Source organism: Heterocephalus glaber, unplaced genomic scaffold, assembly GCF_053883595.1.
Source record: "Heterocephalus glaber isolate CG9 unplaced genomic scaffold, H.glaber_assembly_v1.0 deba00000809, whole genome shotgun sequence".
NCBI classification, from domain to species: Eukaryota; Metazoa; Chordata; class Mammalia; order Rodentia; family Bathyergidae; genus Heterocephalus; species Heterocephalus glaber.
The window spans coordinates 6670707-6814885 of record NW_028258163.1 but is presented as its reverse complement, the minus strand read 5'-3'; the positions used below and the strand labels follow the sequence as shown (position 1 = coordinate 6814885).

General features: G+C 38.9%; 1 protein-coding gene and 1 long non-coding RNA gene across 5 annotated transcripts; one reads left to right on the top strand and one right to left on the bottom strand.

Annotated features, from left to right (window-relative positions):
* Nucleotides 1-46268: 46268 nt before the first annotated feature.
* LOC147829018 (uncharacterized) lies at nt 46269-128219 on the bottom strand. Of its 4 annotated transcripts, XR_015449802.1 has the most exons (5): nt 127795-128219; nt 119279-119377; nt 66505-66700; nt 55992-56040; nt 46269-52156 (listed from the first exon to the last, which is right to left on the bottom strand). It is a non-coding gene; the product is annotated as an uncharacterized LOC147829018 (long non-coding RNA). The 4 variants fall into 4 exon arrangements; XR_015449801.1 differs by lacking the exon at nt 55992-56040; XR_015449803.1 differs by lacking the exons at nt 55992-56040; nt 119279-119377; nt 127795-128219 and adding an exon at nt 90484-90677.
* On the top strand, nt 92553-106848 carry Tmco5a (transmembrane and coiled-coil domains 5A). The gene is given in 12 exon segments (XM_087207293.1): nt 92553-93313; nt 93431-93515; nt 94332-94481; nt 94634-94676; nt 95187-95237; nt 96043-96114; nt 97687-97743; nt 98168-98227; nt 98937-98998; nt 100040-100097; nt 103041-103081; nt 106392-106848. Coding segments are annotated over 11 exon segments (813 nt in total). The 5' UTR covers nt 92553-93313; nt 93431-93492; the 3' UTR covers nt 106588-106848.
* Nucleotides 128220-144179: the final 15960 nt, after the last annotated feature.

Below are 144179 nucleotides of genomic sequence, written 5' to 3'. Positions count from 1 at the left end.
ATCCAAGAGGAAGAGATGACAACCATAAATATCTATGCACCAAACACTAGTGTGCCCAACCATATAAAACAAATACTAACAGACATGAAAAGTCATATATGCACTAATACAATTGTAGTGGGGGACCTCAACACCCCACTGTCACAAATAGATAGATCAACTAGACTAAAAATAAGTAATGAAATACTAGAATTCAATCAAACTCTTGAACAAATGAACTTAACAGATGTTGACAGAGTCTTCCACCCCACAAAATCAGAATACACATTCTTCTCAGCTGCACATGGGTCATTTTCCAAAATAGACCACATACTCACACATAGAACATGTTTAAGTAAATGCACAGGAATTGAAGTTATCCTCTGTATATTATCAGACCATAGTGCAATGAAATTGGAGATCCATAGCAAAAGAAACTGGAATATTTTCATAAACACATGGAAATTGACAACACACTTCTGAATAACCAATGGGTCACAGAGGGAATTAAAGAAGAAATCAGACAGTTCCTTCAATTAAATGACAATGACAATACAACCTACCAGAATCTATGGGACACAATGAAAGCAGTCTTATGAGGGAAATTCATAGCAGTGAATACGCATATTAGGAAAACAGAACGATCCCAATTAAACAACCTGATGCTGAACCTCAAGCTTCTAGAAAAAGAAGAGCAGGACAAAGCCAAAGCTCATACAATGGAGGAAATTATAAAGATCAGAGGAGAAATCAATGCAATGGAGACTAAGAGAATGACACAAAAAATCAATAAAGTCAAGAGTTGGTTCTTCAAAAGAATAAACAAAATTGACAAACCCTTAGCCAACCTTATCAGAAAAATGAAAGAAAAGGCCCAAATCCATGCAATTAGGAATGAAAAGGGTGAAATGACAACAGACCCAGCAGAAATACAGAGGATCATCAGTAACTACTTCCAGAACCTATATGCCAATAAGATGGAAAACACAGAAGAAATGGAAAGATTCCTAGATATATATGAATTACCAAAGTTGAACGAGGAAGACCTAAAAATTCTAAACAACCCAATATTGACCAATGAAATTGAAAATGTAATTAAAAACTTATCAACTAAGAAAAGCCCAGGTCCTGATGGCTTCACTGCTGAATTCTACAAGACATTTAGAGAGGAACTACTGCCACTACTCTTTAAACTCTTCAATGAAATTGAAAGGGAAGCAATACTCCCAAATTCATTCCTGGAAGCAAGCATCACCTTGATCCCCAGGGCAGAGAAAGACCCAACCAAAAGAGAGAACTATAGGCCAGTCTCACTAATGAACATAGATGCAAAAATCCTTAATAAGATACTGGCAAATAGAATGCAGAAGATCATCAAGAAGATCATACACCCTGACCAAGTGGGATTCATCCCAGGGATCCAGGGATGGTTCAACATATGCAAATCAATCAATGTAAGACACTATATCAATAAAGGACAAAAACCATATGATTATCTCTGTAGATGCAGAAAAAGCATTTGACAGAACTCAACATGCATTTATGATAAAAACCCTACAAAAAATTGGAATAGATGGTATCTACCTCAAACTGATAAAAGCTATCTATGAAAAACCAACAGCCAATATCATACTAAATGGTCAAAAACTGAAATCCTTCACAATAAAATCAGGAACAAGACAAGGATGTCCACTATCACCACTCTTGTTCAATATAGTTTTGGAAACATTAGCCATGGCAATTAGACAAGAGAAAGAAATAAAAGGAATAAAGATAGGAAATGAAGAAGTCAAATTGTCATTATTTGCAGATGACATGATACTCTATATAGAAGACCCCAAAGAACTCCACCAAAAGTCTTCTAGACTTAATAACCAAATTCAGTCAAGTAGCTGGTTACAAGATCAACATACAAAAATCAATAGCTTTCCTCTACACCAATGACAGACTCACTGAGACAGAAATAGGGCAAATAATTCCTTTCACAATAGCATCCAAAAAACTGAAATACCTAGGAATCAACCTAACGAAAGAAATCAAAAACCTCTTCTCTGAAAAGTATAGCACTCTGAAAAGAGAGATTGAAGATGATATCAGAAAATAGACAGACACCCCCTGCTCCTGGGTAGGAAGGATTAATATAGTGAAAATGGCCATACTTCCAAAACTGATATATAGATTCAATGCAATTCCAATTGAGATCCGAGCAGCATACTTCAAGGGCCTTGAGAAAACAATCCAAAAATTCATTTGGAACAAGAAGAGACCCAGAATAGCAAAAGCAATTCCAGGTAACAGAGACATGTCAGGGGGTATCACAATCCCCAATTTGAAGCTATACTACAAAGCTACTATGATTAAAAACAGCATGGTACTGGCAAAGAAACAGACCTGAGGACCAGTGGAACAGATTAGAAGATGCAGAAACAACACCAGACACAGTCAGCCATCTCATCTTTGATAAAGGAGCCAAATACCCTCACTGGAGGAAAGATAGCCTCTTTAATAAATGGTGCTGGAAAAATTGGGTTTCAACTTGCCAAAGATTAAAACTAGACCTATAGCTTTTGCCATGCACTAAACAAAAATCTAAATGGATTAAAGATCTAAATATTAAAACAGAAACTCTGAACCAGTTGGAGCAGAGGTTAGGTAGAACTCTTGAAGACACCAGTGTAGGAAAAGATTTTATGAACAAAACCTCAGTTGCCCGTGAACTAGCACAAACAATCAACAAGTGGAAACTCTTCTTATTAAAAAGCTTCTGCACAGCAAGAAAAACCACTAGCAATGTGAAGAAACAACCCACAATATGGAAAAAAATCTTCATCTGCTTTTCCTCAGACAAAGGTCTACTATCTCAAATCTATAAAGAACTTAAAAAGATCAGACCTCTCAAATTTAAAGACCCAATCCAAAAATGGGCATCTGTAACGAACAGACATTTCTCAGACAAAGAAGTAGAAATAGCAAATAAATACATGAAAAAATATTCAACATCACTGGTCATTTGAGAGATGCAAATGAAAACAATGCTGAGATTCTACTTCACTCCAGAAAGAATGGCTGCTATCATGAAATCAACCAATAACAAATGCTGGTGGGGCTGTGGGGAAAGAGGAACCCTGCTCCACTGCTGGTGGGAGTGTAGACTGGTGCAACCACTGTGGAAATCAGTATGGAGATACCTCGAAGAACTGGGACTGGAAGTCCCATTTGACCCCATTATTCCACTGCTGGGGATCTTCCCCAAAGAATTAAAAGAATCATACCACAGTGATATATGTGTGCCCATGTTTGTAGCAGCACAGTTTGTAATAGCTAAAACTTGGAAACAGCCCAAATGCCCATCAACTGGAGACTGGATAAAGAAAATGTGGTTTTTTTTATAAAATGGAGTACTACTCAGCCATAAAAAATGAGAAATTAGAGACATTTATAGCTAAGTGGATGCACATTGAGGTCATACTCTTAAGTGAAATAAATAGGACACACATGTATAAATACTGAATAGTTTCTCTGGTGTGAGAAACTGAAAGTGTAAATAAGGACTAAATATATAATAGGTAATATGAAATTGGAAGAAAAGGGGCAAAGGGGAAGGAAGTGGGAGGGCTAGGGGAAAGGATAGAAGGGAATGGAATTAATATGAGCAAATGGAAAAATAGGAACAAAATCTTTGTAAATAGGGAGGAATGGAGGGTTTGAAGGGAGGGCTGGACAAGGGTGAAAAATAAGAACCAAGAGAGATTATGTAAAGGTGCAAATTTCCAATGATGAATGTCATTGTATTGTATACCTAAAATGTACCAATGATTAGAATGAATAATCGATAATGCAAAATAGGAAGAAAAGGTCCAAAGGGGTAAGGGTAGTGGGAGGGGCAGGGGAAAGGAAAGAAGGGAAAGGAAAAATGATGAGAAATGGAAAAAATGGAAATAAAGTCTTTGTAAATAGGGAAGGGTGGAGGGGGTGAAGGGAGGGCTAGGAATAGGGAAAAAATAAGAATTAAGATGCGTCACGTAATGCTACAAGTTCCCAATGAGAAATGTAATTGTGTTGTACATCTAAAATGTACCAATAAAAGAATTTAACAAACAAACAAAGAAAAGATAAAAGTAAGTCAAGAATATTATAGAAAACCACAAAGTTATCACTACTATAAGCTATTTGAACATGGATACCAATCCCTGTGGTAGTCAGTTTTATGTGGCAACTTGATCAAGCTATAAAACACAGTTATCTAATCTAAAACTAATCAACATATTGTTGTGAAGGTATTTTGTAAATATAGTTAACATCTACACTCAGGTGACTTTCAGTAAAAGAGAATGCCTTCAGTAATGTGAATAGGCCTCATTCAATCAGCTGGAATCCTTAAGAGCAAAAACTGAGATTTCTCAGAAAAGAAATCTACCCTAATGGCACAGGCTCAATTCTTGCCGAGTGTCCAGCCTGCTGGCCTGCCCTACAAATTTCAGACTTCCCAACCTGCAAGTTATGAGCCAGAAGGTCCTGCAACCAATGTCCCATAGATACCAGGGGTGACTTTCCCCTCTCAGTTTGCAGATTAGGTTATGTCTGCCCTACAAGACCTTGGTTACCTAGAGGCAGGCTTATGAAGATTAGTAATAACACATAAGAAATGCAAAGAAAAAGGTAATAGCTAGTTTCTGATATGCAAAGAAAGATCGTGCAACAAAATAATAGACTTCAGGATAGTCTATAGTCTTAAAATTTTTTCCCCAAATTATATAATTCCCCTTTAGCTGATCTACATTTTGTCAAACAGAGACCCTTTCTGATCGCGCTTTTCCCTGGTTCTCCAGCCTGTCACTGAGTGTTAGGGATTTGCTCTTGGTCACAAACAAGAGTCCTCTCCTTCACTGTCTCTTCCCTGGGTCTCAGACTCTCAAACTCCTATCACAGGCCCACCAGAATAAATCCCAAATTTCTTCATTAAAAAAAAAACATCACTTCTGGGACCCATGAGACCTTTCTTTGAATTATTTAACAGAAATCAACATCCAGTCTAAAGGGTTGGTCTTTGGATTTTCTCCACAAATGTCAAGAACAGTTAATGTCAAAGTCATGACTAAGAAAAAGTTGTCCAAAACAACCCCTTGCACAACCATGAAAACATCTCCCCAGAAGTTCAATCCCTGCTCTTCTCTTAGAATTACGGGAAGCCCATTGCTAGAGCATAAGAATGGATGTCTTACTTCCTCCACTAACAATCAAAAGTTTAGAAATGATCATCTCAGGTTTGGTAATTAATCAGTGCTTAAGAACTTCTAAGTTGCCAGAAATCATCAAGATTAGCTGCAATTATGCAGTTCTTTTTTTTTTACCATAAAGCTACATATACACAAAATTAGATTTTAAGTGAGCCAGAAATGGCTTTTTTAAAACATGCAAATAAGGACAGAATCCTAGGGCTTTCAAAAAACTGAATCAGGGGGTCCTTGACACCAAGAATGTGAGTTACAGACTTATCACTGAAGGATGGAAAAGACAAAAAACAAACTTTCTCAAGATTTGGGGTGAACTTTTCCCCACCTCAACCCAACTTCTACAATTATTCAAAATTTGAAGCACCAGGATTCCCTCCCACCTTGCACCTATTTTGCCAGGTGGTAAACAGTTTGAGTACTGGCTGATGGGGATAAAGGTTAAAGTGAATTCAAAAAATAAGACTTAGGAAATTCACCCTAAATTCATCCCATGTCTTCTTCCTATTGTTCCTTGATGCCCAGTTATGCTGTGAACAACTCTAAGTTAAACAGCTTCCATTCAGCATTTCACTCTCCATCTCTGGGTCAAGGCATGAGCCAGTGGGTAATCCATGCCAGAAATACCACCTATTGCCTCACTCTGGGCAGCAGCTGACAGTAAGATGCTCACTGGGATTAGGAAAGAGCCAAGAAAATATGCATAAGATACAGAATTTGGATATACATGAGAAACAGACTGAATATTCCTTTGGGAAAATATTTGCAGACATACAATAAGTAGACAGTGGTTCAATTACATGGAAATCTCTCTTTGGGACTTTATCCATCAATCAATCAAAAAGCATTCCTTGTGTCACCCACCATGTTCTTAGTGGATTGTCACATATGCTGTGAAGGTATAAAACCACTGCTGAATGAGCTAAGATATGAATGAAATAAGTACCCTGTTATGTAGCTGACTATAAGTTTAACAGCATTTCAGAGACACTGAAATGGCTGTTGTCTCTTTCAGCTATCTCCTTTCATTAACTGCCCCTGGCCTGGCAGTAAGGCTGGCAATATCTAAATGTTCCAGAAACACATTAATGTTTCAACATTTAGCTCCAGAAGTATACTCCTTCACCTTCTTATTGGGCTCCAGTCATGGTGACAGAAATACCAACCATTGCTCATTCCCAGGCTCTCTGCTCCACAGATCTCCCAGCTTGTTTATTTTTAACCTGATTATTATCTAATTTGGTTCGCATCTAAATGTCCCCCAAATGTCTCATGTGTTTGGAAGATGATTGGATCACTGGGATATTATAGCTGGCTTACTGTTAGCAGGTGGGCTTGGTTGGAGGTGGGTCACTGGGAATATGACCCCCAAGGGTCATATACCCAGATCTTGTCCCCAGATCCTCTCTGCTCTCTCTGCTTCATGGCTATCATGGGTTTTATAGCTTTCCTCCACCATGCATTTCCACCATGCCATTTCTGACAGCCTACCATGGACCAAAACTGTAAACCAAAATAAACCTCTCCTCCTTCAACTTGTGAGTATTAGGTATTTTGTTCCCAGTGATGGAAAAGTGACTAAGACATAATCTATGTCACTATCTTTAAATTCTGATTTTATGCTTTCCTCTGGTGAGTATTCCATTGGACACAAGCAGATTTATGCAGCCTTATGTAGTTTTCATAGCTACAGAGTTTTTCTTTTCTATGATTGGCAGATATGTGTAGTTTTGTGGAATATGTAAATTCAGACCAGATCTAAATGGCTTTGAAGAGCTGGGCATTTAGCTCAGTGGTTTTTCTGCCTGCTGCACAAGTACAAGGACTGGAGTTCGATCCCCAGTACCCCCCCCAAAAATAAATAAATAAATAAATAAATAAATAAATACCTTAAGACACACTTATTCTGGGCTGCATGTAAGGCAATTGGATACATACGTATTTAAGTTTGGCATCAAGGTTTTAAGCTAACTGTTTTACTTTGCCTTGAAGAAGTAAACAACATAGAAACAATATACAGAGCCCATCTTCAGTCTACTTATATACCTCTGAAATTTGTTTAAAAGTCACTAGATTCCTTAGACGCTTTGCAGAGAGAGATATGACTCCAAGTGAGGACAGGGTATCTATAAGCTGGAGAGAGAAGAGACCTGATGATTAGCTAGACATGGTGGGGAACTTCTCATGACCACAGTAGAAGGAATTCAGGCTCTCAGCTTTTTCTTCTCTTTCTATAAAATTTACTTGTCCTATGTACTCTTTTAAATGGAAATCCTTGATTTGTATCCAAGTTTTGTATGGTCATTTTTAGAGGACAACAAGAACATCTTTTTCCTACATATCACCAATTTCAGTTGGAAAACGAGATAAAACGTGTCAATTGCACATTGCAAAACCATCTCAGACGCAGCTTCTCCTTTCTTATGAGTCCCTTCTCAAGCCCAGGCTTCTTTAATTCAGCCATTAGTGCCTCCACTTAGAATATGCTATTTTGTTGGAAACCCACATTCTCTCTCTCTTTCCCTCTGTCTTTCTGTCAAACACACACACACACACACACACACACACACACACACACACACGCACACCAGTTCCTTGGCTTCACTCATCACCCCCTTTCAAATTAAGAATATCTGGAGAGTTGTTCCATTTAGTAGATATTTACTTTAGGTTAATAGTGGGTCAATACTTGGTTTTTCTTAGTGTTCCTACAATAATTATATTGGTCCTTAGGGTTTGTTAATATTCAGTTTATATTTAATGTTGTAATTGATACTGGTTTTATTACTATAGTGAAGATGTCATAGCTGTTACTATTAATTGGTTTTCTTGAATGTAAATATTTAGATTGCCTAGGGATTAACTAATAATACTCTGGCCCTATCTGGGAGAACTGGACTAGACACAGTGTGACCTCTAATCTCAAGTAAACATAGATGAGTGGACACTGGGACAGAGGCAAAGGCCAGTACTTGGGCACACCCAGAAGAAACCATTGAAAAGTACACATTAGCTAAGGAAATAAAGAAATAAAATACTAAAAGTAAAACTTTCCACGACAATAAACCCACATGGTTCGACACAAGACAAACAAACAAAAATAGAAACAAAAGAAGACAAGCCAACAAAATGCCTCCAAAAACTCCCAACTCCCCCAAAGCTGATCAGGGGGCATCACAGGAGAGGACACCACAAACCTCATACCAGAATTATTTCAAATGGTATCAGGAGAGATAAAACAGTTCAATATGGCAATTGGCAAGATCACAAAAGGTAATTAAGAAGATATTGGGCCAATTAAACAAAATTATCAGCAAATCTAAAGTAGACATTAATAAAAAGATAGAGGACCCAAACAAAATGTAAAACATGTACGAACATATAGAAAAGAATTAGAGTCCATAAAGGAGCTCCAAACAGAAATTCGAGAGATTAAAGTTTCTACTGAAAGTAGAAGCAGAGATGACCAATGTGAAGCCAAAGTCTCAGAACTAGAAGATGATGCTGTTGTCAGTGACCAATTAATGAGAAATGTCTTAAAAATAACAACATAATATTAAATATGGGTCCAACATCTAGATGTTGCAAAGACTAATTGGAATTAGTGAAAAATCAGAAGGTAGAACAAATGGCATATGAAACCTCTTCACTGAAATAATAGCTGAAAACTTTCTAAATATGGTAAAAGAATTAAGCACATAGAGGCAATAAAATCCTAAATACCCATAATCATAAAAGAATCTCTCCACAATCCATCATAGTCAAAATCCTGGAGGCCCAACACAGAACTTAAGAACAGAATCTTAAAAGTGGTTAGAGAAAAGCAACAAATCACTTATAAAGGAAAATCCATTAGAATTACAGCAGACTTCTTAACACAAATCTTAAAGGGCAGGAGAAATTGGAGTGAAGTTTTTCAATCCTTAAAAGAAAATAATTTCCAACCCAAGCTGACGTATCCTGCAAAACTGTCTTTCAAAACTGATGGAGAAATAAGATACTTTCATAAAAAAGAGCACATAAACCAAATTCATGACCACAAAACCAGCACTCCAAAAATTTCTCAAGGGTATACTGGAAAGAGATAATGAAGCTAACAGTGACAAAATTCTAATAAGAAAGAATACACCAGGTAGAGTAAGCAGTTAAGTAGAAGGGAAAGATAGCGAATCAAGAACAGGAAAGTAAGGCATCTTAACTCTCAATGTAAATGCTGTCAATTCCCCCAAAACAAAACACAGAATGGTAAAATGGATCAAGAAGTAACATCAAAAAGTATGCTATATACAAGATACACATGTAACCCAAAAAGTAACTCACAGACTAAAAATTAAAGGATGGAGAACAATATTCCATGAAACAGGTAACCCCCCCCACACACACACAAAGCAAGTGTAGCTATCTTATATTCAGACAAAGTAGACTTCAAGACAAACATTGATCAAAAGAGGCAAAGAAAGTCACCACATATTGGTTAAGGGAACAATCCAACACAAAGAGGTAACAATTATTAACATGTATGCACTAAACAATAGTGCACCCAATTTCATAAAATAAGTGCTACTGGACATAAAAGATCAAAATAGACATAAACACAATTATACTGGGAGACTTCAATAACCCAGTATCACAAATAGGTAGATTGACTAGACAAAAAATTAACTACAAAAATCAGAGTTGGAAAAAATCTTCAAACAAATGGACTTAGTAGATATCTATAGAGCATTCCACTCAGCAACTGAATACACATTCTTTTGAGCAGTACATGAAACTTTCTCCAAAATAGACCACATATTAGCCAATAAATCAGCCTTAAGTAAATGTAAAAGAATTGAAATTATACCTTGCATATTATTAGACCATAGAGCAATGAAGTTAGAAATCAACAACAAAAGAAAACATAGATATTATGCAAATGCATGGAAACTAAACAATATGCTCTCCACTAAACAGTGATTTATGGAAGAAATAAGACAGTTTCTAGAACTGATAATGCTAGTACAACATATCAGAATTTATGAGACACAATTTGAAACCAGTCCTAAAAGGGAGGGTTATAGCTGTGAATTTTCACATCACAAAAGCAGAGCAAGCCTAAATAAATAACCTAATAATGCACCTCAAAGGTGTAGGGAAACAAGAACAATCTAGACCTAAAGCTAGTGCAAAAAAAGGAATTTTTTAAAAATGAAAGCAGATATCAGTAAATTGAGACCCAAAAAAAAGAGCACAAAGAATTGATGAATCTAAGAGTTGTTTCTTTAAAAAAAAAATAGAAAAAGGGGCTGGGAATTTAGCTCAGTGGTTTCACCACCTGCTGTACAAGAGCAAGGACCCAAGTTCAATCCCTGGTACCAAACAAAACAAAAAAGAAAAGAAAGAAAAGTCTTTAGCCACTCTAACCCCACAAAATCAATGCAGTTAGAAAAGGAAAAGATGAATGAAAACAGACACTGCCAAAAAGAAAAAAATCAACAAGTACTTCACAAACCTATATGCTAATAAATTGGGGAATTCAGAACAAATGGATAGATTCATTAACATATATGAATTAACAAAATTGAACCAAAAAGATATAAAAACTTTGAGTAATGCAAATAACACACATTGAAATCAAAGCAGTAATAAATAACTTACCAAAAACATCCCAGGACAGGACAGGCTCACTGCTAAATTCTATAAAACTTCAGGGAAGTTCTAACACCAATATACTCCTCAAGGTTTTTAATGGAATTGAAAGACAAGGAGTATTCCCAAAGTCCTTCCTGAAAGCCACCTTTATGCAGTTTCTAAAAACAGACAAGAATCCAACCAAAAAAGAGAACTATAGACAAATCACTTTAAGGAATATAGATGTAAAAATCCTCAGCAAGATACTGGCAAACAGAAAGTGACTAATCATCAAAAAGATCATACACGGGCCAGGGATTTAGCTCAGTGGTTCCAGTGCCTGCCTTGCAAGTGCAAGGTCCCAAGATAATCCACGGTACCAAAAAAAAAAAAAAGATCATACACAATGCCCAAGGCTTCATCCCAGGCATTCAAGAATGGTTCAACATATGCAACTCAAAATATGTAATACATCATATAAATATAAGCAAAGACAAAAATCAAATGATCATCTCAATAATGCAGAAAGAGCTTTTGTCAAAATTCAACGACCTTTCGTGATTAAAAAAAACCTTGAAGAAAATAGGTATAGAAAGAACTTATCTCAATCTATAAAAGTCCATTTATAACATACCTACTAACAACATCATATTAAATAGGGAAAAACTGAAAGCTTCCCCTCCAAAATCAGGAACAAGACAAGGATGTCCTATATCACCACCCCTGTTCAACATAATACTCAAAAATTAGCTAGAACAATTAGGCAAGAAAAATAAATAAAAGCACTATGTATAGAAAAGGAAGGGCTACCATCCCAGGCTCCTAGGGCCAAGAAGGTGAGCTGGTCCCAGCACCCAGAAGGAAGCTCCCCTGCTGCCATCCCAGGCTCCTAGGACAGTGAAGCTCAGCCGGTCCCAGAACACGGAAGGAAGCTCCCCTGATGCCATCCAAAGCTCCTAGGGCACAGAAGGTGAGCCACGTGGGTGCCAGAAGCACACCCCCCCACCCCGTGGAAATGAGAAGACACATAAACAAGCCTCAAAACCAGACTTCCAGATCATCTACAGGAATAACAAAGGGAAATGAGATGGAACACTCTGATACTCAACCACCTGGACTCTCTGAACTGGCAACAAAAGAGGATCTGGAAAAAATGAAATCAGAAATAATTTCTCAGATAACAGCAAAGATTTTGCTCATGGTGCAAGACATGATTAATAAATCTAGAGAGGACACAGATAAAAAAAAATAGAGGATCTGAGGAACATGATGGAATCCCAACATAGGAAACAAATGGAATCCATAAAACAGATGCAAACAGATTTCCAAGAGATTAAAAACTCCATAGAAAGTCTGTCCAGCAGAATGAACCAAAGTGAGGATAGAATTTCACATATAGAAGATAAGATTGCAATTAGTGAGGAGGAAAAGAAAAATTGCTTTAAAATTGTAAGGGAACATGAGAAATCAATCTAGCAGCTGCTAGACGATGCAAAGAAGAATAACATAAGACTGATTGGAGTCAATGAAGAAAGATGAAAGAGTGCAGATGACATAAAAAAAACTTCACAGAAGTGATGGCAGAAAACTTCCCAAGGAGGGAAAAAGAACTTGACATACAGATAAGTGAGGCATACAGGACTCCAGCTAGCCTTAATCAAAAGAAATCTACACATAGGCATATAATAGTTAGGATTCCAGAAATCCAACAGAAGAACAAAATTCTACAAGCAGTGAGAGAAAAGAAACAAATCACATACAAAGGAAATCCCATCAGAATCACAACAGACTTCTCAGTGCAAACCCTCAAGGCAAGAAGAGCTTGGAGGGATGAATTTCAAGCCCTAAAGGAAAACAACCTCCAACCCAGATTGATGTACCCTGCAAAACTATCTTTCAAAATTGGTGGAGAAATAAGATGCTTTCATGATAAAGAGCACCTCAGGAACTTCATGAATACCAAACTGGCACTCCAAAAAATTTTAGACAATACCCTAGGAAAAGACAATGAGGATCACAACCCCAGGAAACCCAGCAGAATGAATCCATTGGTTGTGACAAATTAAACACAAAGGGGGAGAATCCAACAAAAAGAAAAAGTCATGACAAGGCTTTTAAAACTTTTCCATATTTTTCCTTTTCTCATATTTTTTCTTTTCCCTTCTTTCCTTTCCCCTACCCCTCCCACTTCCCCTACTCCTTTAGACCTTTTCTTCCTATTACACAAAATCAATTATATATTTTTAAATTACAGTATCAAAATTTAGAGGACATTACCACAGATTTTACAGAATTTAAAAGGATATAGAGAACATATTACAAAAATCCTTTTTGAAATAAATTTGACCACTTCTAGGAAGTACCTTGTAAGACAAATTAATGAAACTGATTCTGGAGGAAATATAATATTTGTTGTTGTTGTTTTTTCTGTTAAGTTTATTGGTACATTTTAGGTATAAAATATAGTTACACTCATCATTAGGAACTTGTACCTTTACATGATCTATCTAGGTTCTTATTTTTTCCCCTTGCCCTGCCCTCCTTCATTCACTCTACCATTCTCTACTTTCAAAGACTTTGTTTCCATTCTTTTTCCTCTTCTCATATTTTTTTCTTTTCCATTCTTTCCTTTCCCCTACCCCTCCCACTTTCCCTACTCCTTTAGACCTTTTCTTCCTATTACACAACATCAATTATACATTTTTTAAAGTACAATATCAAGATCTAGATGACATTACCACAGATTTACAATATCAAGATCTAGAAGACATTACCACAGATTTTTCAGAATTTAAAGGGATATAGAAATCATATTTCAAAAATCTGTTTTGAAATAAATTTGACAACTTCTAAGAAGTACCTTGGAAGACAAATTAATGAAGCTAACTCTGGAGGAAATATAAAATTTGAATAGCACCTATTAAAGAAAGTATATTCCTAGCTTGAAAACCTACCTAGACAATAACAACAGGCTCATATACATTTTAACTGATGAATTATATCAAATATTTAAAGCAGAAAAAAGAAGGAACACTTCTCCCCTCATTTTAGGAAGTCAACATTGTGCTAATACTAAGACTGCATAATGATAATAGAAGAAAAACATATGACATAGATTAAAAAATTTTTAACAAAAGAAACTATTAGAAGTCAGATCTGGCAGTATGTAGAAAGTGGTTTTATTATAGGGATGGTAGTGTTGGTTCAGCACTGGAAGATCCACCCCCAAAAGTCATCATTTTAACAGAGGAAAGGAAAAAGCCATATGATCCTGTCAGTAGTTGCAGAAAAAGTATTAAATTCTACAGCTAAATTCTACAGCTGTTCATGGTAAAAGCTATCAGGAGACTAGAAGTACAACAGAACCTTCTCAATGGAGAAGGCATGTATCCCATACTTCAGCAAAAACACCTTATATGAATGGAAAAGATACAAGGATGCCCCCTTAAGGTGGGGAACAAGGGCAGATATGCCTACTCTTCATCTGTCCATTAAATTTTGAAACATAGGCCCAAACCAAAATAGCCTGACAATAAAAAGAAACAATTAGCATAAGATTTTCAAGGTATAAGTAAAATCTTTATAGGTAGATGAAATGATCATCGACAGAGAAAATACTCAAAAATCTCTAGGAGACCCTAGAATTTGTATTTGAATTTACCAGGATTAGAAAACACAAGGTATATATAAAAATTCAGGTCTATGTATTCTTGCTATAAGTGAAGAATTGGATATTGAAATTTAAAAGTTATGTAGGAGTATAAAGGACCTAGAAAAGTAAAAAGAAAAAGAAATAGTGTTGGAACACATTTATTACCTAATTTTTTTTTGGTACCAGGGATTGAACTCAGGACCTTGCACTTGTGAGGCAGGTGGTGGAACAACTGAGCTTAATCCAGGCCCTTATTACCTAATTTTAAGACTTCCTCTAAACCTTCAGGAATCAAGGCAGTGTTGACATAAGGAAAGACATATAGATCATTGGAATAAAACAGAAAATATGGAAGTAGAACCACACATATATGGTCCACTGAGTTTTGAAAGATTATTTAACATTAACATTTTATAAAACATAAACTCAACTCAAGAGCAGAGGAAAAGACAGTGTTTTCAGCAAATGGTACTGGAACACCTATTATCTGTATGTAAAAAATTAACCTCAACACTTTATTTCCATACATAAAGATAACTTGAAAGGATCTATGAATCTAAATATGAAAGACTAAAACTATAAAACTTTAAGAAGAAATTATAAGGGAAAATGTTCATGAATTTAGGGTAGGCAAGAATTTCCTAGGATATAAAAAACATGATGTATAAAAGAAAAAAAATTGAAAAATGAGATTCCATCAAAATTTAGAACTTAAAATGACATTGTTAAGAAAATGAAAAGTAGTTCTTAAACAGACCTTATTTATAATACATATAACCTATAGCCAGAATATATAAAGAACTCTTACAGCTCATTAATAGACAACCCAATTAAAAAGTAGACACAAGAAGATGGTAAATAGCCTGTATAGCACAAGGAAAAGTGTGCAACACTAGAATCAGAAAAATACTAATCAGTACAATAACAAGTTCGTATTATACACTCATTGGGGAGATGAAGTTAAAAGTTTTAAAAAAACAGATGTCAGTTTAGGTGTGAACCAGTTAGAACTTTCGAATACTGCTAATGTGAATGTAAAATGATAAAACGATTTTGGAAAACAATATAGAAATTACTTGTATTACTGTTAAGAACCAACAATTCTGTTCTTAAGTTTTTACTTAGGAGGAATGAAAACACATGTTTACAATAGATTTGTACATACAAGTTGACTATTCCTTATCTGAAATTCTTGGGACTGGAAGTGTTTTAGATTTTGGTTTGAAATCCACTTGATCTGCAGAAAGGATAGCTACTCCTGCTTTTTTTCGGGTTCCTGTCACATGGAGTATTGTTTTCCACCCTTTAACTTTCAGTCTATGAGTTTCTTTTTTAATTAAGTGTGTTTCTTGTATGCAGCATACTGTTGGATCTTTCTTCTTGACCCATTCTGCCAATCTATTTCTTTTGAATGGTGAATTTAGACCATTAACAATGAAGGTCATAACTGATACATATTGACTGATCATTGTCATGACTTTTTCTTTTTGTTGGATTCTCTCCCTTTGCATTTAATTTTTTGTTGCACCCAATGGATTCATTCTGCAGGCCTTTCTGGGGTTGTGATCCTCATTGTCTTTTCCTAGGATATTGTCTAAAATTTTGTGGAGTGCTGGTTTGGTATTCATGAAGTTCCTCAGGTGCTCTTTGTCATGAAAGTATCTTATTTCTCTATCAATTTTGAAAGATAGTTTTGCAGGGTACATCAATCTGGATTGGAGGCTGTTTTCCTTTAGGGCTTGAAATACATCACTCCAAGCTCTTCTTGCCTTGAGGGTTTGCACTGAGAAGTCTGCTGTGATTCTGATGGGCTTTCCTTTGTATGTGATTTGTTTCTTTTCTCTAACTGCTTGTAGAATTTTATTCTTCTGTTGGATTTCTGGAATCCTAACTATTTTATGCCTATGCATAGATTTTTTTTTGATCAAGGCTAGCTGGAGTTCTGTATGCCTCACTTATCTGTATGTCAAGTTCTTTTCCCCTCCTTGGGAAGTTTTCTGCCATTACTTCTGTGAAGAGTTTTTTATGTCATCTGCACTCTCTCCTGTTTCTTCACTGACTCCAATCAGTCTTATGTTATTCTTCTTTGCATCATCTAGCAGCTGCTGGATTGATTTCTCATGGTTCCTTACAATTTTAAAGAAATTTTTCTTTTCCTGATCACTAATTGTAATCTTATCTTCTATATCTCAAATTCTGTCCTCACATTGGCTCATTCTGCTGTGTAAGCTTTCAGTGGAGTTTTTAATCTCCTGGAAATCTATATCTGTTTTATGGATTCGATTTGTTTCCTCTGTTGGGATTCCATCATGTTCCTGAGCTCCTCTATTTTTTTTATCTGTGTCCTCTGTAGATTTATTACTCATGTCTTGCACTATGAGCACAATCTCTGCTGTTATCTGAGAAATTATTTCTGATTTCATTTTTTCCAGATCCTCTTTTATTACCAGTTCAGGGAGTCCAGGTGGTTGAGTATCAGATTGTTTCAACTCGTTTCCCTTTGGGGTTGCTGTAGGTGATCTGGAAGTCTGGTTTTGAGGCTTGTTTATGTGTCTTCTCATTTTGACGGGGGGGGGGGTGTTGCTGGCACCTGCATAGCTCACCTCCTCTGTGCTGGGAGCGGTGCTATGGCAGCCTGGGAGCCTCCTCCTGGGTGCTTTGATTGGTTCACCTCCTCTGCACTGGGAGCAGTGCTATGGCAGCCCGGGAGCCTTCTCCTGGGCACTAGGAGCCGCTCACCTCCTCTGCCAGTAAGGACTTTCTGAACAGAATCCCAGGTGTACAGGAAATAGTTTCAAAAATCAACAAATGGGGTCATATAAAATTAAAAAGCTTCTTCACAGCAAAAGCATCAATCAATAAAGTTAAAAAACAACTTACAAATGGGAAAATTTTTTGTCAGCTATTCCTCAGACAGAATAGTAATGTCTAACATGTAAAAAGAACACAAAAAGTTATGCCCTCCAATACCTCCAATATAAAAGATGAAATCAAAAAATGGGCAGGTGAAATTACTAGACATCTCACAGAAGAAGTACAAGTATCCAGTTTCTTCAAAGAGCATGAAAAAATGCTCAACATTGCTGGCCATTAGAAAAAAGCAAATTAAAACAACACTGAGATTTTACCTTACCCTAGAAAGAAGGGTCATCATCAAGAAATCAAATAAATACATTCTGGAAAGGCTGTGGATAAAAAGGAACTCTTCTACACTGTTGGTGGAAACATATATTACTACAACTATTATGGAATTCAGGGTGCAGATTCCTCAAAAAAAAACTGAAATTAGAAATTTTATTTGATCCTGCTATTCCCCTTCTAGGTATCTTCCCCAAATAGTTAAAGACATCATATTACAGGGATACATGTGTACCCATGTTGATAGCAGCACAATTCATAATATCTAAACTTGTTCATCAATAGATGAATGGATAAAGAAAATGAGGAGTACTGTCATAAGGAGAGATAAACTTGAGTCATTTGTAGGAAAATGGATGTACCTTGAGACCATAGTGTTAAGGAAATAAATCAGACACCCAAGCTTAAATATCATATGATTTTTCTTATATGAGAAACCCAGAGTAAAACTAAAAGATAGATAATAGAATGTAGGGAGATAGAACATTCTCAGAGGGGAAGGGATCAAGAGATGGAGGGAGGAGAGAGGGATGAAGGGACAGGGATAAAAAAAGGAATTGGGGTGTATTATGTGCATGCACCAACTCCACACAAGGCATGTAAACATTATGCATTGCAAATATGTACAAAAATCTAAAAAGGGATCAAAAGATGGGTAAAGGTGGAAGGGAGGGAAGGGAAAGGGGATGAAAAAAGGAATTAAGATGTACTGTACACATGTACCAACCTACCACAAGGAATGTGAACATTATGTGAACATATTTTATATATATATATATATTATACACATGTATAAATAAACTAAAATTTGAATTTAAATTTTAAAAAATAAACAGTCACAAAAAGAGATACATGGAACCCCAGGGAACATTTGGAAATCTTCTACCCATCTAATTATATGCTCTATTTCTAGGGAATGAAGGAACACAGCCTTCATTCCTAGGAAGGCTTAGCCTGTCCTTGGTTGAGAAAGATGGGAAGTTGGTAGCAATCTCATGCAGTGCTCACTCTCAGTTCCACAGGAACACCAAACTACAAGTAAAAGAACACTGTAGCAGATACTCAGCAGTCAGGGATTGAGACAACACTTTGTCCACATGTAACATGACCTACTATTTTTGTTTCTCCATTATCAAGTCTCACTCTTTTTCTTGGGTCTCCTGCCTTTTAACTGATTGGTCACCTCTTAGCTTTCAATGTTTGACTCCATTTCTTGAACTTATATGTAAAAAAAATATTCCATTTCCATCCCATAGCTTGAACATTCCCTATGAGATTTATGATTTATTGGGTAATGTATACAAAACAAACTTTAGTATCAAGGACCACTAGAAATGTGTACCCTGTAGTAATAAAAGAAGGCTTTCTAGAAGACTTGAGCTTGGAGCTGCCACTTGAAAAATGAATAAACCAAAGGTAGGAAAGAAAGAGAATTCCAAGATAAGAAACTGTAAGAACAAAGTCTCTAAACTCAGAATGGTCAACTGAATCAGAGAATGTATCTAATATAAACAGTATTCATAGAAAGACAGAATTATGGAGAAACAAAGAGACACAGGCACAGGCTTAACTCAGGAGTCCCTGAAAGCTCTTGTCCTATGGATCTTCTGGAAATATCCTGTGGCACGGAATGATGGGTTAGGTTACCGTTAGTTAGGGATATAATATACCCTTACTTTTACTAGGGAGTGCAATATAAATCAAGACTATGCCCCCCCACACACAAATATTTTAGGTAACAAATAAAAACCTGCCTAGCCCAAGAGACCTTTTCTTAACAGAGTAGTTGCAGAATTCATTAGCCCTAAGAGAGTATTATCTTGTACAAAAAAATTAAGCTTGGGAGAAATTAAGCTATTCTTCATATTGTATCACCCAATTTTGTAACTGCTAAAATTTAGGATAAAGTCAATACCAAAACTTCAGAAGATATTTGGAAAATTATATTTAGGGCCCAGCAATTCCTAGACCACTTCACAAATGCTTTCAAATTACAAATCAATTGAAAACCACAGCCATGCTTTTCAAATTTCAGTGACCTAATGGGCTATAGGTAAAGCAATATGTCTTTATTTTTGCAGTGATATGAAAGAAATAGACATGTTGAAAACCTTTCATTTTATTCTTTTTTGAACCCTTTCCAGAACAGAATATTTGTAGATTCCACAATTGCCAGAGTACTTTTTCAAAAAAATGAAAGAAATAATGGGATTGTGTGTGTGTGTGTGTGTGTGTATGCATGTGTGTTTATCGGTGTGTATATGAGAGAATTTCCTGTTTCCTAATACATGAAAGGAGACATTAAGTTATAAGCGTTATGTAACATAAAAGTCAGTGAGGACAGATGAAAAAATATTCATATTATGTGAATTTAAGATTCTCCAAGGATTTATAAAACAGTATAAAAGATCAAGAAAGGGAAAGAGTAATGAAAAATGTAATGATTTTTTTATTGAAAATAACAGTCATTTTTCATCTGTTTTAGAATAAGTGAGATTTTGCTGTGGTAACCAACAACTCTAAAGCTTCCCAGCCTTAACCCAACAAAAGATGATATTTTGTTCATGAAAAGTCTAGTACAGGTTTCAGTACCTTCCCTGGGCATCACTGCATTGTAAACTTCAAAGTTTTAGTTTCTTCATCACAGCTAAAGTGCTTCTCCATAAATGTCACTGCAGTAGAAGCACCAAGGGGTACTGGATAGGTTTTCAACTCTTCCATCCCAGACAGACAGACTTCATCTCTACTCACACACTCCATTATCAGACACAGACACAAATCTGTCCAATTATGAAGAGATCGAGTAGTACAGGGCTCGGCAGAAAGATCGCCCAAATAATAGAGAAGTAAATGGGCAGCCAAGAAAAGAAGAAGAAAAAAATTTTAAGGAATAAAATGGAATTTATAGGCTAAAGAGGAAAAGAAATGACTGTAAACCAATCAAATTTAAAACTAAGAATCTTTAAAATCTAAAGTCTCATCTCAGCTCCACCCCCATGTGGTACACTATTTAGGTTTTCTAACCCTCAGGATTCTTAGCTAAGAAAAGAGACTATCTTTAGCTAGCTGTGAAGAGCAACTTGAGAATAAAGTTATAGAGAATAAAGTTATTTGATAAGAGCAACTGGGAAAAACATGTGTCCATAAACCGTAAACAAAAGAAGTAAAATCCTCATGGAAATACAGAGGACACTATTTTTTTATATTGAGGGCTTGGCAGCACTTGAGAATGCCATGCACATTTCTACCTATAGACATAAAAACATTCAGCTAAACATTCAGAAGAACTTCCTATGTTGTTGACATCTGTCCTGGTGAAGAAGGAGCCAGGAACCAGTATTAGAACTCAACCCTGGAAACCTGTGACAGTATCTCAACCCTATCACTAACTCTGACAACCCTGTAACTCAGTTTCTCATGTGTAAAACAGAACTAGTCCCAGTATCATCTACTTGCCACAAGAAAGTGTTTGGCAAGACTCATGGCCCTCTATTAAATAAGCACTGACCAGAGAGTCACCATATACCCAAGGTGGCAATGGCACCTAGAGGTTCCTTCCAAGATAATTTTGCTCTCAGAATTCCTTGTTCACAAGGTCATTTACATTTTTGTATAATTTCCTAAGTGAGAACAATCTGGTAATATTATGCATTTCTTACCGGAAACACTCTATACATTCTTAGAGAATGTATCTATTTTACTGAAGTCCAAGGTTATTTCTCATAAAAATTATGTTTACAAACATGCTTGAGAGTTGATCCTGATGTGTTTTTATGCATCAATATATATACAAATATTTGTCATTGTCATGTGTGCTGATGTGTGCACAGTCTCCTCTCTGTAACCTGTGTGTCTACACACTAGGATCTGGACTGGGAGGCAGGCAAAATGAATGCAGGCCACAGGAATTCAGCAGCCTTGTGTATTTGGATGCTCAAAGCAGCAGTCATCTATCAAAGAAAGTGTATTGGACTAAATGGAGAGGTTTTTTAATAAGAGGCAAGGGGGTGCACTTTACCTAATAAAAAAAGAATAGAGGGACCCTGGCTGTGGTTAATGTGCATAAAAAATTCAGCCTGTCAGATCCTCACTTTTCTAATTCAGTAATCTAAATAATTTATTTGACATTTTAGCTCAAGATGACCTTTCTTAGGAAAAAATTACTGTTTTAAACTTTTAGCAAGTGCAACCCCAGCCACAGAATCCCTATTGAAGTCTGCATTTTCCCAAATGAGCAAAGGTTAATCTCATAGTGCTCAACCACAGTGCTGACCCTTTTAAACAGTTTGCAAAATGTCATTTAATTTTTTAATCTAATTTCAATTATATTGCAATATTTGAGTTCAGTATTTGATCGGGGTGGGAGTGGTGATGTGGGATACCGGTCAGGTCCTATCTAGAGAAATTTAGGCAGAGGATTTGCTTTAAATAAAACAGCTGTAAGGGTCATGCATCTTCCCTGTGGTTTGAATAAATATATAAATCCAAAATCTTGTATAACATATAATAAAATCATGCATAAGTCCTCTTAGGGATGATTAGGTGTGGATTAGATGGTTGATTCTTGAGAGAAACAATGTGAGAAACCCAGATTATCAAAGATGTATGATTGATGCAACTAGTCTTTAAGCTAAACTACTCAAAGGAAAGCCATGCTTGCCAGGCACATTGGTACACTCCTGCAGTTCCAGTACTCAGAAGGCTGAGGCAGGAAGATTGCTGAGAGTTTGAGACCAACCTAACTACACAGGAAGGCCCTGTCTCATAATAATAAAAACATGCTCTAAGCTATGCAATGTTCAACATATCCTCATACCCCATTCTAGGACAGTTTTGAATCAACTCAGATCAGGGTGCTGACAGATGTCACAGACAGATCACCCTCTCATCTCTTCCACACGCAGTGAGGGAAATCCCAACCTTTTCTCTCCAAAGTCATACTTTTTGCTTGCCTGCAAGCAAGAAAAACAAACATTAAAAAGGCAAAATTGTTTTTATGAAGGTAATTGAATCTTTCTATCTGTACAATTATGTGTGATTTCATCATTGCCTTCTAGAAAGCTGATTAAGGGGATTTAGAGATGTTGCTAGGGCTTATTGTCCAGGCTTTTCTTCTCCCAATACTGGAAGATAATACAATTTGATCCTTTAATTTGACAGACATCTCATATTCTGCAAAATGGTTCACTGTCGTTTTTAAACCAATGTCTGCATGGAAAGCTGGGTGGCTTAAGTTTCTATGTTATTTGCAAATCCAAAATATCACTGGCGACTGTGTCAACAATCAGAGTAGAGTGAGCTGATGTGAACACCAAGCCAAGATATGGAAGCTCCGTTCCCTTGCTGTCTTCTAAGGATCACTGTGTCTCCCAGAGAGCCTACTGTCTCTAGCTGCCATATCTTTGAATATTGTATTTCCCCTCAACAAACGTACCTATGAACCATGGTCTTGGAAGTTGCTTCACCAAAGGGAGTTTTGTAGATAACAACCTATATGAGGATGGGCTGGTCTCTTTCCTCTCCTCACACTGTACCACTTATACCAAATGTGTCTCTAAAAGAGATACAGACACATTTGAGGATGTTTGTTAATTTTTTTTTTACTCTTGGGAAGGTTTTTGAGAAGGGTCTCACTAGGTAGTGCAGGTTGGCTTTGAGCTTGCTCCATAGCCCAGCTGGCCTCCAACTCAAAGCCATCTTCCTGCCTCAGCCTTATGAGTGTTGGGATTAGAGGTGTGTGTCATCATGCCCATCATGCCGGGTTAATCATTTTTACTTCAAAACACATATTCTTTCAGGTACTATCATCAGTGCAAACTGTGCAAAGTCTAGCACACCATGCTGTTTCATAATGAAAAACAACCCATCTTCATTATATCCACCGAGAGAGATCTCAGAGCCACTGAGAGAAACTGGTCAAAACACAAACTGTGCAACCCTTCTCAAATCTCACCAAACTACAATCTCTGGGTGTGGGCCCAGCCTCACATTTTTTTAAATAGTCGTACAGATGTCTTTTATGCTTATTTATTCCTGGTTAAGGATATCTGAGGACCTAAATAAGTCTTCACAGAGGTTATGCAGTGTAACTGAAATAGTGAACAAGTGTGTGCTCTGAAAAAGACAATTCCAATCAAGTCTTGGTTAACTGATAATCACTCAGCTCTCCTGAAATATTTAAAACATAGACATCAAAGGTCCTGGGTAAAAAATAAATCCATAAAAACATTTTCTTGATTTATTTTAGTTACTATTATAAAATATATCACATTCATCAACCTGATCATTGTTTGGCGTGCTTGCTATAGAAATTGCTATTGCTAGACATAGTGGTCTTTTACTTAACAAAACTGCATCATAAGTCAATCTTGTATTAAAACTCCATGGTATCACATTGTTGTACCACCCATAGAATAACATAGAGAATTTTGTCTGGGAGCGACACCTGAATTCCTCCCCTCTAAACTTCCTGTTTCTGATCACATTGTTTTCTCTCAGACAAGCTTTACTATTTCTGCCAGTGGCCAAACTACTTCTGCGGTCACAGCACTTATCAAACTGGAACCTGTGCTCTCTGTGCCCACCAGAGGACAGAGGGGAAGGAGCATCACTGTCTCTTTGGCATTGGGGAAAAAAAGAGAATGAAACCAACTTCCCTCTCTCTGTACCAATACTTCCAGATGCAGGCTGAGTGGCTTGATCCCAAAATGTTCTGGTGTCTTGGGAAAGCTGTTGCAACGAGTACACATGCTCCTTTCACACATCGGTGTGTACATACCCCACTAGGGCTGGTTACAAAACTTTCCTGAGAGCTCCAAAGCTGCCTCCCAAATTGCACTTAGTTCTGAGTGCTGTCAAACTTGGCTTACAAGTTTGCACCTTCCACTACAGGGTAATTCATTTCTTTTTACTCATCTTTTCCCCAAAATGTGACTTCCATTCATCCTTCTCCCCATTCCTACAGCAACCAACAGAACATCTTCTCCCTGTAGTGTGACTTCCAAATGGCCCCTTCCCCATCCTATCCATAGTCTCTACACTATGCAATCCTTCACAAGGCCTCTTCCAGGAAGCCCCATCAAACAAAGATAAATAATTGTAACACAAAGAGAGCAGAGGGAAAGAAGTTGACCATTCATATGCTCACAACTGAGAAGCCTGACCACAGATACCCTCCATCCCATCCCTTTCGAACATCTTCTCTGAGATTTTGCTCTGTGTCTTCAACCTAGTCCTCACTTCTAGCCCCTTCTCCTCAGCCTGAAGACTATGTATAAGTTACTATGCCCTGTTCATTTTCTTACATTTTGTCAATACCTTGTTCCTTGATTTCCTTTTCATTTTCTAACTCCACTCTCTGTCTTTCCTCCTAACCACTCATTCAGTCATGCAGCTCTTGGAATCCAGCTTCTACAATTGCTCTCAATCTGTCTCCATTCTTAATATTTATATACCTAATGGCTACTTTTCAGTCTTTTATTTCTTTGACCTCTGACGAACACCAGTGACCATGCTCTCTGTGTTAACACCTCTCCTTCTTTTCCTTCTGTATTATTCATCTTTCCCTGCTACTTTTTTTCTTGCTCCTCTATAGACACTACTTCCCTGTTTTGTTTGCAGGCCTCTTGTACTCTGCCTGCTTCTGAAGCATTGACAGTGAAGCATGTCACGGTCTTTTCACTCTACAAATCCTCCTTCGAAAGGGGGCACTAATTTCATAGTCTCTTTTTCCATCTGTATATTCAGATCTTCATCTTTCACTCAGTTGTGTTCCTGTAGCTCCAGACACTTATTTCCAACAGTCAGTGGAAAAAGTATATCAGGGTACCAATGGACAATCAAAGTTCATTTGTTGAAAATAGAATTATCTTTTCTACCTAGTCTACTACACATACTTTTGGTCTGAGTCTACACAGTCCCACAATCCACCCAGCCACCCAAGAAAAATCTGGAAGTTCCTCTTCTTCGTTTCCTATATCACCAGGTCTTGTCAATCTCATCTTCTCTCACTCTCAAATCTATTTTCTCCTTGCTAGTTTCACAGCCACAGTTCAGATGCTCAGAATCCCCTACCGGCCCCTACTTCACATTTTCATAGCAAGTACAGTCCAGTATACCTATATTGAACTGAATTCAGATCTTCAAGGAATCATTCTCTGTAACATTTTCATGATTTCATCCCTTCTGTCTTTGCATTCAAAAATATCTTCCTTTTCCTTGCTCCCTAGGTAAAGATGTCAAACTTCACATGCAAGGTCCTCCATGAAGCCAGCCCTGGCTTTCTCATGAAGAGTCCTGTGTCCCACTTCTACTGCCATAGCACTCTGAGTGAAGCCTTCGGTTAGGAGTGCTGCTCTCCTTACTTTGTAATATGCTTCTTACAACTTTGCCCTGTAGACAATAAGAGTTGCAAGAGTGGGGAGAGACTACTATGCTCTATTCATCTCCACATCCCTAACTTAAACACTATAGTCACTTTTTAATGATTGTTAAACAAATGACCTTGTCTGTTGTGCATTAAAAGAAGTGATGGAATGTGGTGTTAAGAGAGGCAGGGATTTCTATTTGAGGAACAGAAAGGAAACACACTAGCTTTCAAGGAAGGAAGTCTGGACAGGCAGGTAGTCTGGCGCTTCGATTCTCACATTCAACCTCTGCTACTAGCTGTACAATTTACAAGTCAATTACTGTCTAGAGCCTCAACTGAATCTTCTGAAAAAATGAAAAAAAATCCACAACTCAGTTAATTTCAAAGTCTCTCTCCTGTCTGAGTCTTTAATTTCATAGAAGAGTTATGTAGAAAAGAAAAAGGAAACTAGGAGATTTTCAAACACAACATGCAGATGCAAAGCCTGGTTCTGCCAATTATCTGCTATAACCTTAAATAGATCATCTTTCTCTAAGTACCAGTTTCCTCATCTGTAGGGCGTGACTAATATTCTTCCATCATAGGATTATATCTGAGTTAAATCAGTTGAGATATAGATATAGATATATATACATATATATATATATATATATATACCATTTAGAACAATATTCAATACATGCAGATCGCTTACCAAAGAGAAGACAGTTTGACCAAGAATGAACCTAAATTTGACTTCTTAATTTCTTACATGAATATAACCAGCCATGATCTTTGGGTTCTCTACATTCATAAGTCAATAAATTTAAGAGCACCAAGATAGTCTGTATTGTCTCTCTCAGGTGTACTGTTTTTGCCAGAAGAACCAACCATTCTTTGACGCTGTTGCCAATACCAAGAAATCTAGCACTGACCGGCACAATCCTGAGCTTTCAGAAGTCTATACCAGACCATTGTCCACCAGTGCCCCCGCCAAAGGCTTTCTAATATCCATGACCAGTTTTTCCTCAATTCTGGGTGATGGAGAAGATTATATGGCATTAGGGAATGGAGTTGCCTTTTACCTTTTCCCAGAAAGGAAGCAATCAGCCTTAAGCCTATCTCTTACCAGGAGCCAGAGTGAAAAGAAAGACTTAACTCCAAAAAACAAATTCCAATCAAACTGAGACCATCATTTTGACTACTGAGCACATCACCTAAATTGGTCTCCTTCCTTTCCTCTCAAGCTGATCTCTTGTAGGAGCTCTCCATAAAGGTTCTTAACTTTAGTCTTTACAGATCAACAGGTGTTGAAAGTGGGTGGATAAGCACTTTTGGTTTTCTTCTAGTGGGATGAAAGCTCAGGAGGAGCAACTTGGCACTGGAAAGTCTCTTACCTCCATCAAAGGGTATACTCACCCTCCATGAGACGATCAAAGTATCCACCATCTCTCCTACACTAAACAGATTCCATATTTAACCCTCCCTCCAGTGAGGGCCTGGTAGATAAAGCAGAAGTCCAGTACGGTGATCAGGATGTCTTAAAAGGCATGAAGGCTGGCAGCGGGATCCCATAATTATTTCTAGAAAAAAGGCAAACAGGGCTTTTGGGTTGCGGGGCCTGCCCAGGTGGGGCAGGGCAGGTGGTGCACCTGGCCACCTTGTTACAACCACTAGGAAAGGAAAGTTAGGAGATTTGGACTAAGGATTACTACTTGTCAAAATGAGTAAAAAAGGACTTAAAAGATACTGGAGCAATTCCATTAATCTTAGCTGTCCTCACTATTTTTAATATCCTTTGTTTGCTTTCATTTCCCTTAAAGCATGGGGCAAGTCCGCGTGAGAATTTGTGATTTTCAGTCCCAATCTGCTTGTATCTAACAGTGGCACCCCTGCAGTGACTGTCTTGCTGTGGAATGGACTTGTGCCAGGTGGGTCACCCCCATCCAGGCCAACAGAAATGTGTGAGTGGCTGAGAGGTGCACAGAAGCCCTCACCTGACCACAATGAGGAAACCTTTAAAAGAAGAAGGCAGCAGCCTAATTTCTTTTATTCCTCAAGGAACAGTGAGGGGTTTTGATCTTCCCTGGTTGTTTCACAGTCTACCCTCTTCCTTTGTCTTGCCCTTTTCAATGAGGTACTGCAGTTTTATTTTTCTAACCAGAAAACGTAGTGTGATGCTATAAATGTTTTCTTGCTGTTGTACTTTTCAGACTATTTTCTTCCCTGTTTTTTGGGGGCCTGAATCTGCCTTTGGTCACAGTACTTGCTCCTCTATGGTCACCTCGGAGAAGATTAACCCTTTCATTAAGAAAGCCTGGCTAGGGTCAAACCACCGCCTGGCTAGGGACTCTTACACCCCTTTGATCTCCCAGCTATGGAGAAATTATTAGCAAATTCTAAGCCTTCCCATGTGATTTGTTTTTGTAAATTTGTAGAAATTATTCCTAATCCTATTACGTGGCCTAGGGCAAACCTCCATTAAATATAGCAGACTTTTTGTTATGTGGCAGATGGATAATAAAGGAATGCTGAATGCAGCTCCATTCCAAGTTATGGGAATCTGGACACTTCATCAGCATTCACTTAATCCTCTGCCATGGCTCCGCCTTTGATGAATGCTCTCATTTATGACCACTGATGCCGCTCACTTAATTTCAGAGAAGAAAAATAATACCTAGCTGTTAATGTGAATATTTGAGTTTATGGCTGTACAATGAATAATTGTGACATTATCAAAGGAACATCTCCTTATACATTATTCAGTTGTATAGACCACATTAACCAGAGATTGGAAACTTGCAATTTTGCATCTTCCATCTTCTTTGGAAGGGAGACACCACGCAGACAAAAGTCAGTGTCTCAAACTAAATTCTACCTGACAATGCGTATCAACCCGCACTATATTTTGCTCATTGTCATGCCAATCTCCTATCTTACCAATGACATTTTTTCAAAGAAAGGGGGGATTTCCTAGAGACTCGACCCCGTGCAACTTCCATACCTTATTATCAAATAGGAAAATGTAGTCCTGGTTCCTGCTTTAATACTGATGCCAAAGCGGATGTCTTGAGGGGTAGACTGAAAATTAAGACAGCACACCTTTGCTGCTTGTACTTTATATATAAGCTGAGGATTTTTTCAATGTATGTTTCCACTTAGAGAGCAGGCATGAATGTTTGGAAGTCATCCATGAATCACTGGTCTTGGCTGGGTTCAGCCAGGCAGAGATCTGTGCTGGTACCATTAGGGAGAGTCATGCAGAATCACTTACTTCTCTCTTACAGAGATAGATATGGCTCTGCTGCTTCAGTCCCTATGCTTTTGTTTCTTGGAAAGTAGCAAGTGAGGTGCCAAGCAATAGAGGTAAAAAATCAAATGGAATGCTTCCATTGTAAAAACTCACTGAGTGGTGTTTTTAACTAAGATATATGTACAGGTTAGGCATGGGTATACTGCTTACAAATATCAAGAATATTTTATAAAAGAGCAAATTTCATTTTGAAAGGCAGCAAGTACCTGTATCAGGCTAAGAATGGCACCATTGAGCTATTGGTTTTTTTATATCCTTGCATTTTAATTTTAATATTGCTTGGTAAATAGACTTTGGGGTTGAGATCAGATTTTTCTAAAGGTGTTTTTCTGAATTGTTATTTGGGTAATTCTCATGAGATCAGTTATATTCACTCATGGTAAAATGCCTTCAAATATGTCTTTGAGACTTGAGAGGTACACTAAGGTAAATAAAATCAGCAACATGTGTCATTTTTCCAGTTTTACTAAGCCATAAGCTGAACGTTTTCATATTCTGCTAGTTTCTACACAAGTGAATTTATTGGCACAAACCATTAACTGGAAGACTGTAGAAAAAGTATTTTAACCCATTTTCAGAAAATTCATTATAGAAGCATAGTATAGCACTTAGGATTGTTCAATGCCCAGAAGCAGCTATAAGCAGGGCAAGAGTAATCCTATTCAAAGTGAATATGGTTCATTTATGCATAGCATTCACAATACACAAGGCTAATAGACAATTAAAAGAGGTGTTCTAGTTGCTCTTTATTTTTATATTATAAATTAATAAACTGAATAGCAAATTGGAGTTCGTAGGTAAATAAGGCTTTATCTTCAATGTCCCTCAAGACTGATATTGACACCACCAAGAATCAGGTGCATACCCTCAGAACTGCTGAGAACCACACTCAACTAAATAAATACCCTCAGCCTGGGAAAACCCAAAGTTTTTTCTGAAATGGAGGATTTGGTAAACACCTTCAACTCACATCACCACTTTGGTTGTGGTGGTTTATTCAACAGATGAAATGGCTCTGAAAACAATCCTAACACCCAGTACAGCAGTATCTATCCATGGCTACTCTGGCTTATCTGTCTCAGGAAAATGGACACAAAAAAGACTACAAATGGAAACTCAGAATAGCATATCAACTTTCTTAAAGAGCAATAAGTACTTCTCCGGGTACCAGATGAACACAAATGTCTCCTGACGTTTCAAACTGCCTTATTACAAGTCTGAGGGATGGGGGGACACTCTGTGCCTGCAGCTCTTAACCATGGGTACCTTGGTGCTTCCAAAGGATCCCAATGGGTGCTTCCCAAGATATACAAACTGAGTTAGATTTTCCTGAGTAGAAATCAAGTATTTGCGTTGTTGTAGAGTTCACAGGAGTGATTCCGGTTCACAGCCTTGGTTGATAACTGCTTCTCTGTAATTTACCTTTACTGTCCAGGCATTGTAGGAGAAAGGGCATCAATGTTTTGTTTTTATGTTTTGTTGATGCTGCTGCTGCTGGTGTTGTTGTTGCTGGCATTGTTGTTTCATGGTGCTGGGCATGTAACTCAGATCCTAACACATGCTGAGCACAAGCTCTTTGCATAAACTATATCTCCAGCCCAGCACATCAGCTTTAAAGCCAGACATATCCTATATTGAAATCCTGGCCTGCCTCTCATAAGCTGTGTGTTCTAAGACAAGTTGTTTTAACTCTTTAAGTCTGAGTTTATCCCTCTGTAAAATGGGTATAATCTCACTTCACAAAGCTACTGTAAAAAGTCACCTCAAGTGTCTGGAATATAGCAGGCACATAATAATTGCAGCTGTCATGTGAAGCTGATCTAACTCCTCAGAGCAGGAAGGAGCAAGAAAGGGGGAGGGGAAGAAAAGAAAATGAGGAAGATAAAGTTCACCAAGCATTTCTTTACTGAAAACAAACAGGCTTTACTGTCCAAACAATTCACTATTAACTCGTATTCTGAAAACAGAACACCTTTTCAAAATAATCTCAACTCTTTTTTTTTCCTGCAAAAATGACAGTTTAGGAAAAAAAACAGCCTAGCTAAAGTAGACTTTGTTTTCATTGTCACTTAAAGAAAGCAGGGAAGAGAGAAAAAGAAAGCAACATTCCTTCAAGACCTTTATCTCCCTTTGAAAAAAATTGAAAAGAATAAGACAAAGCCAAATGAGTCATCAGGGGTAAAGGCTGTATATTATTTTCCTATGAAAATGCAAAAAAGAAAATAGCATGCAAAGTGGAACTGGGTTACATACCACTACCAAAAGAAACTGCCTGGACAAAAATGCACACACACACACACACACACACACACACAAATACATGCATACACATGTGCGAATATACACACATACAGGGAACACTAATAAAGAACAAAATTACACTCTTCCCTCAACCAACTTATATTATTTGGGATCCTGACATCCATAAAGCCAGTCTCTTGGCCTTGCTGACGGTCTTACAAAGCCAAGCAAACACTATAGGGCTCCAGACCCACAGACTGAGATTTTCTACTTTGATCTCATATGTCTAGTGTCAGTTTTCTTTTGTGCAAACATAGCTTACAGCAAATGGGTTGGGAAGCTCACCATCTATATCATGTGCAATAAATTATACTTTGCTGAAATGTTGCCTTGCTAAAATATGCTAAGAAAGCTGTGAACAATATTTACAAATAGTTCAGATGTCACAACAAAACACCCACCGCTCATGCGTTCTTACATTTTGCTATAATAAGTGTGGTAATAGAGGATACCGCTCTTAAACATTAGAAAACTATTCTTTACAGAGACATAATTGGGGTAAATTCCTTAAATTTATAGAAGAATCCTTTTATTTTCTCTCTTTTCTGAAGTCTGCTCTCCCAACTGTCAAGACAGCAGCCGCAATTTCAGTTGCTTCCAGAGTCTCACAGGCTGTTAGTACTTGTTTTTATTTTGGTGCATGGTTAATTTCCTGACAAAGCAGAAAACTTGGTTTGGTGTGGTGTACACTACCATCATTTTTTTAATTTAAGGCAAACTAACTGATGCTGTGTCATTTCATAGAAGAATAAAAGAGCTGCCTTGCATGTGAGCTCAATGACCTGACTGTGTGCTTCAGCCTGTTTTTCTATGATATATGAGAGTAATCAGGAAAATGTGCTGCACCAAACAAATACAAAAAGGTTTTCTATTTAACTATTCTTGATTTTGTTCATAAATTGACACTGTTTCAATATCTTGGGATTCTGAAAATTTTGCAGTCCAGCTACTCACAGTATCCTGTACACTGTGAATTATGTTAAGTATTTGTTATAAAAAGTGATGATAAACAAAAATAAACACTTTTTTCATCAAGGAAATCAAATGTTTTTACAATAAAGCCTTCAGCTCATGGGATGTTTTGCTATTTAAGTACAATTATCTCACTTCTTTGCTCTTGGGTCTGTTTTCTAAACTCTTACCAGTGGGCATTTTATCACTTAGTTAAATTAACCCTGTATTTGCATTCTGAAGGTGATATTCAGTTCTGAATTCACACACACACACACACACACACACACACACACCCATGGAGGCATGGTCCTCTCAGCTGCCTTTTTTGCCAAGAACAGAAAACAGAATCAGGTGAAAAATAAATGTGTTTACCTACCATCAAAACACCTTTCAAGTCCAATACACATTTTTGTTCTATTAGTGCCAACACAAATATGCAGGCACTGTGGTAAGGGGTGCTTTAAAATATAGCTAGACAGTCCGATTAAAAGGTGCTGCGTTCTCTCTGCCAAATTCCTGCCTATGGGGAGCAATTAAAGTTGCCTTCCACGCATTCAAATACTGAATAAGAAGTGAATCTTGCATCTCTGCCACTTAGACAAGTCTAATTCCAGTGGAAAGATTTATCAACAACTCACAGGCAGTTTGGGGTTTGGTTTTGTTTGTCAAACAACACAAGCCCTTACACTGCATCTGGACTCTGTTACATAGTCACATGGGGGACAGGAACCCCAGGAGAAAGACGCTCATTTTGGCCAATGAGCAAGCAAATAAACCCGAACAATAAGGGGCCAGCTTTAAACAAATAAAGCACTCTGCTAGCTGAACACACATAACATTATCCAAGAGCCTTACTAAACAGCAGAAGAGCTACTTTACTGTGGCTTTCCAGTGAGAGAAGTCAATGTCAAATGTAATTGCAGAAGCCTATCACTGAAATTTTTAAATGTGACTTTATTCTACTGATAGCATGTGAAACAAAGATGTTTCCATGTGAAGAAAAAGAAAAAAATCCAGCAATAAAGAATGTGTGAAAATAATAATATAATTATAAATTAGTCAAGAAAAAATAATTCTAGAGGACTCGATACAGATATTTCTATTTTTAGGTTTTATTTTTTTTTCTGCTTCATCGATTATTTCATATGTGTAGGTGGTGATTTCCAGAGACATAAATGGTTGATGGCTGTTATTACACTGCCTCTGTTACGAAGCTTCCACCCCGGCTGCCTGGCTTCGTGATCTCCTGGGTCTGACATTTCGGCTTTGGCCTGGGTTCTCATCAGCCTCAGAGACCGAGTCCTGGCAGTGATCTTTCTGGGACCCGACTAAACGCCTAGTTAACTACAGGTTACTCACACTACAGCAGGTCACAAAGAAACATTCAAGCCCCCAGATGTCTTTCTTCTTGCCTCAAACAAAGCAGATGTCTTAGATTTTGAAAGCCTGTGTGTAATCTATTTGGGATTTGCAATGAAGAAACTATATATTTATCATGTCTTTGGACATTTTGTCCTCGTTTTTTCAAGAGGAATCTGTCTTTCAAGTGCATATAAATCAAATAACATTGGAAACCTTGCACGTAATGATGCTACACTCATATAGATTTGGGGTAAAATGTGAGAGGGAAAAACTGTTTTTCTAATTTGCTGATCATTTCACTCACACTGCAAATATTATCTCAAGGTTATCAAGCTCTGTGTTTTCAACAAAAGGCAAATCTGTTAATACTACTGAAATTATTACTATTTCTATTTTTATGTCTACTTTCAAGACTTAAGCAGATGAATTCACACTAGGCTGAGAACTGGCAGACAGATTAATATGCCCAAGCTTTGTTCTTAATAAATTTTGATGTTTCTGTTTCAATATATAAAAAAATTTTTCACATGATCTTAAAAGAATATCTTGGATTTTCCTGAGAATAAAGAAAAATGAATAATAAATAGAAGAGTACCTTAATTGACATTAAGAATATTTAAATAAAATTAAATAGGTCTTATGCATGAATATAATATATACATATATATATACACAGATGACAAATATACATATGGGTATCACATTCTAAAAGGAGTTATATCAATTCAAGTAATTTCATACATGTCTTGATAGAATCTATCCAAAACCCACTTAGAAGTTTTTCTAAATATATTTTTTCATTTTATTTTTTTATTGGATCCAAACATTATTACCCAGTCAGTAAGTAACCTCTACCTTTAAAGCATTATAAATATTCATTTTTAGACAACGAAGTCTTTAAAAATCCTCTCAAAGAATTTCAAGCTATTGCAAATGGATAAATCACCGCACACCTCAGTCTGTATTTGCATAGTTAAATTATGTATTGTAACTGTGGAGTCTTTTACTTCTATTATATCAAGGCATACACTGGTGTGTTTCCATGAATCTTTCCTTCAGGGCCTGCAGCATTACCATAATAAAGTCAAATATCCCATATTCTACCATAGGTATTCCATTTTCACCTGAAAGGGACTCAGATAAAAGAGCAAAATGTTCCAAGCCCAGAGTCTGAATTCCTTTCAGTTCAGCAGCTTATGTCATGTTCTTTGTAGTAATTGAATTGCTCTTTTTTCTGTGGATTAATTTTAGCAGACTTTCTCTTATTTGCATAAAGATAAAATTAAAAGCACTTTTGCAATAAACTTAATATATATTATGTTACCATCATTTTCTTTTAAGTTTTGTTTCTCTTTTTTTTTCTCTAAAAGTGCACTAAAGTGCTATAAAGCTTTTCTTACATTAAAAATTCTGGGATAAAGTTTGAACAAGGAAAAGTTAGGCCACCCTGATATGTCAACCACAAAGGCTAGAGTTATTCTTCTCTAAACTAAAAACACTGCCTAAAATACAAGCTTTTTAAAAGTTAGGACCTTAGTCCGTTTGGATAAGTTCATGTTTATCTATGAAATTTCCTTTTGCGGGTAACTTGATGTAATCGCTAAACGTAGCAAGTAAGGTCTCCAGTTGTCTTCATAAATGTTTAACATTACAATAAGCTGGTGGGAGAAGCAAAGTTCCCACCTAAAAGAAAACTGTATTTGTATAAAATAACAAATTTTTAAAATATAAAATAATACATAAAATACAATTGTCTTTTAACATATTTGAATTTTTACTAAATTATTGGTAAAGAAGCATTTTTTTGTTTTGTTTTGTATTCATTGATTTTGTGTTGTGCTTTTGTATCCTTTTTGTATTTTTTATTTTGTTTTGGTTTTACAAAAAGTAAATGCATGGAGAGGAATTTTTCATTTTACATGACTACAAACCTGGTTTTTACTTCTAGTGTTCTAAGAAATCAAAGGCGATTTAGAGTACAATAAAGAATAAGAAAATGTGATCAATTGACTCAAGTATTTCTGTGAAGTCTGAACAAAGTAGAAATCTGAATTGCAGCCCCAAGTATTTAAATAAGCGATTACAAAAGGAGTGCTAGAAACCATTATATTGTGTGATTTCCTGTGAATAATGGAAATGCTCTCTATCAGGTAGTTTTGTTTAAGTGGGATAAATGTTTGAGAGTGATGGTATTTAGCCATTGTAACCTTCCATGCCACTAATATTCCTACTGTTATAACTTCATCTTTTGAAAAGGAGACATACACTAAAAAGAAATTCACGAAGTTATACAAAGAAGTGCAATTTAAACCTCCTGTCCGTCTCCATCATTTGTGAGTGGGTCGGTCCTTACATTAAGACACTGATGAAGACTTGCAGGCACCCTCTTTCTGAGAACCCTCCTGTCAAGCTACACAACACTACAGCACTCTTTTAGGATAACATGTCTCCTCCGATTCGGAATGCATGCATTGACAGTGCTCTCAGAAGTTCTTAAAGAAATTAAGATAGATTTGCTATAAATAGACTGCCAACACCTTTGTATTAATTGAATTTGCCATCTCCCAAAGATTCTTTTGGTATGGTTAGCTACAGCATAATATGATCTGACTATTATCCACTTAAAGTAATTTAAATAAAATCTGTGTTGAATTAAAATCATATTTAATGGCAATATTCGTCAATGGGAATCCTATCTAATCATTCTGGAAGGCTCCCAACATCCCATTTGTAAACAACATCTGCAGCTAGAGGTTAGAACCTAGAGGAGGCATTGGGCATTTCTGCATTGCATTCTGTGTGGCCATCCTCAAGAAGGAGCACTGAACAGGGAGTTCAGTGCCGGGTGGAAGTCCTGCTGTAGCCACTGCTTGTATCCAGACAAACCTCAGCATGTCTGTGGACCTAAGGCATTTTTCATATTATGATCTAGAAATCTATCCCCTCTCCTACAATAATCTGTCTCATCTGAGTAAATATGGAAAGGAGGACCATGTGGGCTAGAGGCAAGAGAATACCCTTCAACACGATGTCTTCAGAACCAGGGCTTCCCAAAGCCATCGTGCCTCAGACAGACCCCAGAAGCATTTTGCTACCACATAAAATTAAAATCATGGAAAATTTCCATCTGTTTGCATGAATAGGAAGACACAAAGGTTATTGGAGTTTATTTAATTATTTAACCCGAGCAGAACCATTTCAAATCTATTACACTTTAAATAACTTTTTTAAAAGTCAGCAATTGCTCAGCTTGCTCACAGAGTGAAGATTGCCCTCAAAAAAACAAAAGCACAACCAAAAGTCTTTTGTAGTTGTCACTGTTGTTGCATTTTGGTCAAAAACATAAAGTCTCCTTCTACTAAGTATTGACAGACGCTCATGTGAAGACCATGGAACTTCGTTTCTGATACAAAGAACTTTTCCGTGGTGTTTTTGATTTGGCGCTATGGTGATGAAATGTTAGCTGCTGTTTACAGGGAAGTTCTGTGATCATCCCGGGGATATGAATTATAAGAGAGAGGTAGTACATGCATTCTGTGAGAGAAGTTTAAATTTCTCACTTGCTGAGGAAATACCCGATTCTGGTGTTCATTCCTCATTCACTATACCTGAAAAATCAGTGTGGGAATCTAAACAACCTCACCCCGTTCAGGAAGAAATCGCTGCTGCCACAAAGCAAAAGCGCCCGACTTGGGCTTCGTCCCCACCAGCCCCTAATCTTCTTTTCTACTTTCCCTTTCTAATTCTCCAGTTGCTGCTGTGAACCATAAAATTCCTGCAGCATCTCACAGTGTTTTCTTAGAACCCAATAAATACATAAACAAATCAATAAAAGCAAAATGATAAAGAGTTTTGAGTCATTACTTCTAGGTGGCAGAAAAGCAATTTCTCATCGTCAAAATATGTAAAATTATTTGAAGTTTGCAGGAAATGTTTTCTACTATACTCTTTCAAACTCATTTTTTTCTTCTTATGCAAAATTCTGTCTCTCATTAATGAAACTACTAATGATCAACTCATGGTTAAATAGACTGGACAAATGTGAAAGGGATAAATCCTCCTTCGGGTTAGTCTTTACATCTGTGCATGTTTACATTTCATAGCTAAACACTGGTTTAAATTTTTCTAAAAAACTCAATGCTTAAGTTATTCCATCTATTGTCATCTAGAGAAAATCTGGATACATAAATTAGCAAGAGACTCAGTTTATTTCCCACTTCTCTAATTATGTAGGCAAAGCTATCTATTTAACATGTAAGGCTGCTGGATCTGAACTTTTCTGTGGAGTTTAGATGACTCTGTCATTTATACAACCAGGCAAGTTCAAAGACAGCAAGACACACGTGCATCCAAATGAAATCTATATTTGGTAATTCTTAAAATATCATTTTTCCATGGCTTTGTGGGGCATATTGCTTACTCAGATAATGCACATGCCTTTCCAGTGAGGCACATTTGTGAAATGTGATCTTAGGTCACTTTCAGTTAAACTTACTTACTCCACACATGAGATGAGTAATGCCAGATAAAGTACTGTCATTAAAAGTATTTTTATTAAGGGGGTTGGAAGAGAAACGCTTTAAGCACTGTTACCAAGCTCTTTGTTGAACCAGGTGGCACATCTATATGAATAGAATCTCTTCAGTCCTAGACCTCAGCCACAGCACACACCTGGCCTGTGTTTGAAAAAGAAAGTCTTTCTTGTTTGGCTACACAGTCAGCTACAAAAAGCCAAGACAACCTTAATTTATTCTTTAAGAGTGGAGGCCCGTATTTAAGAGTCATCAGCAATAAAGGAAAATACACTGGATCACTTCAAGTGCATGCTAATCATTTAATGTAATAAATGGAGCAACTCTAATTATCTCCTGAGGAAATGATTTCACACTAAAACAATGGGAATGAAGAGGTTACTTCAGAAGCATAATACACAGATGAAAATTACTCATGTGAATCTGGAGATTTCTCTTACACTTCGGGGGGCAAGTCTTCCCCCCATACCCCTTTAATACAGTTGCTTCCTTAATTCTGAGGGATGTAGTAAATGGGGTTAAAGATATTTAGTACCAACCCTGGTGTGTTCCTGTTTCTAACCCCAAGCAAAGCTCCCACCAGGCTGAAGATTAGTGTCCACCACAGCAGCTTTGAAAGCTGCTCCCCAATAAGAGGGTATCTGACTCTGATGCAGCAAAACAAATAAATTAGTCTGCAGATCACTCCAGCCTCACTCTTTCCTCCTGTACACCCCCTCCAAAATGAGCCGTTTCCAGTGACACACTTAGAATTATTTTTTAATATTTCAAACTGTCATGACCAACATTTTTTTAAGATTTGAATATAGTTTTTTGAAGTTATTCATCTTTATTTTTTTAATTTTAGTTTATTAATGCATGTGTTCTACTTAAGTGTGCATTTCAACTTTTTTTGCATCACAAGGTTATGTCTGAGAAAATGTAACAGAGAATTTGGAGAATAAAATGTTCAATGATTTGGTTGCATCTCTTGCCAAGGAAGGCTTCACCATAAGCTTAAGCATAAAATATCTTATTAAACTGAATATTTCTGTTGCCTCATTGTTCTGTTTATTTTGATAAAGCACATAAAATGACACTATCCTTAGGTATTGCAAAAAATTCACATTAAATAAAATAGCTACAGGGAAGGGTACAAAACTCCCTCGACATCAATTAACAGAATAATTTTGGCTTCTTTCAAATCTTTCCTTTAAGTAGATCCAAGTCAACTAATAACAGAAAAAAAATAATAATATGTACTTAATTTTTGAATAGTCCTTCCAATTTCTTATTGCTTAGCTTTTAAGAATAAAGAACACAGAAGAATCTTCTCCTTCAGAAATAACAAAGAATTAGGAAATCATATCTATGTAAGTTTTACAATTAACCTGAGATATTCTTAATGCATATTTATCATTGTGAACATAGTAAGTGTAAATAAATTCATCACTGCTTCTGTTTTGGTCATATTCAAAGGAATGTTGAATACAGAACCAAATTGTCATTAGATTATAATGGATAAACAAATTAGAGAGCACAAAACAACTACAGAAAATAGAAAACAACTCAGTGCAAGACTCATTAATTCTCTAATTAGTATGAAAAGCATAAGTGGAAATTATAATTTTAAGGAAGCAATTTGAATTTATTTAAAATCTATCTACACTTCATAAAACATAATGCTGACTTTCATTTTACTTCAGTATCACTGCTTTCTGTGTACATGGAAATGCCCAATATCAGATATGAATCTAATTGGAATCAACTGTGTCTATCTTTACAGGAACACACCGGAATGTGTACCATTCAGGCCCGGCTTACCATAATATTCTCTATGGGATAGTTGACCACAGGATTCTCATTCACAAACAGCCAGGTTAAACAGTTAAATGCTAGCAAATCCTGCATAGCCCTGTGGGAAATTTCACTTTAATCCCAAACTTATAAGAGGACAATCAAAGCCAAAGCCTGGGTAACAAATCTGATCCTCTGTTGCAATCTGTGCCCTCATGGGAAGGAGAGAGGTGCTCTCCATACAAGCCCGAGATGGATAAATACCTAAATGATGAGATAGATGGAGAATGCAGAGGAGGCATCTGGCCTCAGCCATTCGCTTCCAATTCCATATTACACTGCAAGAGGCAATTCTTGTGCGGCTCAGGAGCAGCCAGTCCTGATTACTAGAAGTTGAAGTGTGGCTTAAGGAATGATTAATGACAGTGTTGGGAGAAAAACAAAGCACAATGAGAGTTATCTCTAATCCACCTGCTTGCAGATGCTATACTAAGGGAATGAAAATGGCCCTGGTGAGCCCTGATGATAAAAAAATCAAACTAGAAAGGTGCAGAGCTGGAGATATGTATTAATCTGATATCTAAAAACTAGGTCTTAGCTTGAATAAAGCATTAGGCATGAATGGAGCCCCATAGGTGATAGATACTAGGCCATAGTGGACTTCACATTGTCTGTATTTTTTAAATCAAACAGAACCGTTCCCTTCAGTATTGCCTTTGACATTAATAGGTTGGTATTTGAAAAGTCACAGTTCACTAGATGAGCAGGCTTGTGAGTGCAAGCTCATTAAACAAACCCCCTTTTCTTGTTGTTCTCAATATATATATATATATATATATATATATATATATATATATATATATATATATATATATATGACACCATACCACCACCTTGTGGTTTTGCTGTGCACCTACACACCATCTTGGAGGAGAGGTCTAAAATGCAATCACATTTTCAAACATATAAATCCAGGTGGAAAGTAATTACAATTATGGTGTACTTCATAAGAAAGCACATTTATGAGCAGCCTTCACCTAAGAGAAAAGATTGCCAATGAGATCGTTGGAGTTGCATAATGTATTTTTGGATATAAGATGAGGTCTCAACCTGGCTGCTCCAATTACATTTGTTCTAATTTCAGGCCCCCAGTGAAACAAGATCAGAAAACATCAAAGATCCATCCATATGAAGACAATGAGTAAAAGTATTCATCCCATGAGTTCCCTTGCAAGGAGTCATTGCCTTCCAAAATTTAACCTAGCTAGGCAGCAATAACACTGAGATTTTTGCAATTTTTCTAAACATGGAAAAGATTGTGGAGCCACAAGATATGTGTGTGTTTTCTTCTAAAGCAATGTTTTGATCACATCCCCAAATATACATTGACAGAACCCTAACAACTTTTATCAGCTAAATTTTTCCTATTCAGAAACCTTGCCAATTCACCTTGCATTAGAGTTTTCATGTGAACTTGATTACACAGACACAATAGCATCTTGTGACTCCACTTGAGAGTTGGTCGCTCCTGTTAGAAAGTGAGGCTAAGTTACTCCCCAGCCAGGTTGCCCTCTGGACATCAACTTACTCCTTTTTGGGATAAGACTGCTTCTGCTTTGGTTCACAATACTAAATCCCCATTGCATTCTCTGTCCTTTAATCTAACTAGCAACCAGTTAAATGTTAATTCATAGTTCATGCAAGATTTTTAATATTGAAAGTCTCATGAAGATTTAGCATTCGGTTTTTTTAATAAGGCTGACATTACTGTTGAAAGAAAGCAAATATATGATTTTAATTCATATCAATTCATAAGTGCTCCTGGTTTATATATTAAACAAAGAGAGAAAGTGTCTTGTCATACATGACAATTGATTCTGTATTCACCCATCATTTACTCAGTGCCCATTTCCCCCCTTCCTCCATGGGAAATGCGTGATGGAAGCCACCATGTAGAATTGTGTGTCTCTCACGCACCGTTAATGCTGTGCTGTGATCACCTCTCCCTTTTTATTTCTTCATGACGAGCTTCAAGTCAGTTCTAGGCAACTATGCTTGTCTCCACCTGACATCTTCCACTAGCAAATAAGCAGCTTCTATTGTTTTAAGCTTAATGCCTTTGTGTATGGTACAACCTCCCAATAACGGAAGAGAGCCCAACAATCTGTGTGCATTAGAGGCATAATGTTAGGCCAGGGGAGGTAATTAATAAGAGCAGTTTAATGCCGCTGGAGACAAGCATTACCTTACAATCCAAAACATCTTCAGCCATTTAGCTAAATACAGACTTAGGAAGATGGTAAAGATGTGCACATGGAGAAATAAATGCCCTGCCTCATGTGTTGGGAAATAGTAGGCTGTTAGGAAAATTCCAGAATGTTAGGAGACGCTCTGATCCTACCACGGCTGAATATTATCGGTTAGCTACGTTCTACAGGATTTTCTTCTTCCTCCCTTCAGTTTTCTCAATGGCAGCCAACTGTCTTCTTTTGAAGTCAACGGTTTTCTCCTGTATGAGCTCTGCCCCAAAGTAGGCGCTGTTCTTATCCTGCTTCCTGACCTCTCCCAGCTCCCACCCACCCCTCATATGCACTCTGTCAAGTTATTTATGTCAATTTCCAAAGGCACAACAACAATAAAGTAAATACCATGGCATTTCCCCTCGGGGTTCTGAATAAAAAAATATTTTTGTCTGAACTCTACCTCTGCATTCCTGCTCCTCGGAAAGACCCCAGAACCTGGGGAAATATCCTGGGGGTGGGCCGGCAGGAGGGGGCGGAGCCATAACACTTTTGTAGAAATGGTTTTAAACCAAAGAAAGGATTTCATTTCTTCTTAATTGTTGGGCTATGGTGCAAGCCAATAATTATTTTGTCCCCCAGCACTTCAAAAAAGAGGGGAAAAGCTCGCCTTAATGTTTCATGCCTGAATCATTCCAACAATTAATGTGGGCTGCTGAGCTTGTGCAGAGAACGTTCCAAAGCCCCAAGTCAGGGTATTAAGCCCACCCCATTTTTAAGAGAAAAACAAATCATTTGCCAAGAATAAGACAACTTGGACCATGAAGGAGGACCTGTCCCGGAATGCCAGCCAAATACCTCTCCAGTCTAACCCAGTCTCTTATTCAATGGGTTTAAATCTAAACATCTGCTTTTCTTGCTGGACTGTGCAGTGTCTGTCCCTTCTGTGGGCACAGCCCCTCCCCACCTCCCTGAGACATAGAAATGGCATAAGGTTCTGTGCATGCTTTGTGGCTGTCCCCAGTTTGCTGGGACTCAGAGACATGCTTCAGAAATCAACATGGAAAGGAGAGCTTCAACCCAACAGGAATGTGAGCTACATTTATACTCTCTAAAATAAGGCATCTCCCAATTTATTTACTCTGGCATGATTATTTATCTGGCATTATATTGCAGCAGTAATCCAGGGAGTTGCTTTGTACTTACTCTGTTACCACTCTTGTTTTGCAGTAACTCTGTAAATAACCTATGTCACCATTCCATGTCCCATTTCCAGATGGAAGATAAGACGTTATTTCTGCTTCAGTGCAAAATCTTAACAGCTGATGTAAGGAGGTGTTCAGATTCCTATCTAAATTACATGCCAGACATTCTGCATTAGCATTGTTAGGCAGGTTATTTATCTACAACCTGAATATATTTCCAGGATATCAAATGATGACTTACAAGCTATCATCTATGATGTGATGTGCAAGCCTAGAGCAATATAAGAAAAATTTTTAAACCACCTCCATGAAAGATCTGAGCTTAAAAAGACTGAATCTAAATTCATTAGCAAAAGTCCTAGTCATATTTGTTCATAACCTATGTTAATGACTAAATAAAAGAGTTATGAAGCTGCCTACAAGGCCACTGGGTAGGTAAGGAAAACTACACAGTCATTACTACCCCATAGAGGGCAAACACATTGTATTTTATTGCTAATTTGGACCAAATCCCTGTAATTTGGTGCTTAGAGATTGTGCATGGGTTATGAGCATACAGTTGTTGAATAGATGTACCATGGTATGTTTTTACCATCTGTGGATGTTTTAATTGAATAATAGTCTCTTTTCTGTATAGCTTAATGAAATGCATTGTATATTTGGGAATTTGAACGAGGTATATTATTTGCAAAAAAAATGACAAAAGCATTTGCTTGTGCTGTCTAGAACTCCCTTGAAATGGCAGAATCTGAAAAGGAAGAGCAGAATTAAAATTTAAAAGTGCCCTTCTGGTTGAAAAACATTGTTTTCCATGTGATCTTATTTCCCTTTGTTGAGAATAAAGCTTTATACCGCTCTCCTACCCAGAGGTTTTCTTTCTCCCCAAGTGGAAGGTAGTTTGGGCCAGTATGTAGTGTTATTCCATTAGTTTATGTTTTAAGACTAAGAAGAGATATTTCAGTATTATAAATTATTTATAAACACAAGAACAAGGGGAAGCTGTCAAGGCTGCTGCTACTTTGAGAAAATAAAAAGAAACGATGAATTTATGGAGAATCCAATTTGATAAAGAGGGAGGAGATGCAACTGCTAATTATTAACATCCATCTGCAGACAGAGACCTGAGAGAACAGAATTAGATGGATACATTTACATCTGTCTGTCACCAAAAGAAATCTCACTAATGGTGATCCACACTGTCACCAAACTCTCCTGATCCAGCCTAGAGAGCCTCACAGACATGTGAACATACTTTAATCAAGAGCAGGACAAGGAAGAGATGCACAGAACTTTAGAAATGGACACAGCAGAGGATCTTCACTTCCTCCTGCACTTTTCTCTTCCCTTCTCAACCATTAAATAATAAAAATGTCACAGACTTGATCTTCATATGTTGTTGATGTAGAAAACAGCAAGTTTTGAAAACTTCTATTTAAGCAGCTGCAAGTCACACCTCTGCTGATACCAAACATAGGGTGATTCAAAGGCACAGCGAAGACTGTCCAACACCAGAAAAGGAACAACATATGATGTGAGAATTTTTTTAATTTTATTTTGATGCTGAGTCTACATCTTGTCTTCTGGACATTGCTTTCAATTGCAGGAGGGAATAGAAAATGAGGTGCTTTGAAACTACAGGATCTTGAGCTGCTATCCTCCTTTCTTGAGAGGAGCAGAGGAAAAGGATAAATACATTAAGAATTTGTCAAAGAAAAGAAGTGCTCTGTGCAGCTTGCTGATGAGGAGAAAAAGCTCTTCTTTCTTGAACATGAGTTTAAGTCTATAGATCTCTGAAAAGGGTCACAATTTCAACTTTGCCCTTGTCATCTTATTTTCAGTAGCAAGATCATCTATACTTGGGAAGTTTCAAATCACCTTTGAAAAATTTAGGGCACTATTTTTATCTGTCACCCCTCTACACACAAGCCTTGGGCTGGTTCCCATATCTGCTATTCATAGATCTGGCAGTTTTTTAGCCTGATTTTTTGATGTGTTGTCCATCATGTGATTTTTCCCAGTTGGTCTGAATTAGCCAGTCAGGGTGTGGGAAGAGAGGTTTTTCCCAATTCTCTTATTTTTCACCTATTTTTAAATCAGGCAAAAGGAAACAGTGGTGGAGCTCTTTTCAAAATTTTGAAGATGCACTTTGTAATTTTGTGTCCTGTAGACTTTTTGCAAACTGAGATTTCCTAACAAGATCACACCAATAGTAGTCCAAGTCATAGGTTTTTTTTTTTAACATTACCATGTCTTCATTAAAATTTTCTATTAATTAAGTTGACCTGCCTAATCATGAACCTGTTTGAGAAGCTTGATAAATATGAACTTTAAAAAATGAGTGACTACCTATTCCTAATATTTTTATAAATATTTCATTCAGCACTTAGTGAAGGAAGCAATGGCTGTTTACAGGAAGCAATGATAAATGTCAGAGAAATACTAAGTCAATTTAAAAAATAATTAATTTACTGCAACCTTTGATCTTTCTACCCAAAAATTAGAGGGTGTGGGGATGGGGGGACAAGCAGAGACTGGTATTTTGCAAGTATCTACAAGGTTGATTTTGACCAAATTGTTTTCAAACATTTTATAATAATCTATGAAATGGAGAATTTTTTCCTTAAATTCTTTTATTGGTACATTTTAGGTATACAATACGTTTACATTTATCATTGGATGTTTGTACCTGTACATGATATATCTTGGTTCTTATTTTTTTCCCCATTTCCTGTGCACCCTGCACCCCCTCCACCCTTCCCTATTTACATAGATTTTGTTTCCATTTTTTTCTTTTCTCATAATTTTTCCTTTCCTTTCCCCTTCCCCTCCCACCACCCCTATACCTTTGGACCTTTTCCTATTTCAAATTATCAATTATTCATTTTAATCATTTTAATCCTTATTTCAGTTTCCACAGCGATATATGTGTACACATGTTTATAGCGGCACAGTTTGTAATAGGTAAAGCCTGGAAACAGCCCAAGTGCCTATCAACTGGAAACTGGATAAAGAAGATGTGTTTTTTTATAAAATGAAATGGAGATTTTAACAATGTTTTTTCTTCTGTTCAGTTTATCATTAAAGGCACTGGTTTTTACCAGGGAAGTTACGTACTAGAAATAGGTCAGCAAATCTCTGTAGAGTTCCATACAATGGAAAGCTAGCCATGAATTTAATGGGGTCACATATGGTGAATTGGGATAGATGGGCCTGTTTTTAATAGCAATTTTGTTAGAAAGGTACAGAGAGGTCAGCCAATAAATCAATCTAAAGTAAACTTTTGAAGTTTGTTCATTCCTCATTTTTTCACAAATATTTTTCATTTATTATGAAATGTGTAGGTTGCATAGAAATTCCAGGAGAAGCTGTTCTGAGATGGTTTAGCAGATGTCAGGGTTCGACTAGGGAGCTTGGGGATCAGAGACTCCGGAAACAATGTGAAGTGGAGGGAATGTTGTGGGCTAGGGCACATGGCTAGGGAAAGGAGCAAGATGGGGACCTGCTGGTGTCTGGAGAATGACCTCTGCCTTCCACCGGAACTCAGTCCCTGTTCTGCAAGTCTGTGAGACTTCCACACAGGAGGAAAAAGTACGTGAGGGGTGGGGGGCTGGGCAAGAACGGAGAGGAATAGAAGTATATTAACAGAGAGTACTGAGGAAAGGACAGATTAGTCTGTGGGGTCAGTGCCCAGCAACATAGCGAGTTAATCCAGCATCCCTTTATCTGGGAAACAAATGTCTGGACACACATTCCAGTGTTCCAATAATCATGCCTCTCTGGGCTTCAAGAGAAACAAGAAATCCTGGGAAAGCACAAAGTGATGTTGGCCCAAGAAGCAGAAAACTGCTTCCACCCTAAGTGGCCAGTGACTTGAGCAAACCACTTTCCACCTCTGAAGCTCCGTTTCCCCACCACCTGTGCAACCACAGGCTTTTTGTAAGAAGAGATTAGAGAAAAAAAATACCGGCTCCAGTTCTTGAAATGGTATGTTTCTAGAACGTAGGCTAAGAAGATTTCAATCTCTCTCATGTATAAATATATATATATGAGATGTGCATACACACAAACACACACACATACATATTTATATATGCACACATACACGAGTGCAAATACACAAATGCTTGGAAAATACCCTGCATATACTCCTTTTTGGTATGAGTCATACCACATATTACAGAAAACAAGTTCTCAACTTCTATATTCTCTTATCTAGACATATAATGTTCTAAAAATAAAAGCACAATCACATACAAAGATTTCCAGTGAACAAATTCTCCACTAAGTCTCTTGAGAGAAGCAAGCAAACATATCTTTCTAACGGCTCAACTGCCTGCAGAAAGCAGTGAGTCCACTGTATGTTACGTAGCTCAATGAAGGTACTTCAGGTCCTAAAGATGGAAAATGTGCAGAAGAAAGTGCACATCCGTGTAAGGAACGGGGTTAGTTACGAAGATGATAAGTTTGTTATGCCTTTCATCCAGATGCTCTACTCAAAATTCACCACTGCTTCACCTTGACACGCACTTCCCTCTCACCCCACACCTCCTCTTACCTGTTCCATGCTTCCAGCACCCAGCCCTCACCTCACACCTTTCCCTGTACCCATAGCATTTTTCACTGATTCTCTTTTTCCCCAAACCCAGGTCCTGTTCACTCCTCAGTGCTCAGCTTCTACACAGGGAATTTCTCCATCTCTAGTTTCTCCCAGGACAGTAAAGTACTAGTGTACAGCTCTTGGCTCAGTGTAAATATCAGTAGCTGTCCCTTATCCTTTTTTATTTAGACAATAAATTATGCAGTTGTAGTTACTGTGCCACTTACCAGCTATTGCTTCTGGATTCCAAATACAGACAGATGGTCCTGACTTGTATTGTTTGACCTGTGATTTTTCATCTTTATGGTGGCATGAAAGTGATACACATTAGTAGAAATCATACTTTGAATTTCAAGTCTTGATCTTCTCTGAGGTAGCAGTTTTCAGAATGATACTTCCCTGTGATGCTGGGCAATGGTCACCTGATGCAGCTCCCAGCCAGCCACAATCGTGAGGGCAAACAATAGGTATTCCACTGATTTGCTAGGCTGTGATGTTCAGGCAGGTCAGGTATTAAACGCATTTTCAACTTACAATATTTTTTATTTATGATGGGTTTATCAGATAGTTACCCCAGCATAAACTGAGGAGCATTTGCTTTGCTCAGCTTTGTGATTCTGGAGCTGGACCTTATAAATTTTCTCCTTTGCCAGATGACATAATGTTAGGCCTTGACACAAAGAGAACTAAAGGGGACTCTTCCTGATTCTGGGTCTTCTCAACCTGCTTCTACCACACAATAGCCAGCAGGTAGCTTCCTGAATAGTGGCATACTCCAGAAGTACACACCCTCCAGCAAGTTCCACTGACACCTAACCAGGGGGCTTCTCTGTGAGTTTGATGGCAAAGTGTTTCCAGTGCACCAAACCTCTGTACATTTGTTTCTGCACCATCCAGTGGGCAAAAGAAGAGTTCACAGACCAAGTTTCTGACCCTTAAAATAAGTATAAGATTCAGGCCATAGTCATACACCTAACTGCCTCCATGCTGGAAAAAATTTGCACAAGAGTGGACAAAAGCAAAGAAAAAAATTTAAATTGGGCACAGTAGAAAACATCTGTAATCCCTCCTACTTAGAAGGCTGATACAGGAGGATTGCAAGTTCAAGACCAGCCTGGACAGCTTAGCAAGAGCCTAAGTCAAAATAAAGAGTAAAATAAGCTAGGGACATAGTTCATTGGTAAAGTGCCCTGAGTTTGATCCCTAGTACTGGTAAAAAAAAAAAAAAAAAAGTAAGATACACTACTATAAAACACTATTAAAAAATAACAACCTTTGAGCTCAGGAAATATGAGTATTTTGATAATATAATAATTTAGAATTCAAAATCAAAACTATCTGTTGATGTCAATGAGAAGAAGTTTCCTAAAGCGTGGAATTACAAATACATATGCCTGTATATCTTGTATTATAATTTCCCTTAAGGCAGGGATAGAATTTTCAACTTGAGGACTGGCACCCAGCCTGTGATAAGAAAATATTGATTAGAAAAGAGTCATGCCAAATTGCACTGTAGTCTTAGTAAGATGGGAATCTTCAAGTTTTAAATCTCAACCTATTTTTGAGGGCAAATTCTAACTGGTAAGGATAAGAAGTAAGAATTCTAATAGTCCTCTGAACAGAGATATGATTCCAACAAAGTTTCTCATCTAAGTCTAAAATGGACTATGGTACACTGCATTACTCTTCTGTCAAATACTCTAGTCCTCCTTATGGGGTTCCCTCACTTTCTTCTTGTTGACACAGTGCTTAGCCCTATTACTTGCTTGAAATATTGATAGGTAGGCAGAAGCGTCACGTGTTACTCCCAATACAGACCTTTCAGAGGCAGTGTATAGTTGGCCATTTCTTTGTTTCTTGTGCCCCAAAACTGGCCTCATAGGCACAATGGATCTGTCATCCATTAGCAGACCCCATAGCAAGCAACAGCACAGAGCTGTCACCCATTAATGGATATGCAAAAAGTCAACCTCTGCAGCTGTAAGCCACACAAAATATCAGGTTATCATCGAAGCATAACCTAATTTATTGTAACTAATGAAATAAGGTATGAAAGAAAAGAAGACTCACAGAAATGCATTACCAACCTGAATGGCAGGGAAAATGGGGGAAACCAGGGAGATCATAAGACCACCTTCGTGGCATAACATATTCTCAGCCTCCTTGTTCTGAGTGGTTTTACTCTGGCTTCCATCTATTTTTACTAAAGATATGGGAACACACCCATGCCTTTATCATGCTAATTAAAACACAGAATATTCTAGATTTTCTTATAAACAAAATATTTGAGGGATAGTTTTGCACTAACAAGAGAAACAATGTACATGGAAGGTAATATAACATACATAACAAATACTGTGCAAAAGTCCAAAGGAACATAGGAAAATGGGATAGTATATTTCTACCCTTAGCTACCTATGATAGTAATGTATGTTTTACATTTTTTCCCATAGTTTTTAGGTTGTATATTACTAGAGGCCTACAATGAGTTCTAATAATGATGACAAATTAATTATAATGGACAAGTCAATACATCTATCACAATGATAATGTGGAAAGATTCTCTTTGACATATGCAAAATATTCTTGTAAATATGTATAAATACATGGACCTCTGTTATTTAGCACAATAAAAGAATTGAGTACTTTAATCTAATATTTCCATCTACAAAGTAAGAAATCAAAACACACAACACAGAAAATACAACTGGCACCAAAACTTTTGTGAAATACAATTGTTTTATGAAGATTTATATGGTACCATAGGACCTTGCAATGCTCTGCTACCATCATTTAGTAATATTTTTGTTGAAAGTAAGAAAGGAAGGAAGGAAGGAAGGAAGGAAGGAAGGCTGGCAGGCTGAAATTGTGCCCTGTAATGAACATGAGATGAAGTCAGAAGACCCAGGTACAAGTCCTCTCTTTGTCATATATTAGGAGGATGACCTCCCACTCTGAGTTTCCTATGGTCCTAGTTTGTGCTATTGAACCGACATGTTTATTAATGACCTTCTTATTTGCTTTCTAAACCAGCGCCATTGAACAACAAACTGTAGGGTTACTCTATTCATGTCTGACCTTGGAGATCCATTTAAGATTTCAGAACCCTCATTCCTTTGATTACAGATCTGAAGACAACTGTGATAATACACACAAAAAACTTTGTAAGCTTCTTAAGCAATTACATATGCATGTGTATAAGTTATCATTATATTACTATTATTGGAAAATTTTAGACAATTGAGTATCAAATAGTAAAGTGTGTCATTCTGAAAAATATATACATAAAAATATGTATACGTAATTTCATTCAACAAATGTTTACTGGATTACTACTATAAGCCAGGAACTATGCGTGATCCTGCAAAAAGAGATGAAAAAACAAAACAAAACAAAAATAGTTCATATCTTTCCATAGCTTTTACATAAATATCTCTCTAAAAATTAATCTTTTGAAGAATTCTCAAAGAATAAGAGAAACTATTTTACCCATTTAATTGGGGAGACAACTGAAGTGTAGAAAGGTGAAGTTCTCAGATCACTCTGCAACCTAGTCCATTCCAGATGGAAGCTAAAACTCAGAAGTCCTAGTTTACATGTAAGATCTGGCCTGTTCATTACTTTGTTTTTAAAGGATTAATGGAAATTTGTGTAGAGTCCTTGGTCTTACCTAAAGAGATCTCCTAGTTCATCATGGCCTCCAGGTGGGATTGTCCTTAAAGGCAAAACAAAAATAAGACTAATCCTTGAATTGTGCAGTATTGTCAGTCATGTTTATCCAGGCTCCACAAACCAATCTTCAGAATGTTATTTCCAAGCTTAATGGCCCCATCTTCAGGACTTTATGAGCTGCCACAGTCCTGCAGACTTCAAAACAATCCAACATTCTCAGTGGAGAAAGAGAGGACTTTGATGGGAGCTAAAAGGAAAGAGGAAAGCTTTCTATAATCAAATGTCCAAGCAAATGACAATTAAGCAGGATTTTGGCAAAGGGTCTAGAAGGGTACATTTTCTGGGTAGATATGAATATTAGTCATTTTATGCTGTGTTCTGTGGCTAACAAGACAACAGCTTCTCTTGACACTATTACTACTCTGTAAACACATAAGGAAGACGATTATGAATCTACTAATATTAGACGCACCCAAATAAATGCTTGTCTTCAGTTCAAAAAGACCAAAGTAGGAGCCTGTGTCTTCCACATCCCTTCCAGGGTCCAAACTGCATCTGACCAGATCGTTTCCAGGAGAGTAGGTAAACACCTCCGAGACAAATGCCTGCTCTGATACAGCTGTAACTGCCATTCAGAAAGCTTTAGGTGCCCTCTTTTGGCCTGCAGAGAGAATTGCAATCTCCTTCCATGGTTACAGGATCCCTTTTGGCTAAAGAATGTGTTTACAACAAAGGCCTCTACTTATGAACAGACCACAGTGATGCCTGGACAGATAGAAGTTGCCCCTAGTCAGAGTACTTCTGCTTTCAGAACTCCTCAATAAATGAACTTCATAGTGTATCTTCAACCCGGGCTGGCAAACAAGGCCCATTCTTAACCTTTTTGAGTCAAACACTGGGTGTTAGCAGCCATTCATCAGGGAGCCCACAGTTTTATAAGCTCCCTCCAAGGACAGGTTGTGGGCAACGGTTACTAGCCCCTTCTCTCTCCACTTAGCATTTATTTCACCCTGTCCTATACCATGGTTAGCTATTCAAAAGAGCTTGGCAATTCCTCAAGGGCATGGACGATATATCACCTGCCTTTACACCCTCACCACCCACAGCACGGTGTGGCACATAGTTGGGGCTGTGGAATGACTGAAAGGTTCACAGAATGTAGAACTAACTTGTGAGAATCTTCTGTTGCCTCATTGCTAAAATTAATTTTCCTCTCTAGATATATTTTTGTTCTAATTTTCTACTACATTTTCCAGTAACTTTTTCTATAGGACATTGGGAATTTCAGTGCAGAGGTAAGAACACAATAGAGTGGTGAACCATTTTTCAAAGGCAAAGTTTTATGGTCCCCTAACTAGATCTCTGCCTTTAAGAAATCTACAGAGTAGGGAGCATAAAGTTAATTGCAATACTCAGCCTTCTCCCTTGGCAAAGACATACACAGTTGGTTGTCCTTGGGTAGAAATTCAAACTCTACTAAGTCAGTATGAAATGTTATATTGCCATGAAAAATGATACCTTTGAGCTATCTTAATATATTATGAGCAGTATCTTAAATTTAACATTTTCTGAAGCAACCTATCAATTGTACCAGTCTAATTATTACTGCAGCTAGGTTTGGTGGAGGCCTGTCGGTAAATTACAGTGAAATTTCTTAAATATAACATACCCCTCAGATGTTATATCATGTCTTTACTGAGAGTTTTTGAAATTTCAAATATCAAAGGGGAATATAGAACCCTAAATCATATAGCACCAGACAAGCCCTTAACGGCTACCTAGATGACCAAATTAAGTCTTACCAGCAGTTATCTCAAAAGATTATTGAAGATTTACTGGGCATAGTTGGAGCAGATGGAAGCATTCTTTGTCACAGATTGGCATTTACTACTTGTCAAATCCAGGGCACCTTAGTAGCTACTTGAGTGAAAAAGCCTATCCAGGCAATGGATGGGACCAAGGAGCATGGTGCCAAGCAGAGGGACTCAATTCACACAACCGAGTGGCTGGCATTGATAAAAGGTAGTTGGAACATAAGCGTAGCTAAAGATTCCCTAGTATAAGTGAGTAGAAGTAAGTCTATTTCAGCAAGATTGGTTGGGAAGGCACACTCAGGTCTACTCAATGTCTGTGAAGATAGTAGAAAATGAAACTAACACTTTGAATGATATCTGCTGGAGCAAGTATCTAGAAGGCACCCTTTCCCTAGTCCAAGAAGTCTTTACAAAGAAGGTAAGATAGGAACCATCCCTTCAATTAAGAGTTCTGGTAAAGCATCAACACACAAGACCAGTAGAGAAAAACATGGTAGAGTGACACATATATAGAACCATAATACATAGCAATTAATCGCCCTCAAACTAGTCTCGCTTGCTTTTAACACACTTATCTCATCATTCTTGTCACTTTATGAAGCAGTTCCAGTGCCATCCAAAGGGAAGGTAGGTTTGTAAAAACATTTTAGTGTATCCTCGTCTACGTTATTCACTGGACCTGGTACCGTGCAACTTATGCCTCTTTTGCAAAGTCAAAATGACCATGAAAGGTAAACATTTTGAATCAATTTGGGACATAGAGGCAGCCACACAGCACAACAAAAGACACTACTGAAAGAAGACTTCCAGAACTGCTTCAGAAAGTGTCAAGGACAAAAAGATAAGTGAGTTCAAAGTGAGGGGGAGTGTTCTGAGTAGGACTAATGTCAATGTGCCTCTTATTGTGAAAAATGTTTTTAGATTATATCATTCACTGTAGTTTTTGATCACATCAGATACATGTGTACATACATAATCAAAAAATACAGGTGCTTGAAGAGATATTCAAATCAGGAGACAAACCGATAAATCTCATTTCAGAAATCATTCATTAGCATTTCCCCTAAATACATACTAAATAAAGAAAATGTTATCACATACAATATATTTATTAACAATTCTAAGATTGTTCCAGGTTTATAAATTGACTCCTCTGGGCGAAAGCATTTTTATTTGATCGTCATGTGTAACCACTTAGGTAAGCGGAAAAAAACAGGTTTTGTGAAAAATATGCCAAGTCCTTCTCTATAGCAACAATCGTGAACATCCTCTGTTGCTGGATCATCATCTGATTCACAAGAATAGGAGAAGTGAAGGAAGTTTTGTCTTAAGGTGGTATTTATCCTATCTATCCTATCTATCTACCTACCTAACCTGTATTTAACTGTAGCTGTAATTTAAAATGTTACTAATCCAGCATGTACAACCTTTCTTGTGCCATGGAATCATAGGACAACCTAAGGAGATCGTGAATCCCTTCTTGGAATATTATTTTTAAATCCATTTAATAAATCAGAATTACAAAGAATCCAATTATATTTAAGTACATTAAGACATTTCAAAATTTAAATAATAATATATGCCTTAACTTGATACACATTTGAGAAATATACAATTATAATATACTATAAAAATATCTGTGATTTCTATTGAGAGCAAAATCATAGGTATTACTAGAACTAATATGGTTTGTTGCCCTTATTCCTAATGAAAACACGTTACATTTCAGTGAGAGTAAAAAGGAAGATATAATGTTTTCCCCATCCATACTGTGAACTATTTTCTTAATTTGCTAGTGTACTTTCTAGTCACTCTAGTCTAGTGTACTTTCTAGTCTAGTCTTTCTAATGCTCTGCATTCAGTCTGGAATTTTTTTTTAATCTCAACTCATGAAAACCTAACTCAGTCTTCAAGTTCCTATTGCAATGTCAAGTCCTTGAATCTCTTCCAATGAACACTGAACACTAGTTAAAATTGCTCTCTATTCCTCCAACTTTGGCCTTTACCACACTATGACTTTCACTGAGTTGGCTGTGTAACTGATTAGGATGACTACATCTTTATAGCAAAAGTTGTTTATGTTTCTCATGTTTGATGTTTTCTAAAGCATTTAGAATCATACATAAACAATACTAATTAATATCTTGACTACAATATTGTCAACAATTTCTCATCAACATGAACTGAACCCAATGATTCTACACCAGGCATGGACACATGTTGCTCCTGATCACTAGAAATGTCCAGGATAAAAACATAATCACCTACCCGTCAGATGTCAGCTCCAGAAATTACTTTGCCAATCATGTCTCCTTTGCTGTGTTTTAATGAAGACAAAATTAAAGTAATTTTATTACTTAAGATCACAGAACCAAAATAATAATGTGGATATCTTAATACCCAGTCCACTGACCTTTGACTTCACAACAAAATCTGTTTAAAAGAGAAGACCACAGAAACTCTACATTAAAACCACATTCACTTTAGTTCCTAGGGAGTTTGAGTCCTAATTCATTTTTAGTAACTACAAATTAAAAATAATTAGAAAAAAATGAATAAGTGGTAAATGATATATCACAGGAAGCACTGAGCTAGTCTTGAGCTTGAAGGTAAAATATGGTAATGGACAAGCTGTAAAAAGTTAAGAAAGGCAGAAAAAGCAACACTGGGAAAGAGCTATGGGAAGCATGAACACAGAGAACAGAAGAGGCTGACACAAGTCTTTCTAATGTCTCCTGCCATCAGTTTAATTCTTCCAATTCCTCAGACCAAAATTCTTGGACTCATCCTGTTTTCTTTTTCCTTATTCTTCATCAGCAAATCCTGTTAGCTCTCCTTTTAACATATCTCACCCTCCCCACAGGTTCCTCTTTTTAGATTATTGCGATGATCATTTCTGTCTTTGAAGACATCATCGGGATGATGCTGTGAGGAGCTGGTGATACTACATCACTTCTCTGCTCGAAGCCTGCCACCAGCTCTGCATCAGCCTCAGGCTAAAAGTCAAGGCTGCACTCTGGCCTACAGGACCTGCATGATCACCTCTTCACTTCCCACTAACTCTCTAACCCCCTTCTGCTGTCATGCCCCTCGCTCAAGCCCAGACACCTTGCCCTCCTCTTCAGCCAGTTTAGCCCAGGCCCACTTGGGCTTGTTCTTCTGGAGCAAAGATCCTGGATGTTTCCACACAACTACTTCAAAAGTCACATTCCCAGTGAGATCTTTCCTGGCCACCCATCTAAATTAAATTTGCCTTCTTCCCTTCATGATTCCTTTGCTCTGCTCATGTCTTCTAGTCTCTCTCTAGCTCTTTGCACTAAATATTTCACTCATTTTTCTTTTTTATAGGCTGATGCCCAGGTAAAATATTAGCTCAACAAGGGACTTTTCATGTTTGTACTAATTGACATTCCCACCAACAATTTAGGAAGGTTCCTCTTTCACCACACTAGTATTTGTTATTTTTTGACTTCTTCATGATTGCCATTCTTTCTGGAGAAAGATGGAATCTTAGAGTTGTTTTAATTTGCATTTCTCTAGTGGCCAGAAACGTGGAGCATGTTTAATATATTTGTTAGTCATTTGTATTTCTTCCTCTGTGAAGTGTCTGTTTCAGTTGCCCACCAGTATGGAGATTTCTCAAAGAACTGAAATTAGAAATTTCATATGACCCAGAGATCCTCCAACTGTCTCCCCCAAGGAGCTTAAGACATCATACCACAGAGATACATATATACCAATGTTTATCGGAGCAGATTTCCTAATAACTAAATCCTGGAAGTAGCCTTTATGCCTATCAACAGACAATTGGGTAGAGAAAATGTGCTATCTATACATAATGGAATACTACTCAGTTATAAAGAAGGACAAATTTGAGATATTTGTAGGAAAATGGATGCACCTGGAAAAGATAATGTTGAGTAAAATAAACCAGACACAAAGCTTAAAGACTATATGGTATCTCTCATTTGAGTGAGGCAAAATATAAATAAAGACATTAATAAAGGCTGCACAGAAGAAAATGGGGATAAATCTCTTGAAAATGGGAAGAAGTCCAAGAGACTAAGGTTGAGGGGTGAGAGAAAGGGGAAATTAGTAGAATAAAGATATGCTATGCTAATTACCTCAGTGAGTGCAAACATTATATGCCATAACGTGAGTTAAGATTAATAATATCAACAAGAATGGGAATGAGGAAAGGGGAACCAGAAGAGGAGGGAAGGAGAGGGGAGAGAAGAGAAAGGAAATTTAAAAAGGAAACAAACTGTATTCTGTACATGTACCCACTTTCCGAGATGACTATAAACTGCATGTACTGCAATCATACTTAAGACACACACACACACACACACACACACACACACACACACACATATATATGACCTTTGCCATTTTCTTTTTTCTTTTACTTTGTCACCAATATATCCGCAGTACCTGGAACACTGACTGATCTGCACTAAGTACTGATTAAATATACATTGAGGAAATTTGGCGAAGCCCAACTGACCTCCATTGCTGCTTGACAGAGTTCCAACTGGAGGAAAGAAAGGGTGGAACACATCGTACCCTCATGTTTTATTTTTTTTTGCCATAATGTTTATAATTGTTACTCTGATCACAGGAGTCACTGTGTTTGTGACTAACAACAAACTCTCCATGAGGCACGTTGGTAATGATATATTGAAATCTGATCTGGCTCACAAGTCCCAAATTCCAGTTTCTCTTAGTTCTACTGCCACATCCACTCCTAAAGAAACCTCTCCTAAAACCCCCTCTGTTTCCCCCACTACTATGACTCCCCCTCTTATTGCTGACATTCTTTTTACTAAAGGGGTCTTATGGAGAGATTGAAAGGACAGACTTTGGGTGTAAGAAATAGTGGAAAATGGGAAACAGAAAGAAAGTTAAGACAGGTAAGTGCATTAAGGAGGCAAGTTACTCAGTATTTCTCAAAGTGCTGTAAATATCTCCTGCTCATGGACTATGAACCTAAATGACATTCAGTTAAGACGAATAGAGGTAAAGAAAAATAGAGAGCTAATAGCAAACTATATTAACCATCGTGCAGTTTCTCAAGGGCCAGCTGGCGACCACAAGTTTGACACTTAGTTGATTAAATCTTGTTTGTACCCCCGCTGATATAAAGATTTTGATTAAGTTACTTTCTGTTCTGTTTAGGTGTGGGTAAATAAGGGGACAATTGTAATTTTTAAATGTGTATTCGTGATATTCAATGAAATGAAACAGCTTAGAGGAATTGTACTTTGTTTAACAAAAAATAACCTTTACCTCATCAGATATTGCTAAGGCAACCTAAAATGTAAACATGTTCCGCCCAATGCCTCCCAGCTATTGCTTAAAGATATAAAAATAAATCAGACCCTGAGACTTATCAGAGGGAACCTGGACATTGCTTGTGAAGGTTCTTTTCTCATCGCCGGCCCAGGACATCTCCCCTTCCTACCCTACATCGACATCGACTGCAGCTGGTCTGCAGCAGAAATTATTGAATAAATATACAAATAAATACACTCTGCTTCCAAGAAGGGCATCCCTGAAGTTTCTGTCAACTATTTCTCCTTTGATGCTCTTATTTCTACTTCTACGTATTCAAACAGCTTTGAACACCCCGTGCTGTGGCTTCCCCAGTGTGCATGTACACAGCAGTCACATCACAAGACCAGTGGAAAGGTGACATCATCACAAAAGGACGGTTAGGTCTTTCCCTGTCTGTATTCGTTCCCGTCTCCGTATGACAATGAGAATCACCCCGTGCCAAATGTAGGGGCCAGGCTCCTGTGTCACCATGTGCAGCCAAGCAAAGAGCAGGAGGATGAGGAAAGAGACTCACCATTTCTCCCCAGAACAATACTCTCCTCCTACAGATGGCCCTCTTACTGAGCTGAGGGAAATTTCATCTTTGGGAAGCAGTTATAGAGTAGATAAGATAAAAACAAGTTCACAAAAACAATGATAACTGAACAAAATAAATAATTTCATTAAGATTATGAGATTGAACCACAATGAAAATTCACAGCTCAGTATCAGACATAGACTCCTAACAAAAAAGACACATTAAGACTTGCACCTCACAAAAGGAAAACTGAATCCATGCTCTAAACTCGTTTAACATTAAACAAATTCTCTAAATGGTAATTAAGATTTTTTTTCAATTCCTGAGACAAACTGACAATTGCATACAAACTAGTAAAAATGCCTGCTTGATCAGTGGAGTTTATTAAGCATACAAGATTCTAAAAATACACCAAGAAGAGGTGTGTGTGCTAGTGATGGTGACATGTGGATCTGAGAGAGGTCAGTGTCCTTCTGATCAAAACATTGCTACAGGAATGTTTGACAGGCACTGAGTTTTTGGCCACTGAAAAACCAGAGCATAATTGGATCAAAATACAAACTAAGACAATCTCCAGAAAAGACAGAAGCCACTCTCCGAGACTATGAAGTCATTTTTTTTTTTTTTTTTTTTTTTTGCATTGGGGATCAAACTCGGGTCCTTGCACTTGCGAGGCAGGTGGCAGAACCACTGAGCTAAATCCTCGGCCCTGAAGTCATTTTTTTGAAACTAAGTATATTTTCATTCTAAAATTAATTCCGTAGTGTTTCACAGTATTCATTTCAGGGATTTTCATAAATTTTAGCCATTCTTGTGATCTAAATCTAATGATAGTGAGTTAATTATAAATAATATGTATCTAGAAATAGAAAATAATAAATTTTATTTTCAGTATTTCTTACGTTAGATACAACTTCATAGTTTACAAGGCATTTTTATATGTAGTTATTATTGAAGTATATAAACTATATTTCTATTTTTATATACTTTACCGATCACCTTATTTATATTTTTCTCTAACGATGAATCTCACCTCTTTTATTGTACATATTTACACAGATTTATTTTTTATTAGTACATGTTTACAGTACTTAATGATTGCCCTTATCATGGGGAGTTGGTACATGCACCTAACACATCTCAGTCCCTTTCTCCTTCCCTACTCCTATCCCTCCTTGCTCCTTCCAACTCCTGTTCCCCTTCTCATTGGCAAAATTTTTTTCCATTTTTTTGTTCTACTCTTTTTAATTCCTTTTCCCTCTCCTACCTCCCACTTCCATCTTTTGTTCTTTTTCTGATTTGAAAAAGATCTCCCTATTTCCTATTATCTATCTTTTAATTTGCTCTTTCTAGGTCGGGTTTCTCAAACAAGAAAAACCGTATGATATTTAAGCTTTACACAAATAGTTTTAAATCATATACTGAATAAGGCTAAAAAGAACTAGGTAGCTAAATATAGTAGATTGTATGTACAGTTATATTACCCGTACTTTTCAGTTGAGCAAATTGAAACTCATTCAAGTTTAAACAAATATGTCCGAAGTAACATATCTCATTAAATTGTGGACCTAAACTCACTGGAAGATCATCTGACCTGTATTCTTTCTAACTCTTCTGTGCTATGCCATCAGTCTAGTGTGATGCTTTGTTCAAAACGTTAATGTAGCATAAAACATACACCTTGTACTGCACTTATCATAAAAAGCTGTTATGCCCGTGGTAAAAACTCTTGAGTTTTCCTATGTAAAAATGAGGCAACCAGTCAGATTTGCCTCTTTGACTTACTCCTGGGACAAGCTCAGTGCCTGGCATCCCAGCATGCATCTTGTCTGACAACGTAGCCAAGTGAGTGCGTACATACGCACACAGCCTCACTCTCTCTATCCAGTGCTCGTCCATTCTCTAGCCCTCACCAAAAGGCTTGTTCACATGCCCAGGTGCTACTGTGCAGCACGTGAATTTAAGAATTGGTTCTTAAGTTCTATCTGATCCTGGTATGATACTTATCATATAGTGGATGCTCAGTAAGAAAAATTGAATTATTTTAAATAATTAAAGTCAGAGATCCAATATGTTGGAATATTGGCATTTATATTATATCCAGGGTATTTATATTTTGTTTAAAATAACATTCCTAGCAGTATTAGATCTGTAATGATAACATGAAATTCTTTAAAATCTATACGCATCAGAGTATTTCCCACCAAAATCAAGCCGAGTAAGGGAGGTTTTAAGAAAACTTCTCAGAGCTTCCATATGTAACTCCTAGAGGTTGGCTCTAGTCTGGGAACAGTCCAAATGTGCAAAGCATGCAGCACCTGCTGCTTCTGAGGGCCAAGGAGAAGAGAGGGCTATGGTGGGAGCAGCCTGCACTTCCATATTTTATGGGACAAATGAGCCAGAAGTTTCCTTTGAGTCAAAAATGGATGCCATGAAAACTAGGAGGTCTTGATTTGCATCAAAGGGCCATGCCCAAGTGGCCATCCTCCAGGGTACAGTGACCAACAGAAAGAATCAGGTCAGCCAGAGGTTGCATCTTCTTTGCCAGAGAACAGTGCTGATATAGGAGTCTCCAAGGAACCTCCAAACATCCCATTTGTCACCCAAAGGTCTACAAAGTCATATTAATGACCATCCTCCCAACCCCCCCCCACCTTGCCCTGACCCAGTGAAGTGAATTGGATAAGGTGCAAATATGAAGAGCAAAGACAGACCACACACCCTCTTCCCCCACTGCAGGTTTCTGAGCCTGTCTCAGGATGGGAGTTAGGGAATACAGACTGTGAGGCTAAACTGAGAGAAAGATCGGTCTGATATTCCAGATACCAGGCTTCCAAGCTGAGCATTCTGTGCATTGTGTTTACTCACAGCAACTTCCGGCTTTGGTGTGTGCCTGTGGTATGGTATATGTGCCCAGCCACACAATATGGAGTCTGGGAGCTCTAGCTTAAAATGACCTTGAGCAAGTTACTTAATCTCTCTAAACCTCACTTTCCTCATCTGCAGAAAAAGAATAACAATAGCCTTATTTGATCAAGTTCTTGTGCAAATGAACATGATAGTACATGTGAAGCAGAAGTTTTGCACATTAAGCCAATATTAGTGAATACCTACGGTTTTAGATTTCTACGGCTGCTGAATAAAAGTACACAAACTAGGAAGCTTAGAACAATGCAGAAATGTGTCACAGCTCCAGAAATCAGAAATCTAGGGTCAATTGTTAGGCAGGCCATGCTCCTTCTGAAGGTACAAGGAAAGGATCTGTTCTAAGCTTTTCTCTTTATTTCTCATAGTTCCTTGGCTGAGGCAGCATCACTCCAACCTTCACATGGTATTCTCCCTACTTTTCTCTGTATCTTCATTTGCCCAACTTTGTATAAGGGCACGAAACATATTTGATTATGAGCCCTACTTCATTTGGGTCTCATCTTAACAAATTATGCCTGCAATAATTCTATCTCCAAATAAAATCACAGTATTAAGTAGAGGAGATTAGGACTTCAACAGAGTTTGAATTTGGGGAACTCAGGCCATCTCACTTATCATATGCCAGACACTTCTGGAGATTGCCAACACAACAGTGAACAAACTGTGCTTAGAATAGTTATGGCATAGCTCAGAAAGTCACAAAACAAATGCACAAACAAATAGATGATTTTGGATAGAAAGAAGAACCCCAGAGAGAGTAAAATAATGGATTAGAACAGTCACCTTGAAACGTTTTACCTCTTGAGCCCCAAGAACTTTTGCGTGCTTGGGCTATAACTCTATCAGTATTTACTGGTTTTTAAATATAACCTATTGTATTCAGTGTTTCAAATTCAAGATTGGCAGCACCAATTTACTGATTCATGCAAAAATCCCAAGTTTAATATCAAAAAAGGAAAATACATTTATGCTCAAAAAATATAAAAACTTTAGGGTTAACATTTATAATTCCAAAAACATTATTTTTACACCATTTTGGACTGTTGGTTCTAATGATCATTCAAAAATCACACCTAGTCAGACTCCACACTTAGTTGAACACTTAGGCATTGAATGTTTATTAGTAGAGTTTATTACTACCTACCTCTAAATATGTACTTCTAAGTTTAGCTACACTTTAGAATCACATGGGACGCTTAGAAATATTAGCGACTAAGTGTCACCTCCAACCATTTAAATCAGAAATCTTGGAACATGGGCTCTTCTGATTAAGTAAGCTACAAATCTATGAAGAAATGAACCCAAACAGATACAAATACTACACAGGTGATTCTAAGCCATGGTTGAGAACCACTGCTCTAGTTTAGATGAATATAAACTCCAATAGGCAAAGATTAGTAAAATCAGTCACTCTCTCAAATAGTCTGAGTTCTCAACCTGACCTCCTCTGGATCCACGGAATCATTCTGACCAATAGAAAGATGAACAAGGAATATTCATGTTATATTAATTCCACCTGTATAGAGATTACCAAATGATTTCAATGCTGGGAGAAAAAGTCCAGCTCTCGTTACCTTGGAAAATGCCCAACAATCTGTCCTACAGAAAGGTTGAAATGTCAAATGATGTTGCTTCCTACAAAACTGAATTAGAGTGTGACCTCAAATGTTAATATATTCAAATCTTTCCTCTGCCCTTAGAAGGTCAAATATTCACAACAGTCATAAAATCTGCAATGTACTATCCTCCCAGGATTTCTGAGGCTGCAGTAACAAATTATAAAATTAAAGAAAAAGAAATATCCTATTGAAGAAAAGTTATGGGCTAAGAAAAAAAATAATATTTGATGAAGCTGCAGCTAAACAGATACATGTCATCAGTACCACATTAATAACTAATAGTTGTTTCATGATTTACAGTTTATACCTGTCTTGTATCTGTCAACTGATTTGATTGTAATAATAGTTCTATTTGAAGACTATTACATTTCTATTTTCTTTTCTTTTCTTTTCTTTTGCTTAAATTCTTTTATTGGTACATTTTAGGTATACAATATGTTACATTTATCATTGAGTGCTTATACCTGTACATGATGAATCTTGGTTCTTATTTTTTCCCAATTCCCTGTGCTCCCTTCACCCCCTCCACTCTTCCCTATTTACAAAGACTTTGTTTCCATTTTTTCCTTTTCTCATAATTTTTCCTTTCCCTTCTTTCCTTTCCCCTTCCCCTCCCACTTTTCTTTTGGTCTGGGGGTATGAGGATTAAACTCAGAACCTTACACTTGCGAGGCAGGCACGTTGCCACTGAGCTAAACCCCTGCCCCTCTCTTTTTGATAGAGGAAATAAGTACTATAAGAGGTTAAGTGATTCATCCAAAGTTAATTGGGCCGGGGATTTAGCTCAGTGGTTCCGGTGCCTGTCTTGCAAGTGGAAGGTCCCAAGTTCGATCCCTGGTACCAAAAAAAAAAAAAAAAAAAAAAGCAAAGTTAATGGCACAGCTAACTTAACTCATGTCTTTTCAGGAAACTAAGTCATTTCCCTACAGGGGAGAATAATATCATTTTTATTGAAATGTTTTCCAGGTAAATATTGCCTACAACAAAAACTCTCTTTCTAGACCAAATAAATGCAAAATGTGGTTTTAAATGTTATCAATACACCATAAACCTTTAAGTCAACAAAGTTTAATTCTCTACAATAGTACCACCACCAAAATTATTGAACATTTTCTATTTTGGGGGGGGGGGGTTGTTTTTCATTAGCAACTGTGTAAAAGTACAAGTTGCACTGTAGAACTTCCTCAAATGTTAAATCGAATTTTTGAAACTATTTTTCTCACAGCATTATCTTTAAAGCTGGAAAATAAACTGCAATAACTCTGTAAACTCAAAAAAAGCAGACATGAATGCAATCATCTGATGGAGGCAATTCTGAGTCAAATGAGGAAACATAAGGCCAAGTTAAAGAAAGTGTGCTCTAACATTTTTACCTAAAAACCTGACAAAAAAGAATGTTGTAATGATAACTCACAGAAAACACACAATTTTGCCTACTAGTTTTGAATATGAGACCCATCCATGTCCCACTTCAAATATCATTGGCGGCTCTTTGTAGTCAATAAAAATAATAATTTTTGCACTTAGAAGTTGGCACTCTGTGTGGTAACTTGCGATACACATGGATGAAATTGACTAATAACATATTTCTCAGATTATATTTCCATCACGAGTCGCATGACTGTATTGAAATTTAAATTTTAAAAACTTTGACCTATGTGGAGTCTACTAGCTAATTAGAATTTTTTTCCAGACCACTATTTGTTCAATATTAGTTTTGAAAATCTTTCTAAAACAAATCACAGCCTTTGATGTTGAGATTTTTTTTTTAATTATATGGAAAAATGTGTAAGTACTTTTCAGTTTTGCTTTGGTTGAGTTCTATTATATTTGAATATTAATATAGGTTTTTTCCTTGCATTGCTTTCCTTTGAATAATTTTAATTTTTGTTTATATGTGTGTTCAGTGATTGATAATAAAGTTATACATTAAAATAATAATAGTAATTGATGAGTAGTGTATATTCTTGTGTGGAGGTTAAGGGGGAGATAGCCCTCTGCATAACGACATGGGAGGAATACCTTCTCCTTTCTTATCGGTCCCCCAAGTACCAGCCTACTTTTACACATGCAAACAGCTACATGGAGATTGTACAGGACAGGAGACCAGGGACAACAGGAAAGCAGATGCTTTGGCCAGAAGACAGCTTGTCAATTTTGCTTCTCTAGGATTTTTATAGCAGGAGTCTTTATCTTATTGAAAGCAGAGTGTAATTGCATAAAAGTTTTTTAAATAGTAAGTCATTAATTAGACTGCATGGGGAAAGCACAGGATTCGGTAATGTAAGAGGCTTCTGGGAGCCTCAGACTATCCTCATCGATTCTGTCAGGGTGCCGAAGAAGGAGCGAGCTGAACACTCCGCCTCCTCTGGAAACCTACCTGATACGTCTGGAAGTGTCTTCCACACCGCGTTGCCTCTGCTCAAATCATCCCGTCATTACTCTGGCACTGTAAGCTGTGAACTTGGCGGGCTCCGAGAGATATCAGATGTTTTTCTCATGCTTGCTGAACCTCTCTTAGACAAATTTCGCATTGTTTTTTGTGTCAGTTTTATCGTGGAACATCGTGTTGCCATCTGGGAAGAAAAACAACATGGTAGAGGAGCAGCTGGTGAATGGCAATGGCCAAATAAACATTGGCAGGCGCCGGCCATTAGGTAAGATAAAGAGGGATGGGTGAGCGCCAGCACCCATGATCCCTCACCACTGGAACATCTTTCACTGTCCCTTTCACTCTTATCTTCATTTGAATTCGTGGCAATTTTTCATTCAGATACTGAAGCTCTCCAACTGTCAGGTGTTTGGGCTTTCCCTTCTCTGCCCTGGAAGAATGAGATAGATCTGTAAAGTGCCCTGCCCATTGAATTTCTGTCCCTAGCAGGACAATGGGCTTCCCAAAGCAGAGGGAAATCTCCTGATGCCTTAACAGAAAGACCCCCCACCCCCAGGGAGAAGAAGATACCAAAACCCTCAACAAGCTTTTCAATCAACCTGGTGGTTTCATTTTGCTCTTACACAACATCATCCATATGCATGGCTTTCAAACTCCTAAATCCTTTCAGGACATGTGTGTGATAAATAAATACAAATAATATGAACTTGCCGTTGATAGCAGGGCAACAAGGGGAAATAAATTACAACATTATACCCCACGTTTTCTTCTTTCTAAGAAATAATTTTTTCCATTGTACCATTTCTAAAAGTGAAACAGAACAGATGTCTAAAAATATCTGACCACGTCCAGGGAGCAGAATAAATTGTGAAGGGTCTGTAGTCCCCATTACTGGCACATATGCAAACTGGTGAGCATGCCGCCAACAGCTTCATTGCATTATTTCTACCAGTGGAAACATCTGGGTGAGTTTTTAAATTTTTTAAATTTAGATTGCAAGCTTTGGCTTAAAATACCCAAAGATTACATTGCAATACAGTATTAATTTTTTAAGTTGTTCAATTTACAGAAATTTGCTCAATTCTACAGGCAGTATAGGGGCAATAAATATTGCAGAGTCAACCAAAATAAGTAAAAAAAAGTTTTTAACTTAATAGAAGTTCCCATGATGAGCACCTATACCATGCAGGCTGATCCTCAAACAGATTAATACATTTTGGTTGGGAGAGTTATAAAAATGGCATTATGTTACATGTATTATTGATGATTTTTAAAAAACATCAAACAAGAAAACCTGTGTACAGTTAATATATTGTTTCTTCCACTACCAAAAATACAATCAATGATGGTAGTAGAGGAAATATACAAACTTTCAAAATTGTTCAGAATCTTCTTATTCATCCATTTATTGTAAGAAATCTGCTCCTAAGATTCTACACCTTATTTATTGCAAAACTCAAACTAGAATTTATAAACCAAGGAGGGGGACTCCATAAAAGGGAAAATGGGAATGTAAGAAGTGAAATGCCTTGATCAGGCCAAATTAGGGAGAGTAACTCTCCTTTTAAAATGTTAGAACAAATTATCTGAAAAAGAAAACCAGCTGCTGAACTGACCCTTATTTATACATCTGTGATTAAATGTGATCAAGAAAAATGTTAGGGAAAATCTAAAAGAAACTAAACCATAAAAGAAACTTTCTAGAAGGCTGCTTAGATTCACTTCAGTATTATCCATGAAAAAAGTCAAGTTACACTGAATGTTGCAATAAATAATATAATTTATATGATTGTTTGATCAATATGCTACTCCTTATTTTGATATCTGTCAGGCAGGAATATGATAACTGTTCATTACTCCAATTTTTATCTCTAGTAAGATTGTCTCTTGTTATAGCGCTAATTTAGAAATTTTAGCTCATAATCCTTGACCTATAAATTCAATAACATTTTTATCTCTAGACCAGTCTTAGTCAAAACAAGAAATTTTGCCCTAAAGTAGCAGGGAAAATTTTTCTAAAGTCACTCAGTATTTGGCAGAAAGAAGCTATAATTACTTCCTCTTCCCTGCATATTCACTATATATGTCTATTAGCTATATATGTAAACACCAGACAGACTCTGTAGTGATCCATAGAAGGTAAATCTTGGCCCCCATCTTAGCAATGCAGAAATTGAAGTATAGAAATAATAAACAACTTGCCCAAGGTCAAGCAGCTGAAAAACTCAGTATGACACTTCTGCCTGTGACCTTAATCTCAATACTGGGATACCAGGTGTTAAATTATTAAATACCAAATTAGCACACTGAACTAAATTTTGTGACTTTGACATCTGTAAAAGTAGCATGTAGGCTTACTGAAAGATCTTAATAGGGGCTTGGAAGACAGATAAATATGGCAAAGGCAGATTTTGTCAAAGACTCAGCAAAGAAGTAAAACTGAAAATAAAAAATTGGACAGTGAAGGAAAGAAATTCAGGAGGGAATAGTTGGAATTTTGCAGAAAGCCTTCAGGAGAGCAAATTTAAATTGGAATTAAATGCTGGCCAAGGCAGTGCAAATCAATTTGTATACGATGGATGTCCCTGTTGGAAGGCTTCCAGAGAGATGCAGCATTCCTGGCAGGAAGCAGCCTCCCTGTGATGAGTAAGTCAGCACCTTCCTGTGAAGGGTAATAGCCTCACCTCTCAGTGGGATTCAGATGACAGAATGCTAGAAGGTGACAGGATTAATATGATCATCACATAATAAATTAGAGCATATCATCCCATGAAGATTTTTCACCCCAAAAGACAGGATCTTATCACTTAACAAGATCAATAAAGAAAGAAGCATATCACCTCACCACTGAGATACACCCAGAGTAGCTGAATCTGCAGTGTTGGGATGAGGGTTGTGAGAGAGTCATAAGTTGGTCTTTCAACCTGCCAGAAGGTCCCTCTTACCAACCTCATAGGGTTTAGATCTAGAATGTCCTCCAAAAATCTCATGTGTTCAGAGGTGGAGTTTTTGGAAAGTGATTGTATCATGGGGGCACTGTGTTCATCAGTGGATTCATCCTTTGATGACTTCATAGTTAAATGTGCTATTAGGAGGTAGGGCCTGGTTGGCAAAGTTATATCAGTGGGGATGTGCCTTTGGAGGGTCCATCTCCCTCTGCAATTACTCCCCTCTCTCTGCTTCCCGGCTGTCATGAGGTGAGGATCTTTCCTCCACCATATACTTCCACCATGATGTTTCTGCCTTGGAGCCAGCCAACCATGGACTAAATCCCCTTAGCTGTGTGAGAAATTAAACCTCTCATCCTCTAAGTTGTGAGGGTTGGGTATTGAGTACCAGCAATGAGAAAGCTGACTAATACACTAGAACGGAGTGAAGTATTCTACTATAAGAAAACACCTAAGACTTGGAAATTTATAAACAACAGAAATTTATTTCTCATAGTTCTAATGGTTAGAAATCCAAGAACTAGCCACTGACAAGTTGAGTACCTTGTGAGACTAGGTGACTGCTTCCAAGATGGCATCTTAAATGCTGCGTCCTGCAAATGAGATGAACACTGAGTCTTGGCATGGCAAAATGATGTGAAGGCCAAAGAGGGGCCTAGCTAGTTCCCTCTTACCCTTTCATAAGGCACCAATTCCATGCATAGGATTGGAACCGTCATGGCTTAACCAACTCCTAAAGCCCCTATATCTCCACACTGTTAAATTGGAAATTAAATCTCAACATAAATTTCAGAACAACACAAACATTCAGATCAAACACTCCAAGAAGGCAATAATAGAACCATGCAAATTAAAGCCCATGATTTGAAGAGCCCAGATTAAGATTCTAAAGCAGGAAAATTTTGTCATTATCAACATTGGCAAAAATAGCATGCTGACTATGTAAACCTAAACGCTTACCATTTCAAGAGTAGAAATCAAGAAGATTCTATCATTACACCCTCACAAACTGCCAGGTAAGAGAGTAAGGACAGCAGATTCTGAGAGTGGGCATCCTTGCCACAAAGAGAGCATGGATGGGGGCCATAAAGCTATAGTATCTGTCTAAATAAGAAAAGCAATTAATTCTGACCTCTAAAGGGAAGGCTAGGGTACAACGTGAAGGTCCTCAAATCCTCAAAGTGGGCACCTAAACTTTGAGAAAGCAAATGTAGAACTAAGATGTTCCAGCTCACACTGAAGTCCTTAAAGGAATAGGATACTGTTTTATTCTTAGAGTACCCAGAGCCAAGCATAATTTTCAGCACATACAGAGTTCAACAAACATTTAATGGATACAGAGATATTGTTCCTTCTGAGATTCTGTAAACTGTAGCAGGCAGAATCAGCTTTAAGTGAGGATAAAATAGAGAGCACTTAGGTGATATTGGGGAAGACCTACTGGGTCCCTTTTTCACTGAACTTCTCAAGCAGCCCCCATAGCAGGTTTACATAAGAGGGCTGTTGCTTACGTTTAATGCTGCCCTTCTTCCTGGCAAATGGTCCTACCAGCAGCAAGTTCATAGAGTACCAACACCCCATTGATGGCACACTCTGAAACATGAGGGCCTCGGGAGCCTGATTTGGAGACATCAGAAGCAAGTGTGAATCTATAAAAGGAATGTGCTAAAATTAAACTGCTTACTTCACATTTTTCCTTGAGCCCTAAATGGAGAAGGTCCCATCACCTGTAAGGCATAGGCACTGGCATATTTTATATCATGAAGCAAGCTTGTATTCTTTGACTTCCATGTCCCTTCTTACTTACTTTCTCCTGACTTTCAACTATTCCTTAAGCTCAGCCCTAGAAAAGTCCATGAGCACAGGAGGCCCCTTCTGGGTAGAAAGAGGTCCTGTGTGGTACAGCGGGCTCCTGGCTCCAGCTCTCTGTATCCTTTCTTATTCACACTGCCTGCTACTTATTCATTCATTCCATCAAGTATCAAAGGACATTACATAGATAGCTCCAATAGCTAAAATGCTGTGATTCTGGCATAAAAAGATACCAAGTCCACTGACGGCTTAGAAATGATATTAGTTCTCATGAAAATTTACATATAGTAAATGTGATAACCTGAATCAATTTTAATAAATATTACTGAAATATTTAATGAACTATGTGGTTTTAAAATTTATTTAGTCTCTAGTTTATTTTAAAATGCAAAAATCTAAACTATATAAAAAATTGGGAGAAAAGAAAAGGTAATTTAATCAATTCTCTAGCTTTTTAAGCTTTAAAGTTAAATTAGAAATTATAGAGGAAAGTTAAATTTGATAACATAATGCTTTGAATCTTTATATCAGAGAACTTGGAACAAAATTTAAAATATATTAGATATCTAGCTTTGTGGTAATGGTACTTTAATTTTCTATTGGGCAGGGTTTCATCTTGCCTTAGTTGAGGCTGGACACTTAAGATAATTGGACAACTTAAGTTGGACACTTAAGATAATTATGGCCAAACTCACATTCTATACCTCTAGGCTAGGCATATAGACTATTTCAAGAATAGGTACATGGTAGGTGTCTAATCAACTTAATTCAAGAAGTTCTATTAAAATGACTGGGAAGGAGGGTCCCTTTTACACAGAGCTGGAAAAGACAGCTGAATCTGTGTTTGGCCAATCTGCCTCCAGATAAAAAAGATCAGTCCAGACGAAATTCAAGCTGAGAGTTAGATATTCTGAATCTGGACCACTCTGTAAAGTTCCTAAATTCACCACTACCTACAGGCAATTCTTCTGAGCCTTCCACAACATCAGCTAGTAAATTTTCATTTTTGTTAAGCTAGTTCAAAGTCAGTTTCTATCTCTTAAAACCAAAAGAAAATTAAAACTCAAAATGAGAAAAAAACATAATAATCATTGCATTAAGAATGATAATTTGGGGCCGGGGATTTAGCTCAGTGGTTCCGGCACCTGCCACACAAGCGCAAGTTTCCAAGTTCGATCCCCAGTACCAAAAAAAGAGATAATTTTCTGAATATATAAATTACTCATATAAATCAATAACAATTTTACATCATAGAAAAATGAGCAATTTAATAAAAGGATTAAAAAACATACGAAGATTTATTCAAAATCTACTCTGATTAGGAAGTGAATTTGGGGAGATTGGAGTTGCATCTTCCCACAGGGCTATCACATGCACAGCATCTCTGACAGAGAGTTCCTCTGTCTCTCTCTCTGAAGAACTAAGGTGAGAGTGAGAGGGATGAAACTCAGGTCACTCGTATTCCAAGAAGATTCCTGAATGTCAGTGCTGAGAAGTTCCTCTTCAAGACTCAGCAAACAATGACTCACTGGATCAATATGCTGACTCAGTTTTGATAGTTTCATGAGTCCCACTTCTACTCTCTGGAGAAGTAAAGGTCATGGCAAAGATCATGGCTTTTTCATCAGATAGATCACAGTGAGAATCTCAGCTATCCCATTGGACTAGTAAGGTTATCTGGGGCAGCAGCTCAGAATCTGCTTTATAAAACAGAGATAAGGATACTCATCTCTCAAGGAATGAACGAGATCTCACACCATGCGGTATACACAGCAGACACTTCCTGAATGTTCATTCTCTACTACCCTCTTATCCTGAGAGCTAGGCACAATGCAAGAATTCAAAAATTTTGTGGAATGAATGCATTGCTTCTCCAACAGCTGTGAATCCACCTAAGTAAACAATAGTCCACCCACAGTTCTCATCATGTCTGAGAATGCTGAGTTACGCTGTGAAATTTAGGATATGTTATATTTCAGCTTTACCTCAAATTACTAGATCTCTCCCGGGACAATGTACAAAGAAAATTAAGAGGATAGTGAGGAGGGTGACCTTCTAAAGGGGTACCATTCAGCAAAGAAAGGGAGACTATAGGTTACTTGCTGTCTAAAACCAAGGGAAGAGAGCGCTAGGAATACAAGGTGACTACAGGATAACAAGATGGGCAATTCATTTGCCAGTTGGCAGTCTGTTTAGTCAAGACTTCTGGCTACTGATCCAAGGAGGAGCAAATTGGAAAAAATGGTAAGACTGAGAAGAGGCAGTAATGAAGTTCTGTGGCCCATCATCTGACACACATGGATAGGTGACTTTCCCAAGTCAGTTGATACCAAGAAAAATGCCTGAACTCTAGAGGGCTGACCACCAAGAAAGGTCTCAGTTTGGGGTTGTACAAGTTCTAGATGGGCTGAGTGTAGAAGATAAAGCCAAATTTCTCATATCAGGAACTAGGTACTGGGAAATGAAGGATTTTGGAGACCTTCAGAAGAATATACATATGAAAGGACCAGCAAGGGCATGTCTACCACACAGAAGTCATTCATGGTTATCTCACCTAAACAAGTGGAGAACTCAGTCTCATATAGGCAGTTAAAATAACAGGTTACTTGCCCTTTTTCCCCTTTAATCATGCCTGAATATTAGAGAAAAACTTCTGGCCAGCAGATGGAAGAGGAAGAAGTCAATTCTTTGTAGAATGAAGGAATAAAAAGAACTCTTGCTGAATAATACCTCTTTAGAAGGTCACCCTCCTCTCTATCCTCTTAGTTCTCTTTGAACTTTTTAAATTTAAAATTTAAAAATGTGAAAGAATATACAAGATGATTCTAACATCTGAATAGAACTTTTTGCAATCTAGCCAACAAATTATTAATGTAGCTGCTATTAACTGCATATAATTAAGGGACCAGGATACCCAATGGTATTATGGTTCAATGTAGAAGAACAGTAATTGGAAACTTATACTCAAAAGCCTAAATGAATTGTAACTCACCAAAAAAAATGTACTTAGTTATCTCTTTCCACAGTGTAATTTTTTTTTTTTTTTTTTTTGTGGTACTGGGGATCGGACTTGGATCCTTGCACTCGCAAGGCAGGCTGCAGAACCTCTGAGCTAAATCCCCCGCCCCACACTGTCATCTTTATTTAGAATGAGGAGACCCATTTTGTCATTATTTGATGTTCTTTCTCTTTTTCTCCCTTGTCTGGATAATATTGTGATGATACATTGAGGATACTTGTTTCTCATGATATTCCCCCATCACAGCACAATAAAAACAACCTAAATCTAAGGTGAAGATCCACAAAGGGCCCCTGTCATGCCTTTGCAATGCCTTTTGCACAGATTATCATGAATGATTGCATAGATTTCAGCAAGGAGCAATAACTAGCTGGGGTAGAGATGTACCTACATAAACATTCAAGGAGGGAGCCTTGGGAGTCCTTAGAAGTGTGAAAACATGGAGAGAATTCATCCTGGTGGGAAGTCAAGATGCCTGTGTCTTTAGAGGGCTAGGAGGTTGATTTTTATAAGTTACTATGGGAAAAATCACTTGTAATATCTCCTAACCTATTCCCATCATAATGTGTCAAATTACACTAGAAGAAATGGTACAGGGTGTAGAAGAAATAGGGAGGGAATTTAAGAAATTAAAATGACTCAGGAAATCAACAGGCATGCCAGGAAACGAAAAGTCAAGATCAGATTGGTGTCAAAAAACGTTGTAGCTGGAAGGAGGAGAGTTTTTCACCACTTCACCATGAGTAACACTAACAGCATTATGGGATGACATTCATGAAGAGCTGTGGGAGGCAATGATTAATCCTGCACCCTGCATGAAAGTTAATCTACATCATCATGAGTGCCAGCCTGTAAAAAGGAACAGAGGGCAACAGAGCTCAAACTGGAGCACAGGATGTATTCAGTAAACAGTGGTGTAGAGAGACATCTTTAGACGTTAAAGAGAATATAAACTACTCTGATGAGCCTACCAAAAGAAGGGATTTCACAGATTATTATATTGATAAGAATTTGAAAGGGAAAAGAAAAGAATACTTCCATAACACTATATTATTTCTTAATATTACCACTTTGGTTATATTAAAATCTCCAGACTAATTGTGGTCTTAGTAATGAAGACCACTGTTAAGTAATAATGGTTTAAAATTTAACATTGTAATTTAATTGAGCTTTTCAATATCTTAGACCAAAGTTACCTAGAAATGTCAGGCACCTCTACAGCAATGGCAAGAAGAGGAGTCTTTTGAAGATGGACTTCATATTTATAAAACTTGTACGCTATTGGTAGTCTAGTGGAATATATTAATATACTGTTCTACAAGGGTGATGTTTCTGACCAATGTTATCTTTTCTTTCTTTTCTTTTTTTATTCGCTGATGAATTTAAGATGATCTAACTTATTGATCTAACTTCTTCATGGTCACTGAATAAATGAAACATTAGCCTCACAAAGCCATAGCTACATGGTGCTCAGTTCAGACTGCTATGATTTTTTAAAATCCCAACATTAAATTTTCTGTTTCCTATTTATTCTACATGTGTGGATATATATGGTAGGTTCTACTTCAAAACATTCCTGCTGAATATTTCATATCTGATTATTTGTAATAGTCTTAAAGAGATACTAGAAACCCTAAAATGATAACCTTTCCATTTTGAAGTTTTCTGAGTTTCCTCAGGAAAAATAGAGAAAGGTGAATCTGCTGCTACAAGACTTAAAATACTTAAAACTTAACTGCAATCAAAACCAAGCATCCCTTATGGTTGGCATTTCAGAATAACTCTGCATTATAGTACTTTGCAGAAAATGAACAAGCAATCAGATTGGGATGTCCTATCCAGCTCCACTAGAGGTAAACATAAGCAGATAATGTGCACGTTCACCCCCCAAGGATCTGGGAAAGAAGTGCAAACGAAACAGTCAAGAGCTTAAAATTTCACTGTGGGAAATTTCCTGCAGCTAAATAGAGAAGAAAACAGTTGGTCCCAGGGGAAGCAAGTAGATGGTAATGTAAGATGTGATTAAGAACAGTGCCAAAGTAATTCACGGCTACTGTTTGTTTCATCCAGTCACTCTGAGGGAAGGGCAGCTGCAAGGAAGGGGCTGCAAGGAAGGAAGAGAATGGTCCTTTCTACTCCAGCATCTGGGGAATTCAAGGATTTCCAGCACAAAGACTCGTCCCTTGAAGGGCAAAGTGACAGGAGATTCAGGGAGATTGGTTGACTAATGGATAGGGGAATAAATTCTCCCTGACCGCTCCCTGTTCAAACCATTGGAAATGGAGTCACCCTTCAAATAATCTGTAAGCTTGTTTCTTTTTTCCATTTTCAATTTATAATAACAATAACGACCTAGACATAGGACATTTCCTGGGCTTTAATGACTGTCTGAGGTTAATGGCCCTCAACTACACCCCAGGCCATCAACCCCTCCCAGCTGGTCATTAATCTCCAGGAAATATCCTGTTCCAGGGTCATTATTGTTTCAATATCAACTATACCTTAAAAGCTTTATGGATTCTGCAAACACAGATCTCCTGCCAATCGAGGTTATAAAACCTGTTCAAAATTCCAAAATTATCTAGAGATTGACCTTTCTTCAAAACTAAGATTGGTCTAAGAAAACACTCAACTTGATTTTGTTTTTTTGTATTTTCACAGAGGTCTATTAAAAATTATAAGAATGCAAACAAAAAGCAAATAATATTATAAATAAAAGGTCAACTTTAAAAGCAAACACCTTTTTCCCAAGAACAGTGGCAAACTCAGGCTTTGAGATGTGTTATTTGTGAAAATACCTCCCTACATGGTATATGTCCTTAAGTGTCACCAGATTATATTCCATGCATAGATTTTTAATGTAGGCAATTCTAAAGTCTTTTTTTATTTTCATAAGAAATATAAAAATTTATACACTAATGTTATTACAATAAGCATTTCTTCTGTTACAGAATATTCCATGTGAGAAAGGGTAGAAAACAACTTCCGGAAGGAGCAGCAATTCAGATTTTGATTAGCAGCAAAAGGAAAGATGGTTTCCTGGGAAGCCTTCAAGATCTAGAGAATTAGGACAGGCAAAAGAGTGAAAGGGCAGGTTCTTAGGCCCAAGGAAATCCAACAAAAGGTGATTAGGTCATACCCTCATTAAAAGGAAAAACAGAAACATGGGGACTTGGGCAGTCAGGACTTCAGATGTCAGAGCAATAGATGGACCCCAGCTTTGAGGAAAAATTTAGTGTCAGCCATGTATATATGAAGGTTCTAATAGGAACAGAGGGTTAAATGTAGAAATTGCCAAAACAGCATTCCCAGATGGATTCAAATATTGAAAACTGAAAAATAAAGTAAAACACTGGTCATAGGACTGAAACACAGAGAAAGCAGGAAGGAAATCTGCTCAAACTGCTATAATAAAATATCATAGACTAGCTGACTTAAAAACAGAAATTTGTTTCTTATGGTTCTATAGGCCACAAATCCACGACCAAAGTACTAGGCAGTCTAGTTCCTGGTGAGGCCCTATTATGGTTTGGATGTGGTTTCAGCCTGTTCTTCAAGAGTTCATGTGATGGAAGCCAGGTCCCAAGATTGACATTGTTGAGAAGAGGTGGAACATTTAGCGTGGATCCTTGTTTGGTAATTACGTCATTGGAAGTGTTGCCTTCAGAAAGGATTAATGCTGGTTTCACAGAGTGAGTTAGTTCTTGTGAGAGTGGTTTAGTAGAAAACAAGGCCACTCCATGCTCTTGACCCCTTCTGCACACATACTAGTTTCCTTTCCATTTCTTTGGAATGTTGTGATACAATCAAGGACCTTGGACAGAAGCTGTACAGATTGAGCCACTGATCTCAGACTTTCAGCCCCTAAAACTGAGAGCTAATTAAACCTTTCAAAAGTGTAAGTTCTCATCTTCAAGTATTTTGTTATAGCATCAGGAAGCAGACTAAAACAGACCTTCTTCCTGGCTTTCAAAGAGCCATCATTTTGCTATATTCTCACATAGCAAAAGAAAGACTTCTTTTTTAAAATCTATCTTCTTGTAAGAGCACTACTTCCTTCATGGGGCTAAATTACAAGGACTTCACCTAAAACTAATTGTTTCCAAAAGACCCACCTCCAAATTTTATCGCATTAGTGATTAGGGATTCAACCTACGAATACTAGGGACACAAACATTCATTTTGCAGCGTGGACTGACTGGATACTGCCTGAACTGGACTCCCCATGAACAGTGATAGAGTGATATTGGAGCCTGACAGAACCGTCAGGCTCAGAGGCAGAAAATCTGACAGTATCCATTCCAGTATTCCATTCCAATTTTTAAAACAAACAAACAAAAGTTTAAATATTTGTTTGAAATGCTATTTGAAGATTTTATACTAGGTCATATAAACATAGAAACTGCAAGGTATTGGTACTCAGAGCAGAGAATGAAAGAAAATAACTACTGAAATTTTTAAAATAAACTCTTCACCAGAGTGAAACAAATCATTTAACTCATGGAAAATGAAATGCAATTTCTACAAGCACTAAATTTAACATACTGTTTGCTACTAGAATGTTTTAACTGAAATCAAGAAATCACAAGACAGAAGATGAATCTGAGACAGGCTCAGAGACAAGGGCATGAGTGTTAAGTTTCTTTGAAATCCTGTTTAGGTGACTCTCAAATCCTTCACCTAGTTTTAGAATTAAGATATTTATTTATGTTCATTGATTTGTTAGCAGTTTGGGGATTTGCACTCTGGGGCTTGGTACACTAAGCAAATGTTCTACCACCAAGCTGCACCCCAGCCCTTAATACTAAAATTGAACCAGGGAGTGATATCAGCAAGATGGCAGAATACCATAGGAGTTCTCTGGATTTACACACACACACGTAAATCAAACTAGCAACTGCCCACAGGCAAGAATACTGTTGTGAATATCTCAAAATTCAGGAGTGAAACTAAGACACTGTCTTAGATGATAGGACCGAGCAAACCTTCAATCATGTGATGAGAGACACAGTTCTCTTTGACTGTGTGGCCCTCCCTCAAGAAAGCACAGTACCATGAGGGGACATAGGGGTTATGAAAAATCAGGAGATTATGACACCACCAGGAAAAACTAATAACACTCCAGTAATCAACACAAAACAAATTAAGGAATATGAAATAACTACCAAAAAAATTCAAAATAATCCTCATAAAGAAGGGCAAGGAACTACAAAAAACATTGATATAAAATTAAATGAAACTTGGAAAGCAATTCATGAACAAAATTAGTTTGACAAAGAAATTAGAAACAATTAGAAATAAAAACTGTAGCGATAAAAATACAATAATTAAAGTGAAATATTTGATAGAGATCTTCAACAGTAGACTTAGTCAAGCAGAAGGAAAACATAAATGAGTTTGAAGACAGGGCATTTTAAGGTATCTAGTCAAAAGAGAAAAAAGAAAGATGGCTTACAGAGATTATGTACCTCCATCAAGCAAACTAAACAATCCCCAGAGAGAAAAGGGCTTGGAAAGTATATTTAAGGAAATACCACTAGTAAACCTCCAAATCTGAGAAAAGACAGCAACATCAAGGTACAGGAAGCTCAGAGGCCACTACTCAAATTCATTTCTAAGAGAAGTTCATGAAGACACAAATTTTCAGAAACCAAAAACAAAGAAAAATACTGATAGCAGCAAAAAGTAAGAAATATAATATAATATATTTCAAGCAAGCTCTAATATGGCTTTCTGTGGATTATTCAGCAGAAATTCTGTACAATAGGAAAGAGAAGATAAGGTTGATATATCTAAAGTGCTCAAGGAAAAAAAAATCTGCCAATCAAAAAACTACCTGGCAAACCCACCCTTCAAAAATGAAGGACAAATAACTTACACAGACTAATAAACTATAAGGTTGTTCATCACCACACCTGCTTTACAGGAATTGCTAAATGGAGTTCTTTGAGCTGAAATAAAAGACTGCTAATTAATAACACAAAGAAAAAAGAATGAAAGAAAAAAACTCCCATGTATGTTAAACATGGTGATACTCAGAATTCCCTAATACTATAAGTAATTTCATCCCTACTATGAGAGTTAAAAGATAAAACCATTAAAAATAATTGTAGCCATAATAAATTGGTAAGGGTTACAAATTACAAAAACAAAAATAATTTTTGACATCATAATTTAAAATATAAGTGGGAAAGGGAAACTGTTTCTATGCAATTAAAGGCAAATCATTGTATGCTTAAATTGGCCTGTTTTAGAAGATATTTTATGAAAGTTGATGGTCAAGCAGAAGCCTAATGTATTCAGAAAACACATTATGAAATGATGGTAGCGATTTAGTTTTTCCTTTAAATAACTATCTTGATTTTAAATGAATAAAGTTCTCCAATTTAAAAAAAAACAGAGCAGTTGAATGGATAAAAAGTTCAACCCATCTGCTGCCTACAAGAGACTCACTTTATTAGTAAGGGAAAGTGCAGGGATGGAAAAAGATATTCCACACAAATGAAAAACAAAAGACATCAGAAGTAGCTTTATTTATATAAGTCAATGATCAATAGTATTGGAACTAATATATCTTTCATGTCTACCTATTCTTATCCATCCCTTTTACAGACCTCCATAATAGTGTGACTAGGAAATATTTTCTTTTTGGCTTTGAAATAAAAACATATTATAAGTCAAAAGTTACAAAAAGAGACAAGATTTTTACATAATGATAAAGGAGTTAATTTACCAAGGCTACATAACAATTGTAACTATATATAGACCCAATATCGAAGCACCTTAAGAAATCATCTAATATCAAATTATCCAATATCAATAATTACCCAATATCAAAGCACATAAAAAATTATTAAATTAAGCTGAAGAGAAAGACAGACTGTATACTATCAGAACAGAACTCAATATACCACTTTCAATAATGGATAAATCATTTAGAGGAAATTTTTGAGCATAAATTTAGAGTAAATTAGGCTAACAAACATATACAGAGCATTTCATCCAGCAGTACCAGAGTACACTTTACTCTCTAGTACAAATGGAACATTCTCTAGGACAGGTCACAAAAGAAATCCTAACAAATTCAAAAGGATTGAAATTATATTAAGTATCTTCTCAGATCACAGTAGTGACATGAAGGTAGAAATCAATAGTAAGAGAAATCTTGAAAAATACACCAATGTGTGGAAATTATACAACATGGTCCTAAACAACCAATGGGTCACAAAAGGTATAGAAATGGAAATAAAACAAATACCTTGAGACAAATGAAAAGGAAACCCAAAATATCAAACATCTGAAATAAACATCTATCAGAAGAAATGAAAAGTCACAAATAACTGTCTAACGTTCTACCACAAGGAACTGGAAAAAGAATAAACTAAGTCCACAGTTAGCATAAATAAAGAAATAACAAAAGTCAAAACAAGTATGGAAACCACGAGGCCCTGAGTTCAATTCCCCGTACTAAAAAAAAAAAAAAAAGTCAAAACAAAAATAAATGAGGTGAGAAAAACAATATTAAAAAAACAACAGAAGTGAGTTAGTTTTTTGAAAAGATAAACAAAATTGACAAACTCTTAGCTAGACTAGGAAAACAAAGACTACTAAAACAAATGAGATCAGAAACGAAAAAAAGCAGGGCATGGTAGCATACACATGTAATCCCAACACCTGGGAGACAGGCAGAAGGATTGCAAGTTTGGGTCCTGCATGGGAAACTTAGCAAGATCCTGCCTGAAAACAAAAATTTTTAAATGTAGCTCAGTTAAAAGGCCCTGAATTCAAGACCCAAAACTGCAACACTACAAAAGTAAAAGAGAGAAAAAAGAAAGAGAAAGAGAAACATTACAACTGGTACTAACAATTATGAAAAAACAAGTATACCACAACAAACTGGATAACCAAGAAAAAATGCATAAATTTCTGCACATATATAACCTAACAAAACTGAATCATTAAAAAAATAGAGAATCTGAACACACCAGTAATAAGGAGATTGAATCAGTGACTCAAAACTTCCCCTCAACAAAAAGCCCAGGACTGCACAGGTTCACTGCTGAATTCTACCAATGGGAAGAGATAAGATCAGAGTAGAAGAAAATATAGGCAAACCATGTATCTGATAAGGCATTAATATAATACTCTTCAATAATACTCTTCAAGAAACTCAAACAACTCAATAGCAAGAAAACAACCAGTTTAAAGATGGGCAAAAGATCTAAACAGACATTTCTCAAAAAGAGATGTACAAATGGCCAAAGTATGTGAAAAAATGTTCAGTTTCACTAATCATTAGAGAAACTAAATTAAAAATGCAATTAGATATCATATCATACTTGTTTGGATGGCTTTTATCAAAAATTTGAAGGATAATAAACATGGGACCGGCTAAAGAGAAAAGGAAAATCTTATACAATGCTGGTAGGAATATATATGAATTCAGACATTTTAAAAAATGGTATGAAAATGTATCAAAAAAACTAAAAACTCAACTATCATAAAAATCTAGTAATCCCATTCCTGGATATATTTCTAAAAACCTGAAATCAATCTATCAAAGGGAGTGTGCACTCTCATGTTTATTAGCATTATTCAAAATATTCAAGATAGGAAAACAACCCAAGTGTTCATCAATGCATAAATCGGTATGAAAAATGTGGTGTATATTCTCAACAGAATGCTATTCAGCCTTAAAAAGGGAAAATCCTGTCATTTCTGACATCATGAATGAATTTGGAGAACACTGTGCTACATAAACTAGGCACAGAAAGACAAATACTGCATGATGTTATTTACAGGTGGAATCTAACAAAGTTGAACTCATAGAAGTACAAAGGAGATGGTAGCTCCTAGAGGCTGGTGGGGAGTTGAAGTGGTAGGAAGAGGAGGGAGTAAAGAGGGAGTTGTTGATTACAGAGTATGAATTTTCAGAAAGAGAGGAGAAATCCATTTTGAAATTTTTAAAATCTACTGCTCAGCAGTGTTACTATGGTTCATCATAATGTATTCTACTCTTCAAAATATCTAAAGGAATAAATGTCAAATTTCTCACTATAAAAAGTGATAGGTTGATGGGTGTGGTGGTACATGCTTGTAATCCCAGCACTTGGGAAGCTGAGGCAGGAGGATCACAAGTTCGAGACCAGCCTGGGCTACATAGCCAGACCCTGTCTCAAAAATAGATAAATAAATCATAATAGGTAAGCAAAATGCCATCACCTGCTTTTTGCTTTTGTACACATACACAGTATCTTATTATATACACATTACAAAACACCACAATGTGTCCCATAAATGTAAACAACTATGGTCTGTCAATCAAAAATAACATTAATAATATTTTTAGACATGAAATATGCTCGGTTGAGCCAAAATTAGAGGAACAATTTCTTCAGAGGTTTCTGCTATTAGTCTACACACCCAAAGTGGAAAGGTAAGAAGGCTGCCCCTCACAAGCCTTGTTAGAAAGGATTATATTAATCACTTTGCATAACACCACAATTCTTGAATTCTGCATGTTTGAAAAACTAGCATCATGTGGGTCATGTCAAAGACTGCTTCCAGCTCAAACAGTAGCTGGAGTCCCCTTTGGAACAGGGCTGCATCAGCCTCTGAGTGCCTTGATGGCTGAACTAATATATTTCCTTGGGCAGAGCTACACAAACTGGGTATCCTGGGGCTCTCTTCTCAAAGCAAAGTCTTTCAAAGGTGTTTACCCTTTTACACTCTTGAGTCTGTGAGCCTAAATTGGCATCTGGCCAATCCCTGAGATAACACAAACCATCCCCTATTTTCCTGATGCAAAGTTCTTGGTTTCTATTTAATGCCACTAATCTTTTCAGCAACCACACTCTCCTTTTCCTCATGGGAAAAATGTAGGCAAGTTCTTGCTGAAAGGTAACATACACTTCTCCCTATGACTCAGAATAACTAAGGTAAGCTAATTAAAGATGTTCCAAATATGTCCAAGTCCTAATTCCCCCAAAATGTAAATATGTTACCTTGCATGGCAAAAGTTCTTTGCAGATGAGATTAAGCATCTTTAAATGAGGAGATTATTTGGGTTTATCTAGATAGGCCATATGTAATCATAAGGATGCATATGCATAAGAGGGTCAGAGAGAAGGCAATGAGTCAGTGGAAACAGAAGTTGTAGAGTCTCAGAGAGATATTTTGAAGATAAAGGAAGGGGCTGTTGTGGGAGACTGCCCTGTTGATTATGCCCCAAGCATGCTGTAAGCAGTGCAGGTTGTAAAGAGTTAACCCAAAAATGGGCTTGTTTAAAGAAATGAGTCTGACCAAAGCCTATGTGACTCATAGGAGCATTGTGGATGGTACCCAGGTCAGTATCAACTCCCCCTTCACCAACAGCCATGGCAGAGGCCAGAGAAATAGCCCACGTAACTGTAGGGTTTAATATGAGATAACAGGGGAGCCAAGGTTAGAGTGACTTGCCCTAAAATTCCATTCCCAGAATTAAAACTTTCTTAACTAAAAAAACAAGGTTAATCATTGATCACAATCTATATCTGGTCTGTTCTGTTCCTAATATAAGAATGTTTTGTCTCTTCTTTTACAAGTCTTGCCTGCATCACCACATGTAGCCCTCTTACCCCAACTTAACAGTGATTGTGTCACCAATAAATATCCACAGTTCTGGCTGTTCTGGGTCTTTGCTTGTTCAAGCACTGGTCATCCCAGTTCCCCATCTCTCTCTTTAATTCTTTCTCTAAATATTTCTTCTCACCATGTGTCATAGCACCAAGCAGGAGATTTGGATCCTCTGTAGGGGTCTCTGATAAGCCATACACCCAGGAATATAAATGACCTTTAGAAGTTAGGAAAGGCAAAGAAACAGATCGTTTCCCAGATCCTCCAGAAGGAATGTAGTTCTGCTAACATCTTGATTTTACCCCAGTGAGTGCCATATCTGACTTCTGACCTATAGGACTATATGGTGATTAATTTGTTGTGATAAGCCACAAAGTGTGTGGTCATTTGTCATAGCAGCAATAGGATACTAAGATGAGTAAGTTTTCAGGGAGCCCACTAGGTGATCTTATTATGTGTCCTCTAAAGCTTAGAGAACTCAAAGGACTGCTTCTGATGCATCTGGAAAATATAAGGGCATGACACAGGTTAGCTAACTGTTCTGACATCAGAATAAAACACTGGGATTTGGTCTGCATTCCAGAACTGTTCAGACAAAAAAATATGTAAAAATATCCTAACTACAAAGGATTATCTTAGGTCTAGAGCCACATGCAGGCAAGCATCATGGACATTGGATTTGTGCAGTCACACAAAGACCTGCATTCAGAAGAAATTTGTGCTTGCTTTAATATTCTCTTGTCTCTGGTTTGATTTTTTTTTTCAGTGCTAGGGATTGAACCCAAGACTTGGACATGCTAAGTAAGCATTCTACCACTGAGCTAGACCCCTAGCCCTTGGAATCCTGTTTTAGTTTTTAGTAAGAGGCTCTGAATCTTTGTTTTACACTGAGTCCTGCAAATTATATGGCTATTCTGCTTAGAAGGGCAAGAGATCAGGAAAGAGACACTAGCAAGATGTCTCTGCAGAAAAAGATGCAAGTGACGAACTGCATTAGACACATAATTGCCCAGGACAGGACTAGAGATCTCAGATATGTCATGAGAGTTGTTTGAAAACCTCCAGAACATTTAGAAGAGCATTCATAAGAGGAAGAATAAGGTTTAAACACCAACCAGGCTCTAAAGAGCAGGGTGCCAGTACATAGTCATATCAGGCAAGTAAAAACTTTAAAGTTCTTTCTCTTACCTAGCAGGCATGTCAAATCATACTCAGCTTTCTGAGGAGACTGAATCAATGTGCTTCATGTAGAAACAAATGTCCACAGATTCTCTGTCTTGGTCACTTTCCTCATCACTGGGACAAAATACCCAAAACTCATGACTTAAAGAAGGAAAAGGAATTTTGGCTCATGCTTTTAGTACAAGGCCAACTGGCTCCAAGGTAGAAAGGCCATGGTGGAAGGGTCAGGGCAGAGGATAGCTCCCATGGCAGCCAGGAATTAGAGAGAAGAGAAGAGCCAGGAAAGGAGGTCACGTCACAGAAAGCCAGGTCATGTCCTCAGTGACCATCTCTTCTGAACAGACCACCTCTTAACAGTACATTCAGCTCTGAATTCTTCAGTGGGTTAATCCACTGGCAAGTACATTGCTTTGTAATCCAGTCACCCTCCCCAAAGCCCCACTCTGAACACATGAGCCTTTGGGGGAACATTTGAAATCTATACCATAACATCCTCCTTCCCCAGTTGCCTAAAGTGGGCCTCCACTTCCAGAGAGGAAAGAGGAGACTCAAGTCTACACCAAGTTCAGAGTTGTGATTATTGAATGATACCAGACCCCTTGGCTTCTGAACTGATACATTGTTTTGTAAGTGAAAGTAACCAGAAAAAGTCATGGGGTTGCATATTTCCACAGAGAAAGAATTAGTCAAAACACACACACACACACACACACACACACACACACACATAACAATCAGAGAAAAATCTGTGATTTGTACTTGCTCGAGGCAATGATTATATAACCAAATCAAAGTGGAGAATTAAGGATCAAAACTCTTGTAAGTTTCAAGTTTCATAGACATCATGCATATAGAACATTCAGCATTTTTTTATAAACCACACAGAGAGTAAATAAATATAAAGGAGGAAGATCTGCAATATACAATTGCCAACACGGAAAAATGCACAATAAAGACTTGAGCTTCCATTCCAAATGGATACATAATAATATGTCCCCTGAGATATCTGATCTTAATGCACAGTATGTAAAGGCATTGGAGGCTTCTTCCTTCCTCTCATTCACTCTTCACTGCCCCAGAGTTATATTTCTCAAACACAATGGCCATGCCACTATTCTCCTTAATAGTTTCTATTGCCTCTTTGAGCACCTTAGAGATGAAATCCAAATGGCTTTTCACCTGGCCTAGCTGGCCCTGCTCCACCATACCACACCACACATGCTCTTGCACTGATTTCCACATTTCAGTCACACTCAAAACACTTCTCAGTCTTTGCTATATTCAATTAACTTAAGACTTTCCTATAAAAACAAGTATTGCTTTCAATTAAATAAAAATTATTCCTATTCTAAGCAATATCTATAAATTAAATTGAATGTGCTACTTTTAATTTAACTATTATTATTAAAATTCATTTTAAAATCAAAAATTGTACCTTTGCACCCTACCTAAAATTATCTATTCTCCCATCAATTGCTCATGTAAACATACTTTAGGATGCACTTTTCTACACAGAAACTATAATGAATTTTTTACTCTTCACTGAGCAATCTCTGCCTTTAAACTTGTTTTCCTACATGTAGAATGTCCTCCCCATTATATCCTTCACCATAACACTTACCACATTGTAAGACTGTGAATAATACAGTACTCACATGGTAGGGCACCTGTTTGTCTCCCTTATAAAACTGAGTACTCCAGTCACCTTTGGATAATCTCAGTATCTCCATCAGTACATAATGGGTCCTTTAAAAGTGCTAAATAAAAAAAAGAATAATGGAATATATGGCCTAGGTTAATGATAAATCACTTATATAAATATCCCAGCATAATTTTATTTCAGTTAAGCAAGATACTCCAAATTCTCAACGTATGGAAGGGTTCTCTATAGTTATCAAGTGGGACTAATTAGAAAATGTAAATGACTGTTTTTAATGTACAGCAGAATTAGGAAGCTTGAGAAATTAGTATAAAGTTATCTCAAATTTCAGTGTGAATTATTTTTTCAGGGCCTGTATATGCTAAGTATACTCTATACCACTGATATAAATCCCAGCCCCCAGAGTGTGCATTTTTATAAGAATTTGTATTCAGAGGTTTTTGCTATTATTTTTAGGAATTCTCTATTTGACAATCTTTCTAATTGCAAATGTGAAAGACAAAAACTACAGATATAAACTTAAAATAAAGCAAAGCTTCATTAAAGCTGCTACCAAGCAGCAGTAACCTCAGAAGAAACAATCCTATTGAAAACAAAAAGCAGTGACATTAATATAAAGGGTGCACTGAATAAGTGCTCCATAATACTAGCTCTACACTCCAGTTGGGGAACTCCCTTTTCCTGTTCATTTTTCCAGACTTACAGAAGAATGAACCAGAAAGTGTTCAAGGTTATAGTCGTACATCTAGGAGATTTTTTTAAATCTTCTCTTTTAATTCCAGCAAAACATTGATTCCCTCTTCCTTATCTTTTTAATTATGAATGTATTTTCAAAAATGATTTTTAAAAAGTATATTTTTTTGACATTTTGAGAATACTGAAAAATGCAAAATGAATTTATAAATATATTGTCTTTTGGGAGGGGTTGTAGGTATTAGACCACAGCCTCACGCTGCTAAGCACAGCTCCTCAACCACAAAGCTATAGCCTTCATCCCCCACCCTCTGCCCCACAAATATATTTTTTGAAGTACTTTTATGTGAAACAACTGAGAACAACCTGAATGTTCGTAAATTCAGCCACAGCTAAACACTTTCCCAAGCACTGGGGTTAATAAGAAAATGTAGGCACTGTTATGGGCTAAGCTGTCGCCCCAAAAATTCTTGTGTTGAAGTCCTATCCCCAGTACTTGAGAATGTGATTAGTTTTAGAGACGGGGCCTATCAAATGATTAATTAAGTAAAAATGAGGTGATATGGATAGGTCCTAATACGATGATACACACAGCCCGCTGTGGCATGGGGGCCATAAATTTGCCACCATCCAATGTGACGGATGTCTTTTTGAGATGAAGAGGACACAAGGAACATACAAGGGACAACCAAGTGAGGACATAGGAAAATAGCATCTGCAAGTCTCCGAGGAACCTCAGAAGAAGCCACCAGCAAACACCTACAGCTCAGACTTCCCGCCTCCAGAACTGTGAAGAAAGGATTCCTGTCGCTCAGGCCACTTGTCTGGTATATCTTGTCATGGAAACCCAAGTGGGTAAGGCAGGCACTCATGGGGCCCTCAAAAGCTCATAGTCCAACTGGGAAGACAGACAGGAAGTATTGTAAGGAAGGTAAAGTATGAATATTCGCAGCCTAGCAGAATTTTATGCAGTGACTGAAATGATAATTACATAGAGTATTTTGCAGCCTGGAAAAGGTTTACAGAAAAATTAAATGAAAAGGAAAAATTCAACAATATATCTATTCTAAGTAATACAAGATGGGTTAATAGACAAAGAACAGAAGAAAACTCAGAAAAATACAGTGTTTAGGGGGTTTTGTTTGTTTTTTGGTATGAGGGAAGATCTTTGATGAACTTTCATTTCTTAGTTCTTTATTGCTATTGTCTAGCAGTGATTTGATAAATTTTTTAAAATTTATTTTTAAAATAAAGTACAATTTTTGCCCACTCAAAATCTCCAAACTATTAGATATTAATTTTTATGAAGTCCAAATTTTGACATGTACATAAATTTAAAAAACCTGGAGCAAACCTGTATCAATGAGTGGGGTACATTCCTCCTCTTTGTCTCTATCTTTCTCTGTTTCATATTTCAGTATAGTTCAAGTTTCTGCTTTTGAGAATGCTAAGAGAGAAGTGTTCTGAAAAAAATTCAAAGAGACTTAATGAGACTAAATAAAAAGTCACTAAGACAAGACATAAGGAAAATAGCATATTTGAGGCTGTATTTGAGGAACAGTGCTCCAAATGAGCTTCTAGAGCTTCCCTTGACTGTGAGCCTTAAAAGCTAACTCATGTATAAAAATATTCAAGGCCAGTTTGCAAAGGAAGGATGAGCCAGGTGAGCTGAGGAGAGTGCCCATTCCTGAGGTAGCCGGACAGGCTGAGCCAGGGCAGCTTCCACTAGAGGCTCAGGGCACCTGGCCACCCCCGTGCAGTAAAGGACAAAGCCCAGCAAATACAGCCAGAGCACCCAGCCTGAAACAGAGCAGGTGTTTGCCAACAACTTTGCACAAAGATAGCATTCTCCCCAACAAGTGCGACGTGAAATGCTTCTCAGCCACAGTTCTGCACAGAACAGGGCAGGACAGGGAGAGAAAAATTAACAAGGGAAACAGCTGCAGCAGAGCTGCCCTGGGTGTTAATCAAGCCATAGCCTACACTGCAGGAAGGCTTATATCAAAGACCTTAATTTGCCCCAAAGGCCTTGTTTTTACCTTGATTTAACAATGCTCACTGGTAACATCTGTTGTCTTCATCCATGCCAAGCCCCAAACTGGAGGTTCTGCGGCTCCTGCCAGCTTGCCTTTGGTAGCCCCTCAAGGAGAAAAGCTCCCCAGGAAGGAGATGGACTTTATTTTTATCCTAGTTAAGTCCCTATCCAATCCATTAACAGCTAGGATAACCTTGGTCCAGGGCATTTCCTGGAGAAGCTATCACCAGCTGGGGTTAATGAACTCTCCCTACCATTAATTCCTGGGAGAGGCCATTGGCCTGAATTGTTACTTAATTACTCTTCTGTGTACAGCTTCATAAAGCAATGAAATGCCTTCTTTCAGGAAGAAGGGAGATGGTAATGGGGGTCATCAGAGGCCATTAATTTTACAAATAGTTTGGTAGAAACTACAGTATGTTAAGAAGTTACTCTGGCTCACAAATCAACTCACCGTGGCCCTCATTAAGTAGATATCTGAAACTTCACAGGTTTCTTTGACTCGTACACACAAAACCTTCCAAATTATGCAGCATCTGGCCAAAATTGACACACATTCAGGTATACAGAAATATAGTCCTCACATTCTATAACCGATCTGTTCCTGAAGTTGTCAAGACAAATCCAATAACGTTTGACATGGCACAGACATTGCCAAGTTGAGGATCTCTCCTGGGGAACCTCTCTCTTAAGGCTTTTCTCTTTCTCGGAGCTCTTCCCTTTCCCGGAACGGTGGTGTTACCAGCTGCGCAGGTCCAGACACGCGTTCATTTGCTCACCTCTGACCAAATTAAAGGAGGCCATTTATTTTGGTAAGAAGCAAAAAAATGATTTACTCAAAGCTAGCTCTGAGGAGATAGAGGGGCCTGGTAACCCAAATCACCGTCTCACTTTGTACAGGATGTTAGGGTATGTTATAACAAGGAACAGAGCAGGAGGAAGTCTATGAGCCAGTAGACACCTTCAAGCTTGTTTCATCCTTCTTGGACCCAGATCCCTCCCTCTCTTTTTGTTTGGTTTTTTTTTTTTTTTTTTTTTGGTACTAGGGATCAAACTTGGGACCTTGTGCTTGCGAGGCAGGCGACAGAACCACTGAGCTAAATCCCTGGCCCTACCTCCCTCTCTTGACTGAGGAAATGCAACTGGACATTGACCTCCTGGCCTAGTATCTGCATATCTGTTCATTCATCTGGCCAGAGGAGAGATGGGTGGTGTTTTATGCTCTAAACTCAAGGAAGTTTGGAGAAGCTACTTGTCTCTAACGAAAAAAAATTAACTTTTAAAGTTCCATTTTGCCATGCCAGTTACAGTGGCAGGTTCAGGGAAAAGCTACAAATCCATGGTCCTTCTCAGGGAGGGGCCTGGGTCTTCGTGCTTCTCCTTTGTGCTCTTGGATCTGCAGGACTGTATTCACCCTGCACACCCCAAGTTCTTCCCTTGTCCACTAAGCTTCTTTGTGCAGCCACCAGACCACTTCCAGGATTGGAAAGGCCTACCTGCCTTCTCTACACTACTCAGTTTAAAATTGCAACACCCTCAGACACACACACACACACACACACACACACACACACACACGACCCTTCCTCTTACCCTGTTCACCTGTTTGTTTCTTCACTGTGTTCTTTCATCATATAAAATAAAATTTACTTGTTTCTTGACTTTGTTACCTGTGCCCCTCCAAAACACACACTCACACACACACCCCTCCCTTCTAAGGTAAATTCTAAGAGCAGAAATGCTCTGGGCTGTTCAGTTCACTCTTTCTCCTCATGTGCCTGGCAAACATAGGTGTATTTCAGTGTTTTAAATGTTTGCTGTATGAATGAGTAGTTAGTTGGGTACATGGTAGGGTCAGACTGCTGGCTGAAAGACCCAAAATTCCCATTTTCGCTTCACTTGGGCTGAAAGGAAGGCTTATCCACTAGGGAAATTAAAAAAAAAAAAAAAAAAAAAGAGGCTGTCCCTTCATATGCTCCAGAAATCAGATCCATGGAACCTACCACTGCTTAGGGCAGGCTGGACTATGAAGCCCACGGACCCAATGAAGGCTCTGATTGCATGAAGCAGAAACTGTTGCCACCCACCGCACTGTGACACGCAGGGTCACAACCCCTTGGAAGGTTCTGGGATTCTACTGAGATTCTTTTTCAGTAATAAAAGGCTAGACTCTTCAGAAGCCAATTGACTAGGGCAGGATCAGAAGACAATACACAGCAGAAGTGAAGCAGAGTTTGTAGAAGGAATGGTGAAAAAGTAGAAACTTAGGGACCAAGAGAGCCACATAATTTACTTCTGCTTGGTTTTCTGAGCTGTCTTAATACTATGTTAATAACCCAAAGGCCATGTGGAGGCCCAGCTGGAGAGCAGAGATGTCTCTCAGACAAGTGATGCTCTGTATCCCTGCCTTTGGGGTCTTAAGGAGAACAACTTGCTTTAGAGAAAAGGGGACTTTAGAACAACTGATGACCTTCATTTCTTCCTAGTGTCTTATATAAATTTATAAATAGATTTACATTGGTAAACCATCTCTAAATGTATTGTCTAGAAGGACACATACTGAATTTTCCACCCTTATCCCTCTATTCTCATCATTTCCTTACTTGAGGTGTAATCAGATCGTTTACAGAAGAAACAGAAGGCTGTGATTGCTTGTGGATGAATTAGGGTGTAGGAGGAAGGAAACAAGTTAATTTAGTTTCTATTTGGGGGACTCCTGTCTCAACTACTTCATGTTTCATGAATGTACCCATTTCTCTAATTTCTTAGTTACATCTCTGCTGGCATTTTAGAGAATCTAAAATGGAGATCAAAAGAAAGCAGCAAGATTACAAGTAAGTAATCATGATTATGTAAAGCCACATCCAAGGACCAAGGTGTGACATAGGTCTGTTGCTAATTCCTTCACTCAAATTCTGACTTATCTCTTTCTTCTACATCTGTCCATCCAGGCCCTACTGCACCCTTCCCAAGCACCCCATTCCTTCATAAAGTGGTAACTATTGTAAATTCTATGTCCAAGCCGGCTTTTCCAAGGTAATGCTCTGTTTCACAATATCATACTTTATTCCTCTTCCCCACAAAAAGTCCCTAAGCCTTAGGACCCTATTCTGGTTAATTGCTTTGGAGACAAACCAATGAATTAATTTACAAGCAATAAAAAGAAAAGTTTATTGACAGCCTCTCATAATCAGGAAGCCTTTCTAGACTATTCTAAAATTGTCAATTATTTCACTCAAATATATTGCAAAGTAGATGTTTCTCTTCTTGAAAGCTGAGCCTGAAGGATGTCTGCATGTGCTCAGTGGAATGGCTGTCATGGTAGAATCCCAAACAGTTTAGTAGGCAAAAAGAAGAAAAGGTGAGGTAGAAGGAGAGGGAAAGATGGAAGCCCTTCCATGAAGATAGAAATCTTTCTTGTCTTTGCATGAAACTAGCCCAACCAGAAGTAATGCACCAGGTGCCTAGATAAAAATACCAATAAAAGAGTATTGCATGAGCAGATTTTGTGAACAATTTAAGAAAAGGTTGCTAAGGGAAACAACTCCCTCCAATGTAAGGGGCTATTTAAGGAAGCAAAGTTTTTCATTAAACCAGTGTGGAGGTGCACTATTATTTTGAGCACATTGGAGGAGAAAACCTAGGAAAGACATCCCTCGCTGAGTTGAGAAATCTTGAAACATATCATAAAGCACGATTAAGAAATATAATTTTTAATAATGAAAAAGTAAAACTGTGTTCTCAGAAAGAGCAAGGCTGATGAATTCAGTGTCTTCTCAATATCCCTCTTGGCCCGGTACTTATTGATCTTAAGATAACCAGCTTTTATTCATCTGGGGACTGAACCTATAGGTCAGAGAAAACGGAAATCTTAAGATTGGCCCAATCAAAGAGGAACATTATCACTTTGAACAAAGACCTTGAAAAGGACCTGCAGAGGAGAGATGAAGCAAACCAGGAGCTGCTTCTCAAAACCCAAGAGAAAGAACGCGAGATCCAGAGGTAATTAGTAGAGATTTAGGAGGGAAATTTTCCATCCAAAAGAAAGGATTGAGAGGAACAGGCAAAACTGAAGTTTCCTACTTGCTCTAGAGACCTGTATCTTGTGAAGCAGTAAGTGTATTCTTCATTGTCGGGCATTTCTCTTTTGTCAGAAGGCTTAAACTGCAAGTTTCAAATAGACTCTTTACAAACTGGGTAATATTTACCCAAATAAAGTGAACATTGGATGTTTGGCCTGGGAATCAGGCAGATTTTACTGGGCTGGGCATGCCTCAGATGTGATTCTGACTCCATGAATCCAGTAAAGATGGGTTCTCAACGCGAACTGCACGTATCTCATTACTAAAGTGTCCTTAGAACTGACATCTGTTTTTTATCAGCTCCAAAACTGCCAGTCTCCCCTTTTTACATGCAAAGGCATGACAGAGTGTGTTCATGCAAGGAAGGGAACAAGTGGAAGGTGGGCTTTCTTTGGTAATGTTTAATGTTTGTTGGGAAACCCCACAAGTGGTCATCTATATTACTGCTGAGTTGGTATATACTTTACCTGTGGCTTGATCTCAAGATCTACTTATATCATGCAAGTAAGATGGAGTTACTGCAGGAAAATAATGCTGGAGTGAAATGGACAGCAATTGGCTGCATTGGAACAATGACGATGATGTACCAATACAGACTTACACCTTTGCTTCTTTCTCTCCCCAGGAAAGAAAGAATGAGACTCTGGTCCATAGTATAACAGAACTGCAGAGAAAGGTGGGGTGGAGCTCTGTGTTCCCCAGTGTCCACACAGCACCCTCATTAACCAAAGAGGCGAGGGAAGGAAGGAACTCCTGTATCAGAGAGGCCTGAACTTGAAGTGGGTACTACCCTGTGACCCACTCTCCTAAAACTGAGGCTTAGTCCTAAATGCCACCATTTTTGTCTTTGAACAAGAGGTGAAAGGAGTGGATGAGATGTTTAGTGATCCTGTGCATGGGTTCTTCATTCTTTCACAAGAAAATAGATTCCAACAGATACTCTGTAGAAATGATTGACTGGCACCTTCATGAAAAGGTTGATTTTACTTTTTTAGGGGGGTACTGGGGATTGAACTCAGGACTTTGCTCTTGCAAGGCAGGTGGTGGAACCCCTGAGCTAAATTCTTGGCCCTGATTTTACTTTCAAAGAGACTTTAAGATGCACAAACACAGCCGCCTTCATCCCCAGTGATTTCTTCTCCCCTGGCTAGGCATGTCCTCTACCTCAACCCCTGTTCAGAGAGCAATGGGCTTCCTTTGGTTGTCTTGCTCTCTGACCCATGCCCTGAGAAGCCCAGCAGGAATCAGGAGTTCAGGGGAGTATCTTGCCTTGAGTGGACTTTAGCCCTGGTATATAAGACTAGTGAAAAGAGGGTAGTGGTAGAACAAAGGTATTTCCACAGAGCATCAAGTATCTCCAAGTGACCGTGGCCTGACATTCGTTAGCAAGCTATCACTACTGATCCACACACATCAGAGCATGTTCTGGACTTCTCTATTACTTTACTGAATGTATTTTTATTTTTTATTTGAAACTGCAGCTTGCAAAGAAATCACACAAGATAACCAAGTGTGAACAATGTTATCCAGATAGAACCCCAGAAGAGTTGCAGGTAAATGGAAAAAGCATCCTGAGTGGGTTTGGATTGTGTGACCAGGAAACAAGCTGTCAAATCAGAAATGATGTCAAACTTGGATTAAATGCTTTGAATTTTTCTCCCATGTCAGGTTTCTGCCTGAGCTACTAAGGGCTGAATTCTCCTCCTCTGCCCTCAGTAAATAAATTCACTCTGAAGCCAGATGGTTTTTTTTCTGTCTTCTGTTAGGATGAGCAGGGCACAAATGCATACGTAACAACTCAAGCAGTTCAAAATCTCTCATTTAAATCTTAGCTCCAGCACTTAATTTGGTGTGTGAATTTGGGCAAAGTAGTCACTCCCTCCCAGCCTCAGCCTGAGGATAAAATGAGGTTTTGTATAAAATATCCTTTTCTCTTTTGGATGCTAAGCCCTCACAGTGTCACATAACTTAATGGTCTACGTCTGGCTGAGATATATGAAGGAATTCAGCAGCTTAATGAGATGCTTGCTTCAACCCCTTTATAACTCACAGCATTGGCCTGAAATTGTGTCTTGAACTATTTGGCTGACTAGCCCTGTAGTAATGGATAGAGATAAAAATTGCTACTATGACCCTTCTGCAAGCTACCATAACCTGGACAACTGAAGTAGCCTCCTAGCCACCCTCCCTGCTTTTACTCTTCTACAATCCATTCTCCATACAAAGAAAAGTCTGCTTTTAAAAATACGAATCAGAATGTGCGTTGATATTTCAAACCCTCTCCTGGCTTCTTGTTGCAATTAGAATAAAGAACCAAATTCTTCTTAGAAGCTACAAAGTCCTATGTAATACAGTCCCTCTCTGCCTCTCCCATTTTTCCTCCCGCCTGTCAGAAGTCTCACTTCATGTGCACCAAATTTACCCTACTTTCTGATCTTGACCTTGGCAATAACCTCCCCTTGAAACATATTTCTTCCAGATCTCCATTTTACAAATATTTATTACTTAGCTTTCAACTCAAGTGTTACCTCATGAGACCTCCTATCACATCATCCCCTTATAACATCACCATGCCCTAAATTATATCAGTGATTGGTTTTTAATTCCTTTCCATCCCATACCATTATAGTGTTATTTGTTATGTCTCCCAATTAGATGTCACCTGTAAGGTTGGAGAGTCCATCTGTTCCCACTGTTGCCTCAGCACTACCAATGCAAACAAAGTGACTGATAAAGAACAGTATTTTATCTATTTAGAGAAAGAAGCAGGAAGAAGAAATATGGGAAGGGATAAAGAAGTGAGCAAAAGCTCTGGATTCTGACTGACTTAGAAAAGGAAAAGATGGAGCAAGGTTTTTTCAAGACTGATTTTATTTCTGAAAGAAAAAGCTGAATGAGACAAAGAACCTAGGGATTAGAATTTAGGGATGCAAATAGGACCAGATGAAAGCTATAAGTGGAGGAGTAAGTCCACCAAGAAGATGCAAAAAGCACTGGATGGTTCTCCATCAAAAAGACACCTGAAATTGTGTCCTCATATACTCTCCAACAACCTGGGAGATAATCTTGGAGCTAAGAGGCTATTTTCACCTTGCTGAGTTACCAGCCACCTTTCCTTTCTGCAGGTTAAGTTACAGTAGCTGGAAGCCTCCTGTACAGACCAAGAAATGAAACTGGTGGAGGTAAAACAAGGACTTCAGTGTTACTTCTCCCCAGAAAAGGGACGCTTGATCTTTGACCAATCTAATACATTCCGTAAATGATTGTTTTATAACCAGGTTCCTGTCTGGGGGCCACTATGGGAATAGGAAGTTGTAAGAAAAGATAAACCACAAACACGCCCCACCATGTCACCTTCCTTTATGTTTTACAGGTTACATTCTCTGTATCATTTTCTCCCAACTGGCCCCAAGTAATTCTCATTTGTACTATGAAACATAGTTTATAAAGCACCCCCAAAACAAAATAATGTCTATTACCACAAAAAACAATTAGAACAATTAGAAAACTCCATTTTGAGTCTGTGACACAGGAGGAGATATGTAAATTCCTATTCTTATAGCAACCCACTGAGAGAAAATTTAAGATCCAATTTTGGTTTTCCAGGTAATGGAAGACCACACATTTATAGCCCAGCTCTGTGAAGACCAATCTCTCTGCATAAAGGTACAGCTTCTTGGGAAAGGGACAGAAAAATGTTTGTTCAGGGGCAGGACAAAATGGAACTGGGCTGTTCAAAAAATGCTATTTAAAAGAATTTTAGCTTTTTCATGTTGGTGCTACAAAGAGACTTTATAGTCAGCAGCTGTTGACTTTAAACCATTGCCACTTTCACTTTCTTGTCCCTGGACTCCCCAGTAATTCTACCCTGTAAGGAGCACTTCCAGCTATTTCCAGTGCTAGGGATGAGGTACAGTCAGAGGTCAGAAGTAGCAGGTCGGGGTCTACTGACAGCAGAGGAAGTGAAAGTGGGAATAAAGGACATTCATGTTGCAGTGTAGTAAGTGCTTTTATGTAGGAAAATGGTTGCACCTTGAGAACATAACAGTAAATGAAATCAATCAGACTTAAATATCACAAGCTTAAATTTCTCTTATATGAGAAACTCAAAATGTAAATAAAAGGTAATAGGAAGTAGGGAGGTAGATTTCTCAAATGGGAAAGGAATCAAGAGAGGGAGGGAAAAGAGGAAGGGACAAAAAAGGGATGGAAAAGGGCATTAAGATGTGTTATGTACATGTACCAACCCCATACAAAGAATATAAACATTAGGTACTGCAAACATGTACTAATAAAAATTTTTTTAATAATGCTTATATGTTTAGAAAAACATAGTATGTAAAAAATAACTGTGGCTTCTTTCCTTTCTTTGCAGAAGAACCAGGAAACCTTGAAGAGAATAGAAGAACTAGAGACTTGATCCCTTGAGAGACAAGTGTGAGCCTTGGCAAACAAAAGAACATGGTGGTTTAGTAGTAACTCCACCACAAGCTCAGGCAGAGCAAGCATTCTCAGCAGTTCCTGCCTGGAATGAATTTCTCCTCTGTTAGTGATCGGGTTGAGCTCTTCTAGACCACACAAACTGTAGAATTACAGCTTTAAAAAGAGACTGCAAAAATACCTCTTCCTTAATAATTGTAGCACATTATTATTTGGGCTTATACTATGAGCAGAAATGCGTATTTTCAAAAGTGTTTGTGGACAGGCACTTTAACAGGATATTCCTTATATTTCAAGAAAGGCCTTGAAAATAATATCACCCCCTTTTCCCCCAAATATGTGGAAATCGCACATACAGGAAAGGGATGAAACCCATTTCTAGACACCCTACAGATACCATATTATGAAACTCAAAACTGTACACTGTACTGAACTCTGAATATGACAACTGGAAATGATAAAGTAAAAGCCCCCCATTCCTTGAGTTTGTTAAGAGTATAAATGGCACAAAACCAAAATCCTCACCTTCATTTCTTGACCCTCTTTTTAAGGTAAAACTTAGTAAAAATGTATTACTATATATTTAATATTACTATTTATTAAATATTTATTAAATACTAAATTAAAGCTATGTGCAGCCTCTAAAGAGGCCAAACTATGACCTAGAAGCAGGGTCCTCGGACCTGGAGTTCTGGTCTCCTAAAAGACACCTCCAAGTCTCTAGGATCCTTGCTGAGCACTAAAGTAAGCTTGACTGTTAATTAAGCAAAAATTCTAATATGGAGTTGTGTAAAAATCTCCATGCAATCCAATAGGTAGCTACTAACTACATGTGACTACTGAGTATTTAAAAGGGCTAGTATGAAGGAAAAAATGAATTTTTATTTTATTAATTTAATTTAAATAGCTACACCTACTCAGTTGCTATAGCATTAAAGAATGTACCTTTAGACAGTAAAGCTGTCTCTCCATCACCATCCTGTGGTATGACTACTTGAATACTATTTTACATCCCTTTCTCGGTTCCTTTCCCACTAGATCAAAAGTCTTGAACATGGACCCTGGGAGGAGAAAGTGTGAAGGCCAAAATAATGAGGTAAGTGCACCATACCTTCTTCAGCTCCTCTTACTGTCACTGGCTTTCAAAGGAGTTTCCAAAAGATTTAAGTCACCAAATACACACCCAATTTCCCCACGTGCATTTTCCAAGAATTGCCTATTATTCCAAAGCATCCTGCCCCTAACACAACAAACAAGATGTTAAGGAACAATCAGCAACTCCCCCCCACTTAAGACCATAACAAATGACAGATTCTTCAAAACTAGCCTAAGCCCTAAGAGAACTCAGAATGAAAGTAAGGACGGGTGCTCTGTAGAATGGAGGCCAGTACATGGCCCCAATTCACCCCTCCCATTCCTGCAGTCATGGCGCTCTTCCCTGTTGACCCCAGTACAGTGTCCGATCATTCCCAACACAGAGCCCAAGGCACCTGTCACCATCTCATCAGAAGTGTGAGTTACAATATATGAAATATGATCCAAAATTTTGATTAATGTTAGAAAGATTTTTAAATATATTATGTAAAAGACATATTGCATTAATCTCCCTTACCATAATCCATCATTCTTGCCACTTTTTGGAACAGCTTGGAAGCGTCCTCTTTTGTGTTTTTCAGTTGTGCCACTGACTGTGGAGAAGTCCTATATCAGTTCTAAATGTTTACCTTTCATAGTCATTTTGATTTTGAGGAAGAGCTAGAAGTCACATGGTGCCAGATACAGGTGGATGAGGACACACAGTAATGTTTTTAGGAGTTTGCTTTTCCATTGGATGACATGCAACAGCAACATTCACTGTAATTTTGATCATGCCTGGTAAAGATGCAAATGAGGACTTCCAGAACTGCTTCAGAAAGAGGCAAAAATGATGCAATAAGTGTGTTCAAAGTGAAGGGGGAATTTTGAGGGGAACTAATAGCAATATGGCCTTTGCTGTAATACTTATTTTTCAAATATTTTTAAGTATTCACCATATTTTTCTTTTCTTTTCCATTGGTTTTTTGAGACAGGGTCTCACTATGTAGTTCAGGCTGAACTTGAACTCACTATCTAATCTAGGCTGCCCTCAAAATCAGGGCAATTTTCCTGCCTCAGACTCCACGAATGCTATGATTACAAGCATGTACCACTATGCCCAACTTCACCATGTTTTTCAATCACATTTTATAAACATCAATTGCTTCTTTATTATACAACTTCATGTCTGTCCATATTTAACATCATGTACTCCAAGATCCCACAAAAATGTCAGAAGTAGGCAGAATTTCCCAATGTAGAGCACCAGGCCTGCCTGGTATCTTATGACAGTAAACACACAGGCTTAAAAGATAAACTTCAGAAGCTGACATAGTAGTGTACATCTGTAATCCTGACACTCTGGAAGTCTAAAGCAGAGGGATCACGAGTCCAAGCCCAGCATTGGCAAATTAGCAATTTAGAGACACTCTTTCAAAAAAAGAGATAAACTTTTGTTTCAGTCTAATTTTATAATTTGTATTGACATGAAATTTTATGCAGTCAAAATAAGTTGCCTTAATAAAATTTTAAAACTCCTCATCTATTCCTTAAAAGAACATACAAATCATTGACCATTGTCCTGGTCTCATCCAGGTGTTTGGGTTCTGTTAGAAAATGTCCATGATAACTCTAGATCACATTGTCCTAAACAATTTTTTATAGGACTTAAGCTTGTATGTTCCACTCAGCAAACAAGGCTCCTAATATTAACTGTACTCAGCTTTCTAGAATCAAGCCAAGCATGCTCCACCATTTATACCCCATGGCTCATCAAACTATTCCTTCTAACCAGGTATCAGGAAAAACCCAGAATTTTCTTCATTAAGCACATCAATATCCCATGATGGTTTGAAGACTATCTTAGTTATTTTTCTCTTTGGTGGGACAAAATACCCAACAGTCACAAGTAAAGGAGGAAAGGTTTATTTTGGCTCATAGCCTATAGAGGTTTCAGTCCTTAGTCAACGTGCTCCAAGGCAGGGTGGTGTGGAAGAGGGGCATGGCTGAGGAGAAACAGTCCATGGAAGGGTAGGCAGAAACCAGGAAGCAGCAGACCTCCCTTTCTCTTTTTATTCCATCCAGGTTACAAGCCTATTGGCTTGTACCACCTACACCCAGGGTGGGCCTTCCCATTATCCACACCCAGAACTACACCAAACCAGTCAATAGGCTAATCCAATGATCACACACCTCTATCACATCACATAAGCAAATACACCACCTCCCAAAAGCCACACCTATGAGCCCATGATGCTTTAGGAGGACATCCAGATATAAGCTATAACAATGACCTACTGATGTTTAAGCAAGTTCACAGAGAGGCTGCCTCAGTAATTGACTATCTGGCAATTCACATAACCTCAATTGAGCTGTAGAAATGAATTTGTAAGCCATAAAGTTTCTAATTCTAATTCTGTGAGCTTCATTTCTACAACTCTAAAATCTGATCATAATTTCTCTCCTTTTTGATCTCACAAAGAAGTTAAAACCACAAGTAAATAAATGAGAAAATATTTTGGAAGAGAAATTCCACTGAAATCCAGAAATTTTCATCTTTACACTGTCATAGTTTTCAAAACTTCTGACTTAGGAGATGTTTGTGCAGCCTACATAACCTTTAAAGTTCTCCACAGTAGGAGATAGACAGGTACAGTTTACAGAACCATGAATTGGGAAGCGAGAGGACCCAGTGCTCACGCCCAGTCCAACCACTTACACATACTAAATCCTTCTGTGCCTTAGTTTATTCATATTAGTGAGTAAAATAGCAATAAAAATAACAATAATAATAAATGTGTAAGACTTCCATCTTTGAAAACTATGTGCACTTACCCATATCAAAAGTATTTGTAAAATATTTTCTAAATGTAACAGTTCATGAATACCTCACTAAATATTATTTGACAGTGATAATGGCTTCCAGAAATTACCTATTTCTCAATATTTTTTCTTCTTCTCCCAGTGTACTTCTGTCCTCAAAACGACAACATGGTTGGGTAAAAGGTAAGCAAAATATCTTTATGTAAGCTTCCTGGAAAATTAGGATCACTATTTAGCCATCCTGGCAGAGAGCAAAACGTACACACACACACACAATTCAAGTCAGCAAACTAGCGTCATCAACTACATTTCTCAGTTCTAATGTTACAACTTCATTATTCAAAGGCAAATTAATCTCAGCTTTCCAATGTTAGAAGCCAACAACCTAGTAAAAAACAGAAATCTGATCACCTAAAGCTAGATTTGGTGAATCTTGTATTTTTTTCCCTTTCCCTTTTGACAATTTGAATTAGCCTGATGTATGTGGTTTCCCAGCAGCAACATTTCATTAGAAATGGATTAAAGCACTTCCAGACACAAGTTTACCACTTCCTGAGAACAGACAGAAGAGACAGGAAAAAAAGAGTACAAAACAAGCATCTAATAGTATCTACCACATCATAACTGCTCAAAAATGCTTGTTAAACTGAGAAGGAACTCAGGATTCAAACACTTGTGTGGATATTACTCCTGAGGGAATCACTGAAATAGCAGAGTAAAATTGGTATTCATGAAACCCCTACACTTTCAAGAAAAGGTCAAATTATGTTTGATATGACCTGTTTAAGAATGCATAAAGAAACATATAGTCAAAGTAGTATGAAATATGATTTCAAGGGTTCCATCAAAATAGTTAACATAAAATTATTGGTGCTAAAAAGTCAGCTCCAATTGTCTGGAAAATTTGCTTAAGAAGAATAACACCTTCACACTAGATCAGTGAAGTATTACATATTCCAATATTCCTACATACAAAATTTCTGTAAGACTTAGCAGAATTTTCCTCAGAAGTCTAGGCTCCCTATAACCCCCAAGCTCAGCATGGAATCACGTAGGTAGGATACGGACTATCTGTCCTGAAGAGAGCTGGTGTCTCCAAGGGAACCTGAGCAGAGACATCCTGTAAATCTAGATTATCACATCTAACACTAAATGTCTTTCCTCTTGTTCTGCCCCTACACCTTGTAGGGCACTGGTGTACTAGGAAGTAACTCAAGAGAGGAAATTAGTTTATCCTAGGATTTCTCTGGGAATGTAAGCCCAGAGCCTTCCCACAAGCACTGTATCCAGTCTTGAGAAGAAAGAGGAGGAAAGGTTTGTTAAGGCCTTTGATTCTAACTCTGACTAAGTGGCTGTTCTAGAATGAATTCTGGCTCCAAACACAAAGATAACTGTGGAAGAAAACTTGAGGAAGCCGGCAAGAAAGGGATTGTTTCTGACAGGTTAGTGGAGGTAGGTAGGGTATTTGTCCTGAGACAGGAGTCACCCTGGCATAGGTGGGAAAGGATAATGTAGAAAAGGAAATGTTAGAAAGGTTTGCTTGTGCAAATTATTTTAAAACCAGAAGGGCTGGGCCAGGGATTTAGCTCGGTGACACCATGCTTGCGTTGCAAGCACAAGGTCCTGAGTTCAATCCCTGGTACAAAAAAAAAAACAAACAGAAGGGCTAAATAATTAAATTAAAGAAGGAATCAAGATTGCCAGAGTAAACTTTATAGAAACTTACTTGGAAATTTTAAAGATAATATAAAAAAATAAGAAATAATCATTTGTCTCCAAATGATTCGTAGATTCAATTCAATTCCAATCAAACTCCCCAAAAGGTTTTTCATAGAATTGAACAGAATGATCCTAAAATGTGCTAGATATTGAAGAATAAAGAGTCAAGAATAACCTAGATAATTTTAAAGAAGAACAGGAAGTCTGGAGCATGCCCTTCTAGACACCAGGTCTTACTATGCAGTTATGGTAATTACAGTATTGTGGCACTGGCAAAGAAATTAGTAAACTGACCAGTAGAATGGTCATAAGCAATAGTCAGAAGCAGTGCACACAGAGCACATGGGCACTCTGGCATGTGACAGTGATTGCATGTTAGAAGAGAAGGAAGACATGATCACTAAGAACAGCATAGGGGAAAATAGCTACCCACGTTAGCAGAAGACTGGATTACTATATACAATATACAAAAAGCAGGCAATGAAGACTTAAATGTCAATACAAACAAAAAAATCTGTAAAGTTATTTTGTCTCATGCTGCATAATGAATTGTGTGCCCCCCCCACACACACACACACACAAAACTTAGTGGTTTCAACAACAAACATTATCTCATGGTTTCTGTGAGCCACTTTTCTGTGATCTGCTTAGCCAAACAGGTCTGTGTCAGGCTCTGTCTTGAGGCTGTGGTCAAAAAGTTGACCAAAGTTGCAGTCATTTGAAGGCTGGTCTTTGGCTGGAAGTTCTACCTATGAAGTAATTTACTCTCATGTCCTCCAGGTTTTTTTCTAGTACTTGGCAGGTGATCTGTTCCTCTAAAACTGGGCCTCCAGAAAAGGCTGCTTGCATGTCCGCACAGCAGGGTAGCTGGCTTCCCTCCAAGAGTCAGAGGGAGGACACAATGTCTTTGTGAGGTAGTCTATGAGGGTCCTGTGATTTCCACCATTTTCTATTCTGTAGAAACGAATCGTTAGGTCCCATCTACACTACAATGAAGGGAGATTCCTTGAAGAAAAGAGTAACAGAATTTGTGAATATATTTCAAAACTACCATAGAGTTTTAATTCTTAAAAAGGGTGTCTTTTCAGCCTTAGGGTAAGAAATTATTTTTCAATAGGACACAGAAAGCAATGTTAACATTAAGAACTTTTGTTCCTTAATACCTTACAGCAAGTAAAAATTATAATTGGGGAAACATAAAACATTACACATAATGGAAAAGGATTGATATCAATAATATAAAAAAGAACTCCTACAAATCAATAAGAGAAGCCCAAACTAGTAGATGAATTAGCTAAAGGAAACACACAAAACCAATAAGTTATGAATAGATGTTCAGCATCATTTTTCATCAGAGAAATGCAAATTGAGACCACAAGAGATGTTATTTTACACAGTTTGATTGGCAGAATTTTAAAAACCTGATAATACTAAGTGTTGGTGAGGATATGGGTCCACAAAAATACATACCTTGCTGGTGGGGTATAATTTGATGTAACACCTTTGGAAAACAATTTGCCAAAATAAAATAAACAAAAAAGGAATAAGATTATTTTAGATATATGCCACAAAGATACAGAAACACAGTGATAGAGTCAAGCAGTATATGGGAATTGGGCTACCTTTACAGTGTTATGAGGAAAGACAACCATAACTAATGGGAGATGTCAGGATTTCAAGGAGGATCTAGACATACATTCATTATTATTATGCCTCCATTTTGTTCCACATTTCCTAATCTCTAGTTAACAGCATCCTGGCTCTCTCCTTTCAGGATTTTTCACTGTCTCTTCATCATCCTATTTTTGGTCAGACTGCTGGGATATGTGTTCTTGCATATAACTTTTATAAATCCAGACCTCCTTGTCAACACACTGCCAAAGATACTGAGCAAAAGCAATTTGTGGAAGCTGAGATGTTTCCTCTTTCCATCTCTCATGCTTGAGACAGAGGACCTGTTGCCTCCTTGATCACAAAAGCATTCTTGGGCAACAGAAGGCAAGTTGGACCCAAGCTGTGGGTAGGAGATGGTAAAACTTGTGAAAGGAAGAGATTTCCCTCAGTTTCTCCTTCGAGCTTTGCCTACTTGATGAATCTTTGTCCTCTGCGTCATTTGTCCGAGATTGACCTTGCCCAGTAAAGAGCTCTATCACTAGCTTTCTGTGTCTCTGTAGATAAGCTGAAGAGTGCCTGCTAGTAAACAAACTTGACCATTTTGGGAATTACATAGCTGTTAGGCAGAATTAGAGTTGAGCAGTGATGCTAGTGAATCTCGAACATCTGCAGAGATTGAATCCTTAAATGCAGATTGCTCACAGTTTATATTAGAACTCTGAAGGGAGTAATGGCAAACTTTTAGAGATGAGTACCCAAACTGCAACCCAAAACCCACTTATTTAATCACAAAGTACCAACACTTCAATTAAACCTGAATACTGAGGCTTTGGTTTAGAAAAAACAACTCACACAGTAACATCTTTTATCTTAAAAGAAAAACAAATAACACACATCCCACAGGTTTGCCACCACTTGTTTAAGGTCTGAGGGATCTTAATATATATGTGTATAATTTTTATACACATATGGAATAGAAAAATGAATAGAATAGGTTTGAGGCTTTGGTTTGGGCAAGGTTGGATCCAGAAGCCTCAGTGTCATCTATGCTTCATCTACTTTGCTCCTCTCTCTTTGTATAGGATTCTGCTTTTAGTGGCAGGATGGTTGAAAAAAAGCCTAAATTCTATAATACCTGAGTAGCAGCCTTAGCAGAATGAAAGTCTTCCAATAGCTCCATCAGTAAGGTCCAGAGAAGAGCACAAGCCCACCTACGTGGGGTCAGTTACCTACACTTCACCCACAGTCCATGTGGCCCAAAGCACAGGAGTTTTAATTAGTCAAGCAGTGATGTGTCCAATCCCTGGGATGAGGTAAAGGGACAAGAAAGAAATAAGGGTGTCAGTCCTACCTCAGTTATATAGAGTATGCTGCCCACCAGGAAAGGGGCTCTGTTCCCGTAGAAAGACAAAGGGATGCTGGACAGGCAAAAGCAGATGTCAACTTTATCATTAAATTTTAGCACTTAAACAGACTCATATCTGTAGTTCACTTCACGTCTTCCACCAATGAAATTATAACTTCTCGAGATCATAGATTGACATACTTGAAAACTACTGCAAGGAGCTTAACATCAGAACTGTGTAATTAATCTGCTCTCTGGAGGTACAGTAAACAAGGGTTCTAAATAAAAAGCCTTTGACTGGTATGAACTACTTCACTAATTCATGGCCGCATGTCTTATCTTTCCAATTAAAATTACTGAAGCACCCACATGCCTTATAAACAGGCTGCATCCAAACTCCCTCTGGAGTTCTCCTCTAAAAGATCAGGAGCCTCGACAGCTCTGGCCAGGAATGATCTTGAGACACCGTGATCCACTGCTGTTGCTTCTCAAGGCCACACGATGTCACTGTTGAAAAGTGATCGACACAAGATGAACAAATTGTAGAAACATGCACTTGGTAACTGAAAGAGGTATTGTTAATAATAATGCTAGAATGGGAGAAATCAGGCAGGACTCTTTCAGAGAAACCTACATGTAATTCAAGACCCTGTTCATCGTGCATGAGTCCAATTCTTCAGGGTGAGAGCAGCCCAGGGCATCAGCCTTAGGATTCTAGCACTACAATAGTGGCTCACCTCTCCCTCTGCTCAAATAACCAACTCCCTGATCCAAGGCCCAGTTTCTAGAACCAAGACTGACTCCAGTCAGGTGGAAGGCACAAGTCTGTAATCTCACAGTATGGGAATCTGAGTCAGGAGGATCATAAGTTTGAGCCCAGCCTGGGCAACTTAATGAGACTGCCTCAAATTTTCAAAAAGGAGGGTGGGTAAAGATGTAGCTCATTGTAAAGGCCCTGAGTTCAATTCCCAATAGTGCAAAAAAAAAAAAAATCAATTCCAGGCACAGTACTGCCTTAGCCCTGTCTCCTTCGGAGGCTTTCAGTGGAAGGAGTCATCTTGCTCTCTGGAAATCTTCCTTCCCCAGGGATCAGGACTCTTCCCTCCTGACAAGAACCCACAAAACACAAAAGGCCTGAGGAAAACCTCCAAGGAAAGCTGTAAGGTGCACACTTTGCAGGGGCACTTTGCACACACTCCAAGGACTTCTGCCCATGGGGAAGAGAAAATTCAGTGAAGGGTTGTTGCCATTCATTTCCATGGTGGAACTTGGGTTCTATGCTGTTATCGACTGGTCTGTTTAGCCAACATCTCTATATAGCTGTATTTCAAAACAGTCTTTACTCAAAATGATGAGTTTATATTGCTCACTACTAGAGAAAGGGAAAGAGGAAAAAACCCTTTGTTGATCCCTAATACTGTGTGGTGTTGTAGATATAGGACAAGAGAGACAGATCTGTCCTCAGACGAAGAGCAACAGGCGCATCACATGCGTTCATGGTGAGTCCTATCCAAAAAAAAAAAAAAAAAAAAACAGAGGAGAGAGTAATTCCCAAGATGATCTCCAATAGATCTACGGGTTGTGCTACACTGGGAAAAAAAAATGACATGCCATCTGCTAAATAGGATGAATCAGGGAAGCCGTTTTTTTCCTGAAAAACTAAAAGTGTCTTCTATCCTAGATGAATATTTTAAACAGAAGAAACCAAATAGCAGTATCCAAAAAATGAGCAACTGAATCTGTTCAAGTGTGTGGAACTGTTAAATTCTTTCTAACTCGGGGCTTGAGAGAAAACCCGAACCTCTTTTCCGGCGATGGTCAGAGGGGTACACAGACTCCTGCGCCAATGGCGCATGGTTAGGTTCCTCATCCTCCTCCTGCCCCAAACGGGGACCCAGCACACAGGTCTCCTTGGGCAGCCTGGCATCTCCTCCTGCACCAAGTATCAGCAGGAGCCAAGGGTTGGGTGAGATCCAGCGGTCCGCTCTCCCCGGTGGCCCTGCCTCATCCGGGCTCTGCCAGGCTCCTGTTCACCATCGAGGGATAGAGCGAGAAACCCAGGCTAAGTGGTGAACTCGGAACTTGAACGCATAAAAGAAAAATTACTTTCACACATTGTGGTTTTAGAATCACTTAAGAAAACTTTAAATTTGTTTTCCTTTTATATTTTATTATCACTACTTTTTTCTGTTTCAGCCAAGTAGAAAAAAAGCTGAAAAAAAGTTTAAAAGTTGTGGAGGACTCCAGGCCTTAATACCAGTTTAAAACATATACAATAGCCCCTTTTTGTGACATAACTTAAATGTTGACTACATCGTTTGGGGTCATGCCCGGGATGCAAAGTAGCTGAGAACAGAAACAGCAGGTGTCTCCTCAGAAGGTAAAGAAAATAAGCCCCCCAAAATTGGCCTCAGAAGACGGAGAAAGCAAGCAAAATATTTTTCACCACCTAACATTACTACTGCAGAAGGCGATTCTGTGGTATTTAGATGGTTTTTATGGAAAAAGAAAGAAGGGGGAGAGGAAAGAGGGGGGGGGGAGAGAAAGGCTAAGGAAAGGGAGGTAGGGGAGGTAAGAAAGGTAAGAAAAAGAAAAGCAGGAAGGAAAGAACAGAGCTCTACTGCCAGTGTGAATTGGCAAGGAACTGCTCTTTTATGTCTTTATTTCAACTGAGCTTTCTTAAGACGGCATTTCCGATTTTATAAAGCTCAGAAACACAGATCTTTGTTTTTTGTTTTTTCTTTTTTGGTACCGGGGATCGAACTTGGGGAGCGCGGGGAGCGGGCGGCGGGGCCCTGTCTGGAGCGCACGACCCCGCAGCGCGCCTGGGCCTGGATTCCACCAGGGCTGCAGATGTCCTCGGGGACACTAGGGGGCGCTCTGCCCTGAACGCAAATCGCAGAAACCTCTCCGCACCCGCTGCACTCGGCTCCACGCGGAACAGGCGGCCCACGGCCCTGGTGACCGCGCCCGGCTCCGTGTCTCACGGCCTAGAGCCGGGTGTTGTCACGAGTACAAGGCAGTGAAGCGCAGTGTACCCAACCCCAAGGCCTCCACCACCCATGGGGATAATCTGTCTAAGTCATCAGAATAGGTGGCCTGGGTAGGAGGCTTTCGTTATAGTCTCTGGCCTGAAACCGATGTCCACCTTGAAACCGGGCTCCACGTTTTGAGAAATTCAGAACAGATCTGGCTCCACAGTCACGTCTCCGATAGACCCTGGGTTTCACGGAGATAGAGGAGAAGATGCCTGTTGGTCATCACGCTGCACCAACTGCACCAGATACTTGGTTTTCTTTCCAATTCCTCTTTTCCTCTTTAATGAATCCACTTTCCTTTTCCTTCATGCGGCCTAAAATAAATTTTAAAATCAACTACTTCCCAGAATCACTCATCTCTCTCTTCTCCTTAAATTATGTTTTCCACCGGGCACATCAAAGTTTGGGAGTTAACTGCAGTGATCTGAGTTCCTTGGGCCACAAATGCAAAGGTGATGTTTCCATCCATCTGAGCTCCACGCTGTGTGACACCCAGGCCCCGCCCTTGTGACAGACCGGATGTTAAGGACCATGACTTCCCTCTGTGGAACACTTGTCATGTGCTGGGCCCTTTTCTAAGTATTTCATGTGCATTGCTGCCTTAAACAGTCTTCCAAGGTAGGTGTCGTTATACTCACTTTCCAAAGAAGGAAGCCAGTTTCTGAGCGTAACACAAGGACGATTCTTGCTCTGAAGGACCCGGTTCCAAGCCTGTCCCTGACTCTAAAGCGTGGCCCCAAAGCCTCTGCTGTTTTCGCAGCACTGCAGACCAGAGGGCCAACTGCGGAGAGGAGAGGCCCAGCCCCAGGCAGGGGAAGGTTCACTCACCTGTGAACAAGCGAGCCGGCCTTGGCTACGTTTACAGATGAATGGGGCACCAGGGAGATTCCCAAACAAATGCCATGCTCAGAGTGGGCAGACAGTTCAGAGTCCTCATTCGGGTCCACTGTGCTACTTTCTCAAGATCACAAAAGGAGTCAGGAACAGAACACACGAGAAGAACCTGGCCTCCTGAGCCTTTCCCAGAGGTCTTTCTATTAAACCTTCATTTCAGGGTGGTCATGAAATAAAAATGATTAAGATGTTGTATGCATATTACCAACTCCCCAAGAAGAATGTTATTATCATGATTGCAAACATATACTAAGAAAAACGAAACAAACAAACAAAACCCCTAATGTTTTCCAACTCTGTACTTTGGGCCACTAGCAGAAACAGAGATTCTGTTGCAACTTGCTATTTAAAACCATAATCTACCAGTACACTCTTCTGTGTTCTGAGGTAAAAAGCATCTTCCTTCTGGGGACAGAAACCTCCCTGTTTCTCTTTCTCCTCCTAAGAAAGTACTCTGGGCAGGAAAGAGAACCATGATCTCCAGTACACATGGAGCTCTTTTTAGCAAAGTACATTAATAAATCTTTAATTATACAGAGTGTGAAGGAAGGTGGTCAGGGCCAGAGCGGAAATGCTCTTCATAATAATAAAACAGAAAAAACTCTAGCCGCACCTGGGAGACGGAGGGAAGCAGCAGGACAGTAGACCGCGTGGCACAGGGCACTGCATCCAGGTCGGTGGAAATGGACGAGGGACTTCCTGAGGACCAGAACACCCAACATTCAATCTTAGACTGTTTCTAGGTCATGGGACCCCAACAGTAACAGTATAGGGGAACCGGGCTGCACATCAGGAGGTGAGTTGTATTCCTAGCCACTTCCCAAACTGTCATTCCCATGTGAGCTCTCCCACACCTCAGGTCAGCACTTGCCTTGGATTCTCACGGAGCTCAAGCCCTACAGCGAGCTCCGCGTGCTGGGCATCCGGGTTGCACATTCTTGTGAATCATCCCCAGACCACCTCCCGCCACCTGGGAATGAATTGTCTTCCACGAACCTGACCCCTGGTGCCCAAAAGCTTGTGGTCTGCTGTTCTACATGGTGCTGTAGTTTCTTTTTGTGTGCTTTGTGAGGTTTTGGTTATAGGTAGTATATGGAATTCATCAAAGGAAAAAAGAAAAAAGCTCCTTACACAGCTGTTCCTCCCGACTGCACACTGTTGCAGGTATTTGCCTCTACAAGTTTTGCTCTTTGCCGTGGTTTGAACGTGTGTGTCCCTCCAAAACTCAGGCTGAAACCTGGCTAAAGACAGGTGACCTTCTGAAAAGGGCTTCGGAGGGGGGTGTTCATCCCTTTTTGCCTTCTGCTCTTCTGCCATGTGAGGACCGGCAACATGCACCATCCTGGAAATAGCCAACAGCTCTCACCAGGCACCGTACCTGCAGGTAACTTATCTGGAACTTCCCAAGCTCCAGAATTGTGAGAAACAAACTTCTGTTGTTTTTAATTGTCCAGTCTAAAGTATTTTGTTATAGCAGCAGGAAGAGACGGAGCTAAGCTCACAAGTGAATTTTGGGAAGGAAGATGTTGGATTCCCAAGTTTAAAGTCCATGGGGGCTCAGAGATAAAGAAAAATCCTAACTTATAAAATGGAGAAGTAACTAGAAAATATTTGCAAAAATCCCAGGAAAACAACCTAACACCACAAAGCATGGGGAGGAGTTAGCTGTTAACAAGGCAGTCTTAGCCACTGGCAAAGTGTGCAGTAGCCCCTGCAAATATCTAGTTTATGGAAGAATCTTCTACATCTTTCTCTTCTTTCCTCTTCATTCTCTCTAACCAGAACTGGCTCCCTCTCACTTTTCCACCACACAGGAGGCAACCCCTGTAGAAGGTGACAGGCAGATCCCACCAGATTTTAATTGTGAGGCTGTAGGGAGAGTAGAATTAATTTTTCTTTAAAAATTAGAATAATTTCTCCTAGGTTAAATTATTGGATTCCTTGCTCTGCTGTAAAAATATTTTAATGCAAATGAATTAAAATTGTATAATTTTTACTGTCTTCTTTCATCCAAAGTACATAGATGTGTACGTTTCTATTGGACTCCTAGCATCTTGTTTGATTCAGCCTCATTCTAACTGCCTGATCCTTTGGCGGTTCTTAAGTCTGCACTTAGCATGGCCTCTGGCCCACTTGCTTCCTGTCCCACTTAAGTTCAATAAATAGCCTTCTGCAGAGGAGAGAGCTCCACAACTTGTGTCTAAAAACTCCCTCTGGATTATCACCAACCCATTTTCAATCACAAGAAACTATTTCAGCAGGAAACTGTAGACTTAGTAAAGTCTACCGTTGGAGGAGGCAGTTCAGTTACGGGGAGGGATACGGGGGGTGTGGCAGGGCGACAGTGGGCGGTGTCCACACATTTGCTATCACATTTGCAGGTCGTCAGGGTTGGCTGGGGCACAGCTTGGGGGAAGAGCGCTAGCCTAGGCACGAGGCCCTGATTCAATTCCCAGAACTAAAAAACAAAACAAAGCAAAAGCACTCAAGAAAAGAAATATTTGCACATTTTGTCTTGACACCCCCAAATTTCTTCAGTTAAGCTTCCTATTTTAAGATCAGTAAAACCTTTACCCTTCAGCACTGGAGAACTATTCAAAGGAAAAACACACCGGAAGAGTAGTCTGTGAGCTGCTGAAGTCCGACTATCAGAGCTGCTTCCAGCACGAGCCAGGTCTACCTGGGAAGGGCTCCACGTTCTTCTCCTCGCCCCACACCCTGAAGGCTGAAGCTACTGCCAATAGACCGTCTCGACGTTGTTCATTTTGACTAAAAGAATCAGGAAAAACTCCATCACACTAGCCCAGTCCGAAGAAGATAAGCTATGTGCTTTTGTAAAATTCATTTGCGCTCTGCAACCAGATTTTATTTTCTGTCCTCTCCTCTGATTCAGCCAGTATACCACGAGCAATAAAGGTCAGCCTCAGTCACAGGCCCTGGCATTTCTTGAGTCCAAACCCACAAGAGATACTAGGGAAGTATCTGCGGGTCTGATACAGCACTGCCTAGGGGCTCTTCTTGCAAATCAGTCAGCCCTTGTGTTGAAGCACAAGGTCCTCTGGAGCCCAGCAGCATGTAACACTCCTACAAGAGCTAAATTTATCACTAGGGTTCTGTGCAGTGACTCAGGAAAGAGAGAAGCAATAGATGAGAAAATACCTCAGCCTCCTGCCTGTTACGCAATCGGAAGACTGCCATACCCGCTTCCTCCACAGGGTGGTGCTAGCCTCCAAAAAATGCTCCTCTCCAGCTCCAAAGAAATGAAAATAGTTCCTCCTCATTAACGGCAAAGCTGTGCGCTATGGTCAAGACGTCGGTCGTCTAGAGGGACATTACTTTGCCAAATAAGCTCCTAAAATAGATGGATTTGCCCTCATCTTCACCCCACTTCCCAAAGGGAATGAAAGGAACCAAATTATGGTCTTTGCAAGTCACTAATTCAATCTTCACCAACCCTGGGGCGAAAGAGTGACTCAACTCCTGGCACAGGGTCTTATTATGGCCGAGAGGGTGCTGGGTGCTGGGGCAAGAGCCAGTCAATGCCATCCGAGGCTCTGACTGGGTTCTTGTAAGTGCTTCGGGGAATCAGAGAAGGTGGGAGCAGCAGACAGTTCACGGGAGAGGCAGGTTGATGCTTTCCAGCCCAGTGGGCAGAAAACTTTTAAACCCCCAAAATGCGTTTTCTACCTGTCATAGGACCAAGATTCACCAGCTCATGTTTCTTTTTGTGAACCCTAAATCTTTTATTTAAATCACTTAAAAGCAAAAGAGAATCTCATTACGCGTGCTAAGTGGTGCTCAGGCAACATAGCAAAAGGGATCAATTACCAGATCTGATCCGTAAAACAAGTTTTTAAAACGCAGTACCTGTCAACACGAAAACCTTTGTCAACTTTGGAAAGGGAGAGCCAACCAGAGCTCTTTAACGGCACTCCGTAAGTCTGCCCTGACCTGATGCTGATGACAATGATTACCACCACCCGGATCCAGGCCTCAAAGGTCCCCAGGCTCTTGATAGCACCTGTACTTCAGAGTTAGCACGAAGCACTGCTTACTATGCACCAAAGTGACCCTTCCGGGCCCACCAGGGGATCTTGGCCCTTTTATGTATTTTAAACCCTCAACTTTAGAATACTGCACCGATAATATTCCTAATATTCTTATGCTAAGAATATTATTCCTGCAACTGCTATCTTAAAATATATATCTTAACTAAGATGGAAGGCAGGGCCTGGAACTAGTTCCTGTTAGAATGAATGAGCAATTACATTGGCTTATTGACCCTGCGAATATCAAAGAGCTGAATCCTAAAATGATGGCCTATGGGACAATTAAATGTCAGCAGAAGACAAAGACTTTGACAGTCATAAGTTCTGGAACCAATGAATGACTTGAGGGTATAATAAGCAAGAATGAGACTGGAAAATTTGTTCTATTTGTCACAGTTCAGTCATAGCAAAGTAATGGCTTCAATGGCCACACTCACAGATGGGTTTGTGTTTGGCTGATACAAAGTTTTGCTTTGTTTTTTAACTGTGAATTTGTTGCAAATATTTTTAATTCTGGAGATGTCATCTGAAAGTCTAGATTTAAAGTTACTCTTTAATAAAAAAATGAAAAGTTTTGTCACCATTGGACAGAATTATCTTGTGACAGAAGTTGCTTAAAACTGAGAATACATAATGGAATACAGTCATTTCTTCCCAACAGTCTTCATCACCCCTACTGTGCCACACTAGGTCCACTTTACCCCTTTGTGCCACTGTCCTGTCCCTGAGGGTCCTGACTGACTTTGGTTCCCATGGGGACACCTAGAGAGAGCATCCCTGGAAGGAAGATGGAAGAGCCAATAGTGTGACAGGAGTGAAAAGACAGACAACCTTCAGAAAGGAGCAAGGTCAGTTCTCACAGAACTAGAGAAAATACCTAGAGAAAACCCAACATAGCATAGCACACCTGGGGCTTAGTAGGAACCACAGAGTTCCAAGCAGTGTGTGAGGAAAGACAAGTGGAAAACTGCGCTGAGAAGGTTTTCCTGAGCCCAACTGTGATTTATGAGGAGGAAAATGCAGGCCTTACAAACAAGTCCCATGGAAGTCAAACTGGCAAAAGCTCCCTGAGCAGCAGGTGCAGCTCCTGGGTGAGTAGAGAAGGCTGAGTTTGTCAGGAGGCGAGGCAGGGGCTCACAGAGGGAGCAAACCATGTTCTAAAATGTTCGTGTGCCTTAAACACCGAGGTGATTACCCAGAATGCACCCAGGTGATTGGTGCCCCATCTTCATTTAAAAGGTGGACAGGTACTGATGTGAAGAGGTCAGGGCCCTTGAAAGGACAGTCTGTAGTTAGAAAGGAGAGGCTTCACACATCATAGGACCCTGTGGGGAAGCACCAGAGGGAGGCGGGAGCAGGAAGGGGGTGGACATGGCCCAGAACCTCTGGTGCACTTTCTACATGAAAGACAGGCAGAGAGGATAAACAGCTCTGGGGTGGCTCCTCCTCTGAATGTTTGCAACTCTGGGATACAGGGCCTGCTCTGTTGCTGCCTGGTACCTGACCTGGGCTTTTGACATGATTTCACACACTCGTAAAACCTGGCTCTCACAGCAAGGACTTTGTCCATCAACTTAGCCCTGTGCTTATTGGATACAAATACAGAATGTAAAAAAACACAAAGAATTAAGGAACCTTTAAGGAGTATTTGGCCTGGTGCCTCCATTTTATAAACAAAGAATCTGACACTTAAAGATTTGATGTCATTTGTCCAAAATCCAATGAAGCCTGCTGCCGTCACTTTGAAGAACAGAAAGCCTGTGCACAGCCCCAAATCCTGGATCTCTTGGACTTGTGCTGACTTAAGAAGTGATGCAATTTCCTTCATCACATCTTGGGAATCTCAGGCAGGGATTAGCAAGCTTGTTTTGTAAAGGATCAAATAGTAAATATTTTAGCTTTGCGACTCAGTTCTCCGTCACAGCTACTCACTGCTTCCACTGTAGCACTAAACAGCCCTGGACAATACATAAACAAATGGGCATGGCTGCGTTCCAATAAAACTCCATTTATATAGACTAAAATTGCAATTTCATATTAATTCTCATGTGTTATGAAATCTTTTTTTGTTTTAGCTTTTTCAACCTTTTGAAAATGTAATAGTTATTCTTAGCTTGTGGGCGCACAGAAACAGGCAGTAGGCTGAGCTTTGCCCATGACCCATAGTTGACTGACCCTTACACTTCAGAATTTGTCATCACACTTTCTCTGTAATCTCAGACCAAACCTGATGACAGCTCACCACTCCGGGTCTTGGTTTCTTCAGTGATAACATCAGATAACTAGAATCTGAAGTCTCTTGAGGACCTGCGACCTGGAAGTTTTCACCAAGGATACTCAAACACAAAAAAAAGAGCTGTAAAAGGGAATTTGTAAACTCTTTCATGGGAAACTCTTAAGAAATACTTCTCGGGACAGTGAAGCTGGAAGATCAAGAGTTCCAGGCCAGCCTGGAGTACATAGAGTGTACATGGAGTGACATTCTGTGGAGGGAAGGGAAGGGGAGGGGAGGGAGAAGGGAAGGGAAGAGAGGGGGAGGGGAGGGGAGGGGGAGGGGAGAGAGGGGGAGGAGGAAGACTGTCTTCAATATCTTCAAGAACCAAAGTAATTCAGGAACTACATTGTGAAGAACATTAGGCACACAGAATGTTAATTTTTTTTTTGTAATCCCCAGGTATGGTGGTACACATCTGTAATCCCAGCCCTAGGAAGGCTGAGACAGGAGGATCATGGGTTTGAAGCCAGCCTGAGTGATACAACCAGACCCTGTCTCAAAAAATAAACATGGAGTGACAAGTTGAAGAAGCAAGGTTAAATAAAATTTTCTATTTCTCAACTCTAATGTGAATTAAGCCTATAAAAAGTAGGTTGCAAATCCAGACTCTCAAAAATGTGGGTTCGGGTGATTACTGTCAGGGGTGAAAGCAGGAAACACAGAGGAGACAGGAAAATTTGAGATAGGAAAATGAGAAAAGTTGTAAGTTGTGTTCATGAACAGGTTACTGCTGGGAGCAATAGGAGCACAGGTCTGCTGGAAACCCTCAGAGAACTATGATGTGGCTCCAGAATTGTTCCACAAAGCTGGGAAGACTTGGGCATTACCATCTAGTCAAGTCTCCCAGGGGCCAAGGCTGTCCTGAGAGAATGCACCGTAATTCCAGGTAGTGCTTGAAGGAAGCCCAGAGGCTCCTATAGTGCTGACAAAACCTTCAGGCAAAGAAGTTAGGGTGCCAGAAACAGATAGGGCAATGGGAAATTGTGTGTCAACATGTTAGCTACATGGGATGATGGGATGCAGGGAAGAGGGAAACCAACATTTTCTAAATTCATTTGGTCTCTGAACACTTTCTTTCATGAACCATCCCAACTTACTCCCAACTAAAACTCCTTTCTCATGAGGCATCTGTCCTCAGGGAGATGCTGCTGAAAGGTAAATAGAATAATACCAGTGACTGGATAATCTTGGTAAAATTAGAAAAGCTCTTCATTTTCTGAAATCAATATAACAAAGCATTCACTAAATACCAGTAAGCCCCTAGTGTTTTAGGGGGAGGAACTAGGCTGATACATCTCATGCAGTGTCAGGCTTAAGGTCAACTCCAACATGAAAAGCACAGCTAAGAATAATTCAGCTCCAAACAAGCTTGCTATGAGAAGTGATGCATGTCAGAGGAGGGACAGAATGTTCAAATTGTAGGTGGAACCATGCATGACAACTTACCACCATCTGCCATCCAAGTCCCATCTCCAGAGCCCCTGACCATCTGCATACCTGCTCAGGCATGTCACATTGGGGAAGGCACGGCCACCACCATTAACACTGTAGTAATACAAACATAAGCCCAAGAGATAGTGCTGAGCCCTTTGACACCAATACCTCCTGAAATTTGAAATCCACATCCATTAAGAAACATATAGAAAAGAGATTCATAAGCAGAAAACTTAAATGTACATAAGACTGAAGTTTCTGTGAGATCTGAATTTTTTGACTACCAGGTCATACATAGGAAATCAGCAAATTGTTATAGAAATAGTATAGCAAATGCTAAGCAGAACCTAATCTGGAATCCATTACATGTATTCTCATTTCGAACTTTGATCAATGAAAGAAGCACTTCTTTATTCCCATTTAGATTTCACCTCAAGATCCATATTTCCTAGGAAAACTAAACTAAATTCATCCAAAATTAACTCTAGGAAGTACCTTAAAGACCTCAAAGCAATCAGTTCTCCTGGAGCCTTGGATAACAGAACACATCTTGGATGCACCAGCTCATTAGCCCCTCAACACCAGTGAAGGGGGTTACAAAAGTGTGGCACACAACAAAAGGAAGAGTCCTTGTCCAGGATCCATTAAATGAGAAATACTCTGTACTTGGTCCATATTCTCTAGGAAACAGAGTTTTTCATTCTAAATGCTAGAGAAGGCCATCCCATTTCAAAATGCTTCTGCTTAACAATAACTGGGAGAATTATTTAACTTTGTGTATTAGTGACTTTTCCATCACTGGAATAAAATACCTGACACCTACAACTTAAAAGAAGAGGGCTCTACTTTGGTTATTGTTTTAACAGGTTAGTCATGGCTGGCTGGCTCCAAGGTAGAAATAATATGGCAGAAGGTCATGATGAAGGAAAGCTAGGAACGTGGCAGCTAGGAACGAGAGACAGAGACCAAGCAGAGACAAGAGGAAAGAGCCAAGGACAAGAATACATCCTTTCATAGATCCCCCCACTGACCACCTTTTCTGACCAGGCCCTATTTCCTAACAGCACATTTACCCATGAACTCCTCAGTGGATTAATCCACTGAAGGGTATAGCTCCCCCATGATTCAGTCACCTTCAAAAAGCCCCACTGCTGAATATATGAGACCTTATGGGGAGGGAGGGCATTATGGTTCCAAACCATAATATTCTGCCCCTGACCCTAAAAAGGCTTATCCCTATCTCAAGAGAAAGGTACTCAGTCCCTCTCCAAGAGTCACCAAAGTCTCAACAGCCTGTCTTAGCATTATTGAAAAGTTCGAGATCAAACTCTCCTCTGAGGGGTGGGGCATTTAGCTCAGTGGTTCTGCCGTCTGCCTCGAAAGCGGAAGGACCTGAGTTTGATCCCCGGTACCCAAAATAAACCTCACCTCTGAGACTCAAGGCAAACTTAGCTGTGAGCCCCTATAAAAATTTTAAAAACACAAGTGATGTAATCTCAATCTCAATCTATATTTCTATATCTGTATCTATCTACATATAGTAAATCTTTCCATCCTTAAGGAAGGAATAGGGGAATAGAAAGGAATCAGGCCAAAACCAAGGCAAGACTGAAACCCAGCAGGGCAAACAGTAAGCCCTGTAGCTCCATGTCCAGCACCTGGGAAAGATGATCTCCAAAAGGCTTAGGCAGCCTCACCCGACGACCTGGTCGGCTGTAGTTCACACAGTGTCTCTTAGGCTGCCTCTTCTCACTGATTGCGTCTTTTATCAGCTGGGGTTTTTCATATCTACCATTTCCGATTTTCTGGGGTCTCCACTTCACCTTTGGCTTTAACCTCAGAGCTTTGCATATTTCCCTCTGAGGGACTCCTAGCAGGAAACTGTAACCTTGTCTCCCATGTTTGCCTGGTCTCCTAGACATTTTTTTTGAAATCCAGGCAGAAGCCTCCATGATCCCATAGCTCTTGAGTTCTGTATGCCTAAAAAATTAGCACCAAGAGAATGACTATGGTCTGCTTCCAGCTTGAGCATTAGCCAGGTTCCTTGGACCATGGCTGCAATGGCTTTTGAGGGCCTGGATGGCTGAACTCCGGAAAACACATTAATAGTTGGCCTTGAATGAGTAGGGAACCCTGATTGGCTCTCTTCTTAAAGCAAATTCTCTTATAGTTGACCCTTTTACATTCATGAGTCTGCAGTGGGTGGGTCTGGCCATTTTCTGAGATGCCCTTAAGGGGTATTTTCCATTGTCCGGATGCAAAGTACCTAGCCTTTTTTTTGAGACAGAGTCTCACTGTGTAGTTCAGGCTGGCCTTGGGTCTTAGACTCACCCAGGCTGGCCTCAAACTCATGGCAATCTTCCTGCTTCAGCCTCTTGAGTGCTGGGATTACAGATGTGTGCCACCATCCCAAGCTGTTTCTTTTTAATGTTGGTCTTTATAGCAACCACACTCTCCTTTGCCCCAGCTTTCCAGGAGTTTCTTTCTGGCCAAAATGTAAAATTTTTACACCTTTTGAATCAACTGTTTATTTATTTATCTATCTATCTATTGCAGTACTGGATATTGAACCCAAGGTCTTCACACTGAGCTACATTCCCAGCCCCACACCCCTCTGGATCTCTCTGCCTCAGCCTTCTGGATTGGCTACAACCTCCATACCAGGCTACAACCTGAGTGTTAGGCTAACCTGAAGTTTCCTCAACCAGATAAAGTCACCAGTTTTAAATTCAGCTTCATACAAAGTCCTAGGACATTTTTTGCCAAAACTAAGCACACATAGCCTCTATGCCAATTTGAAATAAAGTCATGCTCTATCTGAAACCTCCTGAGCCTGGCTTTACTGTCCACATTCCTATCAGCATCTTGGACTTCTGAGCTCTAAACAGAGCTGACCATTAAGCTCAGCTCATGGCATTCTAGGGCCTTTTTTTAGATGGCTCTCCAAACCTTCTCAAACTCCTCCTGCAAACCAAGTTCAAAGGTTTCTAAATCACATGATCAGGTACAGTCACAGTGACAACCCGACTCCTGATACCAATTTTCTGTATTAGTCACTTTCAGGTCACTGGGACAAAATACCCAACACCAACAACTTAAAGGATGAGAAGTTTATTTTAGCTCATAGTTTTAGCAGGTTCAGTCTATGATTGGCTGGCTCTGAGTAAGAAACCACATGGTGGAAGGGCATGACAGAAGAAAGCTCCTTAACTCATGGCTGCAAGGAAGCAGAGAGAGAAAGAAGGGAGGAGCTAGAGATAAGAATACACCCTTCCAGGTTACTCCTCTAGTGATCTGCTCTTCTGACCAAGTCCACCTCCTAACACCATACTTAGCTATGAACTCATCAGATTAATCCACTGAAAAGTACAGTGCCTCCAAGATTTAATCACTTTCCAAAGGCCTCTCCTCTGAATACATGAGACTTCTGGGGGACATTTCAAATCCAAACTACAACACTTGAGAAATATAAAGATACTCAAAAACACAGTGTTATTAAGAACTCCCTAAATATATTGCACATAGGGGAATAGATACACATTTTTCTAATTAGTCTAAACACATGATGCAGGGGCTTGGTATATAGCATAGTAGGTAGGTGCACAAGCTCTAATGTCAAACTGCTGGGTTCACCCTGGCTTTACCACTGAGTCTGTGATGGAAGTCAAGTCACTTAAGCTCTATGGAATTTGGTTTCCTTATATATAAATAGGGAATAATAATACATGTAAATAAAATGCATGAACATAAAAATATGCATAAACTGTTTGACATGGTATCTGAAGCATAATAAGAGTTTTAAAACAGTAGCTATTTGTGGTAGGCCAAAAACATCCTCCCCAACATTTGCTCATCTTCTCACCTCTGGAAGCTATTAAGGTGGCCTTATATGGCCAAGCATCTTTGCAGATGTGACTAAGGTAAAGATCTGGAGATGGGGAATCTCTGGATTGTCAGAATGGGTCCCAAGTGCAATTGTAAGTGTCTTTATGACAGGGAAGCAGAGGGAGAATCACATACAGAGGAAGAGGCCATGCTAAGATGGGTGCAGACAGAGGTTTGAAAGTGCTGTCCTCAAAGACTGGAGTGTCATCATCATAAGCCAAGGTAAATTAGCAGCCACCAGCTGGAAGCACCAAGAAAAAGATTTACCCCTAGAATATCTGAAGGAGATGTAGTTCTGCCTACGCCTTGATTCCAGCCCCATGACACTGGTTTTGGACTTCTGCCCACTAGTACTGTAAGAGAATAAATTTCTGTTGTTTTAAGCCACCAACTTGGGGTTCATTTGTGATGACACCCACAGGAAACTAGATTTACAGTATAATATTCTTCTAGGTTTGTATTGATTATCTATTGCTGTGTGACACAACTGAGTGGTTTAAACAACAACTGGGTATGATAGTATCAGTGGGCACAGCTTAGCTAAGTGTCTCTGCCCTAGTGTGTCTCACAAGGCTGCCATCAAGGTGTGGACTAGGCCCGTGGCTTATTCTTAAGGTTTGAATGAGAAAGATTCTAACCAAGAGTTAGTTTTCCACAAGCTGCTGGACTGAGAGTCACAGATTCTCGCTGAAGGTGGTCAGAGGCCACCCTCGGTTTCTAATTGCCCCCTGTGACTCTACAAAGGACTTCTTATAACATGAAAGCTGATATGGAGGGAGGAGGAAAAAGAGAGAGTCACAGAGAGTGACAGAGAGACAGAGAAAGAAGCAGAGAGACAGAGAGAGGGGATGAATATAAATAAGTACACAGGCAAAAGTCAGTATCTTTTTTTCACCTACTCTCAGAAGGGTTATCCCATCACTTCACTGCATTTCCTTTTTCAGAAGTGAGTCACTAGGCCTAAGACCATTTACTACCCAGATAATTATCTACACAGAATCTTTTTATTGATAGCTGTTCTGGATCTTCATCATCTACTGATCTTTTTTTAATACTAAACTAATCTAATCCACATTGGTCTGGTTATTGTATAACACAGCTGCTTTTAAAAATTCCCAGTCTTTGAATCTGCAAATACTTAAAGCTCAGACTTTACAGTAAAAAGAAATGTTTGACAATACTTATGTAGTTTTACATCCGTTCTCATGTGTTTCTATGCATCTCTTCCAACACTGAAAAATATGTCTGCTATATATCTGCCTAGGGATGGCTTCTTCTATCACTGTGAGGTGAGATGCATTCCCTAGATTTCCCTGCATTTGATGCAGGCAGAGCAACTTCCAGCCCAGAACATCTCTTCTTGATCTCAGTGGTTACTCCTTACCTCTCACTGTCACACATGTCCCCAGAATCTGTGGATAGCTTTCAAAATGGTCTATTTGTCTCTCTGTCATTTTGCTGTTTGACCATCACATCACTCAGATCAAACATCATAAATCCTTTGAGCTGACAATATCCTTTAAACTTAAATTCTCTAGAATTTTTCTAATTAAGCCCTCTAAAAGAGAAGCTAAGAGAGTTTTCTATCTGACATTCTCTGATAGTCTCGGTGTTTGTTATGGTCGGTGTTATGATTAGAACCCATTGTATCAACCCCCAGTGGGAGTAGCTAGTGCATGTGTACACACATTATGCAATGCTTGGCAATATTCTCCATAGTTTTTAAGTATAAAATATGAACTCAAAAAATTCTTGTAAATAGAGTCATCATCCATGCTAGAATAAAAATCATATTTAAAAAGAAACATAAACTTGTTCTAAAAATTCTGACGAGAAGTGATGTCAATGGGTGAACTTAGCCCTGCATGAAATATCGGTTCTTTCTTTGGATCCAAAGTCCTACTTGTCAGTTAAAGATTAATGAGGAGACAGGAATCACAAAATAATTTGAAAAGGAAAAGATTAATATAAAGAATTACTATTTACAGGGGATTGACTACTAAGAGAAGACAAAAGAGAAATCAAAGATTGTCTTAGATCTAGGTAAAAGAATCTCAGGGAAGAACAATTTCCTTCTTTAAGGGAATATCCCTCCATGACTACCATTCAGACCTCATTAGAAAGTCAGTGGTTTCAGCTTACTGGACAGCAGAGAAGTCACAACTGGTCTGTAGTAGGAAACCATCCCTTGAATGCCAGTTAAACTTCCTTCAGAAGCTGCCAGTGAGGCTGCTGTTGAATTCACTGGGCAGGTATCAGAACCACAGAGCTACAGGAATGCTATCCATAAGGATGCTGCTAAGCATACTTGGAGACTTGCTGTCTAGGACACCGCCTGTAGCTGATACCACTGAAACTTGCCTCTGTTAGGTGACTCCAGAAAGCCCAACAGGAAGGAGGGAAAAGTACAACTGAATCAGGAAGAGAAATCCTTTCTCTCTGCACTGTTCCTCTATCATCCTGTACTGATAATTAACATAGTTAATGTGCCAGGAAATCAAGAAGAAATATTTAGATAGCCCAGCATTCAGGCATGTGGCATGAGAATCAGAGGCAAAAATCTAAGCAGAAAATTTTGAAAAACTTGTTTGACTAAAAGAAACCACAAGTAAATTTGGAGCCAACATAGGTACAATTCCTGCAGAGATTAGTATCATTAGGAAGAAACCAAGTACTTTGTACAAGGACAATAAGAAAGATGCCTTTGCGGGGTTAGCAGATCCCCGCCCATCACAGGCTCAGGAGTGTAAAAGTATAAACCTTTCATTTGAGAAGAGCCCTGGGAGCCCTGCTTGCGAAGGGCTGCCTAGAGAATTGTTTCCCAGGATTCATTTCACTGTGCTCAGCAATCCTGGCACTCAGAGGCTGCTACAGCTATGGTTCAAGAGGACCTGATTACTTTCACTGACAGCAGACCCTAGCATTGTCCGTGTGATGGTGGTTTTCCTAGCATATAGAATGCAAGAGCTATAGGGTCAGAGAGGCGTCAATGCAGATTTCAGAGGAAGGCCTGGGAGCCCTGGCTAGGAGCCACTGAGAGGGCAGTGTGTGAAACTATGAGAATGAAGCTGAAAGTGCAGTGAAGACTCCAGGAAGCCAGGCGTGCTGGGAACAAAGGACATCTTCCAAGGAAAGCTGCAGGCCATGAGCAAAGCCAGGCCCCCCCGCCAAAAAAAAAGAGGTCGTGTGGGCTGCAAGCATGTGGATGGGCCACCCGAACCCTTCGGGGCTCACATCTCACCAGCATGTGCCCTGGGTGCCAGATGTGAAGCTACAGGACTTAATAGTTGCACTGCTGGGTTTGAGTCTTGCTCTGGTCCTATTCTTTTCTATCCCCTTACTCAGATTATATAACTTTTTTATGTTTACAGCTGAGTTTGCCTTGACTCTCAGAAGAGACTTTGACTTAGACTTTTGAAAAACATTGGAACTGCTGAGACATTAGGGAGGGATTATCATGGCTTTGACTGTACAGAAGATAGTTGTATCATTTTAGGTGGAATTATTAACTTATGTTTATTTGGAGAGTAAGTATAGTTTTAAGGAGACGTGTTTGGGTATCAGGTTGACAATGGGTGCAATGTGGTATTTAAGCTTAATTGTGTTGACTTGACTGACTTGGGAGCCACCTAGGTGATTAGTAAAACACATTTCTGGGTCTGTCATAGGTACTGTACATGGTTCCCAGCCACTTACTGTCTAGCACTGTTTCTCTGCTCTGCTTCCTAGCTGCCATGGACTAAGCAGGTGTACTCCATCACACCCTTTCACTATGATCTTCCAGCCTTGAAATCAGCCAGCTATAGCTTGTACTCTCTGAAACCATAAGCCAAATAAAGCTCTCCTTCTTTAATTTGAGTGTCAGGTAGGTTTTTCTAGCACAGGAAACCTAACTAATACAGGGAAGATCCATTTCTTTTTCCTGCTTCTAGAGGTGAGCTACATTCCTTGGCTCAGAACCTCTTCTGCCATCTTTAATGGCAGCAGTGAGTCATCTTTTCTCTTCTCTGACCTCTGCTATGGTTCTAATTTTTTCTAGCTTTGTCCCTCTTGCCTCCTTCTTATAAGGATCCCTGTGATTACATGGTATCAAGTAGGATAATCCAGGATAATCTTCACACCTAAACACCATCTGTTTATCATATCTGCAAAGCCCCTTTTGCCCTGTAATGTAATATAGAGTCTAGAAATTGAGGCATGGATATCCATGGGAAGCCACCATTCTTTCTACCACACAATCCTTCCTAAAATTAAAGTCTGTTGAATATTAGCTGGTTTTGCTTTATGTATGCTTGTTTAAAGGGGTCTCAAACCCCACCAGATCTGAACCCAGTTTTCAAGATACCATAGGGAATAAACAGATATATTTTGTCCCTCTAAAGATCCTCTGTTCTTGAAAATATTTTTTTAATCAACATTCATCCTCCTTCTAATTCTTTTCCCTTAAACAATAAAATAGAAGATACTTTAGTTTATGCTAGACCTAATGACATAAACTTCCCCCAGGACCATTAATTACTCTGCCAACCTCTCTACACTTATCTTAATTGTTTTCCAACAGTTAGAGCAATGTCACAATTGATGGAGAGCGGTGAACATTTATTTAGCATGTGCACACACACACATGCACACACAATTCTTACCTAAGAAGTCTAAAATTCCTTAGTTCCCATGTCCAAATTTTCTTTACTCTCCTTCTCCCCTTCAGAATATGGCTATAGAAAAAGTGGAATGCATAATTAATTCTAGGTCATTTAAAAACACATTTTCAGCTACAGGATGGAGAGTCAAGCAGAATCAGGAAACAATGAAATGCCACCTCATACCTACTAGAATGGTGAAAACCCTAGCCACTAGTGACACAAAATGCTGGTGAGGACATGAGGCAGTAGGAACTTCCATTCATTGCAGGTGGAAATGCTCATTTGCACTAATGCTGCTATTACTAATCATTGTTATTTGCAGCCACCTTTTATATATATTGGAAACCTCCATAAATATAATATTTATAAGTATCTCTTGAATTTCTTCCCTCTTTTCCCCAGTCAATTCTGACACTAAGTTAGCAGACTTCTGGGCAGGGGGGAACCCAAAGTACCCAATTAACTAAATGGAGCCTCCTTGGAAAACAGTTCCATGACCATCTATTTTTCTCTGAAAGAGACATATTTGCAAGCAGATCTCTCATATTAAGAGGCATACCAAATATTTTCTCACCCCAGTTGTTGTTTTTGAGAGTTTTGGCAAGCATTTGAGCAAAACTCACTGTAAGACACAGTTGATGGAGATGTAAATTAATTACATTAGTTAAGTGTAAAATATACCTGTCCCCAGATACAGCTATAACACCTCTAGGAATCTATCCTACAGAAATGCTGGTCTGAGGACACACAGAAATCACTGCTACTCCCTCTGCTTTAAACATAATATCTCCAGGCTCCTGAGTGTAAGCACTTTATTTAAAACTGCAATCTCCCTGTTCCTTTGCCCTGCTTTTCTTTCCTTCATGGCACCTATTCTCACCTGAAATTCCATATAACTGTACTACTCAGTGTGGCTTGACTCACCCCAGTAGTATATGACCACTTCTGTTGTTTTGGATGCTTGCTGTATCCCTAGTGCTAAAATAATTCATGGCGTAGTAGGTGTTTAATAAATGTATGTTCAATGAATGAGTGAACTTCAACATTACTTGTTAAAGTTTTAAAAAGTAAAGGAAAAGAAAACAGTTTAATGCTAGTTAAATAACTAATGGTAACTCTATTACTAGAAACACGTATGATACCATTTAAAATACTTGTATTTAACTATACCAACTGATAAACATTTTCATATATCCACTGGCCTAAAACAAAAAAACAAACCAATTATCAAACAACAGATGCACATACCTCAAGTAATACACCACCTATTGCCAATGGTTAATCTGAAGAATGCAATTGGAAGGGAGAAAGAGGCAGGAAGAAGCGGAGGAACGGCTGTACTTGTGCTACTGCCTTCTGCTAGATGCTGAGTTGCACGCAGTCCAGGAAATACCAGGAACATCTCACCATCTTTACTTGAACCCAGTACCATACTTTGACTCAGGCAAATGGAGCTCCATCCTCTGACCCCGGCACAGTGCCTGTTGCTTAGATGGCCCCTCTCTGACTGTCACTAGACTGTGCTCCCCTCATGGGACAAGCAGTTCTCAAGGACATGTCAAGCCGGTGCCCATATCCCCCATCTAGATAACCTCAGAACGGCCTGCTCCATGGCCTTGGTCTCATTTCCAGGGCCCGCCTGGCCTCCTGTCCAAGATGGACCTTTTGAGCAAGACCTGAGCCAACAGGCCTCCCTGCTGTAGGCCTGAGTGGCAGCCAAAGGCAGCTGTCAGTACTTAGTGGACAAAGCTCAAATGTGAGGCTGCAGATTCCATGCAATGACTCCTCATGGCAAGTGAAGCCAAGGCTGGAAAGATGAGGAGGTGACCTCTGGCTAGAGGTGTCCCCATCTGTCCCTGGCCACAGGTCAGACAAGTGTTAGGGCTAGGCCCTAACCTGAGCCTGACCGCAGCACCCTCTCTGCTGAGGCCCGAGCACTGCCAAGACTGGGAATTCTTTCTGCCACGTGTTGCCCTGCTGAACTTCCCTTCCTCCTCATGGGGCTTTACTGAAACAGAAAGTGTTTGTTATCTGCTTTGGGAAGCTACAGTCCGCTGACCAAGACACAAACAAAAAATGTCATCTGGTCTCAGACAATACCAAGACCAAATACTTCTGTCAGTCTGAAAGCCATTTGGTGGCAAGAATCCAGTCAGCATCCGGAGGCCGGCTTGTTCAACCATGCCTGTCTCTGACTCCCACACTCACCTCTATCTGAAATAAAAGCCCCCGTCACAGTTTTCTCCTGTACGTGCTCCAGTTTGGTTCTGTGTCTCTTCTCCTACCCCACCCCATCTCCCACCTGTTACTGACAAATCCATCCCTCTTTCTTCTGTTACTCAAACTAGCCTTGATTTTCCACTTTTTTCTACACACTTCCTCTCCCTGATTAATCCATCTTTTAGTCCTCAGTCACCCAATCTAACTGCCCACAGAACGAGGGGACAGACACACATCACATTTTTCTTGCTCTCTTTTGCTGCCATCAGATTTCCACCTTCGTAGTAAAAAGATTACATCTCTGTATCAAAACACCTCCATCGAGGGTTCTGTGGTGTGACTGTAGCTTCCACTCTTCGTGCCACGTGATATTTGACTTTCTGCTCCCTATTTATTCAGATTAGGGCTCCTGGCTCATTCTTATTATTTTCTCTTCCTCTCCAGTTCTGTCATTGTCCTAGTTCCAGGTGACTCTCATGGCCACGTGGACAGCCTGTGTCACATCACACTTCCTGAGCTCTCTGGTTTATTTCACAAATTTACTCCTCTTCCAAATCTAGTTCTTGCATTTTTTTCAAAAACGATTATACTTCTGAAACCTAACTTGTAATAATCAATCTAAAATTGCATCTTTCCTACATTTCCTTATTGTTTATCCTCTCTATCCCTATTATTATGCCTTCCTATCTCTCCAAACTTTTAATGCCACATTTTCCCAACGGCATCTGGCCCTGAATAGTGACTGGACTTCCAGTCATCTTCCAAAGAGCATCGTAAACAAAAACCTGATTGTGTCACTCTCCTACTTAAAATGTTTCAAAGTCTCTTAATTTTTAGAAATTTCAAATTCCTTAAATAATGTTTTCTTATAAATTGACTGACCACTCATACCCCAGACCAATATGTACCCTGTATTCAAGCTTGGAATACCTGATTTCAATTTTATTGGTCTGACCACCTAAAATGCCTTTCCTTTCTCTCTCCTCTTGGCTAACTCAGCCTTGAAAACCGTTTAATTTTTTAAATTGTTTTTAACTTTAAGATAATTGGAGATTTGCATTAAGTTATTAGAAATAATGCAGAAAGCTCACTTGTATCCTTTATCCAGTTTCTGTCAGTGATAACATCTTATAATAGTAGAGTATGGCGTAGTATGATGTACTCTAGTATTAAAACCAAGACATTAATGTTGCTGCAGTCAAAGCAAAGAAGGGTTTCATCACTGCAAGGATTCCTCTGTTGCACTATTATAGTCTCATTTACTTCCCTCCCACCCCTGTAACCTTCTTAACCCTGGAAAAGCACTAACCAGCTCTGTTTTTCTATAATTTTGTCATTTCAAGAGTGTCGTATAAATGACAGTTTACAGTATATATATAGTTTGTAACCCTTTGAGTTTATTTTTGTCAGATTCTTTGGAGAATCATCTAGGTTGTTTGTATCAATAGTTCATTCTTTTATTGCTGAATAGTACTTCATGGAAGAGATGGGGCATAGTTTATTAACCATTAACCCATTAAAGTAACCTGCGCTGTTTAAAGTTGTAGGTTTTTTTCTATTATGAATAAAATTGCCATAAACAGTCATGTAAAGATTCTTGTGTGGGCGTCAGCTTCCATTTCTTTGGGATTAATGTCCACAAGTGCACTTGCTGGATCATACAGTTGTCACATATTTACTTTTTAAAGAAATATCTGAAATAGTGCTTGTACCATTTCACATTTCCACCAGCCTTGCCCCTTCCACCATCTAAGGACACAGGTAGAAGATACCATCTATGAGGAAGAGGAACTTCACCAGACACCAGATCTACTGGTGCCTTGAATTTAGACTTTTCAAGCTTCAGAATTATTCTCAAAATATATGGTTAACATTTAAAGTTTTAAAAATTTATTAAAGTAAGAGACATATTGCCATTAATTCCCCTCAAAATACTACAGGGGTAGTATTTTTCAAACACACTTATCCCATTTTTCTTGACACTTTCTGAGGCAGTTCTGGAAGTCCTCTTTCATGAGTGTCTTTAGTGCTCTGTCATGTCTGCTTTTATTTTCTGAATTCATTCAAAACGTTTACTTTTCACAGTCACTTTGATTTTTAGGAAAAGCCAGAAGTTGTGTGCTGCCAGATCTAGTGAATAATATGGATGAGGACACACTAATGTTTTTACAAGCCTGCCTCTTCACTGGTGGCACTAGCAGCAACATTCACCATATTTTTTATCACATCTTGTAAAGACCCTCATGAAAAAGGACTTCCTAAACCGCATCAGAACGTGGCAAGAATGATAGGATAAGTGTGTCAGAAGTGAGGGGGGAGGATTTTGAGGGGGACTAAGGGAAATGTGTCATTTAATTTAATAAACTGTTTTAATTTAAAGATTCATCATATATTTTGATTACATCACATAAATTGGTATTACTTGTAAGTCACTCAGTTTATGATATTTTGCCATAGCTACCTGAATGCTGTTCATTCATTATAATTTTGCAAGGGTGGCACCTAGGTTTCTTTCTTGATGTTTTTTGGTGGAGGTGAAAGTAGGAACCTGCTCACCAACCTTCCTCCCCGTGACGTTTGGCAGAAATAAAACAAGTATGGTCTAAATGCTTTTATCTTGTGAGAGTACCTATTCACTGCTCTTTTTTTAAGGAAAGTCAACTTTTGTTGTTTTTTTAGGAAGATGCCTATTGTAGTCTCCAAGTTGCTGGTTTCTACAGCTCTTGAAAGAAGCATAAAGATACCACAGAAACTGCAGGGTTCTCGGGTCCCTAGCCAGTCTGCCTCCTTCTTTCCATCTTTCAGAATCTTGTTTACATTTGCTATATATATGATGTCCAGAGTTTTAAATTTACTTATCGAGAGGAATCGAGAAAAGTACTACCTCACTGTCTTGATACTAGTATATAATGTTTAAAATATGTGTGTGTGTTGTGTTTCAGAGAAAACAAATGATTTTTGAAATTCTTAGTTCAAGCATAAGTTGCTCCAGAGAACTTTTCCTGATTATCAGTGCAAAGTTAGGGTTCCTTCCTCAATGTGTTCCTAGATCATCAATACTTGTCTCATCCCAGAATTGTCATACTGTTTTGTAAATGCCTTTCTACTTGTTTGCACTAAATTGCCAGTTTGGTGGCAGTGAGGACAATGTCTTATTTGATACCAAACTGCAGAACTTGCTGTATGTCTGGCATAAGATTGCCATTTAATGAATATGTTTTGAAAAGCTATCATTTTCCTAATTAAGAACTTCGAGAACATGTTCGCACATGATTTGTTAGCGGAGGGTGTGAGGGAAGGCCTATTAACCTCTAGAAATAAACCTTCCACCAACTACTCTATATAAATATAATCTTTTTTTAGCAAAATAATCACCTTGTGCCCTGAAACCACCTCCCAGCCTGCATTTTCATCTAACAGACTGGAAGATGATGTGAGAAGAAGGATCTTATCTCATGTCTAGCTCCACTTTCTCCAGTATCTTTTCTCTGATCACTTTGACATATTTTCTCTAGTATGTGCACATTGGAACCACCTTCAGCATATGCTGTCTTGTTGGATTCCTAAGTGTGTCATCATCCCCACAAAATTCCACCCCCATAGGTTCCGTGCAAGTGTTCGTGTTGTTTGTCCATAACACATGTCACAGTGTTTCGCCTATACAAAGCACTCAACATTTGTTGTTAAATAAAAAGAAAATGGTAATGTGAAGTATTTTAAGAGGACACAATATCAAACTACAAATCAAGAAAATTGACTTCTCCTTCCAAATGAACTCCTGTCTTAGGCTACATAGTACTAACTGGATCAAGTCACTTAGACTCCCACTCCTACTTTTTCATTGGCAAAATGGAAGTAAATTTTACCATTATAGACACATTAAATATTTGAGATTTGTGGTGATTATGAGCAAGTTGTGATCAACAGCATTGTTTCAGTCCAATTCAGCTCAAATCACCAGGTTCAGAGGTAGCTGGCTGAGCAAGTAACTTCAAAAGCTCAGAAGTAGGTTGCTCATGCCATATTAATTCAGCCACTTGCAAGGCTCATGAGACAGCAAGTGCCCCCCCCCTAGAGAAGCCTCTGTCTTGGGCGTGTGGCCCAGGTGGTGCTAATGCACCATTCAGGAATTCTTTGCAAAAACATACCTGTGCCAACTTGCTTTTTCTCACAGTTGAACTTCTCCATGAAAGGCTTTAAATATAAATATTTTGGAAGAGAACTTAGCATTTCCAGCGTCACTTTTTAATGAACAAATAAAAAGTCAAGATCATTGTAGTTGAATGTATGCATGAAGAGCGTCCTTTGAAAGAGCAAGGAGGTAAGCAATAATAATCCACAGGACCTTGAGTCCCTGTAACAGTGATGAGAGAAAGTACAGGGCTAGGGCCAGGGCAGCAAACAACTCAGGGGACCTGGAAAGGAGTGGCAGCTCACCCAGTACAACCCAGAGTCCTGCCAGACATTAAGGGCTTCTCCCATAAGATCACAGAATGGACTTCCTTGACACAAACAATAAAGTAAATCAGAAAAAGTCATCCAGAATAAAGACTCTGAGCTTACACTCAATGGAACCCAAAGATAAAGCTCAGTTTTCTAGAGAAATAGTTTTAATTCAAAAGAAAATAATTTTAGCAGTTTCTGTAGGAGGCAAGGAGAAAAGTGAAGCAGGTGAATCAGACTAGCTTGAGTGTATAAAAGGACCAGAGAGAGTCGTGATGATCTGGGATAAAGACAAATGGAAAATTGTTTGGCTCTCTCTGTTCAATATAACTTTTATTCTTGACCTCTAGTGCCAAAAAGATCTTAGCACTACCTTTATGGGTATAGCACACACACGCTCCCACACACACATGCACGCACGCACAAATAAACGTGCCCATACACACAGATACACATACAGTGGTTGCCTGCTGTTCATTCACTATTTCAAGAAGTGTAATGCAGGAAATCAACATTTTAAAGTAGAATACATTACTGATTCAGCTCTCTCAGAGCTGGAAAGCTGGAGGAGAAATGCATAAGACAACTGATGCATTTGCAAACAGGAGGCTTTTGTAAAGCCAGCAAAGAGGAGGTAGAGTTTTTGGAAGCAAATTTGCAATTGTGGGATGTTTTTGTTAAAATATCTCAGATAATGATTTACTTTTTCCCTCACCACCACATAAAAGCTCATAGGATTGACTCCATTGCCTGCTGGCGTTTGTAAAAGCTCGTTACTGATTTGTCCTTGAACAGAAGAAAATGTTTATAACTTCTGCAAAATGTTTAATTTCCCACTTTCCAACATCCACGTCAGGGAAGAATTACTTTATATTTCTTCCTAGTGCCTGTGACATAACTGTTGTAAACTACATGTGAGAGGCTACTCAGACACAGGCTTTGTGTGAGAAAAAGCTTTATTCATGTCCAGGTGTGAACAGAAACTAAAATTGGGGGCAGATTTTAGCAGCTAGCTGTGAAGAGCCAAATTTATTTCATCTGTGTGTGGATGGGTTGACATCAAGAGACATAGAGAGAGGTCAGCAGCTAGCTGGGAGAGAAACTAAGTTTATATAGGGTTTGAAAAGGGGGCTATAATCTGCAGTTTATGATCAAGGGTCCAAGGATGGTCAGCACAGGTATGCAGCTAATATTGGACTCTTTGGTGTCAGGCAAATTATGTATTCCATCTTAAATTTTCTTCATGGCCATCTGTCCTGTTTACTGTTAGAGGCCTGTTGTTTGCAGAGAATGGCAGTTTTCTGTGGCAGTCTCATTCAGGCCAGGCAGGACAATAACTTTCAGAGAACTTAAAGAAAAATTTAAATTCCCAGTGGTGCCCTACAATGTCTATAGCTGAATTTCTGCATCTGTCTGATCTCTGTCCAAAACTCAAGATGCATTACCTTTGATTTCCTCCTTCTCTCCCAACTAAAGAACCATCAAATTATATCCTTTTTTTCCTTGAATCCAGGTCCCATTTATCCCAGTTTGAACCACTATTGGTTACACCTGTATTATAATCACAGCCTCTAAATTCTCTACCAGTCTCCAGGTTTGCTTCTCTCAAAATTATTCTCCATATTGAGTCCACAGTCATCAATTTAAAGACTCTATCCTCTTCTTAAATCTCTTAGTAACTTGTTCCCCAAATAAAGTCAAATCCCTTAACAAGAAGAAAGAGTTTGTGGTGATATGACTCTCGTTAAATACTTTGCATTTTTCACCCCTCCATCCATACTTCCTCCAAACCAGACACATTGAGCTACCTGTAGCTACCTAAATAAAGCTTTCTCTTTCTCAATGTGTTCATGCCTAGACCACTGCTCATTGGCTACTCACCCTTCAGGTATGGCTTCAAATGGCACCTCATCAAGGAGCCCAAGGGGATCAGCCCACCAACCCTGCTTCTCAAGGGTGCTTTATTGAGAAAAGCCACGAGGTGAGGCAGTTTTAAGGTGGGACAAAACTATAATCAACAAATAAGATTACAAGTATAGTCACTTAGGTAATATTGATCCAATAAGAAATCACAAGATGGCTATGAGGTGTGACAAAACTATGGTCAACCAATAATATTACAAGTATAGGACTCTTAGGTAATACTGATTAAATGGGGATCAGATGGTAAAACAAGTCACATAGCAAGCATGCATGGAACCAACAAGGATTTCCAGGAAGGGATGGTTCAGGGACCTTTCCTAGAAGGGATAGGTTAAAGTCTTGGTCCCCTGCCCAGATGATTAATGCCTATTTAGAATATCAAGGGCCAGGGATTTAGCTCAGTGGCACCGCACTGCCTGCCTCAAAAGGGCAAGATCCTGAGTTCAATTCCCAATACTGTAAAAAGAAAAAACCAAAAAGAATATCAACTACTGCTGTTCATCCCTAGGGGAAGTACATGGGTGTAGTCTCTTTTCTTGAAGCCTGGCCTTCAGTGATTGTGTCTCCAGCCACAATTATGTTCTGTGTTGACTCCTGAGAGTTCTGGCCCTGCCTAATTACCTATAGTATATCTAATTCACTTGGCTGTCTGCAATACTAGGAGGTGAAGATCATATTGCCTCTACATTCCCACATCTGGTATATATCCTATCCATCAAAGCTTTACGGTAAATATTGGCTGGATGAACTAATAAACACCCAGGCCCATGAAATGGGGGTCTTGCTTCCATCTTCCTACTTGCTTTTGGATCCTTCAGGGACAGTAGTCTTGTATCTAATCTCCAGACCTATGCCTGAACTGTGCTTAAAGATCTTTCCTTGTCTCACTATCTTCAGAATAACTACTAAAACCTTGATATAACCTACAAACCTGCTTCCTTTTGGCCCCTCTTTCATTGCCACTTTGGTAGCCAGCCTCTAAAATAGTCCCTAATGACCCAGATTCCTGGGATTCACATCCTTACATACTCCCCTCCCGCATTGTATCAGTCTGTGTGACCAGCAGCTTATGGTAGATGTGATGGCATCACTTCGGGGCCCAGATCATGGAAGCCGTTGTGTTTTCTGCTTTTCCCTTTCTTTACTGAGGATTGTTTATGCTGGAGAAAGTCATCTGCCCTATTGATTAGCCCAGAGGAAGGACTCAGGTGGCAAAACAATAAGATCCCTACAGCCAGAGAAGAACCAGAGCCTCTGGCCCATAGTCAGAGATGAGAGGCTTCCTGAAGGTAGGTCTCCAACCCCAGGCAGTCCCTGAGGTGATCACAGCCCCATTCAAAATTTTTATTCCAATCCTACAAAAGACCCTTAGCCAAAATCACCAGCTAAGTCGCTCCTGGATACTTGACCCACAGAAAATATGAGATGATAGATGTTTATTGTTTTAAGTCATTAAATTCTAGAGTCACTTGTCAAACAGGCATAGATAACTAGTACAACACTCCTGGCCCACCATAACTCTCAGACCCCTAGTAAACTGCTCAATTCCAGAACCATGCCAGCCTCCTGTTGCCTGGGGTCTTTTGCACAGGCCATTTCTTTGCCTTTGTTCACCATGGTGACAATTGCTGTAGTCAGGGTTTGCAAGAGAATAGATTTAATCATAATTTATATGATTATTTTACAATATTCACCCAAAAAGTCAAATGCAGAGGAGTGCAAGAGATCTAACTGCACACTAGAGATCCAAAGAATCCAGCCAAAGGCCTGGATCCCACAGCAATGTCCCACACAACTCCAGCTGAAGGCCTAAAGTCCAAGGCAATGTCCTCCATGAGTCTGGCCAGAGGCTTAGAGCCCATGGCAATGTCTTATGTTTGTACTCGGAAGGCCCAAAGACCAGTGGTGGAGGCAAAAAACCTGTGCCTGCCATTGGAGTCAAGGATTTGTGCCACCAGGCTGAGGGATCTATACTGGAGCCAGAAAGTGACACTCACCATGAAGATCACAACTCCCCTGAGGAGAACAGCAGCCATTCTCGGTTACAGTGAGGATCCAACCTCCTCCAAGGAGAACAGCCAAGTTCGCATCAGGAAAACCAACAGCAGCAAGTTTCTCCTAGAAAATCAACAGCCAACAATCTTACCCTCTAGTTCTCTTTTTATGTCATTGGCATAAAAGTCCTCAGGTGTGTCTTCCATGCCCAAACGACGCTGATTCAGTTCAGCTGGGTGTTCCAAGTTGACCATTAGTTAAACCAACACAACAACTTTACATAACAACCGGAACAGCATTTCCTCAGGGGCTCTCCCTGCTCCAACCCCAAACAGATTAGACTTTCCCTCCTATGCTGTAAGAACAGCAGGGACTCTTCCTTCTTAGCCTTGTTCACATATATTTCATCATCCAGTAAGTAGTCAGGAACTGTATACCAAATGCTCAACTAGGCTAAGAGGAAAAACAGGAATTCTCCTGCCTTCAGAAAGTTCATGATCTAGAGCAATTCTTCATTTCATTATTCACACTTAATCATTTACTTAATCACCTACATTGGATCAATTATAATTATGCATTAATTTCTTTCTTTTCTACTGGCATGAAATCCCACAGGAAGTATAACTTGATGTTCTGCAGGAATATCCCAGTGTCTATCCACACATTCAGAGCCTCATGAAGACAGAATCCATGAGAGCGATCACTAGAGGACTGCTAGCAGACCACAGCATCATAAAACTCAATCTAACTTCTCACTTCCCTAACAGATAGTTTATCACACCTTACATATGTTTACCTTCTATTCCCTCCCTTCTTTTCTCGCGAAGGACACTATATCAATCAACTTTCCGTAACTAACAAATTACTGAGATCAATCAATTTAAATTTTAAAAAGAAGAAAGGTTTATTTTGGCTCATAGTTTTGGAAGTTTTCAGTCCACAACCTATTGGCCCCATTGCTTTGGGCCTGTGGTGGCATAGTACATCATAGTACCTTATAGCCAGCCAGGAACAAAGGCAGGTTGGGGAGAGAGTAGGAGAGACAGAGACAGAAGGACAGGTGGAGACAGAGGGTGACAGAGATGGAGAGAGAGAAGGGAGAAGGAAGGGAAAGGGGGAGGGGAAGAAGAAGAAGGAGATGGAGAGGAGCAGGAGGAAGAAGAAGGGGAGGAAGAGGAGAAGACCAGGGTTCCACAATCACCTTCAAGTCCAAGCTCCCAATGGCATAAGAAGTCCCAGTAAGCCCACATTAGTCAGCTTTCCCATCACTGGGACACAATACCTCAAGTTTAATTTGGTTTACGTTTTCAAGAAAATTACAGTCACGGTCAGCTTGCTCCAAAGCAGGAACATCATGGTGGAGGAAAGATGTCCAGAGAGACAGAAACAAGGAAACAGTCCCATAGAGGGAGGGGTGAGGGATCAGACATACACTTCAAGGCCATGTTTCCATGACCCATCCAGACACAACCAGAAGTTTGTTCCACCAACCCCTTAGTTGGATTCCAAAGCCAATCAAGTTGACACTGACCCTAACTGCCACAAGCCCTAGCTTTTAAAGGCTCTACCACTTCCCCCATAGCACAGGGTAGGGGCCAAGCCTTTAACCTACGCCCCACATCTAGCATAGCAGACCCTTGGTGGTATGCATTAAAAGCTATAATAGTAGAAATGAGCTGTGTAAGGCCTTCAGCCTATCTTTGTCACAATGGCTGTAAAATTTGGGGTAAATCCTTACCCTTCTGTACTCTTTCTTTCATTATTTGAAAAATTAATAAGTCAGATAAACCAATCACTCATGCCTTTCTAGAACATTTAGCTTCTACTTGAGATTCTTCAAAGTGAAAGCTTCAGAATCTACCTTTCTAATTGCATCTGTATAGAACATTTAACTTTTGCTTAAATATTTTCTATTTATTGTATTACTGGACTCACAATAAACTAGTGATGATATAATTTATCCCATATTACAGCTAAGGAGATATATTCCTGGAAATTTATGAAAGTTTGTGAAATGAGGCATTTCCATTAGTCACATAATATCCTTTGTCAAATATTGTATTTATACTTCAAAAAGACACTATTTTTCTCCCCAGGTGTTTCTGTCTATTAATGCTACTGTAACAAAATACCTGGGTCTAGTATATTTACAAAAAAAACATACATTTTTCACAGTTCTGGAGGATGAAAGTCCAAGATTAAGGCACTGGGAAGTTCTGTGTTTGTTGAGGACCCAGTCCCTGCTTCCAAGATGGTGCTTTGTTTCTCTGACCTCCAAAGGATACAAACCTTGCATCCATAAATGAAAGAAGAGACAGCAGCAGTAAAATCCTTTTATGGGACTGCTAATTCCACACACCTGGGCTCCATCCTCATGGCTTAATCACCTCCTAAAGTCCTCCCTTCTTAATACTTTCATATTGGCAATTAAATTTCAATATAAAAATTGGGAGGTGCATATTCAGACCACAGCTCCAGGTATGACTATTTTGTGTGGACATTGAGTACCAGAGTCCTAAAATATCCCTGTTCTCAAAGGTTGGTGGGCACAATATGACTTGTGATATAGTAAGAGTCCACATACATGGGTCATTGAGCAAGCAAGAGAGAGAACACATTACTTCTACTATGCTGCTTTAGGGATTAATTTATGCTTGCATTTTTAGCTTAGAAGAATAAAATTTCCTTAAAATGTCAAGATGATACACTCTGAGTCACTCTCAGAGGCTGTTGCTCCTTATCCTCCTTTCCTAGCTCTGCCACCCCAGCCGCCCCCAGGGCTCTGTTCTTAGACCTTCTCCACTCACAGTCCCTCATCTTCCTAGCTAAGCCCATTTACTCCCACCATTCAGTGACAATCCATATAAATATCTACATCAAGTTCCAACTTCTCCAAGCCCCACGTCTGTGTCACCAGACACCTACCAAGCAGCTATACTGGGATGCCCAGTGTATATGTCATTCCTAAAAGCCACCAAAGAGGTCCTCTGGATCCCATGCTCTAAAGGGACTATGCCCAAGGTCCCAACCTCCAGGCCCTGGATGGAGACCCGTGTGTGGCTTGTTAGGAACCAGGCTGTATAGCAGGAGGTGAGTGCCAGGCAAGTGAGCTAGGCTTCATCAGTATCTACAGCTGCTCCCCAGGGCTAATCTTACCACCTGAGCTCCACCTCCTGCCAAATCAGTGGCAGCATTAGATTTCATAAGAGCACAAACTCTACTGTGAAGTGTGCATGTGAAAGATTGTGCAATTTTTTTTGAATCATCCTAAAATCATCCTTCCTCCCCTGCTCTAGTCCAAAGAAAATTTGTCTTCCATGAAACTGGTCCCTGGTACCAGAAAGGCTTGGGACCACTGCTCGGTAGCTCTTCCATGGTTGTGATCCTCCCAGCAAGATGAGGTGAGAGTCCATGTTCCTACTTCTAACTGTGCTCCAGGTACCCAGATTCCACACTCAGACGCTACACGGTTATCTTTCCCAGGTTTCCTAGGGGTTTTTGCCACCTTCGCAAGGGTACTAGATTGTACACATCTCGTAGTGTGAGGGTGACTCTCTGTTGGGTATGGAAAGACCCTTTTGGCTGAAGTGCCTACCAACAGTGCACGATGCAAGAAGTGTAAAGGGTGAGGGAGGGGCAGACCTGAATGTTTTCAGGTAGCCATATTCTGGCATGGAACTCAGAGGAGTCCAAGAATTGCATATGCAGGTACATATGCAGGTACATGGGAGAACGTAACATTTTATTTAACTGTATGTTAATTTGATTTATGACTTTTCAATTTGATTTAGACATCAGAGACTTGAGCTTCCAACCCTCCAAAATGTAAGCCGAGAGCTCAGGCACCACAGACTTAACACATCCACCACCAAACCCGTTTTTGCCTCCTCAGGTGCCTTAGCTCTGGGTGCTTGAAAAGTAAAACCTGAAATAAGAATGGATCCATACATAGCTTACTTGAAGGTGACTCAAGAGAGCAAAAGAGCAAGAGTAGAGAAAACAAGACAGGAAAAAAGAAAAGCCAAGGTTAAAGTGCGTACGGAGGTTCCACTGACCTGCCCAAGCTCCTGAAGTCCACAGTGCCTCACCTCCACCTAAGTACAGTACAGAATTGGGAGCACTTAACTTCGGCTCCTTCCCCCATTGATTGGTGGCTGTACTGGGAGTGTTACCGCCCTCAAACTTTACATGTTTGGATGCAGCAAGCCCCGGGGGCCAAGGTGCTCACAGGAGGTACAAAATGAATTGAAGCTGTGCTGTAAGAAGTCTACTCCAGCCATGGTCAAAACTAGGAGGGAAACCAAGAAGACAAATCAGATATGCTTGCTATGCTATCCTACCTCCCTTCATCCTTCCCAGCCAAAACTGCTTTGGTTCACCTTGATTTTATTTTTATTAAGAATGCCACTAACCAACGAATCTATCAAGGAGAGAATGCTGGGCACACTTTCATTTCCCTCAATTTTCTCAACCCATCAGTCACAGTTTCAAGGATTCCACCTCTAAAACGTCTCTCAGCTGAGACTCTTCCTCTGAATTTTTCTCCTTGTGACTTAGCTTTAAGTCCCAATCCAGTTGCGAGAGCTTCATAGCTGTTAGGGTTTGTGTTTAGCCTCATGCAGATGAGGTGGGACTTTCTTTTCCAGAGGTAGTTGAATCTGGAATGTGTGATGCTGGGGTGAAGGGCGTGTGATTACTAAACCACTACATGTGAGTGATTAGTTTGGCACCGCCCTCATCCTGGTAGTCTGAATAAGATAAAAGGTGCAGAAAGATGCTGTTAAACTCCCTTGTTGCCTTTGCTACCTTGTGCGTGCCATGTTGTTTCTCCTCTGCAAACCTTGTTTGCCATCCCAGCCTCAGAGCCAGCCAAATATGGACTGAAACCTCTATCAACTGTAAGCCAAATAAAACCCTTCTCCTCTAACTTTGGGTGTCGGATATTGTGTCTCAGCAACAAGTGAAAAGTAACTAACACAACAGCAGCTTTGCTAGAGGAAGAGTCCAAGGAATTCTCTCCTGCAGGCAGCATTGGCTGACTTTTTACAGAGCCTCCCTTTGACCCCCATCTTCCCCAACCCCAGGCTCACATATATGCTGCTACCTCCACTGTAGTTATCATGTAACTCTTCTATTTTAGGATATTCACTACCCCTGCCCCTATTGAACCCTACCCCAACTAAAATGCCACGTTCTCCGACTCCTCCAGAATGATTCAGTTCTCCTGTTTCCACCAGAACACTTATATCATGTTAGAATCATGTACTTGCATGGCTCTCTCATCTTTGGAGGTTCTTCTGGGCCAGGACTGATGTTTGTTCACCTTTGTATTCTCAGTACCAAGCACGGTGGTTAACACAGAACAAAGCAATGTGATCGCCAGATGAATACAAAAGTGAAAAGGGCTGAGTAAAATTAGACCCAGGAGAGACCAGTAAAATTAGACCCACTTTCTGATGCCCCTGTCATTTAAGGGACACTTCAATTCAGAATGGTAAACAGTGCTCAACAGAGTCTAATATCCACAGAGGCTCTAGAGGTGAATCAGGTTGGACACTGGCGAAGTCACTGGTATTTCTTGTTGAAATACCAAAGAGGCACTAATGTGGTTTTTAACAGATGAACAACAGGTAAAAGCACAGAATGAACCAGAGTGAGCAGGGCTAATCCTATAAGAGTTACCCAGAGTAGGCTATATTTAGGAAGAAGGAAAAAATGTAAAATGCTTAGAATCAGCTCTAAGTTTAATCCTCATGATAATATATGCACTTTACACTTGTTTAAAACCTTGCTCAACAGAACAT